Source organism: Megalops cyprinoides, chromosome 18 (assembly GCF_013368585.1).
Source record: "Megalops cyprinoides isolate fMegCyp1 chromosome 18, fMegCyp1.pri, whole genome shotgun sequence".
NCBI lineage: Eukaryota > Metazoa > Chordata > Actinopteri > Elopiformes > Megalopidae > Megalops > Megalops cyprinoides.
The window spans coordinates 3,594,072-3,736,526 of record NC_050600.1 but is presented as its reverse complement, the minus strand read 5'-3'; the positions used below and the strand labels follow the sequence as shown (position 1 = coordinate 3,736,526).

Below are 142,455 nucleotides of genomic sequence, written 5' to 3'. Positions count from 1 at the left end.
ACACTGCTGTTGTACCCTTGGCTAAGGTACTTAACCCACAATTACCTCAGTAAATATCTGAGGAAACAGGCAATTTCCTTTTTGGATCAATAAAGTATTATCCATCTATCTATCTATCTATCTATCTATCTTATCTATCTATCTAGCTGTATAAATGGATACAGTTGCAACCTGTGTAAATTGCTCTGGATAAGAGTGTCAGCTAAATGACAATAATGTAATGTAACATAAAGGGGCAGAGATTCCACTACCAAACAAAGCATTCTCATTGCTGTAGTTACAGTGCAACTCCCTCAGCTGAGAGTGGCCCTTCTTAATTTGTCTGCTCAGCGTGGCTTTGAAGAAAAAAATCCTACTCTTCCCAGGGCAACAACCGCTCCCCTTCAAGCACTTAAAGAACTGCATTTAGAGACACTGACCAAACTGTGCAAAATGAACACAGACAACAGAGGTTCAAAATATTAGCATGTTGTTTATATTAAAAATGTTTCCAAAATTTAGGCAGCATTAGATACAGTTTCTGAGCATTAAATACTATCTGAGGACAGACACAAATGGCTGTGTTAATGTCAGTGAATGACCCTGAAACTGAAGTAGACCCCAGACTGTAACAAAAAATCCACCATCACCGATGGCTATTAAGCGGCAGATTTTTATAGTAAATTTGCAACCGCCATCCCATCCCATTCACTGCCTGCCACGCCCTGTTCAGCAGCGGGAAGCTCGTTCATTACTCCAGCGATGGTATTATCTCCTGATGGCTGCCCGTGAGGCTCCAGGGCGCTCGTCTCTCTCCAAGCGGAGGTGACCCAGATTCACCAGGCTGAAGCGGGGCTCCGCTACGGGATCCTGACAGGCGGAAAGGGAGAGGTCCGAGGAAGAGAGCCCGGCTCAGGGGGAATCTAATGAGACGCCGTCAGCGAGACCGGGAGCGAGAAGCGGTCCACCGAGTGACCCGCTTTAATCCCGAGAGGATGTCTCCTGCATCCGCTGTCTCCTGCTTTGCGGATCCGTCTCCGACGGCCCAGGATTGAAAGGACTGATAAATAAAAATGGACTGAAGGGAGTTCTCATTCATTCACATCAGCCAGAGTGACTTTTGGCCCTTCTTTCCATGACTTTGTCCATTCAATGGGCACCACATGGTCTCTTAATCTACTAGCTATTGCCGTTTTGCTCTTTAAACATCAACAAATAGATTGGTGCAGATACTGTTGTTGTTGTAAAGAAGGAAAAATGTAGCACAATGTTCAGTCTCTTAATCCATGGCATTTGAAAAACCTATAAAGTATCATAATCTAAAATCTAAAATCATAATCTGAATGCACAAATTATTAAAAAAAAAACTGATCTATATCAATGTGAAAAACCTTCACCTGTTCCTTAAAAGTGATTGTTTTATTTAATTGTTTTTCATTGGTTAAATGTGTCTAAGGATCCGTGTCTTCCAATTTGCCACTTTTTAAATATCTCATATCCTTTCTATTAATTGGATTCAAACCAGTTAATTGTTTAATTGACTGTTTACACTAGTAAGCAATCGTCTGATTGGTTAATTGTAGCTGACCAGTCTTTGGTAATGAGCTTCATCTAATCTCATCTCATCTAGACTAATTAAGGTTAAATACATGTGTTTGACTGGAGAGCAAGGCTCACTGTTAGCGTGACAGTGTTTGTTGCCTTTTAAAATGAATTATGTGGTTTTTAACTTTGCTTGCTCCCTGAGTTCATTTATGTGAGAAGTGTCAATGCAAATTGCAAATTAAGTTCAAATTAGTACAAATTAAGTTATATATGCATTTCAGACATTCAGGATGTCTTTCGGTAGTGCTGATTGAAAGGTACTAATGACAGGAAACAGCATAACGTGATAAGTCCACAACCGTTCCTTTCAAGCCGTTTGAACACTTCTTTCCATTTATCGTACAACCAGCAACACCCCCAAACCCCCCATGCCCTGATGGCTGATGCCTGATGTCTCATGTGTGTGAAATTGTACTCCACTGAGCCTTTAAGGGGTGTCACCAGCTCTCTCTGCACAGGACCTGTCACTGGCTTGGACAAATGTCAATGGAGTTTGTATTTTGTATATTTCAATGTGTCCCTGCGGACCTCAGCTTTGGCTCCGTAATTCAGAGTGCTGACTCATAAATTCTCAGCGGATCATTCCACACGTGCGCGTGGTTATAGCTGGGCGGGGCTCTGGCTGGTGCAGCGCAGCACGATCTCCGTAAAGGATGACAGCAACATCGCACATCGGCACGACAGCCGTCCGTGCGCAGGGTGAATCTCCCGCTACGCGCTTTGGACCTCGGCAAACTTTGACAGCCAACAGGTGGGCCTTCAGCGAGGCCGCATTTCACAGAGAGACAAGTAGTAAAAGCCGGGGTGCGAATTTAAAGAGCCACAGCGCCAGGCCGGCTGGCGAAACGCAGTCGGCGTCTCTGGACCGCACACCAGCTGCGCTCCTCCGTCTGCCTGTCTGAGGCCCGGGAGGAAGTCACTCCTCCACAGGGAAGGTGCTCGTAAATCTCTGCGACGGACCGTGTGTTAGGTTCCGTTAAAACTCTATTCTGGGACAAGGTCATGCACTCGCTCAAGGTCGTAGACCATCTCGCAGTGGGGTGAAGGCAGGGTGAAGCCCTGTATGATTCACAGAGGTGTCTCAAATCCATAGTCCCTTTGTTATGGAGAAACATGAAAGAAGCCATCTCAGACACCACGCCTGCTAAACTACTATAAGATGATAATATTCTAGCTGAGGCAACATCAAAACTCAAAGAAGGCATTTATTCCAAGTGAGCTGCTTCCAGCTTTCTCTCTTATAAAGCACTTTTCACATCATTACATTACATTACAGGCATTTAGCAGATGCTCTTATCCAGACCAACTTACGTAAGTTACAATTTTTACATGCGATCCATTTATACAGCTGGATATTTACTGAGACAAGGGTACAGCACAAGTGCACCAGCAGGGAATTGAACCAGCAACCTTCTGGTTACAAGCCCTGCACCTTATTACTATGCTCTCCTGCTGTCCACATGGCAGAATAAAGGATCAGACGGAAACAAACAAAAGGGCCCGAACGCCGCTGAGGAGAGGAAGAGGCTGGCATAGCGTTGTAAATCTGCCTTGGTGACAAGAGCTCTGGCGTGTTTGTTTATAGGCCTGATAAAAAGATATAAAAAGCCTGCGGCTGGTTTTTAATTACAGATAACCACAGGATCAGACGGAGGCTCGCGATTAACGCAGCTAATTCTGTTGGGATGTGAAATTCACTTTGTGCTCTCAGGGGAGAGATTTGGCCCTCTTCGCTGTCAATATTGGCTTGCTTTTTGGTCCATTCCGGTCCAGCCTGTCTGGTCCCTTGATCTCAAACCATATGAGGACCTTGATCCTGCCCAAAGTCATGTGACAGCTTTCCTTTTAGAAACATGTCAGTGACGCACCTTCAGTAGAACGCATCCAGTGATCAACACATAAAAATTGGTACCTGGTAATACTGTAACTGGTAACATAATAATAATTCTGCTACACAGAACTCACAGCACGGGTGTCCCAGGACCCGATTTGGAATACTCAAAGATAGATTAGGCTGCGTCACAACCTCGTAAATCTCAACTTTAAGCAGCTATATAAAGACGGACATAACCATCAGCTGACAGGGCAGGAGGAGACAGAGCCACCAGGCTGTGTGGAAAGAGCAGTCAGCGGGGGGTAGATAGGAAAGCCAGGAGGAAGGGAAGGGCCCCGACTCGACAATCCCCCTATCACCACGGCCAAAGCACCAGGAGCTTAGAATAAAGCTGTCCCTCAGTCCCCAGGCATTTCACACCACATCCCACAATCCCCTCTGCTCCGCACACATCCCCAGGGTATTTGCTGTTCTCCCCATTTCATTTTGCCGGCTTCAAACCGACCCCCATCGTCGCCCCTCTTTGGGTGGATGGGGGAAGGGGGGGTACGAGGGTAGTCCTGTCTGTCTGTTTGTTCTGAATAGGTGGAATTCTTACAGTGTGGAAATATTACACAGAGAGGCCTTACAGTTGCACAGATCATATCAATACATTTTTGCTGGAGTTTTCCCTTTCCAGACTTCCTGTTTCAGATACCTGAGAAACATACACCTATGGGGGCTGCATTTAACTCACATATTCAAAAGCCTATAAAATGCGAACAGTTACATATGCATACAGCTCCACATAATTCCCATTTTCAGCTCTATTACAGCCACATCCTACCAGAAGAATCCATTTTTGTGGCAATTACTGTATTCTACACTTGCCCGAAAGAGACAATGTGTTGTTAATCAAACTTGTCTGGCTCACTCAGGACTTAGCTTTCCTGAGCAGAGTACTGTGATTGGTTGAAATGTGAGAGCCCCTCCCATTTTTCAGGGTCAGGAAGTCTGCCACTCAGGCCACTGTCGTCAGGTTGCCTGAAGGTCATATGTCATCTTCTTTGAGGGCACAGCTGGCAGATGCTGACAGACTGAGGGCAGACACACTAAAAAAATCAAAAATCAGATTACAATAATATTTATATATTTTTTCATAACTTCTTGGTAGATTTTTGTTACTTTTTGGAATATTTTTGGACTCCCTCTAATTGTCTTTACCTGATGATTTAGCACCAATGATTGTACGTGATGTCTCTGGTGTCTGTGCTTGGCTTGTTATTGGGAGCCGATTCTTCTATTTAGAGTATGTTCTGAAACACACGGTCACATCACAACAACCATACCAGCGCGCTCTGCCACCCCTTGCAAGTTCTCTTCATTCCTCCAGCTGTCCCAGAAGGCATTGCAGCAGGTGAACTGCGTGACTGATGGTATCCACGGGGCAGGGGTCGTAAAGTGAGCATCGCTCGGCCGGCCCCCCTCGTTCCGTGTCAGCCTTTAACCCGAACCCCCTGCAGTGGATTTACGAGCAGCACTGCGGTCTGCACATTACACTTTTATTGTGTTCTCTGCTGCCTCCTCAAATGGCCGGCCTTCTTTCGAGCGTTTATTTTAAGTCGGCAGCGTTTCACGGCTCAATATGTCAACAGGTGACCGCAGTGGCAGATGTCCTTCCCAGCTCCTCCGTGGTGGGGGAGGTTTAGACCGAGAGTGTAGACACTTAAACCTTTAAAGTTGGGAGCTAACGCTACAGCAGACAGTGTGTGAGGGGTTATGTAGACCACAGGTGGATCCACAGGCACAGTGCATGGTTGGTTTCCTAGTAAAAGTTGTAAACTCATGCAATGATGATGACAATGATGATAGTGGGAATATTACTGGTTATGATAACACCAATAATGATATTGATAATAACTGTAGTGAAGGGCCAGAGCAGTCACCCCACCCGGCCTTGAACCCGGGTCTTAATGATGATGATGATGATGACGACGGCAATGAAGAAATTCATTAAGGTGATCAAAAAATGCTGATTCATGGCGGGAGCAGGCCTGTTATCTTTTGGACTCAAAGGTATATACTTGGATCCCATCCTGTCAGTTTACTGGTTAGCACCAACCAAAACACCCTGTTACAACACTTTGTGCAATTAAAGAGACAAAATCACTCTGCCACATAATTAATCAAAGACACCACCTGGTCTTGTCAAGTGTTAAAACGTGTTAGGTGAACAACAATTTATTTTCTACCTCAGATGAATATTTGACTGTAGATTTTCAATATAATTCCTTATTTGAAATAGTAAGGGGCTTATTAGTAATGTAAGATATCAACATGTATTCTCAGGATAATGGCCGGCACTGACACTGCAAGAAAGCACAGACAGCCTCTTTCTCACTGGGCTATAAGCTTCAGCACTAAATGGCCATTGTTATTGGTGTTACATCAACTATTGTTGACTGTGTTAGTCACAATTTCGGCTTCATTGGACAGATCACATCAGTCTCTGAGCCGTCTACAGCAAGACAAAGAGTATGTTTTTACTGGTGGCTCACTCATAAGGTCATGGCAACTTATGACTCAGAAGGGGAGATTCCGAGCAGTTAGATCCATACATCCTTTGTCAGGACTGAGGAGAGTCTGTGATGGAGGAGCTGTTCCATCAAAGACACAAAGCAGCTGTGTGTCAGGGGTGATGGGATCATGTGGCACAGACAAGGAGCGTGACAGAGATGAGGCAAGTGTGCGTCACAGATATAACGTCTGCGTGTCAGAGAGTTAACTGTGACAGAGAGAGGGATGCTCTGACAGAGAGGAGGAGACTCTGACAAAGATAAGAAGACTGAGAAAGAGGAGGAGACTCTGCCAGAGACAGAGATTCTGTGACAGAGAGGAGGAGACTGACAGCAAGGAGGATGCTCTGTGTGAGAGAGGAGGAGACTAACAGAGGAGAAGATTCGGACAGGAAGGAGGAGACGGTGACAGAGAAGGAGGATGCTCTGTGAGAGAGAGGAGGGGAGTGTGTGGGGTGCAGGCATGTTAGCTGCTGTGAGAGACAGTGTCTGTGGGCGGAGTGTAGCGGTGGGTGGAAGGAATGTTATGAATTCTGATGTCTGCATATGCTGAAGTTTACAGCGCCTCTGTCCCCGAGTGACATCTGTCACAGAGTACACAGCACATCTCTCAACAGCTACACTGATAACAGACAGTAACAATCCCACTTCTCAAATGTGACATATTAATTGATCATCTATTTCAAGTTGATGTGAATGTCAGTTAGCCTGAAACAGACAATCACCTGGTACCTGTACATATCTAAGCCATGGCCAGCTCTACACTGAAGTGAATTTTGCGCTGGAATATGGCTAATTCCTGTGAAAGACTTTGTTAAAAGAAAAGATGATCTTGCCATGAAGTGTCTCAGCCATAAACCAACAGCCACGCAGAGATACAATAACGACCTGTGCTGGCCTTATTCATTAGGCATCCTGACAGGGAGACAAAGTTAGTGTTGAAAAGAGGAATAGCATGGCAGGGCATGTTCATTTAACAGGTGTGTTTTTGCTCCAGGGCAATGCAACGCCACCCTCTACCTGGCAATGAAAATACTTTGATTTGGCAGCTTCCTACAATCCTCCTGCACACAGATGCATGCTGGGAAACTGAGCCCGCCAGCTCTGTCGTCACCGGCTCCAGGACAGACTGGCTCCGGTCCTCAGAGTGGCCTTTGTACCCACACGCGAAGGCCGAGGGACATCCCAGGGGGACGAGGGTGTAACAACAGAGGCCTTTCACGGCGGGAGACCAGAGCGCCACACCAGCATGCTGCGCCAGCCGCCACGGAGGACGACAGGCTTCTGAGAGTCCGCTCACGCTCGACGAGGCGAGGCGGAGCGAGAGAGAGCCGCGTCTCTGACACACCACAACGCGGAGCAGGGAGGTGTCAGCCAGCCTGCAGATGCTACTACAGCGAAGCGTGCCATATCGTATATACTTTTTGCAACAGTAGCCTAGAAAACTGCCACAGGACTGCTGTTATCCTCAGACTCTGAGACACCTTTAAGAGAGCTTCTTCCTCAGCTCTTGAGAGGGGCTAACCGCTATCTAAGCCCAACGGTAACTCCCACCTGTCACTCTGTGTGTGAGTTTTGTTGCGTTTTTACCTCCCCTAGGCGGTTCAATAACGATGTCACTGACAATGAAACACGGACCCCAGTCATCCCTGAACACACAAATGGGGCTGACCTGACATAATGACCCTATACTTCTATATTTAAAAACATTTCTTAACAGTGAAGTTGTAGAAATAGACAATCTCTAGCAGTAAATAGTAGTTCTATAGCTTATAGAATACACTAGTTATACAGCCAACGGTTATAAATAATGTTATATAGTATATAGTTACTGTGACGTGAGGGTCAGTGCTAATTGCACTGGCATAATAAGCAGAATGCTGGTGGAACCACCTGTCCTTCGGGTCTCTTTAACCAGGGAATGAGCCAGAAGTGACACCACGCTGGGTTAGATCATCATAAAACTGAAGCACTCAGCAGTCAGGCCAGCGAGGGCCACTCAACACAGCGATACTCAGCTCATAAACACATCTGCATTTGTTAATTGTCCAGTGTATGAGAGCCCAGGAGCAGCTCACACAATCAGCAGAAGCAGAAGGGTGAATAAAAATCTAATGTTCTTACAGTTAGAAACTGGCACTGTGCCAAGAGCCAGAGCTGTTGGGATTTAAAGGAAAAGTGTGTGTTCATACACCTTGAAAGTTTTCTGGGTGATTTTATTCTCTGTTGGATGTTTCCCTGTGGACACACTGCCATGGGTTTAAAGGCAGGTATGGGAGGGTGGCTGAAGTTTAGTGCAGTTTAGGCCTGGATGTTAAGCTCTGCCGAGGTTTCTCCTGAGCTGTAAACAATAAACTTAAGCAAATTGATCTTTTTCTCCGTTTGATTTATGTGTGGTACAAGCACGCACGTATATCCAGCGTGCAGAGATAGGCTTGCGCTGAGGCCTCTTTGCCTGTCTCGGCACAGCCCCGGTGCATGTCCCTGCTTCTCGCTGCATTACTGACGACATTCAACACTGTGGGTGTTTTGCTGCGTGTGCACCAGAAAACCCGTCGCTCCAACCGTCTGCATTCTTTCAGTGTCACACAGCGTCTGGGACGTCTCACTCGTTCCCGTTCTCTCCCACAGGCAGCGAGCGAGAAAAAGCACGCTTCCCAAACCCACGTCCTCGTAAATCACGCCCCTGCCGAGGAGACTCCGGCAACGCGGCACAGCCAAAGAGCAATATAAGCGGATTAGGGAGGCGAGGAAGAACTCGTTTAAGCCAGGGGCTCTCATTTCACTGACAGCGGGCATTATCTCTTCTCGGGAGTGTCGGCGCGATGCTAATCTCGTGAAGCGAGAGCCGAGATGTTTAATTACGGGGGAACAAACGGGCCGAAGGGCTTGCAGCAAGGGGTTGGGGGCAGACAGAGTAAGACGCTAAAAGTTGAGGGCGCGGTTTGCACGTGGTAATTATACGTGACCTCCACATACAATGCACACCCTGTCTAAATGTGGCACGCACTTAAAACTCCACTGGAAGGTACTCAAGCGTACCGTCCATTCAGAGGGTATTCAAACATGACCTCCTTGGTCACATTCTAGTTTTGTCTGTTCCTCCACCTGTCACCCTAACAGACTTTACGGACATTGTAAAATGTTTAATGTTTTAAAATTCGGGGCTCACGGCATTAATCTTATAAAGGCTGTGACACTCCTGAGTAGTTTCTGTTGATCCGTGTTCCAGACAGGAGTTCAGTCTAAAATTCTCCAACGCTTAAATCACCGCTGCACAGGGATAGCTACAGGCATTCGGTTCGCATACCAGAAAGCCCTGGCGAGCCGCGGCCCCAGACAAACCTTCAGAGAACGGCTGCGTGTGCTTAATTAACGGCTGTCAAAAATGGCACACATTCGTTTGTTTTTGGAAAAAGTGGAATGAAAATAAAATATTTATAGGAGGAAGTACAGAGAACGTCCTTTTTCGGAAATTATGGTCGCTGCTTTGTGATCAGATTTTTTCAGATTTTTGATCCAGACTAATCTGTGCTTTCATGACCGATCTTAACTCTGACAGGGATATGACAGGTGAGAGGAACAAACATCATAGCACATGCTATTGCCTGGAGCACAGTGATGAGGACAATTTAGAAAGGGTCCTCACAAAAAGGTCACAATCAGGCCACAGATGACAAAAATGACACAGTGTGGAGTAAATAAAAATACCTACAAAAAAAGTAAATCCACCCATAGACTTCAGTAATAATGAAGTGAAGAAAAAAACAGTTACAGAGTAATATGAAAAATGTTTTGGACATATAGAAAATATTATATAGATATAGAGCTATTTTAACGTAATTACTAACAGCGACTAAAAATCACTTAATAATGATAAGCAATAATAATGATTTGACGTCGTCTTGGATCATTAATTGATGACAACAGCTGAAGCAGAGTGAACAGGCCACGCGTCAAGATACACAACATGGAGCTGTTTCTTTTTTCCACAGAGATTTACCGGAGGATGAAACAAACATTTGTCAAAAGGGGAGGTGCTGAAACACAAACACACACAGGTACAAACAAACTGCAAAACACCCATGTTAGTATATCACGCAAACAACAAACTCAAAGGTGGATGGGGGGTTGCCGACAGTCAGAGACCCCAGCTTTTTGGCGTTCTTACGCCCTGCTAGCCTCGTGTTCTGACGGCCATGCTCCCTGCCCCACACCCCGCACCCTCTGCGCTTGTGGCCAGAGCCCCCTGCGGCTCGGCGCCCCCGCTCACCGGTTGGTCGTGTCGGACGCGGCGGCGCTGGTGCTGGTTCTGGTGCTGGTGCCGGTGCCGGAGGTGGAGACCGCTGTGCCCTGGCCGCTGGCGCTCTCCTTGCCCTTCAGCATCGCTCCTGCCTGGGGCTGCGTGCAGTGGTCCGCCCGGCAGCCTGTCCCCAGAGCAACAGCGGCGCGGAGGAACCCTTCAACCGCGGGATCCCCAGCGAGGGCCAAGGGTGGGGTGCAGACGCCCTCCCTTCGGGTCAAACACGGTTAATTTAGATGCCTCCTGTTGCGGGGCGTGGAGGAGACACGTGCACTGGTACACCGCAGGACTCTGACGCTCAGCGGGAGGTGAGCCCCGAAGCCTCGGTCAGCGTCTGGCGAAACGGAGGGTTTTGAAAGGCTATGTCACCAGCGAGGTTCACGCAAGGTCAAGGAGAACCCCCGTCACCGTGCGGAGTTCCACGGCTGAGATCGAGGCTAGGTTTCCTTTTTTTTAGCTCACTTGCTCTGTAAAGAAAACCTTCTGTAAGAGTTTGAAACATCAGTGTTTTTTGAGCAGGGTTAGGTGACCCGAGTCCCGTGGGGTTCAGATGGTAACGCCACACTGTGTGCTGTTCGGACTCTGAGCAGGCACTAGTGCATCGGAGAGTTTCCTGAGGTTAATCCGGTAATCACGCTCCCTCCAGCTGTGGGTCCGGTTTTCCAGCTGCAGGAGAAACTAAGGAAGGAAACCTGTGGAAAAAAGCTCACGGGGATATGAGACTCGGGTCCCAGAGCACCTCTAAGGATGGACCCCGCACACACGGATCAAAGCTTCCTCGGGTCTCGGATTGCGTGTGTGGCGGAATTCCGGAACACGGCGTCTGTCACACGGCGCCGGCAGCTGCCAGAGGGGATGTGACGGCCGTGTGACCATGTCCAGGAAATCCACTCAAGCCCATCTTAGGGAAAATGGAGAGGGACGCAGCAGAACTCCAACAGGGCTGGCACAACAGGATCCATCACAGGACAGCACTGGTAGCCCTGTGAGAATAAAGACAACGCGGACTCTCTCTGTCTTCTTCACATGTGAAGTGGTCTAAACTGTTTTTTTTTCCAGTCACCACTATCTCTAGACTCCTCTTCCACACCATGCCGTGCACATCATTTCCTGCTCAGAAAGTCCACTTCTCTGCTACAACAGTAATTGTAAGGGACACATTCACCCTCTCTGCTCTCTCCTTGCTTTCTCTCTCTCTCTCTCATGCTTGATCTCCCAGAGTCCTTACTGGGAGGTCTGTGTGCCGTCCCCCCGCCCTGTCTCCACAGCTTGGTGAAAGCAGGGCATTATTTAGCAGGATGGTGCAGTTGCCTGGCTCAATGCTGACCCCCTGTGTTTGCTCCTCCAAGGCAGTGTGGCAGGACCTGGCTGCGCACTGTCTTGCCACATTGTGTAATGACTGTGGAAGTTCCTCTAATCAGGGACGGAATGCACCGCCATTGGCTGGGGCTGCCCAGCTGTCATAGTGGGGATCAGGCTCGTGTCACAACTGAATTCCCCTCTGTCAGTGTCCCCCCTCCCCCCTCCCCTCAGGGCTGCAATCACTCTGCAACACAAGCAGCCTCTAATAAAGACCCATCAGGCCCCATGAGGGGGCGAGTGCCGGTCCTGCTAGGCTGCTCAGTGCCACTCTCCCCTGGCCTGGCACCAGGCTGTCACTCCCCTGCCTACCATCATCGTCCTCACTCAACAGCACATTCACAACATCATCGGACTGAGACTGCAATGACCTTAGCACCTTTATAACTCTGACAGCACCGTCTTTAGCAAATCCTGCACAGAACAAATGTGGCTAAATGGCAGGTATGTTGGACCAAACCAATCCCATGGACTCTGAACACTCCTTTTCCACATATTTTAGTGTTTAGCTTTATACAGGTTTCAGTTCTAATTCCTCATCCTAATTTTAGTACTAATAGGTTCGAATTCAAATTCCTCTATGAGATCTCTTCATATATATTGGGCATATATACATATCTCTTCATACAAATATTATTTTCCAGACTTTCTGGTCACCAGACATTAATCAGTCCTCCTCCCGCCCTTGACAAATGTCCCCTATCCTTTTTTAAGCACCTGTTTAAGGGTGTAAGATGCTGGCATATTTCACAGTGACATCTCCACTGTCTCTCAGGGACATTACTGATCACAGCTGGGGATGGAAACAGAGGCTTACAGGAGAGAGGTGCATTTTATTTCATCAGACTCATTGCCAGCAACAACAGGACAGACTGACTTAGCACCTTATTGCTCACTGAGATGACTTTGACTTTAGAGCAGGGGTGTCCAAACCTCTCCTGGAGGGCCACTTGTCCTGCATGTTTTAGATCTCTCCCTGCTCCAACACAGCTGATTCAAATGATCAGTTTGTTATTCAGCAGCTTCAGGAGTTCATAACGAGTTGATCATTTGAACCAGCTGTGTTGGAGCAGGGAGAGATCTAAAATCTGATCTAAGATCTGTTTCACAATATGCCAAACACCACTCAGAATGGTCTAATGACCACCATTTTTACTTACTGGAAATTATCGCAGCTCTTTTGCATGGAAGATAGAAGAAGCTATTGACATTACCCGCACGGCCAGTTCTCCACTATCCTGTGTTATATAGATGATTGAAGACCATTTATCTGGCGTTTTGACATTTCTGATTGTGATGCTTAGGCAGTGTTTGCCTTTGTAGATGCATTATTTGCCTGATTTGTCTCCATGCCCTTATATGCAATATTTGTTTTCATTGTCAGCAGGTGGTTTGCATTGGGAACAACATTAAATTGAAGAGAGGCCAATGCACTGGGGCATGACACAGGCAATCGATATACTGTATGTCTTCACGTTGTACACACATGTATATTTTGTGTTGAGATGAAGATTTGAATCCTACGGTCTTCCTTCATTCATTTTTTTGCTTGTCACTGTCACCCTGATTTCACTTGCATGGATATTACTTCCACAATATATGGAAAAAAAATACAAATACAAATTAATTGACTTGAACTTGAATTGTAAGCAATGAGCTTGTATTATGCTGCATTCGTTGCCTAATCACGTTTACAGATAAGTAATGTCCTCCGCCAGAAGTCACCAAAACTAGCCAGCCAGTGCAACACACTTGATGTAATATTTATTTATATTCCAGCAGATTAACCATCTCTCTGAAGCACGGCCCCTCACTGCACAAAGAGAGGCATGCAAATCACCCAGAATGCTGTAATTCCATCTCTCTCCATGGGCATCATCATTAAATTGAAATATGGCATCGCCTTACCAGCATCGTAGCAGCACAAATGGGCTTCACAGTGCCCTCCTTGCTGGCTTATGCTTTGCAAACCACCCCCCAACCCCCCCACCCCCCCGAAAAATTTGGACTTTGTGCAGCACTTTTGTACATTGGGCCTTGACAACAGCAACTGCAGCCCAAATTCTGTAATTCAGTAATGCGGCACAGCACCAATATACACGTATACACTAATATACACTTGTACATATACATATATACATAATGCCACACTGTATGGGCGTGCAGTAGATATTTTCACAGAAATAAAAAAAATCTAAATGGACAGAAGTAATAATAATAACAATTGTTATAATAATAATTATAACAATAAAGGCAATCATAACCATCTCTGACCTCAGGATTAATGTTGGCTTCCAGTGCTGTAATTTGCATGTTGGGCGCCTTGGTTCAGGGTAATAACTCCACATTATTCTGACTGACACACGTAAAATGACCATTTCCCATCACCGAGGTGGTGGTTTGGTTTCTAAAACAGCAACTGCCTGCACCAGCGTTTCACCCGCCAAGGTCTGAGCCATGCCTTTCATTTTTCACAGAAATAATTCCTTTGTAATTTATGTATAATTATATTCCTTATATGTTATAATTATAATGATAAAGGAATACAATTATATTATATAATAGAATTTTATCATTTTATAATTTATTATATGGATAATTTCTTAACTTTGTACATTTCATCTGAAGCGATGACTGTTCTTGTATGTAATACCTGGCATATTTACTGTTTCAATAGAAGTGTCGAGTCTTTCAGTTCAATGCTTTGTCTCTCAGCTCAATGTCTCTCTCAATGTGCAAGGACTGGATATGAAAAATGGCAGCAGTTTAGCACCGAATTCAAAGACTTGTGCAGTCACCCTGTGGTATATTGTTTCGTATGGACACAATCTGATGCCACTGTATTTTGCAAAGTACGTTCTTGCAAAATCTACGTTCTTTGCAAGTTACATGGTTCTCTGGCTTCCGACAACACCATCCTAAAAGGCATGTTAGAGATTCAAGCAAAATTTAACTGTACATTTTCTTTTAAATTAAGGAGCCATCACGGATCTGTCTCCCTATTGTAGGTGTCTTTTCCACCAGAGTGGAATATTTATGTGCACAAACCCCTTAAACTGGTGTCCTTACGATAGATTCCAGCTTTTGGAATGCTATATAGTGCTCCATGGATCACATGTATGGATCAGTATGGATCACGTCAGCTTTTGGGGGGATATTTTTCTGAGTGATTCTTCATTGGATTTCAGGTATCAGAGACTGAATCTGCTTTCCTGTGGCCTCTCTTTCTCTCTCTCTCTCTCTCCCCCTCTCTCTCTTCATTCCAGGGGATATGATGACCTCCTCCACTGCTGAAAACTCCACGGTCTCTTCTCTCATTGCTGCCAACATGACAGACATCCCGTGGAACCTGTGCCCTGGGTCGCCACCTGGGGTTTTGCTATACCTCGCTGGAGTCTTTATTAACTTTGTGGTGGGCCTGTCAGCCAACAGCTGGGTGCTGTGGCTTATCATGGCTGGTCCAGGCGGTGTTCCGGCTACAGAGGTCTTTACTTTCAACCTGGCAATCTTGGAATCCATCTACTGTCTGCTGTCCTCTTTTGTTCCGCTAAATTATTACATCATAGACAGCTCTTCTGTGACTCACGTGAATGTGTTTTTCTATGGTCTGCTGGTTGCCGGTCGGCCCTTGTTCCAGTGCTGCATTTGCATGGAGCGTTACCTGGCAGTGGTGCACCCCATATTTTTCCTGAAGCACAGGACTCTGAGGTACAGAGTGGCTTGCTTGCCAGCCCTCTGGTCCGCCGCAATCTTGCTGTGTGTTGTCAATTTATTATTCATGAAAGTCTACGTTATCCTTATGGTTTTTTTAAGCGCGCTGATGGTGGAGGTTTTCTGCAGCCTCTCCATGCTCAGGGTACTGAGGAGGGGTGGTCCGAGGGACACGGGGAGGGGCGAAACCCACCTGACAAAGAGGCGTGCTTTCACAACCGTCTTAGTCATCCAGGCCATAATGGTGGTCAATTACCTCCCAACAGTTGTCACAGCACCCCTAAAAGTGTACTTTTCCGACAGAGTCTACAACTGCCAGCTGGTCCCCATAGTCCTCTCTTTCTCTCTTTTTGGTAGCTTTTTCCATCCCATCCTTTATCTGTCCAAAGCTGGGAAACTGAAGTGCTTACAGTGCTGCCTGTGAGATTCTGATCCAGGAAGCACTGCTGTTGCCTTCAGCACTGCCCACCAGCCCCATGTCTTGGCGGACGGCATACCTGCCATCCCAGTGCACCACTTCCCTTAGTTCTTTCAAAGAGGGGAAGGCCAGGCCCTTTACCAACCCGGTCACACCAACCCAATAGTCTCCAAAGGTTATGCTATTAATTGCTGATGACCACAAAGCATCATAATATTAAAATGTGGCTCAATCAGGTCATCGTTGAGGCTGAGAGAGGTGTGTCTGAGTATCATCAAACCAAGAAAACCGACTGATAATGACCGAATGCGCTCACAGAATTTTTTAACTCTGGATTTCCTTTCACAACTGTGAAACATTTATGTATCTTTCATTTATGTTTTATTTCATTTTACATGCTGTTGCTGAAAACGCCTTCTCTATCATTTCCTATTGCAGTTTCCATTTCCATTGTACTCTCCATGCACTCGTAAACATGGCACTACATTAACTGTCTGAAGTCAGTTTTCTGCCACCTCTGATAACAGAGAGAAAATTATTTTGTATTTGTGTTCCTGGTGATTATTTTTGATTCACTGACATAATGGACAGTTAGTTCCTTTAATGTCTTATACTTCTTCCAATTCATACTTTCCTTCTCTTTCTTACTGAAGGATATATCACCAGTAGTAATCATGGTCAGTCAGGGTAGATTTAATGTAGTAGCACAGATATCACAATCTCATCCACTCTGAAATCATGAGCTTAGTGTGTCTCTTTCAGAATTATTGAGGTAATTTATGAAATATACGCCTAATATCCTATAAATATGTTTCAATCTGTTCGCTTCAGTTTCTTTTATTGCTGTATATTCCTGTATTTCTGTAATGTCATCAAGAACACGCTTAAAGAGATATGTTCTGTTGAGCCCTAGGCTCATGTAAACCCAATGTGAGAAGTATCTGGAGAAAAAAACCTGTAATGCAGTGAAAGTTGTTTAATTTTTTTTAAAAATGGTTTGTTTTTATCTGTTTCTGCCCTGGGCATTCCGATGGTTGAATAAAATAAACAAGTGTCTGCAATTCCACATCTCTATACTTTCTTAAATGTTGTGATTTCAGCCTGCGGTAAATTTGCTTGGTGGTCATTAGCCTTGGCTGTGATGCTAACAAATATTTAGATTAGTTGGATCATGTCATTCCATAACTTGTTCACAGGTCCTCTTTATGAGGAATGATTAGGGAACATAAAGGCCTACGACTATGAAGTCGTACCCAAGAATAAACCCCTACCCCTAGGGGGCAGCAGTGTGGTGTAGTGGTAAAGTAAGGAGTGGGATTCATAACCCAAAATCCGATGATGAAATTTCTGGGTGGGGCAGTGCTCTTCTGCCCATTCGCAAAGTGGTCATCTCAAATTTCTTCAGCAAAATATCAAGCTACATAAGTGTAAAACACATTTTTAAAAAGTTAGAAGCTATGTGAGTTGATCTAGAAAAGAACATAAGGACAGCAAAACATAACATGATGGATACAGTTATAACTCATCAGCCCCTGAACTGTGTGGTCTTCATATTGCCCTGTTGCCCTGCGTACTGATGTGTTGTAATAATGAAATTATTGTACCAAATATTTACTTAGGGGAGCACTAATTATCACAGCACCATCTGAGAGACGGATGAGTTTTCAGATGCGTTAGATGTGGTCAGTGTATTCCATTGTTCCTGCATCTCTACCTCTGTATGTGCCATAAAGTAAATTGTAATATAACACCTGCACAGTGTGGTTATCACAATTCAGCACGTACTATAGTATGCAAACATTAAAGCAATGACATTACATCAAACAGCAGGTGGGGAAGGTGAGGCTGTGGACAGTGAACAGCTGCCACTCTATGTTTCCTCAGGTGTAAATGACCTCTACACATTCAAGAAGAGCAAGGCAGTCCATCAGCCAAGGTCTGAATCTTTTATCCTACTGGGTCATCTTGTAAACATGTAGTGTTAGATCTTACTAGATTACTTAGACGTTTGAGTGGATTGATGCTGTTCTGTGCTGATGGGCAGATCCTAGAATGGCATTATTGAAACAATATTTTCGTTTTGGAAACAAAAAATGTTTTAAATATGATATAATCTATAGTGTGTACACAAGAAATTAAAAAAAATTATCTGATACATTTTCTACATATTCTTTCCCATATTTTACTGATGTAACTTTGGTAACTTGTTCTATTAAAGCATAATTAATTTATATTATGTCAGATATTAACATTAATTTGATATTAAATACAATGATTTCTGCAGACTGATTTAAGACAGATTACTCAGTGCTTGATGAATGGTGTCTCAAAGCTCATCAAACATTTAGTAACAATAATAAAACATGAAGTGCCTCTTCTTAAGATTAACAATATTATAAAATTTGTCTTTGAGGGGCACTGTTTGCCAATAAATTGACAGTCAGAAAGCTTGTGAAGGCATGTGTTTTTTTTATATCATTTGGTATGCATGTTATTTGAAATGGCAGGTTCCTTAGCTTTAAAGATGATGATTTGGGTGTATTTTTGCATATCAACAATTTTAATTTTTGTAGTTTCTGCTGTGTGTGTGAGTTGAGGTACTTTCATGCTTGCGGGCAGATCGTCACTCAAGCCGCTCTCCAACGTGAGAATGCTAGTGTAATCATTCATTATCTACCTTGTCTTCTCTTGTATCTGCCCAAAGTGTTGGAAGGGAGAGGTGATCATGACTGTTAGCTCAAACAGGAATTCTCTTGTCCATTTGCTTTTCTGCAGCTGCTCGTCAAGATTGATATTTCCAGCTTTTCTCCATTTGATGTTTCACAGGTGACTCAACCGACCTGTTCCTGCTGAAATAATGAACACATCTGTGGAGAATTCATCCTCCTCCAGCCCTTGCATTCCAGACAACTCCACTCACTGCTCCTTGTATGACTGCTATGACTCAAATATTAATATGCTGATATACATAGTTGAGTCATGTATTACCATACTGGTGAACCTGCCACTCAACGCATGGGTGCTCTGGATTACTGCCTTGCGTGCTGGAGGACTTACGGCTTTTGATATCTTTGCTGTTAACCTGCAAGTTATGGAGGTCACCTTTTGTCTTTCCTCCATTGCAGCAATACTCTGTTATGACTTTTTTTATACTTATCATTTTAACAGCAAAGCCCCTCAGTATGCTGCGATACTTTCCAATGGGCTCATATTGGTAGGAATACCCTTGTGTCACTGCTGCATTTGTTTTGAGCGTTACCTGGCAGTGGTCCACCCTGTAGTCTTCCTGAAGACGAGGGCACTGAAGTGTATGAAGTATAAAGCAATGTGTGTGGGCGTGGTCTGGGTGCTAGCTCTCGGGTTCTGCTGGATCATTCTGCAACACCTCCCCAAATTTCCTGCAAATGTGTTCTCTGGTATCTTCATATTTGTACTTGCAGTGGAAATCTTCTGCAGCTTTTCTATTCTGAGAGCTCTGAGACAGCCTGGGCCAGGGGACAGAGAGGGGGAAAGTGTGCATAGTGTCAAGCGCCGATCTTTCAACACGGTCCTCATCATCCTGGTAATGATGATTATCACGTACTTCCCTTTCACCTGCCTGTCTTTGCTGGCAGAAAAATTGTCCTTTACTCAGCAGTGCACAAGCCTTTCCGTCACTTACTTCCTCGTTGTGGGTTGCAGCATTGTACATCCTCTGATCTATCTCTTCAGAACCGGGAGGCTGCCACGCCCCAGGTGGCTCTGCAAGTGCCTGCAGAAAACAGGGTAACTCCTCCGTCGGATGTCAGGGCCACACAGAGGGCGCTAAAAGAGCAGATCAGGCAGATCAGTGCTGCTGGGGGAATGGAATCATTGGCTACCTCTGGAAGGCTATATGTGCAAGCATAGCTGTTTCTTACAATCTTTCTTAACCTGAGACACTCTGCTGTAGGTAGAGGTAGAATAGAACTTGGGTCTATTTCTAAGTATGCAGACAACAATAATCTTACCTAACCAACAATGGATAGTATTTAGTGTCAGCTGTACTACACAACTCTCAACTCTTTGAGAGAAACATTTAATATAAACAGTACTATACACACTTGTGGTGATTTCTGAACTCCATATGTAAGGACCGCTGTGTACCTGCCACCTACCCATCACATTTAGTGGACAGGATGTAAACTCTCCCTCCACTGAAATCAAAACTGTGCACAAGGTCCAATGTTAAGAAATTGAAGACTCAGAACAACATGACCTCGTGTGTCACTCTACAAGCCTTTGGAAATAGTTCTTCAGACTCTTCTTATGGGAAGGTGGGAGCAAACTTTACCACTGAAAACTATATATTCAATGTTCCTTGTTTCATTTTGTTCTGGTGACTCTATTGCTATGAATTGAATATTTTTCTATTGAAATTCTCACTTCTGAATGGTGTGTCATATTTGGAAATGCATGTTTATAAATATACTGTATCAACCTCTTCTCTCTTCGCACTCATAATCAACTTTAAGATCTGACTGTTCATTTTCTGTATGTATTAGTGTGAATGATAACGCATATCTATTTACCATTACCTTGCAAAAGATTTAATGTATACAGTCGCATAGGATGAATGTCATGATCTTATCTACCCTGAAAACATAATCTAAAGCTATTTTCTGTCAGAAATGTTAAAGGAAATGATTAAGAATGATTGAACGATTTTCTTGAATTAAGAAAATGTAAATTCTTTCAAATTTGTTTCCTTCATTTGCATTAGTACATTGCGGTACCGTCTTAAGCACCATGCTGGAGGAGATACTGTATGTTCTTATGGCATTTGGAGCTGTGTGTATGTCTGGTTTATTTAACCCTAGACTCATCCAAAAATAAACCAAATAAACCAAATATGTGAGATATTCTGTGAAAAACTCCTGATGGTATGAATTTAATTTCTTGTAAAGTGATTTTATGCGTTTCTTCCCTGAGCGTTCTGATGATTAAATGAATTCAACAACCACCTCAAATTGCACATCTACATATTCTCTCCGGTCTTATAATTTTAGAATTCTGCATATTTGTTTGGTAGGAATCCTCATGAGAAGGGTTATTAGCTTTGGCTGTGATAGCAAAAATATTTTGGAGGTTGTAATATTCCTCATGTCATTCCATAACATGTTTTAAGGTCCTCATTGTGAGTAGTGATGAGGGACTACAAAGACTTCAGACTGTTAAATCCTCCATCCAATCATAATCCCCTGCTGCTAGAGGGGAGGAGTGTGGTGTAATGGTAACAAAAAGGGCTCATAATCCAAAAGTTGATGCTCCAGATTCCAGGGGTACTGCTCTTATACCCATTAGAAATGTGCTCAACATAAATGTCCTCAGTAAATATCAAGCTATATAAATGGAAAATATGTAAGAAAAATCCACTGAATAAGGAAAGCCTGCTGTGATGGATCCAGTTTAAACTCGTCTTCCTCTTAACTGTGTTGTGTTCACAAATACGTGCTGTATTGTAGAAATTCAGCCGCTCGTGTTTTCAAATAATGACTGCATTGTGGCAGTTACACAGGGTAGCTAACTAGTTATCACAGCGCTGCGTGAGCGATTGTTGCATGCTCATATGTGGTCAGTTGCAGTCAGTATATTCCATTATTCCTGCAGCTCTATTAGATGCCATCTGTATATGCCTTAAATTTAATCATAAAACCTGAATACTGCAGTCTTCACATGTCAGTACATACTGTAGCATGCCAACAGGAAAGGAAACACATTACATCATAGAGCAGGTGGAGCAGGTGAGGCTGTGGACAGTGAGCAGATGCCACTCTGTTTCCTCAGGTGCAAACGGCCTCTACACATTCAAGAAGAGCAAGGCAGTCCATCGGTCAAGGTCTGAATCTTTATCTTATTGGATCCTCTTGCAACTACGTAGTGTTAGCATTAGAGCTTACTGATATACATCATCTGGTTTTTTGATGCTGTTCAGAACTGGAAATTAATATTAGTTTAGATGTGAGAAACAATCTGAAAGTCATCTTGAGAAAAAGCATTTTGAGAAAAAGCATTTTAAAAAGCATCTTGAGAAAAAGCATTTTAAAATCTGATATATTCCTTGGTGTGTGAACATTAGGAAAATTAATTCTCTACATATTTCATATTTGAACACATAGATCTATGTTTTGTAACTATTGCTGTCACTAAGTACCATTACAAATGACACTTCATAAGACAATATACACATTAATATATGCCATTAAGAATAATTCATTATTTTTCAGAATCATTTAATTGCAGAATTAACATTAATGATATCTTGCAGTGCCTCTCATAAGGGAAAGTCTATTAATTAAATTGTACTGTAAATTCTTTTCAGATTATTTGTTCATGAATGTTTTCATTTTGTTTTAATTTTATTTTATGTACATCGGGTCTCTCGTGAAAATGAGATCACTATCTCAATGTGATTCACCTGAATAAATAAAAGTTATTAATTAATGTTGTGGCAACATTTAAATGATCAAACCTTTAAAGTCTTATTATTTTGAATGTGTCTGTGTGTGTGTGTGCGCGCGCTTGTACATTCGTATATGCATGCAGACACACACAAAAACAATTCTCCAATGTGAAAATTCCAGTGTATTTATACATTGTCTGCATTGTCCTTTTTATATCTACCTAAAGTATTTCAACACTGAGGTAGGTGATCATGACTGACAATTCAAACAGGAATGTGTTTGTCGAATTGTTCTTTTATATTACTGCTAATCAAGATGGATATTTCCAGCTTCTTTTCCCATTTTGTTGCTCCACAGGTGACTGAACTAACCTGTTCCTGGTGAAATAATGAACACACTTGTGGAAAATTCATCTTCCTCCATCTCGGGCAACTCCACTGACTGGCCCTTGGATGACTGTCATGACACCGAGGTTGCCGTAGCGATAGGCTCAGTTGCGGCGTGCGCCTCCTTCCTATTGGGCTTGCCACTCAACGTGTGGGTGCTCTGGCTTGCTACCTGGGGTGCAAGAGGCTTGATGGCTTTTGATATCTTTGCTGTTAACCTGACAGTTTTTGAGGTCATCTGTTGTCTTTTTTCTCCACTGGGGGTTTTCAAAGTTTATTTCCCAAGCAAAACCATGACATGTACTACAAGATTTGTCCAGGGGCTTGTAATGGTAGGACGATCCTTTTCTCAGCTAAATATTTGTTTGGAGCGTTACCTGGCAGTGGTCTACCCCATAGTCTTCCTGAAGACAAGATCACTGAGGTGTATGAAGTACAAAGTAATGTGTGTGGGCGTGGTCTGGCTGGTAGCTCTCGGGTTCTCTGTGATCATTCTGAAAAATTCCTCTACTTTCGAAGCTGTGCTCATCTCTGGCATCTTCATGGTCGTGCTTGCAGTGGAAATCTTCTGCAGCTTTTCTATTCTGAGAGCTCTGAGACAGCCTGGGCCAGGGGACAGAGAGAGGGAAAGCGTGCACAGCGTCAAGCGCCGATCTTTCAACACAGTCCTCATCCTCCTGGTAATAACAATTGTAACATTCTCCCCTTTCACCTGCCTATCTTTGCTGGCAGAACACCTGTCCTATGCTCAGATGTGCATATGCTTCAGCATCGCTTACTCACTCATTGTGGGATGCAACATGATGCAAGCTCTCCTCTATCTCTTCAGAACCGGGATGCTGCCACGCCCCAGGTGGCTCTGCAAGTACCTGCAGAAAACAGGGTAACTCCTCCATCAGGTGTCAGGGCCACACAGAGGGTGGTGAAAGAGCAGATCAGTGAGTTCAGTGCTGCTGGGGGAATGGAATCGTTGGCTAAATGGCAGCGTTTCCCAAGTCAGGTTTCAGTTGGGGCTCCTGTGTATGCAAGATTAAAGAAAAATTCAAAGATTTCTTGCCATGTTTAATAACTCCATCTTACTTTAGGAATGGAGATTTTTCTAAGATGAATTTGATGTTAAATTTCTTCTTTGTTATAGGGCTGAGAACAAGAGCTAAAACTAAAGGAGTAAAATGGACATGCATGTCTTTCACAAAGAAATTACAGCTGTCAAAATCAACATGTAATACTGATTTTTTTTTGCAATAAACTGTATATCGACCACTACCTATTGGACCCTAATCATTAAAGACAGCTCTGACTCACAGTTAGATTGCTGTATGAATTAATGTCAATAATACTAATTCAGATCTACTTTACATTACATTACAGTAGATTTTTTGTATTCAGTAATATAGGGTGAATATCAGTTTTATCCACTCTGGAAAAACTCTAAAGAATTTCCTCAGAAATTCTGAAGTAAATTATAAACTGTGAATTAATCACTGTCACTTAACATCACATGAATGTGTTAAAATTTCTTTCTTTCAGTGTCTTTAACAGATTATTTTATTGTCATCAAAAATTCTTATTACCCTGGGAGCACCCACTGCTTTTTATCTGGTTTGTTGAGCCCTAGTCTCATGTACATCCAACATGTTAGGTATTCTGTGTGAAACCTGTGATACAATAAAAAGTGTAAAATGTTTTTAAATCTGATTTGTTTGTATATTTTCATCCCTTCTGTCAAGTCCCTCACTATTTTTTAGAAAAATCTGAAGGAACAACTCTTCCGTAATCAACTGATCACCTGAATTACTACCAACTAAAGCAATTTCTTATGTAATAACTTCTGTTTTCCTTAAAAAAAAAAAAAAAAAAACGTAATGGTTTAATGCACTTGTGTCTCTGCTAGCAAGCTTGTATTTCGGCCAGCTATTGAAACTCGGTCATGCAGCACTTCTAATATTATGACTCCATGTATGGTTTTCGCTTGTGTTGTACTCTGCCTCACTTGTAAGCTGCTCGATAAAAGCATCTGCCAAATAAATAAATGTAATGATTCTGATTGTTTTGTTTTGTATGTTTCTGACCCGACTATTCTGATGATTACATGAAATCAACAACCATCTCCAATTCCACATCTCTATACTGAAGTTTTGCCTACTGTATATTTGTTTAGTAAGAATAATCATGACAAGGGTTATTAGCATTCTTTGTGATAGCTATCAAATATATTGCAGGTTGGAATATTGTCCATTTCATTCCATAACATCTCTCAAGGTCCTCATTGTGAATAGTGATAGTGCACCATAAATACCTCAGAGTATGAAGTCCCCTATCCAATCATAATCCTCTACTTCAACAGGGTAGCTGTGTGCTGAAAAGGAAAGGGGCAGGGCTCATAACCAAAAAGCTGATGCTCCACTTTCTGGGTGGGGCACTGCTGCCACATCCTTTCACAACGTGATTCACCTCAATTTCCTCAGGAAAATATCCAGGTATATAAATAGAAAACATGTAAAAGAAATATGTGCTATGTGAGCTGCTCTGGATTGGAACATCTGCCAAGCAACATTTAACTTGATGGAACCAAATAACACTCTTCTTCTGCTTAATTCTGTGTTTTTCGTATACATGTGCTGCATGGTGGAAATTCTTGCATTGAGGATTTGCAATAAAGAAATTGTTGGAGCAAACTATCAGAGCACCCTTTTAGGGGGAGATATGCATGCTCAGATGTGATTAGTTGTATTTTAGCATGTTCTATTATTTCTACATTACATTAGATCACATTAGATTTCTGCATTAGATTCAATCTGTATATGCCTTAAATTCAATTCTATTACCCGCACACTGTAGCCATCACAATTCAGGGAGTACTACAGCATGCAAACATGAAAGCAAACACATTACATCATAGAGCAGGTGGAGCCGGTGAGGCTGTGGACAGTGAACAGATGCCACGCTGTTTCCTCAGGTGTAAATGACCTCTACACATTCAAGAAGAGCAAGGCAGTCCATCACCTAAGGTCTGAGTCTTTTATCTTAATGAATCATTTTGCGGCTGTGTGGTGTTAGATCTTACTGCATAACCTAGAAGTTCAAGGAATTTGATGCTGTTCTGAAATGATGGAAACATCCGAGAATGGTGTTACTGACAGTATTCTAAATCAGAATTAATTTTGGAGTTCTCTCTAGAGGCAAAAAAATAATTTAAAATGTGGTATACTCTACATTGTGTGAATATAAGTGAATTTTAAGCAAAAATCTGATATATTTTCTACATAATCTGTCCCACATTTTAACAGATAGCTGAAACTTTGGTGACTATTTCAAACGAAGGATAAATAATTAACATTTTGTAAGATAGTATTAACATTAATTTGATATTAAATTCAATAATTTTGTAGGGATTGTTTCAAGACAAGATATTACTCAGCATTTGGTGAATGGTTTCTCGATGCTCAACAAACATTTAGTAAGAACAATAAAGCGTTACAAGAGCTGTTCTGAAGTGCCTGTTCTTACCATTAACAATATTATCACCATGGATAAACAGCCAGACTGCTTGTGAAGTCATGGCTTTCATGAACTATGCTATGTCTGCCATTTGAAATGGCAGGTGCTCAGCTTTTAGATTTTCTCCAGCTTTAAAGTTGTCATAATCAAAGATTTTACTTCTTGTCATTTGTACTGTGTGTGTGCATGCACATAGTCATTCCAGTAGATCTCCAATGTCAGTGCATTCATATTGTCCTCTTTTGTATCTATCCAAAGTGTTGGAAGAGAAAAATCATCATGACTTTGAGCTCAAACAGAAATGTTTTTTTTTTCCCTTTGTTTGTATGTTTTATCTCCAGCTTCTTTTCCCCGTTTGCTGTTTCACAGGTGACTCAACTAACCTGTTCCTGCTGAAATAATGAACACACCTGTGGAGAATTCATCTTCCTCTAGCCCTTGCATTCCAGACAACTCCACTCACTGCTCCTTGTATGACTGTTCTGACTCAAACAGTGCCATGCTAATAAACTTTATTATGGCATGCACCAACTTGCTGGTGAGCCTGCCACTCAACGCATGGGTGCTCTGGCTGACTGCCTTGCGCACTGGAGGCTTAATCGCTTTTGATATATTTGCTGTTAATCTGCAAGTTATGGAGGTCACCTTTGGTCTTGTGTCCATTGTAATAATATATATATATCTTTTTGCCAGCAAAGCCTTTAAGTATGTTACGATATTTTCCGATGGGCTCATATTGGTAGGAATACCCTTGTGTCACTGCTGCATTTGTTTTGAGCGTTACCTGGCAGTGGTCCACCCTGTAGTCTTCCTGAAGACGAGGGCACTGAGGTATATGAAGTATAAAGTAATATGTGTGGGCGTGGTCTGGCTGGTAGCTCTTTGCTGGATCTTTCTCGAACAACTCCTTATTTTCCCTGGATATGTGTTCTCTGGCATCTTTATCTTCGTACTTGCAGTGGAAATCTTCTGCAGCCTTTCTATTCTGAGAGCTCTGAGACAGCCTGGGCCAGGGGACAGAGAGAGGGAAAGCGTGCACAGCATCAAGCGCCGATCTTTCAACACGGTCCTCATCATTCTGGTAATGATGATTATCACGTACTCCCCTTTCACCTGCCTGTCTTTGCTGGCAGAAAAATTGTCCTTTACTCAGCAGTGCATAAGCCTTTCCGTCACTTACTTCCTCGTTATGGGTTGCAGCATTATATATCCTCTCCTCTATCTCTTCAGAACCGGGAGGCTGCCACACCCCAGGTGGCTCTGTAAGTACCTGCAGAAAACAGGGTAACTCCTCCGTCAGGTGTCAGGGCCACACAGAGGGCGCTGAAAGAGCAGATCAGGGAGATCAGTGCTGCTGGGGGAATGGAATCATTGGCTAAATGGCAGCGTTTCCCAAGTCAGGTTTCAGTTGGGGCTCCTGTGTATGCAAGATTAAAGATAAATTCAAAACTTTGTTGCCATACTTCTTAATAACGGCATCTTACTTTAGGAATGGGGATTATTTTCAAGTTTCCAACATCAATTTATTGTTAACTTATTTGTTTTTATAGGTCTGAGAACAAGGACTAAGACTAAAGGACTAAAATGGCCTTTCTACATTTGTAAAAGGGGAATTTTGCATTAGGAATGTCCTTTATTATCTATATTGTTATCAGAACATGTGAACCTACTGCAAAATGTCTTCACAAAGAAATTACAGCTGTTAAACTCCACCTGTAATATTAATATTGTTCACAGTATACTGTATATCAACCATTTTGTGTTGGGCCCTAATCATTTAAGAAGGCTCTCTGTTAGATTGCTGTATAAATTAATGTCAGAAACAATAATTCTGATTTTTTACATTAAGTTACAGAAGATTTCATGTATTTGGTACTATAGGGTGAATCTTACCCCTTGTGAAAAAAACACTCAAGAGACTTTTTTTTATCAGAAATACTCGGGTAAATAATAAATTGTTCATTAAGCAATCTCACTTAACATCACATGAATGTGTTAAAATTTCTTTCTTTCAGTGTCTTTAACACATTGCTGTGCTGTCATTAAAAATATGTTCTTATTACTCTGGGAACACCCCTGCTTTTTATCTGGTTTGTTGAGCCCTAGTCTCATGTACATCCAACATGTTAGGTCTGTGTGAAACCTGTGATATAATAAAATGTGTTTAATTGTTTTACGTATTGTTTTGTTTTGTATGTTTCTGACCCGACCATTCTGATGATTACATGAAGTCAACAAGTGTCTCCAATTCCACATCTCTATACTGAAGTTTTGCCTGTTGTATATTTGTTTAGTAAGAATAATCATGACAAAGGTTATCAGCATTCTTTGTGATAGCTATCAAATATATTGCAGGTTGGAATATTGTCCATTTTATTCCATAACATCTCTCAAGTTCCTCATTGTGAATAGTGATAGTGCACCATAAATACCTCAGAGTATGAAGTCCCCTATCCAATCATAATCCTCTACTTCAACAGGGTAGCTGTGTGCTGAAAAGGAAAGGGGCAGGGCTCATAACCAAAAAGCTGATGCTCCACTTTCTGGGTGGGGCACTGCTGCCAAATCCTTTCACAATGTGATTCACCTCAATTTCCTCAGGAAAATATCCAGGTATATAAATAGAAAACATGTAAAAGAAATATGTGCTATGTGAGCTGCTCTGGATTGGAACATCTGCTAAGCAACATTTAACTTAATGGAACCAATTATAACTCTTCTTCTGCTTAATTCTGTGTTTTTCGTATACATGTGCTGCATGGTGGAAATTCTTGCATTGAGGATTTGCAATAAAGAAATTGTTGGAGCAAACTATCAGAGCACCCTATTAGGGGGAGATATGCATGCTCAGATGTGGTTAGTTGTATTTTAGCATGTTCTATTATTTCTACATTACATTAGATCACATTAGATTTCTGCATTAGATTCAATCTGTATATGCCTTAAATTCAGTTCTATTACCTGCACACTGTAGCCATCACAATTCAGGGAGTACTACAGCATGCAAACATGAAAGCAAACACATTACATCATAGAGCAGGTGGAGCCGGTGAGGCTGTGGACAGTGAACAGATGCCACGCTGTTTCCTCAGGTGTAAATGACCTCTACACATTCAAGAAGAGCAAGGCAGTCCATCACCTAAGGTCTGAGTCTTTTATCTTAATGAATCATTTTGCGGCTGTGTGGTGTTAGATCTTACTGCATAACCTAGAAGTTCAAGGAATTTGATGCTGTTCTGAAATGATGGAAACATCCGAGAATGGTGTTACTGACAGTATTCTAAATCAGAATTAATTTTGGAGTTCTCTCTAGAGGCAAAAAAATAATTTAAAATGTGGTATACTCTACATTGTGTGAATATAAGTGAATTTTAAGCAAAAATCTGATATATTTTCTACATAATCTGTCCCACATTTTAACAGATAGCTGAAACTTTGGTGACTATTTCAAACGAAGGATAAATAATTAACATTTTGTAAGATAGTATTAACATTAATTTGATATTAAATTCAATAATTTTGTAGGGATTGTTTCAAGACAAGATATTACTCAGCATTTGGTGAATGGTTTCTCGATGCTCAACAAACATTTAGTAAGAACAATAAAGCGTTACAAGAGCTGTTCTGAAGTGCCTGTTCTTACCATTAACAATATTATCACCATGGATAAACAGCCAGACTGCTTGTGAAGTCATGGCTTTCATGAACTATGCTATGTCTGCCATTTGAAATGGCAGGTGCTCAGCTTTTAGATTTTCTCCAGCTTTAAAGTTGTCATAATCAAAGATTTTACTTCTTGTCATTTGTACTGTGTGTGTGCATGCACATAGTCATTCCAGTAGATCTCCAATGTCAGTGCATTCATATTGTCCTCTTTTGTATCTATCCAAAGTGTTGGAAGAGAAAAATCATCATGACTTTGAGCTCAAACAGAAATGTTTTTTTTTCCCCTTTGTTTGTATGTTTTATCTCCAGCTTCTTTTCCCCGTTTGCTGTTTCACAGGTGACTCAACTAACCTGTTCCTGCTGAAATAATGAACACACCTGTGGAGAATTCATCTTCCTCTAGCCCTTGCATTCCAGACAACTCCACTCACTGCTCCTTGTATGACTGTTCTGACTCAAATAGTACCATGCTAATAAACTTTATTATGGCATGCACCAACTTGCTGGTGAACCTGCCACTCAACGCATGGGTGCTCTGGCTGACTGCCTTGCATGCTGGAGGCTTAATCGCTTTTGATATATTTGCTGTTAATCTGCAAGTTATGGAGGTCACCTTTGGTCTTGCGTCCATTGTAATAATATATATATATTTTTTTGCCAGCAAAGCCTTTAAGTATGCTACGATATTTTCCGATGGGCTCATATTGGTAGGAATACCCTTGTGTCACTGCTGCATTTGTTTTGAGCGTTACCTGGCAGTGGTCCACCCTGTAGTCTTCCTGAAGACGAGGGCACTGAAGTGTATGAAGTATAAAGCAATGTGTGTGGGCGTGGTCTGGGTGCTAGCTCTCGGGTTCTGCTTGATCATTCTGCAACACCTCCCCAAATTTCCTGCAAATGTGTTCTCTGGTATCTTCATATTTGTACTTGCAGTGGAAATCTTCTGCAGCTTTTCTATTCTGAGAGCTCTGAGACAGCCTGGGCCAGGGGACAGAGAGAGGAAAAGTGTGCACAGCATCAAGCGCCAATCTTTCAACACGGTCCTCATCATCCTGGCAATGATGATTATCACGTACTCCCCTTTCACCTGCCTGTCTTTGCTGGCAGAAAAATTGTCCTTTACTCAGCAGTGCACAAGCCTTTCCGTCACTTACTTCCTCGTTGTGGGTTGCAGCATTGTACATCCTCTGATCTATCTCTTCAGAACCGGGAGGCTGCCACGCCCCAGGTGGCTCTGCAAGTACCTGCAGAAAACAGGGTAACTCCTCCGTCAGGTGTCAGGGCCACACAGAGGGTGCTGAAAGAGCAGATAAGGGGGATCAGTGCTGCTGGGGGAATGGGATGATCGTGGGCTTCTGGAACACATTTTTTTAATCACTCCATATGAAAGCACCTCTGTGTAACTCTCACCTACCTGCTACATTTAGGGCCAGTGGACAGCCAAAGGCATAAATTCTGTGCATAAGGTTCGAAGCTTTCAACAATGTATTCTTGACTTGAAATGTTCTGATTGGTGAGCTGAACAGCAAGAAAACCCCACAGTGACTTTATTCATCTCCTTAAAAGCTGCTTTGAGCACCTGCATACAGCCATTATAATTTGTTGTGCTGGAGGACATCACCAGAGGACTCTTAAACACTCAGAAGATGTGGAACTCTGTACATGTCTTTGGGGATAGGCCTGCAGGCTGCCCTCTCAGAGGGCATGTGCTGCTTCATTTCCTCCTGAACTGTGTCATAATCAGAGTTGCATGTTTTTCAGCATACTGTATATCCACTGCTACCCTTTGAGCCCTAATCATAAAAATTGTGGTTCACTGTTAGTTTGCTATATTAATAACTGTTAATAATGATATCCATTTTTAGATACATTACAGAAGATTTAACAAGTTTAGACAAGACAGAATGAATATCATAGTTTTATCCACTCATAAAAACCTGATCTCAAGCTACTTTCTCTCAGGAATATTGAAGTAAATGGTTAACTGTACATCAATTGCTCTTGCATCTTTTTTCACATTTTTTACTTTCTTCAACACATTATTGTATTCCTATCAAAAACATGCTGAAGGAGATATGCTGTATTACCCTGGCAGCAGTGTGCTTTTATTCTGGTCTATCGATTCCTAGGCTCATGTACATCCATTTTGTGAGGCATTCTGTGTGAGACTTCTCATATAATAAAACTTGTTTATTTTAAATATGATTTGTTTTTGTGTCCATTTCCGATTAATTCAACAAGCCTCTCCAGTTCCACGTCTATACTTCACGAGTAATCTACTAACCCCTGCAAATCGTTCTCCACATTTTCTCCCCTGCTTCTCCCCACACTTGCCTGGTGGTTGGTTGGTGTCTCATTATGGATGTCTAACCATCACTTAATTTGGCCAAGACCAAGCTTCTGTATATTCCACCTAGGTCTTCTCTGTTTGAAGACCTAACCATCACCCTTGAAAACAACAAAGCCTCCCTACCTGTCAAGACCCTCAGACTGACACTTGACAGTGATCTGACATAGACAGACCACACAGCTACAGTCAGAAAGACCTGCAAAATTCTTCCTATTCAATATCAGAGGAATTCACTGTGTCCTCCACAACCTACTTGACTACTCCTGGAATAAGCTCTGGTTATCTCCCACCCAGACCACTGCAACTTCTGCTTTTTTCCCCTCTCTGCAGGTGCTGTCAAACCTGTAACGTATTCAGAACGCTGCACTGAACGCTGAACTGTCCAGCTCTGAACACGAGCCAGACAACTTCGCTCAGCTTTGTCAGGATGCCTGGCTTCACCCCACCCCACCCCTCACCTCTCCTAACCTCGCATCCCGTTCATGTCCACTGGCTGTCTTAGCCTCTGTGTGGTCTAACAAGTTTCAGTCAGAACAGCTGAGACACTGGCCATCTGTCATCACAGACTAAAGACCCACCTCACCTTAGCCCCACCCTAGCCAAGCATGATCTTTCATCCCTCTTATGTGTAATTGTATATATGGTAGTTTACTTCTTCTGTTTTATGTAATTAGGATATGTGGAGGTTTACCTCAGGGCATGTGTTAGCATTGTCTTTACAATGGTACACTCCATAATGGTATAGGTGGTGCATATTGCATTGCATATTACAAGTAAATATCCAGCTACATAAATGTGAAAAAATGAGAAGCTATGTGAAAAAGCACTGGATAAGAAAAAATCCATTGTAATGGACCTAATCATAAAGATAATGATAAAAAAGATAAAGATAAAACATAAAGACATGTTGTACTTATTCAGGCACTTGTGTTTTGCAACAATGAATTTATTGTGGTAGGTAGGTATATACTTAAGGTAGCACTAGTTATCACAGCGCTGCGTGAGCGATTGTTGCATGCTCATATGTGGTCAGTTGCAGTCAGTATATTCCATTATTCCTGCAGCTCTATTAGATGCCATCTGTATATGCCTTAAATTTAATCATAAAACCTGAATACTGCAGTCTTTACATGTCAGTGCATACTGTAGCATGCCAACAGGAAAGGAAACACATTACATCATAGAGCAGGTGGAGCAGGTGAGGCTGTGGACAGTGAGCAGATGCCACTCTGTTTCCTCAGGTGTAAACAGCTTCAACTCATTTGAGAAGAGCAAGGCAGCCCATCAGCCAAGGTCTGAATCTTTTATCTAAATGGATCATTTTGCAACTATGTAGTGTTAGAGCTTACTGGACCATGTAGAAGTTCTGGTGTTCCGAACTGGTAGAAAATTCCTTGATGGTGTAATTGGTAACATTATTTTAAATAAGAAGAAACAATTTTGGATTTTAAGAAACCAAAAAAAATGTTAAATATTTTTATGCTATGTTGTAAACATGAGAAATATTTAATCAACAATCTGATGGGATTATCAACATTTATTCTATTCCATATTTTAACAGCTAGCTGTAACTATGTTAACTGTTTCTATTAAAGCACCAGTAATTAACTTTTGATAATACATTATGAACATCAATTTCTTACTGACATTAATTCATTATTTTTTACCATCTGTTAACATTAATGACTTTTTGCAGTGCCACTCATACGGCAAACTACTCAGCCCTTTATAAATCAACATCAAACATCATTTAACATGCATGAGATCTCTCTGGACACTATAGTAAATGTTAATATTACAAACCTGTAACACCACAGACAGGCAGATATGCAAACAGAGAGGTCATGTCTTTTATGTCATATGACATTTGTCACTTGAAATGACAGGTCTTCAGTGCTTAGGTGCACATTATTTTCGTTATTTTTCATGAACTTTGTTAACAAATATTTCAATTCTTGTCATTTTGACTGCGTGAGCATGCATGTACATTCATGCAGGCATGCAGACAGCCACTCAAGCAGCTCTCCAATGCAGAAATGCCAGTGTAATCATTGTCTTATTTTATATCCACCTAGTGTTAGAACAGAGGTGATCATGACTGTCAGCTCAAACAAGAATTCTCTTATCCATTTGCCATGTTTGCTGTTACTGCTCATCAAGATGGATATTTCCAGCATCTTTTATCCTTTCACTGCTCCACAGGTGACTGAACTAACCTGCTCCTGGTGAAATAATGAACACGTCTTCCTCCAGCCCTTGCATCCCAGACAACTCCACTGACTACTCCTCATGTAACTGTTTGGACTCACATACTGCCGTGCTGATATACTCAGTTGTGGGGTTGGCCAACTTCTTGTCGGGCTTGCCACTCAACGCATGGGTGCTCTGGATTACTGCCTTGCATGCAGGAGGCTTGATGGCTTTTGATGTCTTTGCTGTTAACCTGGCAGTTATGGAGGTCACTTTTTGTCTTTCCTCCCTCTTATTAGTATTAAGTATTCATTTCCTGAGTTTTGTTGTCATAAAGTATGTGATGTTTTTTCAGGTGTTAGTCCTGGTCGGACGACCTTTCTGTCACTGCTATATTTGTTTTGAGCGTTACCTGGCGGTGGTCTACCCCATAGTCTTCCTGAAGACTAGAACACCAAGGTTTATGAAATATAAAATCATGTGTCTGGCTGTTGTCTGGCTGGTAGCTCTCGGGTTCGGCGGGATCGTTCTGAAACAGTTCCCCAACATCCCTGTAAATGTGTACTCTGTCCTCTATATGGCCGTGCTTGCAGTGGAAATCTTCTGCAGCTTTTCTATTCTGAGAGCTCTGAGACAGCCTGGGCCGGGGGACAGAGAGAGGGAAAGTGTGCACAGCATCAAGCGCCAATCTTTCAATACAGTCCTCTTCATCCTGGTAATGATGTTTGTTGCGTACCTCCCTTTCATCTGTGTGTCATTCCTACAGTATCACCTACACCATCCTGAGGCATGCATAGGCATCAGCGTTGCTTACTCTTTTGCTGTGGGCTGCAGTGTGATTGATCCACTGTTCTACCTCATCAGAACCGGGAGGCTGCCACACCCCAGGTGGCTCTGCAAATGCCTGCAGAAAACAGGGTAACTCCTCCATCAGGTGTCGGGGCCACACAGAGGGCGCTGAATGAGCAGATAAGGGGGATCAGCTCGGCTGGGGGAATGGAATCGTTGTGAACATCTTGAATGTGATTCTTTTAATTAATTTAAGTAAATTTGGGTCTGTTACCGTTTTCCCATGTCAGGTGTCAGATGGGGTTCCTGTGTATACAAGCTTACAGTTAAAAGCAAAGCTATTTCTTGCCACATTTCTTAATGCATCTTATTTCTGTAAATTTAGTACTGCACTCTTCTGGTGTTTTCTGAGCCTGCCTTCCATATGAAAGGACCACTGATAGTCAGGCGGTAGCAAACCTTCTGCTCAGTAGATGCTTGATTACGTTTCATCTGTCATATCAACCTAAAATAAACATTGAAACATTTCATTTCCCACTCCTGCATGTCGTACCACCTGATGTTTTATACCATGTAATATTTTTTACCAATAAATTTAATTGAGCGCATTTTTGTGTTGATTAAGTTGATAATAAGCTTCTCTCTTGCTGTGATAGCTCATACCGCTAAGGCAATGCTTCACAGTGCAACAAAACGCTTAAACTTATAATTATCCGGTGTAAAATCGTAATATACTTAAATAAATACTTGGTGTCTATTTGAATGTATCCACTTTCTCTGCATTATTCATTTTACTCAATGTTTGGTCACTAGCGGCACAGTAGTAGACAGTAAAGGCTGCTTGCCCAATGTAATATATGTGCTTTAAGTTGGTACAGTGTTACCTGGAGTGTAATACTTATTTATTAACTTATTGTAACAATGTAACAAAGACTAGCTAACCAGTACATTTATTATATGTACTATATACTCTTTTGTGGAACTTCTCCAATGTAATAATACATCACAGTATGCAACTGCTCCTGTTCCTTTCTTGTAAATATGACCTGAACATGGCTTCTGTTTAGGTTGTAGTACATTATACAAATGGTGCTTCAGTACTATGGGCTTGCTAACAGGACACTGTACACTACAGCTCACCCCTGTTGGAAAGCCTCCTGGAATTTCCCTTTAATCAGGACTGAGTATTAGAAGATGACAAACCAAACAGGAAACAGTACTGAAACCAAGGCCTGAGGGGGTAGGGGGTGGGGGGGTGTTGATGATGAATGTTGATGACAGCACATTTGAATTCAATGAAGTGCCAGCATATGCCTCTGTCATCTGATCTGCTCTGGCTCCATGCAGTATGTTTACACAGAGCTGTATTGATACAGGCATTTTAAAAAACAACTCAATACTGTTTTGCTTACCTTTAGAATTACACCCGTAAATCACCGTGACTGCTATTATCATTGTCCAGATGGGAGAAGGGAAAAATAAATAACATAATCCTCAGTGATATGTTTTATATGTCCAACAGGAGATTTTTTTGGGACCCTTCCAAGTCCCTGTCCAGGGATGTGACATCAGTCACGTCCTGGTATTGAATGCGAACATGCTTCAGAGGCTGTACAATGACGTACTGTATGTTTCAGTCCCTCGCTGAGCTACAATGGAGGCTTTGAAGGTGTAAAACAAAAATGTTGAGTTCTCTCTGCTTGCCTTTCTGATCTGCATTCTAGCCAATCCAGCTGCACATCTCACTGCGTCACCTGTTCAGTATGCACCCCTAGCATCATGTATTAAATAGCCTATTTGACGAAGAGAGCGGACATGTCAGAATCAGCATCACTATGACTGAGAGAAAACCAAGAGTCCAACTGGTTTTTTGTGAGGAAAAGAGACAGCGCCATGGTGTCTGAACAGAGCTTCCTCCAGGTGTAGAGTCACCTCAGGACACCAGTGAAAAGTTCAGCTGCGTCCTTTTACACCTGTAGCTGATTTGTATAAGCCCAACTCAGCCCCACAAACTAACCCCACAAAACCTGACTCCATTGGGACAGCCACATTAACCTCATTCTGAGATGCTCTAATAGACTTGCAGGTAAATATCACACACCTGTCTCAATGGCATGCACAGCACTTTAAAAACGTGTATTACTGTCAGTCCATTTGACAACATTGCCAGCTAAGCACAATCTTAATAACACAATAGAGAAGGTTCAGTAGATTGCTGATGACACACACTGTTGTCAGAGCTGGTGGTATGGCAGAAAGTAGCATCCCAACCCAATCCAACCATGAAAATCACAGCGCCAATATAAAGCAGACAGCAGACCAATGTTAATGCTGCTTTAAAAATCTATGATCTATGATGAGTTTCCAGGCATCACACCAAAAAAAGCTGTTCCAGGTAAACACCTACAAAGTAGGTAAGAGAATAGGCTAGGGCAAAGCAATGGGAAGTTGAACATCTGGTGTATTTATCTAACATCTAAACCGCTTTGTATGGGGGAATCCATATGATTTGAAACATGCGTGACACCCAATGTCTCTTTTTTGTACACCTATAGGTTGTATATGTATTAGAAAATTAATTTGGGCCCCTAACTAAGCCTCTAAACCCCAGTTTGAACACTTAACTGGACAGTATACAATATAACTTTTCTATGGCTAACAAACTAGTATGGAGATGAATTCTTCATATTCATTTCAACACATATTGTAGTTTGTTCTGGCTGAAAATTTGCTGGTCTGCTGTGTCTGTCTATTAAGGAAAATACCTGATAGACACAACAATGCATCAAGTTTACACTCATCAGTTTACACTTTGTATAACCCTGAAATACCCATCTGTCTGCATGTGATATCTTGTGCTCCGAATATATACAGTGTTTCATGACAAAATGTGTGAAGCCAGAGCAACTGTTACATGAATACCACAGGGCTTAAAGCAACAAAATTTTCTGAGCCTGAAATAGGACGCACATAAATTTAGCGTTACCACAACAGCTTTAATTCATAATTGTAAAACAAAAAAATAAATAAATACAATAATTAATATAATTTTGTATTACAGTGCTCAAGTTAAAGGCGCTTCCCTTTTTCTTAAATGCTTTTAAAAATGAAAAGAGCAACTTCAATAAACGTTTGTCGAGTAGCAAGATGCTGTGTTACAACTTTGTCCAAGTCATTATCATAGTCGGACCAAGACATTGAGGAGTCTTGGATGGATGAAGCGGCAGCAGCTGCAGTGGCCACAGCTCCCGGCAACGCTGACGCATGACGAAGAGCGGGAACAGCTGCTTTGTGTGAGGGATCTGTATCATGCCGAGACAATGCATTTTGCCGCTTGTCCCATACTGTATTTTTTCGAACGCACGGTGCAACAGCAGGTCCCGGGCTCCTTTAATTGGTGACAACATAAGCCGAACGTTTGTCCGCCATTACCGTTTTCATCTAACCAAGCCTATCGCCATTTATTTTTCACCTCCCGTTCGCTTGTGTCTGCACCAACCTTCACAAGTATCGTTTCCATGCTCCACCTATTTCAATGCATGTTAGCCTATCGTGCGGTAATCAACTTATACAGTCCCTGCGAATACTTCCTGGCACCACCTCACAGAAAGCTGAATCTAGTTGCCGATTGGATAAGAGCGCTGCTCTCGTGCCAGTACGTCGCCTAAACGGGCTGCTATTGGTTCAAACTCATCCGAAAAAATGGATGTTTTTAATAAAATTGCGTTCCGGTCTGGTAATATCAGGGCCAGTATACGCTAGTAATAATTCACTGATCTGAAATCTCCGCATACCTGATTTCGGGCGTGGGGCTGGAGATCTTTAACCCGTGAAATCACTGCCTACTCTCAGACAAACTTACTAACCTCGTGTAGTTCTGGTCATCTGATAATCAGACTCCTGGTCATACACCACTGCTGGGAGCGGCTGTGCTCTGTCCTCTGTCCTTTTCCTAGTAGATAAAATACATCCATTTAGCATTACTGAAACACACCTACAACTACTGGGTTGTTTCATGTACTAAAAAATGGATTTCAACTTTGTCCAAAATCTTACATCTAAAATATCTTAAAATTTGTCAGTTTAGGCTTAAAAATTGCCCTAATTGGCAGCTTTGCTGACAGAAATGACTAGTTTTTTTTTTTTTTTCATTTAAATTTTTTAACAATATTTCAACAAAAACCCTTCAATATGATATCTGAAAAGAGTCATGGCATTCATAAAACCTTATGTATCCCATGTGAGAAATTCTTGTAACTCCCTTGAGTTTGTAATTCCATTTGAATTGGACTGCACTTCACCCCATCGATATACAAACACTGAGATTGAAGTACATCTCTAGGCCATGTCATCAAGCCAGAAAAAAGTCTTTGCCAGCTACACATTTATTTAAAAAAAAAATTCTGTACACCTTACCACATCATTAATCGATTAGAAGAAGAGTACCGTGTTACTTGCTTTGCATTGCAATTAAACTGGTAGCAATTTAGCTCGCTAATACGGTTTTATTTATTGGCTGTCTAGCTATACCTTAGCTGCGTTCAACTTGGTTCAGGCGTTCAAGCGTCAAGCTAATCATCTCAGTAGGACTTTACAGAATAAACAGTAGGTAATATTCGCTAGTTGGCTAGCTAGCACAGGTAGCTAGTTAGCTAGCTAGCGCAACTGGCGAGCTACTAGTGAGGGAGGAATTGACATTAGTTACCTAAGAAAGTAACATTCTACTATTTTCATATATATATATATATGGAAATATTACACTTGACTTGTATACAGCCATGCAGCCAAATAACTAAAATACTCTCGTCGGACAGCGAGCGACCTTACCATACACCTTGGAGCCGGGAGCCGTTAGACATTTGTCTCCCTCACATTTGCCGCCAAAATGTCATCAATATATACTGATTACGTCACCTCAGACAAATCTGCATATGCATACACGCGCACGCATGATAGCACCTGTCAACTTGGCCGTACTTTCCCAGTGTAATGCAACTAAATTTAATGTATAAAACTGATCATTTATTACTTATTTTGAATTAATTAATTGTCCCAAGGATACTTTTTCAATAATATCTTTTTAGACAACACGATTAACGCAGGTTTTTTCGCATTCTTGTACTTATTTGGAAAGATAATTAGGACGGAAATACCAAGCTGAATTTATCAGTTTTGTCGAAAATGGTATCAGATGCGCTGTTATGGTGCACGGGAAATTGCCATGGTGCGGCGCATCGTCGCAACCTGTGCAGTAGCAGTCATCTTCCGGTTCCGTTCCGGTTCAGGAGAGATTGTGACGCTTCGCGCATTGTAGTGGAGGGGCGGTGACCAACAGCCATCAGACGGACATGGAGGTATGGTTCACATCGTTCAATACAAAACTTGTGAATACATAACTCTCATGGCGTGACATTATCATTTGCGATGTGGTTTCGGTTCCCTTTAAAGAGTTCGTGCTTTCCCTTTCCTTTCGGGTCTTTAGATTTTGAATTCCAGTGCTATGTAGCAAGCTAAAGGACGAGCTCACTTAACGGTTTTACCGATTAGCAAGCGATTCTAGCGAGCTAATTATTGCCAACCTGTCATGTTCATAGTTCAAGAGGTAGCTGGCAAGATATCTTGGTGTTAACTACAGTGTATTGCCGAAAAACAAATAAACTGAGCGGTTATGCATTTACTTGAATACGTGATTGTTGTTCATGTGTATACGTAGCTTTGGATTAAAACGTTATGGTACTAACGAGGGCTGAAGCTACGAGCTCACTATGCAGTATAACTTGCTAAGTAAACGGACAGCGGGCTGTTGTTCTGTACTTCGAACCCATGTTATGCTACGTACAGAAGAGCACGTGCATGCGTGCGTGTGCAGCGCTGCCAGCTTTGTAATGCCCGGCTCCAAATCTATATCACTGTGCCAAAAAGTGACATTTACCTTAAGTAACTCAGTGTCTTCGCTGTCTGGGTAATGTTACCATTTCACAGTGCCCATGAATATGTACGTGCAACGTGACTACTCCCAATAAAATGTGTCTTGTGGTGGGAAAAGTTGCAACCATTTGCTCGAAGATTTGTCAGCATTATTTTAGATTGTTGAACTATTTGTGTAACCCTAAATGTATGCAGTGGGTGTGGATGTGTGCATACACTGGTGCGCCTGTGTGGCATAGTTGTTAAGGAGCAGGACTTGTAACAAAAAGGTTGTTGGTTTGATTCTCCGCTGGGGCACTGCTGTTGCCCTCAGTAAATATCCATCCAGCTCTATAAATGGATAACATTGTAAAAAAAAAAAACATGGCCAATGTGTCACTCTGGAAAGAGCGTCTGCTAAATGCTAGTCATGTAATGTAATATAATGCATGCAGATAGAGCATCCTTAGATCATGTGCACAGTACTGTTTCTGTTGCCCTGCAGGTGCAGAGGAAGCTGTTGAACTCCCCGGAGTGTTGTGTGGACGAGGCGCTGTCGGGGATCGTCAGCTGCAACGGAGGGCTGGTTCTGCTCCGGGGCCACAGGGTCGTGCTGCGCTCGGACCTCGGGGCCCTAAAGGGCCATGTAGCCCTGCTGTCGGGAGGAGGGTCTGGACACGAGCCCGCCCATGCAGGTGAAACAGCAACGCACAAGCACACGTGCACATAAATCAAATGCACACACACACACACTCTCTCACACACACACACACTCTGATTAAAGATACACACAGTCACACGCACAAATAAAACGGAGATAGACAAATGCACAAACATGCACATAAAGGATAAACACACATATACAGTAACATGTGGAACATGGAGGGGAGAGCCGAGGCGCTCAGCCTTAATGTGAAGATGATGCAAACGACAGTGTTCAACAGCTTAATGCGCAGGCTGGCATTCACATGCCACCAGAGAATGACCTGAATGCCAATGTGTGTGTGCGTGCGTGCATGCATGAATGAATGCATATGTACAGTCCACATACAAACACACACACACACACACTTGATATTATACAGTGTTTTACTGGAGAGGGTGTCAGAGGCTCTTTAGTGGCTCCCATCCAGGACTCACACTTCAGGCAGGGGTATGTCCTGTTCTCTCTCAGTTCATGTTGATTAGGGGGGTGTGTCCTGTTCTGTTACGTGAGCAAGGGGTGTGTCCTGTTCTCAGATCCTGTGGGAAGTGTCTTGGTCTCAGGTTACGTGGGCGGGGCTGTGTGTGTCCTGCTCTCAGGTTACATGGGCGGGGTTGTGTGTGTCCTGCTCTCAGGTTACGTGGGCGAGGCTGTGTGTGTCCTGCTCTCAGGTTACGTGGGCGGGGCTGTGTGTTTCCTACTGTCAGGTTGCGTGGGCGGTGCTGTGTGTGTCCTACTCTCAGGTTACGTGGGCGGGGCTGTGTGTTTCCTGCTCTCAGGTTACATGGGCGGGGCTCTGTGTTTCCTGCTCTCAGGTTACGTGGGCGCGGGGATGCTGTCGGGCGCTGTGGCGGGGGGTGTGTTCGCGTCCCCTCCCCCGGGCAGCGTGCTGGCAGGCATCCTCACTCTGTGGCAGGCGGGAGTCTCCGGGGTGCTGCTCATCGTGAAGAACTACACCGGGGACCGCCTGAACTTCGGGCTGGCGCTGGAGCAGGCACGCGCCCGGGGCGTGCGCATCGCCATGGTGATCGTCGCGGATGACTGCGCCTTCACCCACCTCAGCAAGGCTGGGAGGCGGGGCCTTTGTGGCACCGTGCTGGTTCACAAGGTACGGCAGCAGAGAGTGGGTTTCACAGGTCAGGGCCTCAGGTCAGTCTGAGATCACGCTCCTAGCCTGCTGTGATTTTAGCTTAAAAGCCCAGGTAGTCATGGCTGCCTTTGAAGATATCATTCAGGGTGCGAAGTGGCATTTCACATCTTGGAAGCTTGTAGCTCATTGGAAAGCCAAATAAAAGCTTTTGCCAATCTACAAATCACAGATCAAGACTTCCATGATCAAACTGTTGGATCTTTACTTTTTTTTGGGTTAGTTGCAATGTGCATGTGTTTGTGATTCTAGTGAGAGAGCCTTTTTTAATCAGTGACTCTTTTCTTTCCATAGCTGGCTGGGGCCATGGCTGAAAGGGGTTGTTCTTTGGATGAGATTGTCGCCAAGGTGACAGAAGCAACTAAAGGCATTGGTGAGACTGATGGAGATGTATGTAGTGATAGTATGGTAAAGCCGTTTTAGTAATTTGAATCTGAATTGTTACTGTTGGTTTCCAGGGACTCTGGGTGTCAGTCTGTCTCCCTGCAGTGTCCCTGGCTGCCTGCCTACCTTCCAGCTACCCCCTGGAGAGATGGAGATGGGCCTGGGTGAGCAAGCCTGTCAATAAGGGCGGGAGGGAGTTGGTCAGTGAAGGAGTGAATTAGTGAGTGAGTCAGTCAGCGATTGAGGGAATGAATCTGTGAGTGTGTTAATGAAAAGAGAGGGGGGAAGCGAGTCAGTGAATGAGGAAGTGAGTCGTTGAAGGAGTGAATCAGTGAGTGAGTCAGTCAGTGACTGAGGGTGTGAATCAGTGAGTATGTGAATGAAAAAGAGAGTGAGTGAGTGGGTCAGAGGAAGAGTGAGGGAGTGAGGCAATCCGTCAGCAAGGGAGTAGGTAAGTGAGTCAGTAAGTTAATAAAGGGAAGGAGTGACTGAGCTTTGAAAGAGTAATGGAGTTGGTATGTGATGGAGTGAGTGAGTTAGTGAGGGGGTGAGTTAATGGGTGAGTGCAAGGATCTACAGGTGAGCAAGATGGTGATTAGATGGCTGAGTGAGCGGATGGGTGAATGGGTTAGGTACACAAACGTATAAATCACCAAGGTGTTGGTAATGCAGTCAGTCATGTCTGGAATTCACTGCTGTCTTCTATGATAGATTGTGACACAGTGGGCTGAATGCTTCTGACATTTGTTGAGAGCAGCTACTCCACAGTCTCTAAGATTCTCGATCTGTCAATCTCTTCCACACAGGAATCCATGGAGAGCCGGGCATTAAGAGGTCAAAGGTCAGCGTACAAGGTTATTGTGTCATGTTTTACTCTTGTACTGACAGGTTGAGGTTTATAGCAGTGTGAAACTGATATTTGTATTAATTGATTTCTACTGTAGGTGGCCTCTGCAGATGAGGTGGTGAAGTCCATGATTGATCACATGACTGACCCCTCCAGCCAATCACATCTTTCGCTGAAATCGGGTAGGTCATGTGTGATAAAGTGCTGAGTATGTGGAACAGATAGTTAATTCTGCACTTAAGAGGTCAAGCCTGCTCTACGTTACAGCTCGATAGGGTTTTGTGTGATGTCTTATCACAGTACAGTATGTTACACAGTGATTTTGTGTTATGATATAAAGTTTTGTGGCAGTGTGATGATGGTGTGTCAGCATAATGCTGTGTTGCAGTATGTTGTTGCGTTTCAGTAGATATTGCATTACGTTTTGATGCTGTGTTATAGTGTAATGTAAAGTGTGATGTTGTATTGCAGTGTGATTTGTTACACTGTGATGCATTTCAATATGATGTTGTGTTTAAGTGCGTTGTTGTGTTACAGGGGACAGTGTGGTGCTCTGTGTGAATAACCTGGGTGCCCTGTCCTGCCTGGAGATGGCTGTGGTCAGCAGGGCTGCCATCAGCTGCCTAGGTGAGAGTGCCCCCCAAGCGTACTGCAGTGGTTCACTCGTTATTATTATTATCATAGTATTACACTCCTGCGTTTCACACATTTCTGGTATGTCTGACTGCACCTGTGTTCCTCCTTAATGGAGTGTACTCATGTATAAATCCCCAGAGAGCCAGCATGGTTCAGGTTTGGTCAGCTGTATCAGAGGCCCTGGTAGGTGGGTGAGGAGACAGACTGGCTGTCAGCAGCAGTGTGGCTGTGTATTTAAAGATGAAGCCCAGCGCTGTTTACGAGCTCACGCCCGAGAGAGGGAGTGACAGCGGTGTCTGTGGTGTGTGCGGTTGCCGTGGTTGCAGAGGCCCGAGGCGTGCAGGTGGCGAGGGTGATGTCCGGCTCCTTCATGACCTCGCTGGAGATGGCTGGCATGTCTCTGACGCTCATGCGCACGGACAAGGAGACGCTGGTGCTTTTCGGTGGGTCCTGTCACTTCCTCACACGCGGCACACCCCCCCCAGCCCCCCAGATTCAAATTCACAGGGTCATTTTTCAAACTGTTAATTTGTGTTTTCAAAGATCACATGACACCAGCAGATCTGCTCATCGGCCATGTGGGTAGACCCTCTCTTTCACTCTCTTTCCCACTCTGTCTTCCTCTCTCTCTCTCTGTAGATGCTAAAACCACAGCCCCTGCCTGGCCTAACCTCAGCACGGCTGTGCTGAGTGGGCGAAACTGCAGCGTAGCACCGCCCGAGAGCGCCTCGGCGTCGGAGGAAGCCGCAGACCAGGAAGGTAGAGCTGCATCGGCTGCGCCCAGCTCACACACTTTGTCAGCGCAGCTCCGGAGTATGACACTATTGAGGATCTTTGATCTCTGCTCTCCCTACCAGCACTGAAAGGCCAAAAGTTTAATTCCAAAAAGCAGTGAGCGGAAGAGTGTGATTGGCTGAATCAACGCTGCAAATAACACACGGAGCAGGCGGCTAGCTTTGGTGTTTTTTTTTTGATAGGCAGTCTGAGAGCTGCAAATAAAAGAGCAATCAAGTGATACAGTCTGATAATTTAATAGTCCAACCATAATCATGGTTCAGCCTCTGTGGGTTGACATGTGGGTGGGTGTTAATACAGCAGATGTTATCACACTGTGATAATCACAGTGAGCTTTTAGCTGGAGGAGGCAGCTGAATAAGATCGCTGTGGGTTGATACTGCAAGTGGGTGGTGGTTGTTGTCGAAGGAGGTCGGCAGAGAGGATCACTGTGGGTTGTTGTCTTGGTGACGACTCTTCTTGCTGGCAGGTCCCCTCAGTGATGTGATGCGGAAGGTTCTGGAGGAGATATGTGCCAGCCTGCTGAAGCAGCAGGAGGAACTAAACGCTCTGGACCGAGCAGCCGGGGATGGGGATTGTGGGAACACACATGCACTGGCTGCTCATGGTGAGTGACAGGTACATGCACCTGCATGCAGACACACGCATACACACACACACACACACACACGCGCACAGATACACACACGCGCACACACACAGACACACACGCACAGATACACACACACACACGCACACACACACACGTGCACACACACACGCACAGATACACACACACGCGCACACACACACACGCACAGATACACACACACGTGCACACACACACGCACAGATACACAGATACTCTGACTGGTACACACACACAGATACACACACACACACACGCGCGCGCGCGCACACACATAAACACACACACGCACACACACTCTGACTGATACACCCATACATGCACAGATACACACAGACGCACTCACACAGACAGGAGTGCAGAAGCACATATACACGTACAAACATATGCAAAATATGCAACACATGCAAAATATACACTGGCACAGACACAAAAACTAACACAGCGTTTCTCAAACCTCTCCTGGAGGGCCACTTGTCCTGCATGTTTTAGATCTCTCCCTGCTCCAACACAGCTGAATCAAATGATCAACTCGTTACAAACTCCTGAAGCTGCTTAATAACAAACTGATCATTTGAATCAGCTGTGCTGGAGCAGGGAGAGATCTAAAACATGCAGGACACGTGGTCCTCCAGGAGAGGTCTGAGAAACGCTGATCTAACTAAAGTGAACAACACCATGTGTACATATATATATGTATATATGTATGCACAAAATTACATTCCATGACATGACCTTTTATCGACTGACCACTGATAAGTGTACCTTTCTCTTCACAGCCATTCAGGAGTGGCTGAATAGTCATGTGGTCCCTGGTTGTCCAGGGCAATTGCTGTCTTCTCTCGCAGTATTGGTGCAGGAGCGCATGGGCGGGTCTTCAGGGGCGGTCAGTTCCATACTTGTGAAGGAGAGCCTCTTTTTTAGCCTCTTTTGGGTTGTTCTGATTGGCTTATGTGTCTGACAGTGTGTTGACTCTGGGTTTAGCTTGAGCTGTGAGCTGTAGTGAATAGAAAGCCTTTGCAAGTTTGACTTCATTGCCTCTGCTTTAGCATAACAGATATCCGCAGTGTTGCAGCAAGCACTGAAGACTCATTTAGCTGCATGGCAGTTTCTGTCATTTACCAAAATCTTCATTTCATTATTAAATTAATTGTTAATTTATTAATAATTAATTAATAAGTGATAATGATGTTAAAAATGAAATGGATACCATCAGTCTGCTCTGGAATGACAAAATATCAGTCGGCAGCGTTTCTTCGTGAAATCTTTCACATCTGCCTCATGGTAACCTTTCGCCCCCCCGCCCCCCCCACAGCTCTACAGTCTCTTCCTGACTGCCGCTGCACTTCCTCTGAGGGGATACAGTCACCCTGCAGCCTGGGCTGAAGCAGTGCATGCTGGGACAGAGGCCATGCGCAGGTGAGGGCGTGTGGAATGCACAGCTGCATGTTCGGCAGCAGTGCCCCCCTCCCCGCTGTGACTCTGACACACCGACTGCGCTGTGTTCGAAGAGGCAGCCGAGGGCAGGAGACGTCACTGCGCTGAAGGAGAGGTTTTATCGTGCGCTGTGTCGATAGGTGCAAATCTTGGAGCTGCTGCGCCTGTGTTTACCTGGCCTTTGTTTCTCTGCAGGTATGGAGGTGCGGAGCCTGGTGACAGGACCATGGTAGGACTGTCCGCAGTTCCCGCTCTCTGTCCTCCCTCTGCTCTGTGTCTCTGTCCCCATATGATGGTCTGTGATCTGTGTCCCTGCTTTCTCCAATCTAAACTTCACAGCTCGATGCCCTGTGTCCAGCAGTGGAGGAACTGAAGAGGCTCTCGTCAGCGCCCTCTGGTGGAACGATGGCAGTGCTTCAGAAAGCCGTGGAGGTACAGCGTGTTTATTTCAACTGCGGTCAATCAATGGATCGCCAGGCATTATCCAACATTTATCAAGAGGCATGTGCTGTCAGTGTAGGCCTTTACTTTGGCCACTTTGCAGCTGGTCCACCCTCTGTCTCTTTTCCCATCTGTCCTTCACAGAAAGCGGAGCAAGGGGCGGAGTCCACGCGTGACCTCACAGCAAAGGCGGGAAGGGCCAGCTACATTGCAGCTGAACGCGTGACTCTGCCTGACCCTGGCGCCGTGGCGGTAGCCACAATGCTGAGGTCGGTGTATGTGGCCCTTGGAGGCAGCAAGTAATGACACAGGTGATGTCAGCATTGGAGCTCACCCCAGCCAATGGGAGCCCTCGCACTACAGTAATAGGGGTGTGCCTTTGGACAGGATACTGTTGTATCCTTGGACAAGCTCCTTAAATGAAATGCCGCAGTTAAAAAAATCATGCGTATGAACTGATTAAGTTTAGGATACGTAGTGAGTTACACCCGAGGTGAGACATGAACAAAGAAATTAATAATGTGATGTCATGCAATGATGTCATGATGTGAAGCGTGTTAACATGCTGAAAGGGAACCATGCTAGCTGTGAAAGCAGTCCCCATATATTCTAACACTAGCAGTAGCTAACTACTGGACTAACATGTACTTCATGCACCTGAAACTGTGAAAATTAACATGTAATTTTTTTTTAAACTAATAAATGAATTTCACTGCCAGTTATAGCTGGTCTATGTCTTTATTTGTACCTCTGACTTTTAAATCAAGCCCCGGAAACAGGCTTCACAGGAAGTGGAAAGGTCCACTGTGACACACATGTTCCGAAGACACAACTGTGTGTAAAGTTAGGACTTTGTCTGTGAAGTCACTCACGCAAAGCCCTTTATTAGCTGAAATGCACTCTGTTCGGTGGCAAGAAGTGTTTTTGGTCTGATATCAAAGCCTAGTTTTGGACACAGGCGTTTACTCATTACATTACATTATTGTCACTTAGCAGATGTTCTTATCTACAGTGACTTACACAGGTTATAGTTTTGCATGTTATTCTTTTATACAGCTGGATGTTGAAGGCAATTTTGGATTAACCCTGCCTAAGGGTACAACAGCACTGCTGGGGATCCAACCGGCAACCTTTCGGTTACGAGCCCTGCTCATTATCACACCACACTGCTGCCCACAGCGCTTCACCAACAAAGCTGTGCTGATGGTGATCGGCTGCTGTCCTCAAATGCCCAAAGAGACTTGTATGACACATCTCCAAGGTGACCTGTGTTTACACATTTTGTTTTTCTTTATTTATAGTTTTCCGTAGGTGTGGCTTTGTGCCGCTTGTAACAGACATATGCGTTTGGAGAGGAGGCCGCCCTCCTGTCTGCTGCTCATGTCTGGATCCTGCAGCTGCTCTGAGTGGGGATTTCTCTGCAAATGACATTTTCCTCCCTCGCTCATTCTTCACAGACTGATCAAAAGATACTCTTCTTAAGTCAGCAGAATAAGCCCCGATGCTTATGCCCCCCAGGGAACTTTGGAGGAGTCCCTGCCCTCGCTCTGTCCTGTCCTGATCTGGCTGCTGTTCGCTCAGCCGGCTGGTTCTTTTATTTGTTAATTAATTAATTTTTTGTGTTGTGTCTGTTGGTCGTGTGCTGAAGCTGTGCTGTGTTCTCCTCCCGGCGCCTCTGCTTCCCTCTGCTGAGCCTCTCTCTGACGCGGCCACTCCTGACGACTTTTATCTCACATCTCTGAGTCAAAGTCCGCTTCCTCCCGCCGCAGCGGGACAGCCACCGCTCTGGTGACTAAAAGAAAGAGGAAAGAAAGAGAAAAAAAACAGACCTCCCACCTGCTTTCGTTCAGGAGCTTTCATTTTTTCATTTTTTTCTTTCGCTCGTGCCTCCCTCACTTCCTGCTTTGGACCTCACTCGTCGACAGGCAGCGAAGCGAAGCTCTCTGCGCGACGACGTGACGGCGCGAAGGACGAACGGACACCTGGCCTCGCGGACTCAGCCAGCCGAGCAGGTACGAGCGCTTACCGCTGCCGTCGCTGCGGGGTCCTCCGTTATCACCAGAACCACAACGGAGGCCAAGCGTGACTCGCGAGGAGACACGGCCTCTACACTGCAGTGCTGTCTGCCGTTGCTCTTTAAACTGGAACCACGCTGAAGTACGAGTGTGAGGGCAGAATCAGGGTGTGAGAGAATAGTGTAGACAGAGACAGAACAGAACTTTGGATTGAAGCCAACAGAACCAGTGAGTGAAAGGCGCAGTCCTGTACTTTAGGCAGTACATTTGCTCAATACTAGGAAAAGTGCGAAGGAATTTCAGCTTTTTGAAAAATTTCCTTATCATTGTGCACGCAGTTGGAGCTGGAGAAGAGACACACTGATTAAATCATCTGACAGAGTGGCAGATGGCTGAACACTTTCATTTAGGATGTATTCGCAGCTTAGTCCCTGCTTTAACAGTATTGTTGATCAAGATGTCAAGATGCTTGACGCAGGACAGTATTCATTCCTTGTGTGTGTGAGTTTTTTTTTATTCTGGGGAGGCAGAAACACTAGTCTGCAAAACAGGATGTTCATATCACCGCTAAATCCAAACAAGCAAAAGCTACAAAATGGTAGCGGCTACACCAGGCACGATCGGATCAGTAGCGCGCTCATGACGACACACCGGAGGTTCACACACTGTGAAGCTCTGGAAAGAAAGAGGGGTTTAGATTGAGATCCGCGATGGTCCGTGACCATCGTCCCAAAATCTTGTTTTCTGGTAGTTGGTGTTTCCACTGTGACATGTACCTGTATGTCACAGTAACATCCAAGTGGGATGTAATGAACCCTCAGAATACCAACCTTTTCACAGGCTGTCGCTCCCAGAGGTCTCATCTCTATTGTTCTCCCCTTATTGGCTTGTCTTTGAAACAGAGGAGTGTGGTATAAGGAACTGAGATTGTATCTGGAAGGTCACTGGGTCACAATACCAATATTCCACACCCTGTTTAATAAATACACAATCAACAATACCTTCACTGGTCCAGGGCACACATACACATACACACACACAAGCAAAACACACATATCTGTGCATATACATATGCACACACAAATACAAACACAGACAAGCACACACACTGTCATTGTGAAGGTCTCCAGTCTCTGCCTCTTTCTTCAATCTCACCCTCTCCTCCTCTCCCTCTTTCCTTCTCTCCCTCTTTCCTTCTCTCTCCCCCCTGCTCTCTCTCCCTTTCTCCATGTGTCTGTCTCTGCTCCCCACTCTGACTGTGTCTCTCCCTCGGACAGATGGAGTTTGCCTGCAGCCACGTGGTGTGCAACTGGATGCCTGACAGAACTCCAGGTGAGGGCAGACCCGTTGATGGAGTGGCCGTAGTGCCCGGCCCAGACAGAGGGGGTCCGGGCGCTACACATGAGGGAGATGCAGACACCACCCACAAAACCATGGGGGTGCCAGGCAGTGCCCCAGAACTGCCCTTTCCTCGACTATGCTATGCTTGTAGAGTATGCAGAGTAAGACACACGTGTAACAGTAGTGAGAATATCAGACACTCAAGCAATCAGCCTTTGACTGAAGCAGATTTATATGACAAGGCCTTGATTGTCACTGAGATGGATTAAGAATTACATTATTGCTGTTGTGAGTTTCACCCCTGCCTCTTTCTCCTGAGAGGTTGAGTCCCTTGCTTCATTTTAACTCTGTATCACTCTGTTTACAGGTTCCAGTTCCATAATTGTTCTGTCACATTATTGAGGATCACATGACACCTTGGAATCTGTTCATTGGCCATGTTGTTGAGTCTCTCTCTCTCTCTCTCTCTTTCTCCCTCTCCCTCTCTCTCCCCCTCCCCCTCCCTCCCGCAGGGCTGTACCCATCACTCCCCAGCTCTCTCAGTGAGGGGGCATCCTACAGGGTCTCCGGCAGACCGCAGTCCATCTGTGACCATGACTACGACAACCGCATATCCGTCATTCCTCAGCCAGGTAAAGCACCTGACCATCACTCAGTCAGGTAAAGCACCTGACCCTCACTCAGCCAGGTAAAGCACCTCTTACCTTCACTCAGCCAGGTAAAGTGTGTTACCTTCACTGAGCTAGATAAAGCACTTCACTCAGCCAGGTGAAACACTTGACCCTCCCTCAGCCAGGTAAAGTACCTGACCCTCACTCAGCCAGGTAAAGCACGGAGCAAATTTAAGAGGCTTGTTTGTTTGATTAGCCTGCTTTCCAGCTTCTCCATACTGCAAAAACTATTCCAAGTTCTCTTAAATTATTTTTGGGGGGGTTTACTTCTCACATTTAAAATTCAAATATCATAATTTAGTGCATGCTTATACATAATCCACTGAGAGTGAAGAGGCAAAATGTACAGTATGTGCTGATTGTATCATCATATCTATTAAGCACATCTGTTTTTTAGAGTACATTTTGCTGAAAGAGACAGGAAGCGACAAGTGTTTATGCGCTCACACGCTTGTGTGTGTGTGTGTGTGTGCAATTGTGTGTGTGCGTGTGTGTGTGTGTGTGTGTGTGTGTGTGTGTGTGTGTGTGTGTGTGTGTGTGTGCGTGTGTGTGTGTGGGCATGTGCATGTGTGTGCGCATGTGCATGTGTGTGAGTATGTGCGTGTGCATGCGTGTGCGTGTGCATGTGTGTGAGTATGTGCGTGTGCGTGCGTGCGTGCGCGCGCACGTGTGTGTGTGTGTGCGCGTGTGTGTGTATGTGTGTGTGAGTGTGTGTGTGTTTGTGTGCCTCCACAAAGCTCTTCACACCTACAAAAGCAGCAGTGGTTTAGTATCCCGCAGCCTGAACACAGATGCAGACTGCGTCTCGCTCTGTCAGGGCTCTCTCGCGCACCCAGCTCCTGTTCCCGCCACAGTCGCTGGTTTTCCCCCCCAGTTCAGCTCCTCATCACTGCCAGTACTACTGCTTAGCCCTCCTCTCCGTCTGCCACCTCTGCATTTAGCCTCCTGCAACTTCTTTGTTAGAAGCACGTGCTAATGGAGGTGTGTTCCTGTGAATGGAGAGTAAAGTTGTTTCTTCAGCTTGTTTTTCTTGATGTTGCCCTTTGAACATGTTTGCAGCAGATTTCGCACTTAACCCTAGTGAGTTGCTCAGTTGCTTGTTAGGCCCAGCTGAAGAGCTGTTTACTACAACGGTGAACATCAGTCAGTGTTACTGCAGTTTGATGGGTGTCATTTGCTCGAGGGGCGAAAATGGCTCAAAATAGCTTACAGAGGTCAATATCAACTTTTATCTTTCCGCTGGAACAAGCACATTTCCAACAGCCCATATATGTACCAAAGAATAAAGAGGTGATTCTTGTTACAGTGAGTCAAAGTGAGATTAGTGTTCAGAAAATCAAAGGGCGGCAGTGTAGCACAGTGGTAAGGAGGAGGGCTTGTAACCGAAAGGTTTCTGGTTTGATTTTTGGGGCAGCTGGGGAGAGCTGCTGCTGTATCCCTGGGTAAGGTGCTTTACCCAGAACTGCCTCAGTAAATATCCAGCTGTATAAATGGGTAGCGTATAAAAATTAAAGGTCACTCTGGAAAAGGGCATCTGATAAACGACAATAATGTAATCAACGCAGTGAAACACTGATGAACATGGAGCTGGAGTGAAAACCAGCACGTGAGGTTCAGAGGGAGGTAACACCGCTCTGGTGCCGAAAATGCACAGTGCTGCCGGCCTTGAAGAGTTTGGCACGTTCTGGCGCTGACCTCGAATTAAACCACACTTTTCAGGTGCGCTCATCGGCCCATAGGATCACTTCCTCCTTCAACACAGCCAATCGGTGTTATAAATACCCGCAGGAAGTGCCTTACTCTCTGATCTCCTGATGTTAATTCAGCAAGTTTGCCTCAGGGACTGCCTAGCAGCCTGTTTACTGAAAGTAGGCCTCAGACAGAGAAACGACGGTTTGCTGGAGTTGATGAATCATAAGCAAGGCAAAGCCCACATGTAAACGACAAACATTGTCATCTGCATTGCCACCAGACAGCACCAGATACCAGCAAAAATCCCCAGAAATGTGTAGGGTTACACTGAGGACACAAGTTAACAATCTGTCCAAACCAGGCACAGTTTGGATTTTTTTTTTTCTCTAGACATTAAATTCTGCAGAGCATCTTCAGACTGCAGTATCCGGTGATCAGTAGCGTTGGCTGAAAGTTCTCGGTTCCCAGGCGGTTCTCTCCTTGCAGAGGGACTGGTAGATGCTCTGTGGGTGTTTGCTGGTGAGGGGTATGTTGGTATCATGGGGGTGTGAAACAGTGGTTTGATTCAATTGGAGGGACTTGCCAGTCCTATGTACACTAAGAGGAGGTGTGGATGGCAGATAACCCAGCGTTTGACTGGCTGGTGAGCTGAATGTTGCAATTGCTTGGCAGAGACATATTACAGGAAACTTCACACATCAGTGGATACTCGGCAGACCCCAGTTTAAGTCACAAGTTAAGCAAAACTTCCTTCTCCTTTGGTCCCACATCTGTGTTACTTCAAAATGTCTCAAGGGTAGCAATATTATTTAAAAAAATATGATGGTAAACTTGTATTCCTTCCACAGATCCTCTGAAACTGAAACAGAAATAAGATGTGTAACAGGCTTTATGCAAAGTAGAGTGTGGTGTGATAGGGTTACCAGTGTCAGCGTTATTTTATGCAAGATGAAACCTGAAAACGTGACTGAAAGTTTGTGACTGAACACTCAGTGAGGCTCAGTAGCCGGGCTCTTGAACAGGGACTGAGCGGCAGCGAGGACTGAACTAAACCCACGTGGTCGATATGTTATGCCTGTTATACCAGCTCACACCAGCAGGGGGTACAATAATATACCAATGCTGCTCAGTATGGTCCTCTCTTGTGTCAAAAAGTGTTTCTCGAAATCTCATCATAAAACCGGAATCCTGTTCGTCCACAGTCATATTTTTATTAGCAGCGGTTGTGTTCCAATATTTGCATATTTGTGAAGTAATGTTCACCATTGTGATACATGTAATGGTTCGGGAAAGAGCATGAACAGCATTCATATCATGGCCTTCATTTATTGTAATGGCTTGATGGCCTCCTCAGGTTTGCTGAATGAAGTCAACACAACAGAAAAATAAATGCTCCATCTGCTGTCTGTTGACTTTATTTTTGCTTCCTACTTTTTCACACTTCTGCCCTCACTCACCAGCCTTTCTTTTGTCATAAATCACAATTCCTCAAAATGACCAACAGCAGAATTTGCATAAATGTTGTAAATGTAGCTTGTTTGCTCACACAGCCTGTTAGTGACTTAATGAACGAAGTCTGATTGATGTACTGCACCAGCTTGCACCAGCAGGGGGCAGTAGTTTACAGACATTCCTCAGTACAGCACAACTGATGGGGTTCTCTTTTCGCTTATTGTGTTGTATAATCTTGTGTCCTCTCTTCCTTAGATCCACCGCTGGTACCTCCACCCCTGCCCCCCCGCCAAAACTCATCAAAGAAACAGCCCCGCCCTCGATCGATGCCCCCTCCGGTTCCTCCTCGAGGTGAGCATGTCTGAACCAGCTTAATCCTGAACCGACTACATCGCCGCGCTCTGCTCCAGGATTGGGGTGAGCCTGTTCACTCCGGTCTGAGGCAGAATGAAACACAGCCAACAGGGATCTGTGTCTTTCCCCCCTCTGTGCCAATGGGGTTCACCGCAGATATAAAACATGCTGACCATCGGTGCTTTAGTGTAGCATAGTGGTCAGGAGCAGGGCTTGTGACAAGGTTGCTGGTTTGATTCCCTGCTGGGGCACTGCCGCTGTACCCTTGGGCAAGGTACTTAACCCACAGTTGCCCTCAGTAAATATCCAGCTGTATAAATGGATAAAACTGTAACGTATATAAGTCGATGCGGTAAGAACGTCTGCTAAATGACAATAATGTAGTGTAATGTAGCGACCAGTCCACCCAGCAGTGGAAGTGGGGGAATGTCTCAGGGCCAGGTGTACGTATCAGACAGGGTGAAAACAAAGTCTTTGCTCAAACTGGTGTCATCGTTCTGCAGCAGTGCTGGTTCCGCTGCTGTGTGCGGCTCTGAAAGGTCAGGTGGCCGCTCCCTGTGTTGGTTCCGCTGAGGGAGTCATTTCTGGGAATGTAGTGGTGTCGTATCTTTGGTTCTGATGCTCTCCTGCGTCTCTCTGTCCTGTGTTCCAATGGGTTCTGTGTTCTCTGGTGCTAACTCCCCTCCTGTGTTCACTCCCAGGGCAGGAGACCAGGGGAGAGACGCCGCTCAGAGCCAATGTCAACGTGGTGTCACTCAGTGTGGGCCGGCTCGTGGACGTCAGCAAGGGTGAGAGCCAAATTCTAAATCAAATTCAGCCGGTCTGTAAGGGCCCCCAAGTGACTCAGTCAGCAAGACACTACAGCTGGGTCTGTCATTTCTATGAGCAGCAGGAGGAAAATGTCATTTTGTTAAAGAATGTCTCCTACTTTCTGAAGAAATTACAACAGTGTAGAAGAAACTGTGCCTCTGTCCCAGAGTCTGTTCTTTTTGGTGAGCCACATCAGCTATGAATTGGTCACTGAGATAATATCTCTGCCTGTCATTCTGTCCTTTTTTGGACAGTCTTTCTCTCACTGTCACTCTCTCTCTCTCTCTCGATCCCCTTCTCTCTCTCTTTCTCGGTTGTATGACTGCTGTTTAACCGGTCTTCCCTCTCTGTTTCAGCGACTGCTGTTCAGTCCACTCAGAGGCCAGTGTACTGTGAAAAGTGCCACGGCGCCATGTCAACGCTGAGCACCCTGAAAAGGATGGTGAGTATTGCCATCACCAAATTACTTTATTTATTTAACTTTATTAAACTCTTTATTTGGTTAGTGGAATGTGGTTTGCTACCAGTGCCCAACTACTGATGGAATTTTTAGTGTTGTGCAGCTAATGTACATTGTAGGACTATGGAGCAACTCACAGCTCATACAAAATACACAAATAAATGAATGAATTAATTAATGAATGAATGGATGAATGAATGCTTTAATGACATGTCTTGTGTACAGGAAACACATTTTGTCTGATAGGAAACAATGACAAATACTATGTAACAGAGTGAGGTCACCTAGTATGAAGCAAAAATAGAACAATATTCAGCACAGGAGGTTGTAAATGTTCAAGGACAAAATGTCTGAAAATGTGAACTCATGACCACTAGTAATCAACTATACACAATACCATATCAGAAACAAAGTGCATTCAGCGAAAAAAATAATTAAAGCATAAAAAAGTTTCTCCACGATCCACAAGCATTATGAGTACAGACAACCATTTTCGAAACCCCTTTCATAAATAACTGCTCTTCTGAGAAGTGGAGTAGTTTTGGGAAAGTGAAGGCATGGCTGTGAAGCAATGCTCACCTCCCTTCCTGTCCTCTCCCCAAGCCTGACTGGCATGACAAACATTTACACACATGTTGGCAAAGCCAAACAAACATTAATACACAGAATATTTGAACTCTAAACAGGAATCACAAAATGCTTGACTCTATTACCCATTAAAACACAAAGCTGTTCTTTCCCCCTTTCTCTTTGGCCTGCATTCTCTCATTCTCTCCCAGGCTCTCTCACATTCTCTCTCTCTCACATTCTCTCTCTCTCTCTCTCAGTATCTTTGGTTTCTTTAGCTTTTATTCCTTACATTGATGGTTAGACGTTTGTTGGGCTCCTCGTTGCATTCCCTAAATAAAGGAGGCTTAAACAGTTAGTGAAGTCTCTCTCTCCCTCCCTCCCATGTGTAGGTTTGGTGCTGTGACTTTTGTGGGAAGGAGAACACCATATCATCCACAGACTCTGGGGTGAAGAGCTCTGCTCGGCGGCCCCTACCCGGGCGGGACGTCCTGTACCTGAGCCAGGAGTTGGACGGAGACTACGTCAACCTGGAGGACATGCTGGTGGTCTTCTGTGTGGACATTTCTGGGAGCATGAGTGTCACCTCTGAGGTTATTGTCAGTCTGACTCTCTGTCTCTCTCTCTGTGTCTCTCACTATCTCTGTGTGTCTCACTGTGTCTCTCTCTATCTCTCACTATCTCTGTGTCTCACTGTGTCTCTCACTATTTCTGTGTCTCACTGTGTCTCTCTCTATCTCTGTGTCTCACTGTGTCTCTCTCTATCTCTCTCTATCTCTGTCTCACTGTGTCTCACTGTGTCTCTCTCTATCTCTCTCTGTCTCTCTGTGTCTCTCTCTATCTCTCTCTATCTCACTGTGTCTCACTGTGTCTCTCTCTATCTCTCTCTGTCTCTCTGTGTCTCTCTCTATCTCTCTGTGTCTCACTGTGTCTCTCTCTATCTGTGTCTCTTACTGTTTCAACATTCCCGCAGTGTTTGTCTCTCTGTCTCTCTCTCTCTCTATCTCTCTCTCTCTCTCTCTCTCTCTCTCTCTGTCTCTCCCCCCCTCTCTGTCTCTCTCCCTCTCTCTCTGTCTCTCCCCCCATCTCTCTCTCCCTCTCGCTCTCCCTCCCTCTCTCTCTCTCTCTTTCTGTCTCTCTCTCTCTTTCTAAATATAAGTATATTATCACTCCTTTCTGTCTCATTGTCTGTGGTTGAGTGAGTGTGTTTCCCTTTCCCTTTCTACATGTACATCATATTGAGCATGTACATTATGTTGTGGGTGAGACAGTTAATCTCTGATGGTGTGAGGTTTCCTATGGATGTGGCAGTCACTCTGTCAGCTCTGTCCTAGGTCTCTGCAGGCAGCAGTGTCCGGTCTCCAACATACGTTTCCAGGCTACAGGTAGGTGTGTCAGTGTGTGTGTGTGTGTGTGTGTGTGTGTGTGTGTGTGTGTGTGTGTGTGTGTGCGCGTGTGTGTGTGTGTGTGTGTGTGTGTGTGTGTGTGTGTGTGTGTGTGTGTGTGTGTGCGTGTGTGTGCATGTGTATGTGCATGTGTGTGTGTGCGTGCATGTGTGTGAGTCCTTCAGAAGTGGCCGTAGGAGACGCAAGACACAGGCAAGGCTTGTGTTACCCTGCAGATCCACAGATCCCAGTGCACCAATGGGGCTGCTCTTCCCTCTCCTCTCTTCCTGTCCCCTGCAGAGTGTCCAGGACGCCCTTCAGAGGTCCCTGTCCTCGCTGCTGCAGACATCACCACACCGCAGAGTAGCGCTGGTCACCTTCAATGATGAGGTTAAGACAGCACACACACACACGCTTACACACATATGCACGCACTCTCATACACACGCACACACACACAGCCATACACACCGACACATGCACTTAGGAGCACACTCACATTTAGACACATACACACTTACACGCATACACATGCACACACACACACATTTTCTCACTCTCATGCACACATACATGCATACACTCTCTGTCTCTCTCACACACACACACATACACACACACACACACAACCACAGACATTCTCTTCCTTGATGTGAGTCTCATTCTTCTAACTGAGATTACAAAGAACTGCAGTAAATATGAGCATACCACTCGGATCAGATGTAGCGTGTTATGGCTCAAGGTGAAATGTGTGTCAGCGCTGAGATCAGCTAACACCTGGACTGGACTTACCCACATCTGAGTGACATTTGCCCCAGTTTGGATACTTCTCCTGTTACAGTCAAAATACTGGTGATCACGTGACCCAAAAAAAAAAAATGAAAACATGACCCGGTTATCCCTGTTGCTGTCCTTCCCCTTTGACCCACATCCTGTCTTTCTTCTGCTCCTGTCCTGTAAAGGAGGCCTGCATTGCTGTTATGAATTGTTTGCATGCCTGACGGAGTATTGTGATACTTCCAAGACCTACATTTCCTGCACATTTTCTCCTGGCGCATTGTCACTAGTCAGCTAAGGGGCCGTCCACTCTTTTCTCTGTGACAAAATAATATAGATATAGATATAGATAAAATACAGTCAAAGGAATAACCCTTAAAAAGTGCAAAGTTGTGTCATTATGTCAAATAATTAAAAGCCACTCTGGCTTCTAAATCTCCAGCCACCCTACAGTGGCTGAATCTCACAGGGGAAATGATGGGATACCTCTGATTTTGTACTGGATAATATCTGGCCCGCAGCTGCCCACCCTGGATAACGACACCTGAAAACACCTGTTTTGTGAGCATGATCCCTTGAATTTAGTGGTGTCCTGAAAAATATTTTTTTTCAAAAACTGAAAGCTTTTTGTGTGAGATCTGTCTTGTGACAGTAAGTGAGATGTGGGCTCTAACTGTCTTACTATAAACGACCGCTCATCTGAGAACAGGGCGGACAGTGAAACGGCAGTCTGTGCCTTTGTGGTGGTGCAGGGTGACCCTTGACGTGGCTTCTCCTGCACACAGGTGACAGTGTACGGGGACGGCACAGGTGTCCCCCTCACCTTGAGAGACTGGTCGCTGATGGACTATGATTACCTGAAGAAGCAGGGAGAGAGTTACTCCACCCCCCACTGCATCGCCGAGTCCATTCACCCCCTCACCCAGAGAGTCAAGGAGTGAGTCACGTCTGCCCACCCGCCTATCTGTCTGTCCGTCTGTCTGTCCGTCCGTCTGTCTGTCCGTCTGTCTGTAACGAGCCTGTAAGGAGGGAGGGTAACAGTGGTTGTGGCTCTCACTGTAGAGTATGGAGAGGTTTCAGCTGTCAGTGTACTGCCAGAGTAGCCTCTCCTCTTGGAAGCAGGGCACCCCAACAGCGCCTCATACTATGAGGGAGGGTTAAAGTGCAAGTTCCCTTTGAGAACATGCATATTTGAGGAGAGAAAAAAAAGAATAAGGTAGCACTGTGCAATTTAAATGAAGAGGTTGTTGTGATTTTCTTACTCATACCTAGGAAAACTTAAGTTTGACCTTTTTAGGGGAGTGGGGGCTTGAAATCTTTTTTGTGTTTATATTTTCCTTTCCGCCCTTTTGGCCTTATTCCTTTTTTATTTATGCTCTTTATGACAGCTTGTGAATAAGTCTCTCTCTCTCTCTCTCTCTCTTACTCACTCACTCACTCACTCACTCTCTCCCCAGACTGTGTGAACATGGAGCCACAGCACTGGGTCCAGCAGCGCTCATCTCCGTAGCGATGGCCTCTCGATACATGGGTTCAAAGGTCAGGTCTTTTTCTTTACTTTTCTTCATTGTAAGTTTATGGACAAGAGTTTCTGATGAATGAAAAAATGGACAGGCAAGCATCAGCATTGGTGGCTGGTTGCCAAGCTAATGACAGCTTGCTTGAGTCACAGTACAAACAATACTGACTGACCAATGAGAGGTTGTTTGAGTCACAGTACACTAGATACCGATTAGCCAATAAGAGTTTGATTGAGTCACAGTACACAGAACACTGACTGGCCAATGAGAGTTTGCTGGTGTCACGGTACGCGGTGTGCACTCACAGCACCCTACACTACCTGATTCCAGGTGATCATCTGCACGGACGGTCGGGCCAACATCGGTCTGGGCGAGCTGGAACAGAGCGTGGGCCAAACCTCCACCCACTCGCCCTACTTCTACAGCCAGCTGGCCAAGGAGGCGGCGGACAGTGGGTAAGACCCCAACACCGCCTGGGAGAGGAGCCCTGCTGAGGGACAGGGGTCCCCAGAGACGGGCCTGCTGACTCTGCTCTGTCCTCCTCAGGGTCATAGTGTCCGTGCTGACCTTCGAGGGCACCGACTGCAGGCTGGCGGAGGTGGGGCGGCTGGCCGACCACACGGGAGGGAGAGTGAGTAACGGACAGCCAATCTGGAGTCACGCTGCCCAGACGACTGTGCTTCATACAGTCCACTCTACAGCTGGGTTTCTGATGCCTCTCTCAGGGGGGACCACACCGGCAGTGGCTCACCTGTGAATGGAAGCTGTAGCCTGCTGTGTTCCACACTAATCCACAATATTACTACACGCTGCACCACAATAATATCACCCACTGTACCACACTACTACATAATATTACTGCATACTACCGCACAATGTTTTTAACCGCCAAACCGCACTACTCTGCAACACTGTCTGAATCAGAGTCAGGACATACTATAACAACACTGCACTCATCTTGCTGTATGTATGGCCCGTATGTGTACACCTCCCCCCTAATTTTGGAAGTGTGAAGAACTGAGGAGAGTTCACACACACACACATATACATACACACACATACACACACACACACATACACATTCTCACATGTACACACGCACACACACACACACCAGCACATACAGACATATGCTCAGGCACACATACACACACGGTTCCCACAGTCCTGAGACCTCTGCCTTGTTCAGTCGGGCATGGCAGTGCAGATTCCAGTCCTGATAAAAACACAGCCACCGCGATACCATCAGGACCGACACCGTCCCAGTAACCTCACCTCTGGCACCTGCAGCCTCCCAGGTGAAGCTGAACGCTGAGAAGTAAAATAATAATGAATGAATCAAAGCTGTTCGTTCTGGCTTGGACACACCTGATTCGTGGTATACACTTACTCAATCAGCTGCATAACCCGGCTCACCTCTGGGCTTCAGGCAGATGAAGACAAATGGTTTCACTTCCACGAACCGGCAGCTAGCTGAAATGCATGCAATGCAAAGCTAGTTTTTTTTAGTTTTTCTGGTGTGAACACACCTGATTCGTGACTGGCCCACACGTACTCAGCCTCCCAGGTGGTACACCGAAAGTGGCAGGAGCGAAAACGTTTACTGATTTGTGTGAGAAAGAGAGAAAGCAGGCTGTTGTGTGTTCGTGTTTAGAGCTTTGCTTTAACTGACACAGAGTACAAAATTCAGTGTTAGCACCTGGCCTTTCGTTCTTATTATACATGTTCATCAGAAAGATCCACACTCACCTTTTTTACTAAAGAAGAGGCAGAGATACAAGCATGCCAACATATTGGTTTCATCAGTCAGTGTTGCTCTGTTACATGTACATTTATATACTCAACTTCATATACCCATATACTCCCATCGTCACAGATGTATTACATAATCATAAAAGAGCTGCCAATCAGAGCGCCTCTATTCTCAGCAACAACTTGTGACGACACTTTCAAAAATGAAAAAGGAAGTCCACTTCAGGAGAAATGGGTTGCAGTCTTTTCTCTAAGCCCTTAAGATAAAACCACAGCCCAAACTTCTGTTTCTACCTTAAATGGTTAAAACATGCACATTCCATTCATATTATACTGATCTCATTGCACAGAAAATATGGCAGTCAGATCATCTGCTTTCTGAAGCTTCAGACCCATCAGCAACATGTAAATTATTGTTGTTTCTTGAAACATCAATACAGGAGAGCACGTACACACACACACACACACACACACACACACACATCATTACAGACATTCAGTTGGGAGCTCCTTGGCACATTGCAGATGCAGGTTTCTCTAGCTATACACATGCAGAATCCTGGCATTGTTGACCCATTGAACCTAGACACAATTTTCTTTGAGTTAATATAACCAAACCATTTTCTGCCTATGGTAATATGTGTCCTTTCATATGTAATTGACATGCCCTCTCTCCACCATTTTTTTACTCCACTAAGGTGAATATAGTGAACATCAGCACAGTTTCCACGGAAATCCAGTCAGTTCTGGCCGACAACATCCTGGCCACCAGTGTCACAGCCACCCTGATGTCAGCGGAAGGCATGTAAGTCCAGCGATGCCTCATGCTCAAAAGCAAATGGCAACAGGCCATCTACAACTGTGGCTCTGTCTGAGAAGTACATTTCCCAGAGTCCTCTTCACTTCATTTCATTTTCTCAGGTGACACTCTTATCCAGAGCAGCTTATATAGGGCACAGTTCTCACGTTATCCATTTATACTGCAAGATATTTATTGAGGCAAGCTACACCAACAGCAGGGGATTGAACCATTTGGTTACAAGCCCTGCTCCTTACCACTACACTACACTGCTGCCAATAATATGTGCCCCTCTAGGGCAACAGGGAAACACACAGCATACCGGTTGCTTAAAAGCATGTAGCGTCTCTCCCTCTGTCCTCTCATCATACCATACTCCTTCATTCTCTCTCTCTCTCTCTCTCTCTCTCTCTCTCTCTCTCTCCCACAGCTATTTCCCCTACGAGGACGAGTCTTCGCACAAGCTGGTCAGGGAGATCGGCAACGTGACGGAAGGAGTGGAGATCACCTTCCAGTTTGCTGTGAAACCGGACAGCATAGAGAGTGAGTACTGGGGATCACACGCCCCATGACCGCTTCCATCATCCTGTTTGCCCAATACAACATCTCCATTCAAGTGCCGAGAGACCTTCACAAATGCGTAGCATGCACGCTTCATATCGCTTCCATATCGAGCGAGAAATCGCAGGCGAAGCTGGTGATATGGAGGAAGAACAGGAGCAGGAATAAGCAGGTGAAGGAAATACCTAAATGTATTGCAAGGTTCGTCTGTGACGCTTTGCGCTCCCCTTTGCACGCAAGTCTTTACTATCGTTACAGTGTTTGTGGATATATTCATTCACAGAGATCTCTCGAACATATCCATGTGAATGGCAAGTGTGCCTTGTTATGCACATATTCTCAGTCCAAGGAGCAGCTGCTGTTATGATCTACCATGCTCTCCCCCTGGAAATAAATCTGTTTCCCTCTGACAAATAAGCTAACTGGATCATGGAAGGCCAGAGAACTCAGTGATATGAGATTGCTTTGTGCAAATTTGGCATGTATACTTTGCTGAATTTCACTTATTTTTCCCATTGGAGTATTTTAAGGTAAGAACAACTTTTGGAAAACCCGGATTGTTTTCACTTATATTATCAATCATATTTTGTTTCCTCGTTGTTACACTCAAGAAGGATCCTGTTTGATTACCCAGTGACCCATTAGACTGGATATTTCCTCATGCAAAACAAGGAAACTGACTGTGAGAATTCTGTCACTTTCAAAGAATTCTCCCTGAACATGGCTCCAAGCCCTCTGGTTAATGTGTGTACTGAAAATACTTCCCCTTGGGAGTCATTATATTAGGTATTGTTTTACACCTCTATGGTATCTTAATGAGAAATATAGCCAAAAGAAAAAACTTTCTAGCATCTGGCCTCATTCAATGGAATCATATTCAGTTAAATAACAATTAACAATCATAGCCTGGCTTACAGTATGCACATGAAGTCATAATTATCGCCTTCACCGGGTTGGCTTGCATATTTTAGATATTATGTATGCAGACAGCCGGATATTTGTTAAAGCAGTCCTGCATGGAGGTATGGTGGTTGGGCTTCTGAGGAGAATGTTGCAGGGTTTACCTTGGTATTTTACCTGAATGTGTAAAATGCAAACCATTTCATTTGGCCTCACAGAAAGGGACCTGTGATGAAGTGGAAGGCAATGAGGGCCTTCATTTCTGTGGGTTTTCTACAGAGGTGCACTGTCTCTGCATCTCGTAACACGTTTATATTCATTCATTCATCTCCTGACTGTCCACCTGTCCGTGTGTCTGTCCGTCTGTCCTGTCAGGTTTCCAGAGGAGAGACAGGATTCCGTTCCAGCTGCAGCTGGACTTTAAGACACGAGAGCTGCAGAAAGTGACTCGCATCCTCACCGATCAGAGACGCGTCACAAGCAGCAGGTAACATAGCCAATCAGAGTACTGGTCCATCATGAGCAGCAGGTGACTTAGCTAATCAGAGACCATCATCAGAGACTGTCATCAGAGGATCAGAGACCTCATCCAATCTCATGGGGTGTGACCGTAAGAGAGAGAGCCTACTGCACTGATATTCTTTCACAAGTTTCTCTCTCTCCAACTGCACCTCTAAGTCCCTCTCCTTTGTCCGTCCTCACACCCTCTCCTCTCACCACCTCTCATCCCTTTGACATCCCAGACCACACCCTTCCAATATGGAGTACCCTCTGTAACATCATTTTCAAATTGCCCTCTAGTCATAGGTACCACTGCTTCAGCTGCAGAAGAATGTACTTTAGTAATAGTTTAATTTGTGCTCTTATTAGCATAAACACTCTGAGTGACAACCAAAAGGGCTTTACGTTTGAATGTACAGGTGAATGTGTGCTAACATGGTCAATGCTGACTGTAGTTGTTGGATTGCACATGTGTTCTGTTTGCTGCCATACCTGATTGCGCCTGTCTCTTTCTGATTACAAGCTGTGGAAAACTACCATATTCTCATTCCAGGTCAAAAAAAAATTCATTCCAGAACAAAAATCTTACCTTCCTAAACCCCTCCCCTTTCTCCGCCCCCTTTTTTCCTGTCCCTTCCTGTGCAGCTGGGTGTGGGCGGGCAGTCTGAACATGGCGGTTCTGGGGGTACACTGCGCGCAGCTGTGCGCCAGGCTGACCATGGAGGGCAGGATCGTGGAGGCGCAGAAGCAGCTGAAAGCACAGCAGGACCTGCTCAAGGACATCAGGTACCAGGCAGCGGCTCTGACACCATCCAGAGGCATCCAGGGGAACCAGCAACATGACACAGCTTAAGCGGATCCATACGTGATATCATGCACAGTATACTGTAACACAACTTACTCATAACAGCAGTATACTGCCAGCACTGCTAAAAACACCATTAGTAAGAGGTACAGCCAGGCTTTGCAGGAGTGTGTTTCTGCATCACGCCATTAACAAAATGGCAGCCAAATATTTCAACCTCATATTTCCTAACTGTGTGCATGTATCTGTGTGTGTGTTTGTGTGTGTGTGTGCGTATGCGTGTGTGTGTGTGTGTGTGTGTGTGTGTGTGTGTACGTATGCGTGTGGGTGTGTGTGTGTTTATGTGTGTGTGCGTATGCGTGTGTGTGTGTGTGTGCGTGTGTGTGTGTGTGTGTGTGTGTGTGTATGCGTGTGTGTGTGTGCGTATGCGCGTGTGTGTGTGTGTGTGTGTGTGTGTGTGTGTGTTTTCCCCACAGTGAACAGAGGCCCAGCCCAAAGGAAGAGAGCATCTATGGGAACTGGATCAGCACCATGAGTGTGATCTGTGATGACCTCACAGGACACAGCCAGGTCTGTACAGGAATCTACCAATGACACCAACAGTCTCAGCTAAGTCTTTAACGATTCTACTAATCAAACAATAAGCAGCTCATCCAGCTATTCGTCCAAGAAAAGCTAAGTCTCCAACTGTCTCAGTGAACCAGTAGTGTGGACTTGGTCAGGTGGGCTGTGGAGGTAGGGTGCCGAGGAAACTACAAAACCCACAGACCTGGACGAGGCCATGCAGGAGAGAAAAATATATTGCCTCACCCATTACATGCAGAACTATTACCCAGTTCTCACAGCAGGAAATTTCAGTGCTATAACCAGTCTGAGGTGGAAAATTCTGATCAATAACAGTGTGGGAAAACTCAACTCAGAATACATCTGAAGCATTTTTTTCTGGTCACTGCCCGAGTATGTGGTTTGGAGTGGGATGGAGACAAGTGTATGTGTATGTGTATGTACATACATATACATATATGATTGTGTAAATTTTGACTATGTGATCAGTGGAGATTTTATAGCTGATAACCTCTTATTTGCTAAAATGGGCTACTTATATGTGGTTAATTTTCATCTTGTGTCAGCATTTTGTATCTCTTGCGTTTTTTTTCTTGTAGTCAGAATGGGAGGGACTGACTCTCTTGCTCTTTATTATGTTAATTTAAATTCAGCTTCTTTAATTCAGGCTCAACTTGTTTTTTGATCCACACTTGCTTCACTTGGGGTGCAGTGATCTCATGTCACCCAAGGACCTGACTGTGAGGTCACCGCCTCTTTGAGCTTTAAAGCAGTTGTGAATGCCGTGTTTAGCGAGTTGCACTGATATCAGTATGAACCTCTACAGGCAAGCTGTAGCTCAGGTTAATTTGAATCCCAGTGGTGCTCCTTTCCAGCTGTGTGGCTCCCCCCCATATCACACACTGGAGAAGGTCACTTCCAGGTGACTTTCAGCGTACCTGGACTTCACAGCAACCCTCACCTTCTGTTTAGTGCCTCTATTATGTCTTAGAAAAACCTCTGCTTCCCTTTCAGAGAAAACAGGACACCAGAGAACTGACGGCCAGTCAATCTTCCCCAGTAAAGGTCAGCTAAGAACTGTAAACACACAGAGACACATGAATACAAATACACATATACACACACAGAGACATAAATATATATGCACATGTGGAAATACACCCATACACACACAGACACACAGATATGCATGTAGAGAAACATAACTATAAATACACTCACAGACATGCTGTACACCCACAGATACATAAGTATTTATACATATGTAGACACAGATACAGTGTGACGGAGTGCTGTCACCACGGTTGAGTATGCGCTCTGACTGCCATACCAATGAGCCTGGCTCTTTGGCGTCGCGGTCAAAGTCGCATGGTTGGTACCCTGTAGACCCGGGTTCAAGGCTGGGTGGGGTGACTGCTCTCGCCCTTTGCTGCACACAGACAGACAGACACACACAGCAATGTCTAATTTCTCCCTATTTCATCAACTATGGAGAGCCCAGTTATGTCAACACAAAATTTCCATTGTCCAAATCCTTTTGTTCCACCCAGGGTCTGTCGGACGAGGCAGCCAAAGTGGTGTACCAGATGAAGAGGGCCAAGAGTGTGGGCAGAAAGAAGCAGGCGTCCCAGCCACTGGGCCTGTGAGGTCAGGGCCGCAAAGCGTGGAGCAACTCGCTCACTACGGCCCGACCGCTACACTGCACAAACCCACACACACAGGCGCTTAGTGCCCACACGCCAATTGAGAGAAGCGCACTGCACGTGTATGTGTCTCGAACCTCGAGCATGTGTCTCGAAATAAAGAGGCCAAAGGGTGAAGAGGTCGGGTGCTTGTGGCATTGTGGCACACTCGGGTTGTAAGAGCTACAGCGTCTTGATTCTGTGGGTTATACTCAAGCCAAAGGGTTCCTTCTAGAAAACTCATTAGAAGTCATCATTTTTAACCCAATAATGAGCAAAGAAGTGATGGAATCTCTGAAGTCAAACTTATAAAAGTGTGTTAATGTGAAAATGAAGAATAAAAAATATACTGAATGTATTTTATACTGTATGTCAGCATTTGTCATTTCAAAATGTACATATCAATAAAGATCAGTTTAAGAATCTGTATCATATTGTTCAGTTGTCTGTGTAAAAGAATAAAAAAAATAATCTTGTTGATTACTGCCTGTTCTTTTGGTACTGTTCCAGTACTATCTTCCAGATTTCATAAGCCAGGGATGACTTTGCAACTAAACCTGTGGCCAAACAAATGCAGCACATAAGGTAGCACACAGGTGCAAAAAAAACATTCCTCGCTGTTGACCAATGCAACACAGGCAGCATGTGCTGGCCTGGGTATGTGTACATACCTGTACCGTAAGCGTGAGAGACCTGTGCACTTCCGCCTGAGCTGCGGAGCGCAGGTACGTTGGCCAGGTGAGAGCACCTGCGCTGTTGGATCTGCCTGAAACCCGTCGGACTCGATGGCTGGGATTCCCCCCTTATCTCAGAACCTGAACCGACCTGAATAGCTTGAGTCGGGCATCACTCATTAATACCTCTCTCTTGACACCACTCTTCCTGTGTCCTACTCCACATGCGTTTCTGAAGGATACAGACGGTTCCGCACTCAGAAAATACAGAGCTCAGCCCCTTCTGACATTCCATTTGGCCCAGGGTCAGGATAATCTAGCAGAGGTCTCTGGTATCTGTGATCCTGTACAGTGGATTTTCTGGTGTCCTGAAGTTTGTCAGGTCCTAAATCTTGGGCAAACACACATCATCTACCCACACTGACCACTGCTCGACCATGGAGTGTTGCCTCTGTGGGTTTGGTCCTTGTTGGTATGGGGTCTAATTCTGCATTTATTCCACAGTCAAAGCATTTATTCTATATAGGTGTCCATGGTTTGGAATTTATTACACCTTAATATGTATATGTATATGTATATGTATATGTATATTTACTCACCCAAAATTATACTATAAAATATATTGAAAAGTCAAACAATTATAAAAAATGACTGTTGTTTACAATTTCTCTTGACTAATTAGTATTGTTGGTTTGTTTATTGCTACATCATGTACAAAGCATCTGCCTCAACTCACCTGAAAAATTCATCTGAAAAAGACTGGCCACAAATATGTCACTGAATACCAGAGAGTTATTCTTAGAAGATTTGCCTCTCACACAGGAAAGAGCTGACTCATCGTCAGAGGTACAAGGTCACAATCCCTGGCCTCAGCAAGATCAGACATTTTGCAGGCCATCAAAAACATTTTGACAAAAACTAATCCAAACCTGTCCTATATGCTTTGATGGTATCACTGTGTTATGGAACAGTGGGTTGGCATGCCCATTCTCAAACATACCATCATTGGTTTTTTTTTCCTCATAGTGTAACAGTACCATTTAATGTATATTGTGTACTATAAACTAGAATGACCACAAATAAATTTAAATATTTCAAGGATTATAAACCAAAAGGCTGCAGCTGTACTCCTTAAGACAAATGAGCCTGCTTTTTTCCAGTTTTTATACTGCCCATTTGAAATGAAGAGTGTACATTTAACTTTCTCCTGTTGTCATTTTAAGTGAATTTGCAGGATTTCACAGTCACCTCTTAAAAGCACAAGATCTCTGATCAAATCACAGGCAGCAATGTGGTGTGGTAAGGAGCAGGGCTCCTAACTGAAAGGTTGCTTGTTCAATTCAAGGTAAGGTACTTAACCTACAATTTCCTCAGTAAATATCCAGCCGTAAAAATTGATAAAATTGTAACCTGGATGTATGTAAGTGACTCTGGGTTACAGCATCTGATAAATGGGAATAATGTCATTTGAATCACAGCCATTAGCAAGACCCCCTGCCTGGATCAAGCAGCCGTGAAGCAACAGGAAACGTGGTGTCATCGGGTTCTTTGTGCCCTCCGGCTATTTTGCTACCTTGAAAATCAACAGGATAACATCTCCCCCGCAAACCTATATAATGAAAACAATGCACAGACTCCAGACCAAACCAGCCCTCTCCCGTCTCATTAAATCAGCGTTTAAGTGGCAGACGCACCCGCTGCACCCTGTCATCCCGTACGTGAGAATGTTACGACTTGTTTATCTTGCATTTCGTTTTTCAAAGAGCACAACGCACAGATGCCACGCTGCTAATGAGCCGGGCACATCAGGCAGATCGGAACACTCCCCGTCGGTGTGCGCTCATGGGAACGACGCTACCACACAGCGCTCCTAACCAGCAAGTGTTTGTTCTTGACTGGTGTTGTTTCTGTTCACCTTCCGGCATAAGCAGACTCTACATCGCTGTCAATCAATCACTGGCCCATCCATTGTTCATGACAGCATTTTTGTAAAAGTATGCATTGAAGGTGACAACACGTTTCAGTTTTTCTTACATCCTGTAAGATCTTTATTTTTTCTGCATGCTGAAATACGACTTTGTGAGTTTCTCTGTGTTTGTGTGCCGAGTGGCATGCAAAATGTTCAGTACAAAGCTCATTTGTAAGCACTGTGTGTTACAAAAGTAACCAACAATCAGCAAGGACTGCGGATGCAGAAAAAGGCTCTGATGGGCTACTGTGGTCCTTCATTATTGAAGCTTCACAAAATGGTTTTAACTACGGTTTGTGTTTTAACGGCATGTTTATTGACTGGTTAAGAACAATACATGAACAACCAGACAAAAGAGTATGAGCAAATAAAAATTTAATCTACACCCAGGAACAAGACAAAGGGATTCCTTTCCCTATATTTGTCCCAATATTTGCAGAACAAAAAATAGTCTTATATACTGGTGCTACTGCTCTATACACACTTAACCTAGCAAAGTCAGTTCCAGCTCTGATGTAGACTGTGTTGGAATATGTCATTTGGGATATAAATCAAATTTAGGAAAATAAGATGTTTTAAGATTTGGATGAGGAATTATTCAGGACATTAATGCCTGAATATCATATACTAATACAATCACAACACATACATTTCTAGAAAATGTATGTATGTGGAATTTTGATATGTTAAATTAGGTAAAGCAAAATTATAGAGATGGAGTCTAATGCCATTCTCACTCCTGGAAAAGGAACTAGTTTGTACCTTGTCTGGCCAACTATTGAAACTTGGTCATGCAGCACTCCTAATATTGTGACTCCGTGTATGGCTTTCACTTGTGTTGTATTCTGCCTCACTTATAAGTCGCTTTGGATAAAAGTGTCTGCCAAATGAATAAATGCAAAATGTAAATGTAATAGCAATATTAAAGAACATCCTACTAAGATTTACATTTCTCTACCCGTCCCAAACTCTCCCAAATCTCCATATCTATTATCATGGAGAAAAACTCAAGGCCATATGGACAGCAGGTCATCAACAATATAGACTGAAAAAGTAGTAGCAGGAAGTGAGCACACACCACTGTACAGTTCAACATCAGTACCCAAAGTAACACTGTACAGCCTTCTGTGTTCAAATACAGTAGTATTTGAATAATGTGGAAATTGATCTGTAAATGTTAAAGAAGTTTACATTTTCAATAGTTTGTATGAAAATGAAAATATAATATTATTATTTCTTGCTGAAAAATATATTCTACCCCATTCTGCCTTCCTTGGGCACTTACAAGTTAGAAGCTATCTCACACATGAGATGACTGGGAATTTAACAATCGCAGATACATCATACGATGGCTTGATTAAAAAAAAAATAATAAAGATAACAACCAGAGCAACGTGCTGGAGACACTATGGAGAAGTGACCGTATTTTTGGGTCACGAATGGCAGTAAGAGGGTGCTGGGGCAGCGTTTTTAAAGGAATCGCACATTTTTGCTGATTAAAGACAACGCTTGACCTTATCCATCCAACGCTTATCCATCATAATTCCGAAGCCAATAGATGCATTTTAAATGTAATGCGAGTAGCAGTCGTGAAACAAAAAGTTGTTAAAATAAGATTCACCAAGGCTTTGATTAACAAGATGTATACTGTGGAAAAATTACATAATTATAATCATGACTGGGCGGCAGTGTAGACAGAATTGTGCTGTATATAAAGACACATATAGAATATAAAGAATTGTAACCTGTGTAAGTGGCTCTGGATAAGGGCGTCTGCTAAATGACAATAATGCAATGTAATCATGATGATTATCTTTCCCGAACTATTATAGTTTTTAATTGGTTTGTTAAGAGCGTGACTCAGTCCATGCCATTATGCATGACCGCAGGGGTGCCAATGCAGATTGCCAGCTCACAGCATCTAAACGGTAAAGAAGAGTCCACATTAACTTAAAAAAAAACGTGAATCTGAGCTAAAGTGGGGCGGGCTCCTGTCAAACAGGTCTGGCCACATTGCATCTACTGAAGTGCGAAAGGAGGAGCACCGCGGTGCACGCAGCGAACAGACGACAAAAGGCGGAACGCGTGCAGCTCCACCGTCACTTTGCAGCTCGGAGTGGCACGAGACATTCGGGCTGCTCGCTGGTCACCTTAGAAACAGACCGCACGAGGGTGCAGAGGGAGACGGGACACCGCGCGCAGCCCGGGCTGTGAGGTACCAGCGATCCGTATCCACTGAAGGGCATCCGACCGGTTTGGGTTACCTGCACCGATGCGTGTTGGGTTATGCAACCAAAACCGGTGTTCATTTTTTAGAGCGAAAACTGCATTCAGAGGCCGATGTGATCTTTATCTTTGTGTTTCCGATATCAGCGGTTTCTTTCATGGTTTCTGTGCGCATGTGTGTGTCAGTGTAGCGTGACGGCTGTTTTGACAGCTTTTCCGCACCACATTTCTCATTTTAATGTCAACATGTGTCTGACTGGGCTTTATATTCTCTGGAGTTCATTTTAATGGCACATATTGAGCCATTATATTACTTATATTCTGCAATGATTTTATAATAGGGTAGTTATTAAGGCCCTGCTCCTGTCAGATGATATAGAATATTATTACAGGAATTTTCATTCCTGCGTGATTAGTGTGCGTCAGCTGCATCCTGAGTTTGTCAGCATTGATAAACATGAGATACATCAGAATTGTTCGTTTTAATGGCTGAATCCTGTCAGCCTTAACTCTGACTGAACAAGCATCAAAACATGTTCATCATATCCTCATCCTCACCTCCTACTCACCTCAAATGTCAAATTAACGTGTATTATTATCAGAATGATAATGACTTCTTTTGGGGTTTTTTTGTTTTTTTTAGATTGGTTGTTTTGCCAGGGGGACCACCGAAATGGCGCTGTCTCGGAGCTTCCTGTCAGAGGAGCAGTTCCAGTGTTCCATCTGCCTGGACATCTTCACCAACCCAGTGTCCACGCCGTGCGGCCACAGCTTCTGCATGGCCTGCATCGGACACTACTGGAGTGGAAGTGCGGCCTGCCAGTGCCCGCTGTGTAAGGAGAGCTTTCGGAGGCGGCCGGAGCTGCACATCAACCGCACCCTGCGGGAGATCACCGAGCAGTTCAAGCGCATGTCTGGCCGCAGCGTGTCCGACCAGCCCCCTGCCAGGCCCGCCGAACTGTCCTGCACCCTCCTCGACGAGATGAAGCGGAAGTTCCAGAAGGTTCCGGCCACCCGCAGCCCCCATCTCCCCGCCTCGGTGTCCGCCGCCTCGGGGCCGGTGCCCGGCACCTCCTTGCGGAGGTACACCCTCAGCGGCGCAGCCAACAGCCTGCACACGCCCCTCTGTCCCAAGCATCAGAGACCCCTGAAGTTCTTCTGCCGCACCGACCGGGACTACATCTGCGGGGAGTGCGTGGAGACGGGGCACCAGGTCCACGACACAGTCTCCATCGAGAAAGAGTGGCTGGTCAATAAGGTGAGGTCTGCACTGACTGCCCGCATCTTAACATGGTCGCTTCACCATAGCATGATACACTGTGCAATGCTGTGGGTAGGGCCTCACAAAAATGCCATCCTCCTTCCAACAGAGTCATCTGCAAGATGTCTATTCTGTTCATATGGTAGAGGAAAAAGTGTGGCTTTAATTCTAGTAAAAGATATCTAGAGAACACAAATTTTTAATTTTAAAATTTCATGTATTTATCCTCATATTATTATTTTGTTGTAGTGGAATTATCTGCAAACATTATTTTAATGTATTAAATACCGATTGTATGTATGAGGCTCAACAACTAACTGTCTTGTCCACTAGTTCTGTCTTAAAAGTTTGTGCGCTTGTGCTTTCCTGCTCTCTCTCTCTATGGTTAAACACGTTCACTTTCTGTCTGCAGTCTCAGCTGGGCACAAGCGAGGCAGAAGTCCAGCAGATGATTGAATGCAGAATAAGGAAAGTGGAGGAGATCCGAACATCACTGGTGGACCTCAAAGTGAGTGCTCCCGACTGGCTGATGCCCCCTAAACTCAGCCACAACACTGACTTTGAAAGCTTTTCAAGGCTTCAGCATGCAGCTGCAAGACACAGAATCAGAGGGTTGTTTGTAAAGAAAACTTTAACAGGCACAAGATATCCTTCTAATATCTATGAGTGATTTTAACAAAGATGTAATTCCACGTGGGACCTGGCATTTAACTGAAAACATTGCCTGGGAACTCCTACCTGTCAGAACACCTCATGCCATGAGTGTTTTCTCTGTTTCCCTAACATACTTTTGAGCTCTTCACACTGCAAAGATGACATCACAGTTACGCATTTGCAGTACAGCACGTTAGTGATGTGATCTGAAGTTCACACACACCCATCCCTTACCTCAGTTTATGTACTAATGTTATACGTTTAAACCTGGCTAGAAATGTTTAATATATTATAAGTTGTTAAAATGAACACAGAATATTAGTACAAACAACTTAAAATCATATGTAAAACAAAATATCACCCTGCTAAAGGAATATTTTTAATATTTTCACAGTGCATCTGTCTTAACAATACAATTATTGAGTCTGAAAAATGACTGAAGTAGTTGAGGTGAATATTTAAGAGGAGGACGTGGGGTTGATTCTGAGAAGAACTGTTTCTGAATTATCACATATTCTTTTGAGGTTCAAACCACAAGCAGTTTGGAAAAGATCTGAGAGGAGGCTGAAGTTAAACTGATACTGAAAGGGAATCTACAGGCAAAGAACAGACGAGTGTTCTAATATTCTGCAGTTAGATCCCTAATGAACACTTAGGTTATATGAATGCTTGTTAGGAAAAGTTAGAAAAATGATGAAAGTGAATATAATCTTTTCATTTAACTTGGCTCATCAAAGTACTAGAGCAAGATCTGACACTGAGGAGTGTTGGGCGGTAGTCTAGCATAGTGGTTAATCCAGCTGTATAAATGGATAGCATTGTAAAAAAACTAACTGATGTAAGTCGCTTTGGAAATGTACATCAGCTAAATGCCAATAATGTAATGTAATAATAATAATGAGTATTTGCACACATGGAACTGCAGGTTCATATAGCACTACAGGGCAGTCCTAACAGTAAACGGACAGGTGAATGGACCCCGTGCTGTTTCCCAGCAGTCTGAGCAGAACAGCCCCTCTCCCTGTCCCTCCCAGGCGTTATCCGAGCGGGAGACGCAGGGCAGTGTGCGCATGTTTGCGGCGCTGGTGAGCTCGGTGGAGCGGAGCCAGGCCGAGCTGCTGGAGGTGATCCAGATGAACCGGGTGGCGGTGGAGCAGCACGCGGAGGGCCTGATCCGTGAGCTGGAGGAGGAGATCGAGGAGCTGAGGAGCAGGAGCGACGTCCTCGAGCAGATCTCCCGCTCCAACGACTACGCCCTCTTCCTCAAGGTCAGGGAGGCCGTGGGGCAGACACGGTGTTTAGGGCTTCATCTGAAGTCAGTGTTATAGATTATGAACATATGACTTCAGGATCTCAAATCTGAATCCATAAATTCTACCCATAAGGAATTTTAATATTTTAAGTACACAATACTCTACTCTGAACTGAATTTCAACATTTGTGTGGCAAGCAAAATGCTCCACTTCAGTATCAGCATACGACATCCATATGATTACTTAAATATCCACAACTCAGGTAGCAGAAGCATGTCTGCCTCACAAAAGTGTCATTACTAAGAGGCAGCCGTTAAGATTTTTTTGTGGTGTCGGACGTTGTCACAGAATTTCGACGCCATCTGCATCCCTCCCCAGACGAAGGACTGGTCTGGTGTGTCAGTGAACTCTGACCTCTGTGTGGGCGCCATCTACAGGACGGTGTCAGAACTGGTGGAGCGTTTCCAGGAGGAGCTGCAGAGATTGCCAGGGATGAGTGAGTATCACAAGTTCACTGATATTTTTACTGCTTTCACAGTATGGCCAAAAAACAGCAGAACCCCGCAGGGGGTGTGCCTGAGGTCTATCAACTCCTTGGTTCCATGTGAAGATCTTAAAGCAGCACATGGATGTAATGTATCAGTATCAGTCTCTGTGGCGCAATCGGTTAGCGCGTTCGGCTGTTAACCGAAAGGTTGGTGGTTCGAGCCCACCCAGGGACGGAGAACTTTTAAATTAATTCCTCTGGGGGGAAAAAGAAGCTGAGTCATCATAGCTGACTTGTATCTGAGTGCTGTAGATCTTTGTGCAGGATGTTTTATACTATAGATAGACTTTATTTTCTGTTGTCCTGGTGTAAGGTTTAAAGAGTATCTTGTATGTCAATGATCTCACACTGTTTGTTGATCAAAGAAGAGTCTGTTTTTCCAGTACTGGGATATTGAAAGGCGCCATTTCTTGTCCTGGGCTCTTTGATATCGGTGTATATATAAATATATTTACATTTTAGAATATTAATCCAAATGATTTTTGAGCAAACTGTACTCCTGCACATTTGCGTTTTGATGAAGATTATTTATTCAAACTGCTGACATGAATTTCAAGGGTATTGTTTGTAATTAAACAATTTGTAAAATGAATGTACCAAAAATCACTTTTGGGACACAGCCCTCCGTTCTGCTGGTCTGCATTAGGCAGGCCTCATGACTGCTGCAGTCCCCATGCTGTGAATAGCAGGCTTTTACATCCATAGCACGTAAGTGCATGAAACAGCAACACACCACCCTTCCTCTTCAGATGCATTGGAATTTTGTATTAGAGTGGAGTCCTTTCAGACCAAACCTGATACCCGAATAGATTCAGTCTGAAATTAATAATGAATGCTAAGCAAATACGTCAGTCCATCACAGTATGTCTGAATATGAAAAGTCTAGTCAGTGATGTGAGCTCATTTCCTCAGGGCTACAGAAATGTTCTTCTTTGTTTTCAAACAGGCATTCGGGTTCCAGTGGACCCCTCTCCTACAAAATTACAGCCAAGTAAGTGGCGATTTCTTTTGCCATAGCATCATACAGTTTTCAGTCTTATGAGATCTTGGGCCTAACAAGGTTTTAAATATAACATGCTGCCAGCTACATTGTTAGAGGTGTTTTAAAACATTTACTGACCTGTCACATGTTTTGGCTTCATTTCAGAGGTGAAGACCATACAAGAGTATGCAGGTTCGTATCTCTCCAGGAATAAATGAATTCGTTAATCATTTTCTTCTTGGTATTATAATTGTTGTAGCTGTTATCACTGTTGTGATAGGCATTTATCTACATTCATAATGTTTCACTGTTACTACTGTAGGATTATCTATTCTTAAATTGATCAGATGGTAGATTTTTTTGTAATGTTTTAAATTGTCTCCCTGCAGCGGATGTGACGCTGGACTCCAGCACTGCCCACCCCAGGCTTATCCTGTCTGAGGACAGGAAACAGGTGAGGTGTGGAGACAGGTACCAGCACGTCCCAGACAACTCAGAGAGGTTCGACCGTGTGGTGTGCGTCCTGGGCCGGGAGGGGTTCACTGGCGGGAGGCACTACTGGGAGGTGGAGGTGGGGGGCAAGACTGACTGGGATCTGGGCGTGGCCAGCCACTCCGTCAGCAGAAAGGGAAAGATCACCATCAACCCCAGCCACGGCTTCTGGTTCCTCAGCTTCAGAGACAGCAATAGCTATGCCTTTCAGACAGAGCCCTCCACCTCCCTAAAACCCCAAAAAATAGGGGTGTTTCTGGACTATGAGAAAGGGCAGGTCTCTTTCTACAATGTCAACACCAAGCTACACATCTACACTTTCATGGACACTTTCTGTGAAACTATCTACCCTTTCTTCAGCCCCTGCACCAACAAGTCAGGTAGAAACGAGGCCCCCCTAGTCATTTCACCCGTCATGCTACCCGACTGAGATGCCATGTCCTTGGTTTTTGCTTATTCAGAGGGATATGTTAGACTGTATAGCATATGAGCAGCAGTGTGGTGTAATGGTAAGGAGCAGGTCTTGTAACTGAAACGTTGCTGATTCGATTCCCCACTCGGGGCACTGCTGCTGTACCTTTGGACAAGGACTCACAATTGCCTCAGTACAAATATCCACCTGTATAAACGGGTAATATGTAGGATGTAAAAACTAACCTATGTAAGATGATCTCTGGATAGGAATGTCTGCTAAATGACAATATGTAATGTAATGAGGGTGGATATAGGGTATAAGCTGACATAACCTTTTAGCAATGTAAAATAGCTGAAAATATATTATCATAATGTTTGGGGAAACTTTTTTATTATATTATATATAATATGCAATTACATATATATATATTATATATAATATGCAATTACACATTTTAGGTCAGTTGGCAATAATATAATGTGAATCTATATTTTATGTGTATATACTGTATGCATGTTTCTTGTTGTGAATATATGTATATTTAATAAGAAGATATTCAACTCAGGGATCCATCTAGACCTCAGAAAGCATGGGTATTTAAATCTCTGCTTTACCTTCACAATATTTAGTATTTTGTGACTGAAAATTCTGCAGAATATGATACAATGTACTCTGCACAATGAAATTTCAGTAGGCATCGCATATTATAACAATTTTGTAAAGCTTCAGTATTTCAATAAAATATATGTCACTTTCAGTTGCATTTCTTTTGTACACAGTTTTCCAGTCTAACCAGAAGCAAAAGCTTGTCACTATATTTAATTGAGTGTCCTGATAGAATTACAACAAAGTACACTCCTTTGAGGACAATAATTCCACAGAGAGGCAAAAAATACTCCAGATGAGACTTGGCATCATCCCACTTTGACAAGCCTAAGAAGCGCTTAGCACCAGACAAATGGCTTCCTTTGCAGTTGGTGCCCCAGATGAGATTCTTGTTATATGTCGGAGCTACGTACAGACAATGGAAATTTTCACAATATAAACTGAAATCAGCATAACCAACAGACTATCGCACACTGGGAACAATGAGACACCGTGGGGAAGGTTAACACTGTGCTCTTTCCTTCTGTAAACCCTGACCAGCCTATAACTGAATTCAACCAACTATAGGAGAAAGACTGTGAGAGAGATTAATGATGAATGAATTATCAATTGGCTAACATCTTGGTACATGGTTAGCAGTATGATTAATGTTAATCCATACTAGGTCAAATTCCATCCCCGTTGGTTTGGACAAAATGCCAAAAGTGCATTCGGTACACTACAGCCAGAATCCTTCCAAAAAGGTGTTTTTCACTGCCAATGGTGCTACACCAGTCTTTGAAACGAGTCGTCATTGTTCTCAGGATATTGTTATTAAATGAAATCATTAAATGAAGTGGCATTAAAGCCAGCTCCAGGATCCTGGAATTGTACAACACTTGAATTCCGGTCCAACGATCCATGGCAAAAACATAAAAGTTACAGAAAAATCATAATGTGCACAGGTAACTATTGCGTACATCTAGCCCACACTGGAATATCAAATGGTAGAACACCACTTTACCACCAGCAGATGTCCCTATATGCACATAATACAAATAATAATAAGAGGGATAACGTAACAATTCCAATCCTTAACATATTAGACTATATTTAAAAAATATAGTAGGTAAGGCATACAATCTGTAGGTATATGTAAACTACAGGTCGTATCAGAGTTCTGTTCACTAATAAGAGGCTGAACATGCTGCACAAAATTTGAATATGTGAGGCGCATGATAAATACGTCATATATAACCGACTGAACGGTGTGCTTTCTGTCAAACTAAAATGCTTCTCGCAGTTACCGGCTTCATTTATGTTATTTTTATAAACCTCATGATCGTTATCATTTACAAGGGACAGAATTAGCTACCCAGCTAGCTAGATCACTGGGAAAAATCTGAAAGTGGGGAGTTGTTTCTGCAGCATATTCGCTCTCGAGGTGAGGATTTTGTCATGTCAATACTTCATTTTCTGCGTCCCAGTAATGGCTAAACCAGCTGAATGTTACTTTTGCTGCGTTCGGTGTATCCAATTGGCGCTAATATTGCTGTCGTTTCGAAATACACTAAAGCATTGTCTTGAGACTCTGGCACCTTGTGTGCTGTCAGAATGCATGCTCTGATTTTTATGCTGATACTGTCATTGACCTTCATTTAAGGTCCCCAGTAGAGTGCTCAATATAGCCAATTATGCTCACTCGTAAAACTGATGCATTAAATCATAGCTCGTGAAATAACTTTTTCTAAAGTGTAATTAACTATTTTTCACAACAGACAGTCCCTAATAGCGAAAATTGGGGATTGTGTGCCGCCACGCTCCTAAACGTCTTCCTTACGGCGTGTGTACGCACGCACGCGCGCACCTCATTCATAAAGCGCGAGAATCAAACCAGTTTAACAGCTTGGTCGTGTATCAGTGGGAACAATTAACAAATAACGTAGTGACATGCCGCAGTACTGGCTACTAGTGAAACTTTAAGGTGAAATTCAGGCATTCTTTTTCAGTGATCAGCTACAAAGACACGTGCCTTTCTCTCTCCAACAGGGTTCTTCCACAATGTTGATGCACAGCCTGGCTGGGCGAGTGATGACGGTGTCGCAGCTTGCGTGCCAAAGCGGCCGATTTGCACTGAAACCGCAGGTTGTGAGCGTCGGGCACGCCCACTTCTCCTGCGAGCGGAGGGGGGCGCTGCAGCGTCGCCGCTGTTCAGATTCAGCGCTGCCGTGGCGAAGAGCGCTGAGCACCAGCGCGGCCCGGCCTGGCTGGTACGAGAGCGTGGCGGACTCTACGCCGGTGCACCTGACCGAGCAGCTGCTGGTGGCGGTGCAGCAGACCACGGGGATGCCGTGGTGGGCCAGCGTGGTCTGCACCACCCTGGCTCTGAGGACCGCCATTACTCTACCGCTGGGCGCCTACCAGATGGTCATTATTGCAAAGGTCTGTGTTGACATGAGAGTCATATGAATCACGTGTGTAGCCTTGCAGTATAATAGGCATCAGTCTGGTTTGTGACTTAAGTAGGCCTCTTCAGTGTTTTAAGTTTCTTTAGTGTTTTTTCAGACAACCTCAAAAGGCATAGAATGGTGCAGTTTCCCCTCTGAGCTTGTCACTTTTTCAGAGTTTTTTTTAGAGTTTCTTCACAAATTAGATGTTTAGCAGAGGTCCAGCTTCATCTTCCCCAAAGTATGACCCAATACAGTAATACCACTATAATTAAGATATCTTGCAGATGTGGCTAACATTAGTGAAAGTTCTAATCTCGGTGCAAATCAAAGAAACATGGGCGGAAATGACTGTGGGTGCACCCACTGAGTAATGTGTGTTTTTTAATCTTATGTTGTTTATGATGAACCTGACTTTGAGACTCACAGGGTGTTTTGCTGTTCATTTCGGAAAATGGATCTAAGCTGAATCTGAATGCTGTTTGTTTTTCCTGCATTGATAAATTAGATTAAAATTAATTGATTCAGCATGTACTCCAGTGAGTCGCCATGTGTGGAGTTAACAAAGATGGCTGCAGCCAACAGCACTGTGAGGTAAAATGGATAATGCTGCTGTCATGGCAACCACCCGGAGTGTCAGACTGGGCAGAAGACCAGCAAGTCCCCTTGCTGTGCCTTCAGAGCAGCATATCTAATAGCCCTGTGTTTACATGTTTGCAGGCTCAAGTATGAACAGCATGTAAAGAGTTTGTGAGGTGCGTTTTTTCCTCCCAGCTATGGGGCATGTTTTTGTTGCAGAGGAGGCCTCCCCCTCACTCACAGCACGGAAACAGCAGTCTCAGCAGATTGCTGGGTCTCTCCTGCAGGCCTGTCCTCTCTGTAAACACTCGCGCAGCCACAGACCGGGTGCACTGACACACCCTCCACACCAAGCGCTGATCGCTGGGTTTAGAAAAAAAAGCAGTCAGATTCCATTAGCGTCACCCTGTGCCACACATACGAGGTTGTTCTCGTCTGTCTCCAATTTTGCTGTGAAAATGTGCCTAAACTTTCAGTTCATTCTGAGTTTCAAAATGACAGTCATTGACCGTTAAACCTAACTGTTTCCACAACGTCCCAGTGTAACTCCTCTTGCTAAAATGTCATCCGGCTTGGTGTGACAAAACACAACTTTTATCAGGAAAAAAACAATAGAATATGCCCTTTTATGCCTTTTCCTACCATTGGTAAGACTCACGTGTGACTGACAAGACAATAATCAGTCAGACACCTTGCATAAAATGCATGCATGGAGTGCAAATGTTAACACCGCAGCCGCTTCCGGACGAAGGTGTGCTGTCTTTTGACATTGGCAGGGCTGGTGTGAGACTAGTACAGGCAGCTCAGTCATAATGACTTGCACCTGTTTGGAATTCCGATGCTGATGTTTCGAGCCCTTGGGCTGTGATTGGACTGTGTTTGTGCTCCAGTGATACTGATTGACCTTCATACTGGCTGTGGGAAAAAGCCTTTTCTCTTGTAGCGCTGCCCTGATTACTGCTCTGTCCCAGATGGGAACTCCCCCATTGTGGGACTTTGAAAGTGTTTTTAAAGTGCAGTTATCTATGTTTTTGGTGTTTTTTTCTTCTTAAAGTAGGACATATTCTCTTTCACAAAGTAAAAGAAAAAGTATTTGATTGAATTTTGTCCCAATTTATTTCAAGAAATGTGAAATATGTGTATGTATGTGAACATATGTATGTGAATTGTAACACATGTTGGCAATGTATTTTGGTGTTTTGGGACTTGAAGGAGGGGTTTGCCGGGGTGAATAACCGCCTGCTCCCTTTCCTTCAGCTAGGTCGAGGCCCTGCAAGTGGAGATTGCAGAGCTGGCCAAGCGGTTGAGCTACGAGGTCTCGGTACGTGGCAAACAGCAGGGCTGGTCTGAAAAAGTCTGCCGGTAAGAGCTGACCTTTGCTTTCCAAAAAAACAGACCAGGGTCAGTTATTCTAACTCATCTGAAAACTAAGTGTAGCGTAGAAGTCAATAAATATAAATATAAATTTTGTAAATTGTCCATTTGTCCATTGTTAGTGTAAGTGGTCATTAGCCTTGCTATGATGTGGAATTTTAATCATGACCACCATTGCAGCACAGTGTAACAGTGTGCACAGTAGTAGCGTTTATTTTTACCCCTGTGTTTTCAATTTCCAAACCTTGAATAGCTTCTCCTACATGTGAATGCAGCTCCATGAAGCCGTCATGGCTGAGGGTGGCCTGTGCCTTCGCCTGTGTTGAACCTCTCTGCCGTGTGTGCTGGCAGGTACCACTTCAGAAAGAACATGCGGAGGATCGTGTCAGAGCTGTACGTGCGGGACAACTGCCACCCCTTCAAGGCCAGCCTGCTGGTGTGGGTGCAGCTGCCCATGTGGGTGTGCCTCTCCCTGGCCCTGCGCAACCTCAGCCTGGGGCTGGCAGACTCCACCATGGGTAATCACTGTAGAGCCGTGGGCAATCACTACGGGACCATGGGTAATCACTGTAGAGCTGTGGGCAATCACTACAGGACCATGGGTATTCACTATAGGACAGAGCAATAGGTAGTCAGCAATCTACCATAGATAATCACCATGGGCCATGGGTAATCACTGTAATGCTGTGAGTAAATGCATAGACATTGGTAATCACCACTTGCCTCATGTATAATCCGATCATTCATCTAAAATGGCATGACAGCTGATATTGAGTTTGGGAGCCTTTACAGGAAACACTGTTCTTTAAACGCACCAAAGCTGTGTTCCTTATGCTGCTCCTGCTGTCTGTGCTCTCAGCTCTGCAGCGGGAGCTGGCAGTAGGGGGCGCTCTCTGGTTCCCAGACCTCACGCTGCCCGACTCCACCTGGATCATGCCCATCAGCCTGGGGCTGGTTAACCTGCTGATCGTGGAGGTGAGTCACCTGGCACAGCTCCTCCAGGGTGCGCTGTCTGCACTCGCAGTGAAAGCTTGGTACTCAGGGTGCCTTTTGTATATTGTAACAATTAATTCGTCCAGCCTCACCCGCATTAGCACTTTGATCCTCCCTAATCAACCATTATTTCTCACGGCAGGGGGATTAGGTCTCCAAGGCGTAGTCTGTTAACACCCACTTGTGAAAAGTACTTGAGGGCATGTAATTTGTGCGTATGTGTGTGTGTGTGTTGTGTGTGTGCGCGTGCATGTGTGTGTGTTTGTGCTCTGCCTCTCCTATATTGTAGATATTTGCTCTGCGGAGGATAGAGGCCTCAAAATTCCAGAAGTACGTGACCAACTTCATCCGCGGCATCTCCCTGCTCATGATACCGCTGGCTGCTACGGTTCCCTCAGTAAGTGCCACATACCTGTCTCACTGAAGGCATGAGGGCATGTGTGTGTGTGTGTGTGTGTGTGTGTGTGTGTACATACATGTGCATGCATCTTCATGTATGTACTTTAGTATGTTTGTGTTTTGATTTAAAAAATATAAGGAATCCAGTGTATTTTCATTTCCATTTTTATTCATTTGCTACACTCTATGGCCAGAGAAAACTAACTTTATTTTGAGTAGTAATTATTTATAGATTGTTATAAGTCATGCCTCCTTGTTCATCTATAACAGGTATTCCTTGGAGATAGCATTTACTTTCAGATCATATGTTCTAAAAATGAATGAAAGGACTAGCAGTTACAGCATGAAGATGTTGGGCACTTTCACCAAATATTTCCACCCTGCAAAGAAACAACTGATAATTCCATCTGAAGGAAAAGACTCGCAGCAGATTCAGCACTGTGACAGCTGCTGCGTTATCTCTAGACAGTCTCATTCTCTGTCTCACACACACACACACACACACACACACACACACACACGCCACACCTGTGTCCAGAGGAGCAGTCATTGTAACATACTCAGTGAGGATGTTTTCCTCTGCTAGAGCGATAGTCTCAGCAGACCCAGATACAGACAGAGGCGTCACGCATTTATCTGAGCGTGGAGGTTGAACGCTTGACTTGCAGCCAGCAGGCAGCAGGTTCTTCCCTTACTGCCTGCTCATGAAAACCTCATTAGCGTGAAAGCGCAGGCCCTCCTATCTCTGGTGCCCAGGTACAGTGACACCCCTCACCCCCACACAGACACCACAAATACTCACACATACACACACACACACACACACACACACATACACACACACACACACACACACACACATACCTGGTTAATCTGCTCAGTGATCAGCAGAGGGCCAATGTTGTGTCTCTGTTTTAGAAACCGTCTCTGTTTCTTTTCACTGACGGTAGCTGCAGGATTCTGCACGTTTCCACATGGCTATGTATGCCAGTGGACACTGAATGAATCATCTGAGAACGTGTTTCCACCCGGTCTTTTTGAACAGACTGCCATTACCTGTTTGCTGTGGTTACCTGTACTCTGCCTCGCTCGCTCAGCCTCTGTAGGTGTGCACTAGCAATGGAACAGGATGAGAAAAACCTGTCAAAGTATAAGGCTGAGAGCCACCTGTAGTCTCATAACTCTTTTGGGTTTCTATCTGCTCGAGTGCCAGCCTATTTGTTCTACCTGATCAGTCTGCCATTGGTGAAGCTGTCAGCATTCTGATTTGCTGTTGCCTTATGAACATTCTTAAAGAGATGTGGCCTATAACAGGACATCCACAGTCAGCATAGGAATGCAGATAGCACCAGAGACTCCTGTAACCAACCTAGGAACTCCAAGATGGAGGCTGGGAGGAGGACAGGGGCAGGATATCTTGCTATGACCTCTGCAGTCTGTGCAGGTGAAAGCAGACACAGCTGACCTCTGACCTCTGCCCTTTGCCCCTCCCCTCCTCTCTCCCAGTCCATGGCGCTGTACTGGCTGAGCTCCAGCTGCGTGGGACTGGGTCACAACCTGCTCCTGCGCTCGCCCCGGTTCCGCAGAATCTGCCGGATCCCTCCGACACACTCCGATTCTGACACACCCTACCGGGACATCGCTGCTGCCTTCGTGGCCAAATACCTCAAGTAGGACCCCCCCCCCCTCAATGGCAGAGTGGAGCACCAGTCGGGGGGCCTGGGACATGTTTGTGAGAGGGGATTGCATCTCCAGTTGGAACAATGCTGCTGTGCCCTTGAGCCAAGCACCTGCTCCAGGTAGCGGCCCATGGTATAAATGGGCTCTTTGCTGTGTGAAAGCAAGGTTACCGCCATCACATGACTGCAGCATAACCCGCTGGCCACTGGTCATGCAGTTCCACCATTGTCCAGCAGATTGTCCATGTAAGACTTTCCTGCCTGACTTGGGCGGTCAGCCAGTCATGTTGGTCCGTCATCTCCTCTGTGCAAAAGTCTGACTCTGCAGGTTCGTCAGGTTGGTTCCACGGACTCCTCGTCTAACGGGAGGCGAGATGTGGAGCAGACTTACCTTCTTGTACTCGCACACAGCAGTCTTCTTTCCAGTAGGGAAGAGCTGCTTGGTAATGATGAAGATGAGGTTGCTGCACAATGTGGCATATAACGTGGCTTTTGAATAAAAACTCGTGGAAGACTTTGAAATGTTTACCTATCCATGGATTTGTTGTCCATTCACAAGTCAGCCAACCCCACAACAGGAAAATGCCTTCACACTGTTATTTTACAGAGATTTTTGTTGGTTGTCACCAAATAATTTGTTAGTAAAAGTCCTCTCATATTAAAGAGAAGAGGGTGCTGTCTGTATGACCTTCTCCAGATGCTATCGCATATACTGTGCAACCAATGCACAATTTCTACATCAAAGCTGTTTGTTCCAAAAAAATTGGATTTTCCCCCACCCTCTTCAAAAGACATGAATTATATTAAGAATTATTAGAAATATTCTTGTCTTTTTACTGTTAGTGTTAACTGAGACATAAAGAATGTGTTTCTCAACAAATTAGTTTGAATATGGTATGCAATACTATTTTGAGACTCTGAGATACTAATAATAGAAATCAAGTATGAAAATCATAATAATTGAAAACGTTGTTAACAAAAAAACTTAGTTTCCAAAAATCATCGCAGGTTACATCTAAGTAACCACAGAGAAGGCGATAGGAGAGGCAGCGAAATTCTGTGGGCGGAGTCGAACCTCAATAAAAATACCACAAGGAGATACGATACTGTAGTTACCGTGAATAACTAAAGCTGTCAAGCTTAGAGGCTACCTGAAACCACAAGATGTTGCGGCTTTTTGCTTTAGTGGCGACTCTTTCATACCTGACAGCTGCATCGGACCGCGTCCCTCGCAGCTGTGGCACTTGCGACCCCAGCCTCTGCGATCCTCTCCCCGCCGACGGCTGCCAGTTCGGCACGCTGCAGGACTCCTGCGGATGCTGCTCGCAGTGCGCGGCTGGCCCGGGCGAACCTTGCGGCGGACGCGGGTCCGTGGCGAAGCGCTGCGCCTCCGGACTCGAGTGCGTGAAGAACGACAAAGTGAAAAAGAGTAAACTCGGTGTTTGCATCTGCAAGAGTGACTACGAAGTGTGCGGCACTGACGGCGTCACGTACAAAACCGGCTGTGATTTGAAAGCTGCCAGTTTAAAAGCCGTGAGCGAGGACCAGCCTGAAATTAAAGTCCAAAATAAAGGGAAATGCGCTCAAGGTGAGATTATTTTTCAACACATATCTTTCTATCCTTAGTGATGTTGCTGCGAGAGGATGTCACTGAGGCACAAAGCTGACCAAAGATGCTAAGTAAACAAAATTTAAGAACATGAATATAATTTATATGTATGCTTTTCAATAGGATAACTTGTATAACTAAATATATACCGAGGCGCAGATTTGTTACAGTTTGTTACAAGCTCGCCTGCACTGAATTCTGGACTGCATTTCGAAAATAGTAAACCGTGCTCCAGGAGACAGGAATAGGCTACACCAATTATAATTCAACTTTTCCTTCAAAAGGTCACATGTGTATTTGCGTGACAGTAACTCTAATAATAAGTAATATAATAATAAACTCTCTCAGATGCGCCCGCCGCCTGGCGCGGCAGCTGATAAGCATCCTCCGGTGAATCTCCTGCGTTACTGGAAGTGCGCGATGAAAGTTTGAAAGCAAAGTTTATAACGCTGTGGACCAGAGGAAATCCACCACCAGCCCGTGTTACTGAAAGATGTTTTTAGATGTTTTAGATGTTTAAAGACCGGATTTCAAGCATTATTTTTCTTTTTCATATGGCGGTATAGTGATCCCAAGGATTGGGCTGTTATTATTTTATTTTATTTTTATGAACATAGGAGTAAAATAATAGCATTAGGAATTAAAATAAGAGTTGGAGTAGAATAACAGGCTAAGAATAAGATGGTCAAAAATAAGAGGGCCCAGATATGGATTTGGATATGTTTTAACAGTGACTGGAAGGGCTTCAGGGCTCTGGTGGTAAGTTACCATCAGAACCCTGTCTCCTCTCTGTCCCACTATACACTCTGTCCCCAGATTGGGGCGACATGCGGGTCCAAACAGGCTCCTTTGTCCCTCATACCTCTGTTATCAGGCTATGCTGTCTTTACGTTACATTACATTACATTACATTACATTACATTACATTCAGCAGATGCTCTTATCCAGAATGACTTCAAGCACAAGATGATAGAAGTGCATCCATCCAAGTTATATGAGCAACAGTGTCAGACCTGGTTAACAACACTTCCAGACCAACAAGTGCATGCATGCCAGCATGTGTCAGTTTGATTAACAATTACAAGTGAACATTGGACATTTGGGGGGGGGGGGGGGGGGCAACAGCCGACTGATGCCTTCAGAAGCTCATGACAACACCCAAAAAAACCGCGCCCCTTCTGCCTTTGTTTTCTGCCAGGCTTGGACACAGAAGCGTACCATCTCCTCTCTGCCAATCAGGAGAACACACTGATGACCAAAACAAATACTCACATAGGCTATGAATGATGTGATGTCATAAAACGTCTACACAGAGTGAATATAAAGTTCGTGGTTTTCAGATAGTGTGGTGCCCATGTAACTCGCCAGCCCTGGGGAGGAATTCCAGCCACAGGGGTGGGGTAGGGGGATTTTGAGGCCTGAATGGAGGTGATCTCTGATCAAACAGCCTGGTGGCTGTTATGGACACACAGACCGGGCTGTTTTCTCAAAGCAAAGCCGGCCTGTGTGGCGCAGTGAAGCCTCACATGATTAAATCAAACTGTGTGCCAGCGTGGGATTAACCAGTGAATGGGGTCCATTAATCAAAAAAATATCTCCCGTTAGCAGAATGGCATTCCTCGGAATTGCTCAGGTGCCACCTAATTCGGTCGTATCCAGTGAGGCAGGAGTCGGTCCTCTGCTGGGGTCAGCGAGACTTAGACACAGAACAAATAAGGCAGAATCTTCATAGCTTTGTGACAAGCTAAAGAGTCCACATTTTCCTCTGGGTATTGCTGTAGATTTTTATGAGGGCTGGTTTAGATGGCATTTTCTTTGGTGGTGACTTCTAAAGGTTTGGAAAGACCTTAAGCAAAAAAAAAAAAAAAAAAAAAATCTGTCACAGGTATAGAAAGAAGATTTAGAGAAAAGAAGATTTAAAAAGAGTCAGCAATGAAACAGCTCCAAGCCAAACGTCTTACAACATCCCTTTAGGTATTGGGGAAAATTGAATATGAAATATGTCCAGCTGCCGTGGCAATTTCACAGTTTTGTTTATGAGTACTGTCTAACGGGGGCCCAAGTCAAATGAACTGTGGGGGTTAAGAGTTCAAATCTGTTTATGAATCTCTACATATTAGGCTGTGCTGTTTGTGTAGCATGGAGCCGGAAGCGGAAAATAAACTTTCAAGGCAATGGAATCATTGTGAAGTGAGTTGTTTGGTCTATGTCTACTTTCTTATATACATATTTAAATGGTTATGTACAAACATATCGCAGGTGAATCTTTTACGGGAATGGACTGTCCTCTACAGATCAACTTAAGTACATTCCATGTATAATTATGATACATTCCCTCATTTTTCTTCAACTGAAACAGTATTTATTTTAATAACTTTGAACAGTTAACATGGCTTAATTCACATGTCTATAGCGGAGCTATGTTTTGCGTTTTGGTCCTACAAAAATGCCTTCATTACAGTGCACTCATTGTTTCCTTTACATTCACCCCCAAGGGGAGTATCTGACAAATCAGAGGTGATTTATACCATAGTCACTCAGAACAACCGAGAGTACATGCATTTACCTCTGACAGCTGCTAGATTGGGACAACATCGGATCATATCTCCACTGCAAATCTGTGACAGTGAGGCAGATGGGAATAATCGTGTCCCTAAGGCATTGAGCAGCATCTCTTTCTTTGGCTGTTGTAACATGACTGAAAAGGTCTGGTTGTCCAACAGCGTTAGTGTTACACCTTTTCTCACCTGTAGCTACCTGTTGCAGAAGGAGGGCATGACATCATGTAGATATTCAGTGATGGTCGTTGAATTATTGAGACTTGACCTTGGTAAAGCCCTCTCACCCCAAGCATTTTTGGATTTATAAAGTGGGATTTCTGAGCAGTGGTCATCCTTGTGCTAATTTCTGCCAGTTATTTGGAGTACTGATTCCAAGAGCTTGGCTTTGTCGCTCTCTGGTATATTTTAGAGAGTGGGAGTACACACCTCTTGCCCTGTGCCAAACTAAAGAACATATATTAACCAAAAAAAACAAAATTACAAAACCACAGTGTTAGAATTCATGCCTGGAAGGAGGCCCGGTTTGAGCCGGCTCCTGTGCACTCCCCTCTGCAGATAGATTGATGTGCTCCTTCTCCCTGCAGCTCCGGTCATCGTCACAGCACCTGCGGAAGTGTGGAACGTCACTGGCTCCCAGGTCTACCTGAGCTGTGAGGTCAGCGGCATCCCCACCCCTGTGCTTACCTGGAAGAAGGTACGTGAGTGGATGTGGGGGTGGGGGGGCGATACAGAATGAGCGTGGCCCCTTTGACAAACACCTCACTACCTGTGTACACCTGTGTAGACACCTGTCTGCCTTTGCCTGTTACATTCGATCAAGCGCTCCGCTTCCTGACATGACAGTTACTTATCTTTAAAGGCTTAATATTTTAATGAAGATCAATGTGTGTTATTAAAGACACTATCAATGAATAAAATCACACACACACATTAAATATGGGGATGTGTGACTGCTTCCACGAATTCCCCCAGCAATAAGCGTTAAACTTCCTTTCATAATTAAGTCTATATATCAAAACTAGTGGTGGCTGCTCAGAGGTTTTTTTTTTTTATATTCCACCTTTTTTCTTTCTGCATAATGAAAACTGCACACGTATAAATCATCATTACATGAGCTTAAGGCTGTCATTTAAATTTGCGTGCATTCGCAAAATAGCGCCAACTATCAACGTCTTGTTTTTCATTTTTCCATTTTCATTGAAAGCTGTGTGAAAAATTGATTTCAATTAAAGGCAACGGAATGTTTTGCCTGGGTCTGATTGGACTATGACATTATTGTGATGAGAATTTAGCCTTGGCCAAAACCTCAGCTTCACGTGTACTTGTACAGAGGTCATCTTGCAGGGGTGTTAACACGGGTCCAAATGATGGCAAACTGATGGTAGCCTAAGCTCAGATGCCCTATAGACAACTGATCATACCGTTTGATGAATACTACCTCCATCACTTGATCCCTGTGGTTTTACGTGGTTTAGTTATTTAAGATATTTTGTGTTCACATGATGTGTTGAATCCTGTGTTACTTTCCTCCTTCGTCCTTGGTGGAAGCATGTTCTCCTGTGCTGCTGTCACCTTGCTCTTGCTTGCATGGAAAATTTTATAACATATTAGTTAAATTTGATTGGAATTGTAAGCAACAAGCTTTCCCATTACAGATTTAATACTTGTAGCCCCAGCCTTCTTAGGTTTACAGCCCACCAGCTGCCACTGGTCAAAACATGATCAGAGCGTATGAACAACATCGTAAATATTACAGGCGCTGTACCGCTCGGAGCAGTGAGGATTGGGAGGACAGGAAATAAACATTCCACCACACGCTGTTGCTGTGATACCACACACTGTGATACTATTGTAGTTTTTACTTATATTGATGTTTGAATTTTTTTTATATTTGCAGTAAAAATTTGCCCTCTTTTGGAAGGCATGAATAAAATGTTTGTGGATCACACGGGCTCTTTAGAAAAGGCACAGGAAGAGGTGGGTGTGAGAGATGTCTGTCCTTGGGAGCTGGATCTGAGGGGCTGAGTTCTCATGGCCGGAAAACCGCAGGGTCAGATAGAGATTCAGGAACAAAGCAGGGCCATGCAGAAGCAGGATGACTGACCCCATTGAATCAGACCAAAGTGCAGAAGCGATCACAGCTGGACTGTATCTGACTAGCAGCACAGGGTCAGGGAAAAACCGGAGACATACGCTGTATGTTGGCCTAACCACAGCAGCACTGCAAGGCTCGGTTGTACCAAGAAAGCATCATGATCTTACACTGGGGGTACAGTAAAGGTTGGAATGTGTGTAACTGGTAGAATATAAACAAAGGTTCGTGCTGAAATTCTGCTGGAAGTGTTTTCTTAGTAAAGACAGGCATGTGCAGAAATCAAGGAAAACTGGTTAATGATTAATGGGGTGGCAGTCTCCCTAGTCTTAGTCCCGTTTGGTATTTCACCTTGATGAGAGCTCCTCTTACTCATAAGCAAACTGATTTTAGCCATTCCTGTCCCTGAGGCTATGGCTGACCTCCTGGGAGACTGCAGCCAGCTCCCAGGATGTCCTTAACACCACTGGGAATCACAGAGAGAGAGAGGCACTGAAGAAGAGACCTCACAGTTGTACCCAAACCATGACCCATGGCGTGACCCATCCAGCAACTGTACTGAGTCATACTTCTAACAGGGATTATATACAGGCTCCCTGTCAACACTGCCTCCAGCTGAACATCTTTCACTGATGAGAAGAGAAGGAAAGAAAGACTCGCTATAGGAAGGTCAGGTCGTGACAGTGGCAGTGTGAGGTTATGCCATATTTTACAGCCAAGAGGAAAGGGAAAGTAGAAATTGCCAAGACATGGAGTGACAGCAATAAAATACCACGTTTCCAGGCTGAACTGCTATATTACCTTCCATGTAATGATAAAGTTGAAGTGCGTCACTAGCTACATACAGTAATTACAGGCAGACAGAAGCTACTTTGATAGTGTTTGGTCAAAAGGAGGACTCCTGGCCATGGTGTCCACGGTATTGAGTCCCTGGGTTGTTCATGAACATTTATCTTAAATCTACTGCACATGGCCCCATGACCTTTAAAACAACGGGTACACTGTGTGCACGGTCTCGCTCATTGCTAGTGTGGTGTGTGCTCAAATGGCTTTAAATACGTGGCAAACATCATACAACTCTCAGTTGTCATGAGTGAGTCTGGAAATAATAATGGCTGAAGAAATAACATTCCTGAAGAAAAAGACCGTTGGTGAATATGAAAGCTATAAGTGGGTAAGCACACCTGCGTTTCTCCCATTGTCTTGAAGTTATTCTCTTGTGTGTGTTATGTCATGGCCAGCATTGTTATGGATATATGGGCAATAAATTGACATTTTTCATTTTTGCTCTTGAGGGTAGATCATTCTTGTAAAGGCAAAATAGCTGCTGACTTGAATTTATTTTGTCCTCTTTGTTAAAAATAAGAGTATAAATAATATTCTGTTGTTCAGTTAATCCCTATGCTGACTGCTCCAGGTCTCCAGCATCAAAGGAAGGGCGGACATGCTCCCGGGAGACAAGGACAACCTGGCCATCCAGACCCGCGGGGGCCCAGAGAAACACGAGGTCACCGGCTGGGTGCTGGTGAGTGCTGCCCGTTACACACACACACACACACACACACACACACACGCCCGTGCACACACACATACACACACACACACACCTCACACACAGTTCACACACTCAAGCACACACTCCGAACACTTTTTCGAGCAGTTTTTCCATGTGTTTGTCCTTAAAAAAACTGTCTTCTGCACAAGCCTTATATGGGAATGTGTGGTCTTGATAGGAATGCTTCCAAACCACCAGTATAAACTATCAAAACACATTCCCAAGCAATCTGAAGTGTCTTTGAAACCACAGCCATTTGGTGTGAGGAGGTATAGGGGACATTATCTCTCCCTCGTGCAGAATCCACCCTCTGTGCTTTCATCTTTATGGAGACCCCCTTTCTAACACAATGGTATCTTTATGCAAAACGAAGAAAGAGTGATAAAATCAACATTATTTGCTTTTTTTCCCTCCAGATTTCACCCCTCACTGAGTCGGATGAGGGGACATACGAATGCCATGCCGCCAACTCCAAGGGAGAGGCGTCGGCCGTGGGCACCATCCACGTGGTAGCCTCCGTCGAGGACATCCCCACCAAGAAAGGTGAGTTCTGTGGGCCTAACCCCCTCTCCCCTCCCCACCACCCTCACACCCTTCGCTGGCCCCCATCACGCTCATCCCAATCTGCTCTGCTCCATCTGTACATCTGCCTGCGTGTGCGCATGTGTGTGTGGGTGAGTCTGCCCTCCAGCTGACGCAACCATCCTGCTAAAACACGCAGTGGCAGACTCCCCGGGTGTGTTGCTCCGCGATCAGCTGTCTGTCAGCAGGAGATGGCTGCCATGACGGGGCCTGTGTGGCTGGGTGTTATTCCTGCAGGCGTTGGCATATACACGGCCCCTGCAGCTGGGAGCAGGGGGAACACGGAGTACCAGGCCATAAATCTAACGAAAAACACTGAACACGCCCAGGGCTGTTTCTATCACTGTCCTTCAGACGTCACAGTAAGACTATGTTAGAGCATCAATGGAACACATGTGCTCTCAGTCCAAACACACTCACAGCATTCACGCACACACACACACACACACACACACACACACACACACACACACACACACACACACACCACTCTCAGTCTACTTCTTACTTTTTCCTTTGGGCATTGACTCGTTCATGTGCTTGCCTTCCATTACTGTATGTAACGGCTGTTATGATGTGGAAATGCTTTCAAGCAGCCGGTGACCATGGGAGTGATTCCTGTCTGTCTGTCTGTCTGTCTGTGTCCCCAGTCCCAGCAGCCAAGGATGAGGAGCTGTGAGGCGTTTGCTGATCGCCCCCTGGTGGTGGCTCTGGAGTGGAACACTCCCCCATCACACCTGCACTGTAACGAGTCCCAGCTTCTGTTTCCCTTATGCTTCCCTGCTCTGGTCTTTTTTTTTTATTTAGACAAAAAGCTGAATTATTTCTTTAAGAATGTGCCTGTGTAACTGCTTACTGTGGGAGAGGTCAGAACACCTGATCAGAACACCCAAGCTGCCCAACTGACAAAAGCGTGTCAATTTGCACTTCATGGAATGGTTTGTCTTTACAAGGCCAGGTTCATCACTTTTCATGTACACCAGCTGTGAGAGAATGAGATTAAATATGAATTCGTTACACAGCAACATCTCAGGAGAGGTAAGTACACAGAGGTTTAACTCCTTAGTTGCCAGTGAAAGCACATAACCACAGAGGGGTTGTGCTCTACCAAAGCAACCTCACAGAAGAGACTTCAGCTGGTCGTTATGTGTTAAGGGGAAGAGGGGCACAAGTATATGACCTCATAACCCCACAGTACACACAAGACATCATTAGCTACAGAAATAAGACAGGTTGAGGATATTCAATAACATGAAACAAGTGAATGGTTTTAAGATGGTTAAAGATGGGATTTGTGTCCGAGGGCACAAAAATTCAAAAATTGGAAGGGAAATCCGTGTGTGAAGCTTGTATTCTACAAGGGATTCTGGGTAAACTTTGTTCTTTTCCCGGTGTATTTCCATAATCATTTAGAAATAAATCTCCATTTTAAGTCAGTCACTGAATGCCAATAATCCTGTACAATAAATCAAAAGCAATTTTAATTGACGGACCCTACACACATACTGAACTATTGGTGCTAATACTGTTTACCTGTGACGTAACAGTTCACAGACAGGTCATACTCAGTGCTTGTGTAGGTTGTTACTCATTCTAACTGAAGATGAGGGATTCAGCCATGGCTTTTAAAATACCAAATATAAAGACCCATGAGAACTGTACCCATGTGTAATCACGCTTGATGTATGGACTACTAATAAAGTTCTTTTTTAATGATGTAATGCACATACTTTTTTCCACTAATAAATTTAAAAACTACCCTAGTTGCGACCTGAGTATTAACTGGGGAACTGAATTTAAGTGAATTCTTCAGCTTGTAGTATCAATTCCAAATGAACCCAAATGAATGTTTTTCAGGCTCCAACAACACATTCAATGCAGGGATAATTTGTGTAAGGCATGTCACTAAGCACGTCAGTTTCATAAGCAATGTAAAGGGACGAAGGAAAACACATTAAAAATTAACACTCACTTTATTCATTTTTCTCATATTACAAAACAGAAAGAGGCGTCCTCTTTTTTGTTCTCCAAAACAGTGATCACAACAAAAACAAAGGCTACTGACAGCAGCTATGGTATCAGATACACAGCACTGGCTTCCATTTTAAACCTGTCGCCTGCTGTTCGTTCTGCGTCCCTCTTCAGAAGTAACATCGTCAACGTCGTCCTCTGAGCCTCCCGGCAGGGAAACGACGGGCTCTCTAACTGGTCATCATGCGCGGAGCGATGCTCATGGACATCAGCTCCTGGAACAGAAGCTTGCAGGCGTACGGCATCCGCACCAGGGAGATCTGAAAGGCATTGCATTACATTCATTCAGCAGGCGCTCTTATCCAGACTGACTTCCAGCACAAGAGAACAGAGGTGTATCCGTTCAAGTTAAATGAGCAACAGTGTCAGACCAGGCTAACATTCCCAGACCACTGAGCGTGAGCATAACACCATTCAAGCCCTACCACAAGTTAACTTGTGCAACCTGACTAGGCAACGGAAGTCAAGTATACTACCATATATCAGTCCCTAGAACACAGAATCCAAAATACATGCTACGCATAAAATAAACAGCAAGTAGGTAGGAACCGACATGCAGTCTGAAGAGGTGGGTTTTCAGTCTGCGTCGGAAGATGGAAACACAGGAGAAATACCGGCCTGGTGATGCTCTGTCCTCAGCAGTGCGGCCTTTGTGGGTGTGGCCCGGGGGGGGTTCACTCGCCGATGGGTACCCACGCAGGGTGGAGCCACCCCACCCTGTTTCAAAGAGCGGAAGCAGCCGGGAGACTCACCTGGGTTTTGTTGCGGCAGCCCCGGCACTCGTAGGTGTGGGTGCGGGTGTTGGCGATGGCCATCAGGCCGCACAGGTTGCAGACGTGCACCTGGTAGGGGTCGGATGCCTCGAACAGACGCTCCCGCAGAAACTGCGCCGCTCCGTGGGCGATCTGACAGTCCCGCTCCATCTCCCCGAAACGCAGACCTCCGTCACTGCACAACACACAGACAGACACGTGAGCACTCGCTCGCTCTCTCACACACCCCAACATGTCAGCTCTCTCTCTCTCTCTCTCTCTCTCTCTCTCTCTCTCTCTCTCTCTCTCTCTCTCTCTCTCTCTCTCTCTCTCTCTCTCTCTCTCTCTCTCTCACACACACACAGACCAACAAGTGAGGTCTCTCCCTCTCGCATGCACCCACACATGCCCTCATGCCTTCAGTGAGACAGGTATGTGACACTTATGGACCAATATCTGAGCCCGCTTTTACTCTCCAATACAGGCACAGATCAGATCGTTAGCGCTCCCTCTTGCTCGCACACACACACACACACACACACACACACACACACACACACACACACACACACACACACACACACACAGCCCCCTCCCTCTCTCACTCGCTCGCTCAGACAGTAGCAGCTAGCACACATCAGGGAACGGAAAGTTTCCAGCAGACCCCCGCCCCGCGTCTCACCGAGATCGCCCCTCCATGGGCTGCCTGTTGAGGATCTGAACCGGCCCGCGGGCCCTGGAGTGGATCTTGTCGTCCACCATGTGCTTCAGGCGCTGGTAGTAGGTGGGGCCGATGAAGATCTGCGAGGTCAGCTTGCGGCCGGTGAAACCGTTGTACAGCACCTGCGGAGCGAGAGGGACCAGAGTGAGGCCCACATTACCAGCCTGAATGAGGCTCCCGCAGCCAATTACTGCCAGCATTAAAACAGCTGGAGGCGCTGCAGGAACTGGGGGTGTGGAAAGCGAGGGGTTAACGTCTTTACCTCGTTGCCTCTCAGGTGATACCCGTACTCGGACAGCAGGTTGGACACTTTCTGCACGTTCACGGCGTCGTTGAAGGGCGTGGCGTCACCAATTTCACCTTTGTTTGCAGACACCTGGACAGGTAAAGAAAGGACTGTAACACACCACTGCTGTCCCAGGTACGGTGTGACACGGTGATGAGGAGTTTGGGTAGCTATACGGGCTGAGAATCTCACTCTCACACTTGTACACATTCCAGTACACATTAGGAGCACATTTCCCCAGTCAAGATACAGTCACTTCCTCCATTCCATCTCCTCTTCTTTGAGTTTCAGCTAGCAATGTTTAAGCTTTTACTTCCGCATATTTGAGCAGCAGTTAACTTCCTAGTTCCCTGATATTTACAGACATTCCTGCAGTTACTGTTTGACTGGCTTGGCAGTTTGCCTGGCCTCACTGATTTGCCTAACTCCGGTACTTCCTTTTTCCTTGTATGACGTTAATGCAAATATGTAGAAACGGGACAGCAGCACTTGTAGCATGCAGAGAGGACAGCGGTACCTTGCCCTGCAGACACTCGATCAAGTGACCAACTGTCATTCGAGAGGGGATGGCGTGAGGATTGATGATGATGTCGGGCGTTATTCCCTCACACGTGAAGGGCATGTCCTGAGAGAGAGAGAGAGAGAGAGAGAGAGAGAGAGAGAGAGAGAGAGAGAGAGAGAGAGAGAGAGAGAGAGACTCCACACTTATTTTCACCAAAAAAACAAGTGGAAGCACATTTACAGTAAGGACTTTATGGTCCCCTTTTTGGGACGTTTGCATAGGTTCACTCCTGAGCCAGCTGCTGTAGGTGGCGTGACCCCTTCCTCAAACTCAACAGGAAGTCAGAGAGACACGGGAATGTACTTATTCACAAAAAAAGAACTTCCAGGTAACAGTAGCTCGGATGTACTTACACTCACTAATCTCAACACCATCTGGACTGATGTCCCCAAAAGCACTGCTATCAGCAACTAATGATAGTGTTTTAAAATGTTTCCACTTCATGTCAAAGGTTCCAGTTTATAACAGGTAAGGGGGATCAGATTCATTTAGTCGGAGTTAAAAAGTCAGGGTGTAAACCAAACACAGAATGCGCACACTGTGGAAAGGTTAACGAGTCCCCCTTTATTTTCTTACCTCTTGTCTGTACTGGATACCACAGGTACCCTTCTGTCCGTGCCGACTGGCGAACTTATCTCCGATCTGGGGGATACGGACCGATCTCACCTGCAGGAGACGGAGGAGAGATGAGGAGAGATGTTCCCTGAAGGAATGCCTTTTACATGAAAGCAGATGAAAGCAGAGCAGCTCTCGTATCTCGGAAGCCATCTCAAACAAAACATCCAGGTGAAAATAAACCGATAAGCCTTACTGTTGCAGTGCTCAGCCTGAGGAGAGCGAATGTGTCAAAACCGCTAAAACGTTGTGCCTTACATTACAGCACTGATATATGAGGTTAACTGCCTTCTTTGCATCATTATTGTTAGATTTTTTTTTACCATTTATTTCACTTGGAAGGTCATCTCTTTATTGCAGGCATGACCTGGGGAATCACCGTGGGCCAAGTAAGGGCCAATTAAGTGCAGGGGGAATGATTAGGTAACCAGATCTAGAGAGCTGTTTTGGGAATTTTACCAGGACACAAATTCCCAAAACAACTCTATAATTGCCCAAAACAACTGCTCTAACGGCACTCCAGGTGTTATGAGACCTTCATTGCCCACATTGCGTCAGGTCCTTCTTTCAGAGCTCACTTTTCTACAGCAAAGCACCCCCACTGCACCAGGTTAGAGGACTCTGTTAGCTCATAGGGAGCAGTGCCCCCTACTGGCCCTCCCTAGCACTTCTAGCAGCAATCCAGTTCTCCCCCAAGAGGTCTCCCATCCAAGTATTTACCGAGCCCAACCTCTCATAACTACAGCCATTTGGCAGATGCATAGACAACAGTGTGACTGTTGGCATCACATGCATTATATATACAAACAATCCTCGGTAACCTGAAACAGTGAAAAAACCCAGCCCACTAGTTGAGGTGACCTCTGCATTGATAACTGTGTACTGGTGTGCCTGACAGTCAGGGCGTTATGAATCCGACGCGGTCCCCTTCGGCCTGCCCAGCGACACCCACCCTGATCTTGCAGAACTTGTAGCCCTCCTGGTTGAGCGTGACCATGACCTGGTCCACGATGCCGGTCTCACTGGTGCGCAGGAAGGTGCTGCAGTCCCGCTTGGTGTAGCGGCGGTTGGTGCTGTCCAGCTCGTCGTCATTCTCCGGCAGCGTCACTGTCTTGCCGATGATGACGTCCTCGCCGGACACGCGCACGCCCGGCGCGATCAGACCGTCGTCGTCCAGCTTGTCATAGATCGCGTGACGCATGCCTGGGGGGCAAGGTTTAGATTTCAGCAAAACCCAATTCTTCAGCCAGATTTTAGCAAAAATGAGGGGTGGACTTTTATCGCTGTGCAAGTAAAGGGCAATTTTCCAGGACATTTCAGGGACCATTTCTGACCACTTTACTTTCAGGGAGGAAAATATTTTTAAGGATCTGCAAGGACAGTGGGAATGCATCTCCCATGCACTACAATGTTCAGATGTTACTAGATAACATATTGATCTTATACAGGTTCTCTCTAGCAGAGGACTACCGTACTATACAAAACTGAACAGTCTCGTAACAGGATTCTATTGACTCACCTTGACAAGTATCACGAGTAGGTTTTTCAAAGATCTCCTCCTGGTCAAAGCCTTTCTTTGACTCCTGCTCTTTATAAGAGCGATAGAACACAGACCTGGAATCACAGGACAGCTAGCTTTAATACCACCCAGAATACACTGGTGCGGTTTCCACAATCCTGCACCTGTTCACTGGAAACAAACAAAGACCAGTACTCCCTCTTTACAAACCCCTCAACATTCCAGGACTCTTGCACTTACAATCTCAGCAGGGCTCAACTACACCAATATAAGGGACAGGCACAGAAAATCCTTATCTGTTATAAATGTAAGCTTGTCCTACATAAGGTAATGGTCTACCAAGAAAATGAGTTGTTTTCAATAATGTCAACTATATCATTCATATATATTATCACATACTCTTATACCAATATATCAAAACACAGGTATGCTCAGCCAAGCACATAAATGATGAGCAGTGTGGCCTCACCTGAAGAACCCGCGGTCCACAGCTGAGCGGTTCATGATGACAGAGTCCTCTTGATTATACCCTGTGTAGGACGCAATGGCCACGATGGAGTTTATACCTAAAGAGGGAGCAGAAACAATGTTAGAAACCATCCAACATCATGCTTTTATCATTAACTACAGTCTGCAGTGAGAAGGGAGACTGGGCAGCAGTTCTGAACAGCTACAGCCCCACCTGCTGGAAGCTCCCTGAAGCGCAGGTACTCCATGGAACGGGTGGTGACTAGGGGCTTCTGTGGGTAGTACAGCACATGGGCTAGGGTGTCCATGCGCACATGGAAGTTTGTGATGTACACGCCCATGGCCTGTTTGCCCATAGCAGATTGGTATGTGTTCCTTGGAGACTATGCAAGGGGACAGGAGAAAGGAGAGCAGTCGTTTAAAGAACGGGATTTTGGTGGGTTAATGAAAACAGCAGGGATGCAATAGAAATACTATACAGACAATCATATTATTGTGTTTACTACAAAAGAACTACAAGAGTAGTTTGTTACATTATTCACCGCTACATTACTCATTGTTACATTATTCACATGAATCAATGCTTCTAATTCACTCTATATATCTCATATAGCCAGCAGTACACCAGTAATAAAAATAATAGATACTCTGATTGACAGATAAGTGGGGGTGGGGCTGCACCTGGTTGTGGTCAGGGAAGGGGATAATGGAGGCGCAGACGCCCAGGATCATGGACGGGTGGATCTCGCAGTGGGTGTAGGTGGAGCAATAGGCCACACCCTTCTCCTGCAGGTCATCAGGGGTCATGGCCAGCATCACAGTCTCCTCCTCCAGAGTGTCGATGTACTCCACCACACCGCTGGCCACAAGGTCCTGCCAGCTACAGCCGGGGACACAGGCGGGTCAGACATCAAAACCAGCAGCACACAGAGAACACAGTCAGCCACCAAAACCAGTACACTCAGACACCAACAACAGGGACAAACCACGAACACAAAGTGAGTACAGTCAGTCACCATTACCACAGCTACAGGGTCAAACAACAAGAACAGCAAATACTCTCAGATGCAATTAGCAACAACAGGGTCAAACCATGAGGACAGCAAATATACTCAGACACCATAACAAATGCCTAACATAACCTCTCACCAAATGATCTGGAAGCACTAAAACACTTGAGGTGGATACCCTCAGACATTACTGAAGATAAGCTGGCCAGTGCATACCCTACAGCTTCCAGGTGAGGGCAGTAAAGCTCACCTGTAGTTGTTGTACTCCCTCTCCTTCAGCTGGTCGATGTGCCGCCGTTTGAGCAGCAGCTTCTGCTTCTCCACGATCAGCAGGGGGCGGCAGATCCTCCCGGCATCGGTGTAGATGCGGATCTCCCTCTCCCGGATGTCTCTGATCATGGACACCTGGAACGTGAGAGAACAAGAGGGTGAGCTCTCAAACGCAGGCCCCCAGCGCAAACTGCAAACAAGCCAGCCACGCCAATCGCTGCCTGGCCTTGAGGTAAACGCTCATATCTTTATAACTAAAGTACTATTACGGAGTGATCACCCATATAAAACATGCACACTCCCAAGCACACAGTAAACATGCAAATTTGGCTGAGGTGACATTCAAATGCAGGAGATTGTTGGCTAAAAGCCCACAGATAGGGTGGCCTGGCTCCTTACCTCAGACACAATGATGTCCATCTGTCTCCTCAGCTTCCTCAGAGTATTCATCAGCTGCTCGGGGTCTTTGTGGATCCCCACCCAGCAACCATTCACAAAGATCTTGGTGGCACTGATAGCAAAGGGGGGAAAAAGTATTTAAAGTCTGTCTTCAAACACTAGCTTGACACTAAAGCTCTGTCTAATTCATAATTATAAATTGCTGTATGTCTTACTCTTACAATTATTTGTTCTTGCCAATTGAAATCACACTACTACTGTACTTGGATATTAAAAGAATATATACAGATGCTGCCCCCTGCTGGCCAGGCCTGAACTCACTCAGCAATGGCTGCCGGGGAGATTTCCTCCAGGTTCTCCATGCTCCACTCCTCCAAGAACTCCAGGATCGGGGACGGCTGTGAGCCCACAGAGATATAGGCCATAAGGGCCAGGTTCTTCACCAGCCCCACAGCGTGACCCTGTGGGAAACAGCAGCAGAGCTCCTTAGTATCGAGCGCACTGCTCTGAACGTCACAACGACCCGTTACCCCAAATACTGCCATTACACTGGAGTCACGAAGCCACGTCATGAAGTCAAGTATTCCTGGGAATACTCTATCATTACGCTTGTCACAAAATTACATATTACCAAGCCATTCAAACGGTAGGATTGGCCACGACTGGGTGGCAAAACTGAACATTATCTGAGGCTGAGGCCATGACGTTTTCCCAGCGTACCTCTGGGGTCTCGGCAGGACACACCATCCCCCACAGCGTGTTGTGCAGCTGTCTGGGCTTGGCCAGCTTGCCGTCTCGCCCAATGGGAGAGTTCACTCGTCTGAGGTGGGACAGGGTGGAGGCGAAGGTCAAGCGGTTCAACACCTGCAGGAGGAGAGACAGTGTGAACATGTTTTAACAGCAACTGACCAACCACAGCAGTTCAACTCAGATAAACAGGGACTGGCCTATGATAGCATGAAGAGTCAAAGGACTAGAGTGTACTTATATTACTTACATATACTATCACAATAAGAATAAAAACCTTTATTTGTATTGCACCTTATATACAATGAAACTGTACATGTCAGCCAAGAATAACACTCAATATTAGTTTAAATATAAATTAATGACAGAACACACAAATGATATCTAAAGTGATAAAATAATGGCCAATACAACAAATTACATGATTTTAAGGATCATGTTTGCAGAAAAGAAAAACTAAACAAAAAAAAAATAAAAACAGAAAACAGCTGTCCACAATCAGATTGGTACCACTATTCTCATAGTGGACTACTTTCTAAAATTAAAAATAAAAAATAGGAAACAGAAAAGATCTTGAGTGTGACCTAAGAAGGAAGAGCTGCCCCAATGTCAGCAGGTCCAGGTGATACAGCCTCAGTGCTGAGACCCTCCATGCTACCCTGCCCCCACTCCTGTTACAGGTCTTACCTGAGACACCCCGGCTCTGGCCTGGTGGGCCTTCTTCACGTCACCCCAGTTCCCGGTGGCCAGAGAGTACTTCAGCCCGTCGGAGATGATGCGGGTCTTAATGGCCAGCTCCAGGTTGAAGTCCTTCCCTCGGTCGATGAACTTCTGGGCGTATATCCTGATCTCTTTCAGCAGATTTTTAAACATTCTGAAAGGAAAGAGAGTGGAGTTTCAAGCAAATCAACATGTCCATGCGAGAACAAAAACAAAACAAAAACCCCGGTGACAGAAATGTTTTTGTCAAGGTAACCTGTCATGCAGATTTACAGAAATTTACAGAGATTAAAACGAGACAGCCTCTCAGGCTGAACCTCCATGTTTAAGTTTAAAGGAAAACTGGGTGAAACCCGAGCTGGCACTCACCCGCGGAACAGGAAGGCCAGCAGTGGCCCGGCCAGGTCCAGCCTCTTGTTGCCATAGTGATCTCGGTCGTCCAGCTCTCGCCTGCCCAGGGCAGCCAGAAGCAGTCTGTGCACCATGTACCTGCAGGAAGATCGGGAGGAGGAAGGAATCTTCAACTGTGTTTGACGGATAAATGCATGACTTTACAGCATTATTCTTATTATCAGTGACAGTCACGTTCCTGTCAAAGTAAGACACATTACCATTTGGGACACATTATTTTAAAACAACTATTTTGCATTTGTGTGGCTACATGCGTACTGATACTCTTAGCAGGAAATATCTGTCACCAATGAATTTTGGGAGTGGGCACAGTGTAGAAGCAATTAAAACAGTCAAAAGTTAGCAATACCAGTACACTAACATCGCTAGACTGCATGCAATCAAGCCAGTAAGGTAGCAAAAGGATGGACGTATTTTGCCAATTATAAAGGAAAAAATTAAATCTCACAAATAAATCTGCTTTGAAACAGAAGCGTGTGCAATCTCATTTTCTTCCTTTGATCAAACTCCTCTGCTGGCTTGTACCCGAGTTAGACTAGCTTTACCCAAAGTTATTTGAGCTAGAAGTTACTTGAGTTCTCTCTGCCTTACCCTAAGAAGTAGGCCTTCTTGGTCTCACAGAAGTCACTGACTCCCACATGGGGCAGCACCTCCTTCTGCAGCACCTCCTTGGCGTATTTGATCCTCTTCTCCTTGGTTACACCGGGCTTGGCACCTCGAGAACCAATGAAGTTTAGGGCTACGTTCTGCTCCTGGATCACGAAGGCCTCGTCCAGGGACGGCTTCACCTGGACAGGTAGGGGGACAGGGGGCAAGGTCAGGTGCAACCACCTCAAACACAGACCCAAACCTGCTTTCTGTAAGTACTGATAACCTCAATAAAACTGTTCCAGATGCCTTTAAGATTCCTGTCTGACTCATTTATCACACAGCAGGTAAAGTGACTGAGCTGAAACACGACAGTGTCGATCAGTACGGCGAGCCAGTTACCATCTCCATCATCTCGGGATCGTCGAAGTCGTAGATGATGTGCTCCAGAATGTCTCTGTCGGACACAAAGCCCAGAGCGCGGAACACGATGATGATGGGCACTTCCTGTCTGATGTACGGCAGCGTGGAGACAATCCTCTGACCAATGGCACTCTTCTTTACACCCTGCGAGTCCACAGCAGAGGAAAGAACTGTAGGTTTTCTCAGTGCAACTTATGTAACTTACACAGAAACCTAAGCAAAATGTATGTTTACTACAGTAAACTCAAACAGTAAATGAATAAAAAGCTGTTTTAGTGGTAGTAAGAACAGATTATAGCACATATTTAGTGTCTACCCAACACTGACTACTTATAGTCTCAGACCAAATCCATCTAAAGTACTATTTACTGTACTTTAATTGTATCCAGGCCTAAAGAGATGAACAGTGCTGTGTTGGTCTCTGCTAGACCACTGAATGACTCACCTGACCCCCCCTGGCCATCATGCTGACCCAGATGGAGCTGGTGGGGCGGGAGGAGTTCTCCAGGCAGGAGCGGCACTCCCCCGTGTAGGCGTACTTGGAGTCCTTCTTGGCAAACACATACACTGTGTTGGTGGCCATCTTCTCCTGAGCAATGAGCACCTGCAGCCAAAATTCCACAAAGCCCGGTTACTACGGAAACACAGCTGCAGCCAGCCTTACTGGGAGACAAACAGCTGCCTGCGGCGTGGCGTTATCAGCCATCGCCTTTGCAGGACGGTGGAAGCTGACTGTTGTTGACATGCATCTGTCTAAGATGCGGGGAACTGATAGGTAAATTTTTGTGCTTCGGTACACACTGTGATTACAACACCACATGAAAGGCAAGCCCACAGTGGAAAAAGCACAGGATGCTACCCTTCTCAAAAGCAGCTGAAACAAAATAAGAAAAACAGATGTACTACTGTCTACAACAAACAGGCAAAGTAACCATAGCCACCATAACCATTTTTACTCTCAGTCCAAACCCATATTGAATCCCACCTGCTTTTTCTTTACATTTTACCAGTGAGTGCTTGTGACATCTATGGTAGACCGGTGCAGTACACTGTGGGAAGGCATTGGGCTCACCTTCTCTGAGCCGTTGATGATGAAGTAGCCGCCTGGGTCCAGCGGGCACTCGTTGAGCTCGCACAGGTCACGGTCCGTCAGGCCGCTCAGCAGGCAGTATGTAGATCGGAGCATGATGGGAATCTTGCCGATGAAGGTCTTCTGGTGCTGCGTCTGCAGCTGCTCCTCCCCCTCCTTTATGATGGTTTTGGTGATGTCAACATACAAGGGGGCGGAGTACCTGTGCGCCGATGGGACGATAGAGCGCGCATTACATTACTGTAATTTTTGCATGTTATTCATCTATAATTCTGAGTATACACTGAGGTAATTCTGGGTTAAGTACCTTGCCCAAGGGTACAGCAGCAGTGCCCCAGCGGGGAAATTGAACCAACAACCTTTCAGTTATGAGCCCTGCTCCTTACCACCATGCTACACCGCCACCCCCTCTACAACACAGTCTGTCGCCTTCACTGCACCGAGGCATAGGTATTAGGGCGGCAGTGTAGCATAGTGGTTAAAGAGCAGGACTCGTAACCGAAAGGTTGCTGGTTCAATCCCCGCTGGGACACTGCTGCTGTACCCTTGGGCAAGGTACTTAACCCACAGTTGCCTCAGTAAATATCCAGCTGTATAAATGGATAACATTGTAAAACAACTGTTACCTATGTAAGTCGCTTTGGATAAAAGCGTCTGCCAAATGAATAAATGTAAATGTATTTTACAGGGTGCAGAGGGAGGGTCCTTACTAGCTAACCAAGACCTTTTCCGGCAGCAACGACCGCTGCCGCATGACAAACAGCATGAAGCACAAGGCTGAGAAGGCTTAGAGTTCAGGAAGCCAAACTCTGAGATATCCTCCTCGATTAACATCCAAACAGAGAGAGAAAGGGTCCAGAAGCAGCCGGTCTTACGTGAGATTCCGCAGTCTGGCTTCATTGGGCATCATTGGAGAGGGAGCTCCATCTCTCTCCCAGTGGGTGGGCTTGGACAGGTAAATCTGCTCAAACTTCAGCAGGTACCGTGGCTGGGGGGAGGGGGGGGTGGGATGACAAAAACAAAAAGGTAGTACCATGAGAACGCTTCCTAAAAACAGAAATGAGGAGAGCCTGGCTGGCAGGCTGCAGGAATACACTCTGTCCCAGAGCGCTCTCTCTGTTCACCCCCCCCTCTCTCTGGGCAAGACTCACCGGCTCCTCGACCTCGCCGGACGTGTGCTGAGCCTCGGCCTGCAGGTCGATGGGCGGGGCGTCCTCCACGATCCTCTGCACTGACATCTGGATGAACTCATCAAAGGAGTCCAGCTGCTGGCGCACCAGGCCCTTCTCATCAAAATAAGAGCTGGGAGAAACACGCGGTCCACAGGGGCTTCAGTACGTGACATACAGGGTCATTAAACCTATCCCCACACAAAAGACCATAATCAACAGGACCAGTAACGAAGTTTATCTGACATATTTTTACTCCATACAGTTTTGCATTGCAGTGGGGGGTTATACTTGTGCTGACTGTGTGGGTGATTATTGAGTAACAGTTATTGAATAAAATATACTGTGGCTTTATGAAGCAAACAGGCTTTAGCTCGACAGGACTAGCAGAGAAGTTTCTGCACAGGACGACAGCCATATCACCTGATGACAATCCAGCAGGCTTCCTGCCACAAATCCGGGGTGATCTCGTCATCATCTTCATCGTACTGGATATCTGCAATAAGACATCTCGTGTGATTACAATCATAGCAAATAATGCGCCAAATGTAGTTAACCTGGCTCTTACTAACTTTGTAGTTCACTGCGTGTCTGCAGAAGAAAATGAATGTTAGCCACATTCCAAACGTTCGTCAAAAGCACGAGGTTGTTTTGTGCGTGCAAGGCCCTTTTTCTACAATTTTGAAAATACCAAAGGATCAATCTTTGCGTCGCCTTTCATAATGTCTGAGGTATAGTTAGACTAGCCACATTAACTAAGACAAGCGAATGTGACTAGTAGGTGCATTTTTTTGCAAGCCAGTCAGGACAGAATTAATCTCAACAACGCCACAGAGGTGAAAACAAGCAACGACTGAACTACCTTACTAACTTGGATACATGGATAGCTTGTTGGCCACCAATTAGCTAGGTAAAGCTCATTACAGTATTATCTATAACTCAAGCCATTGGGTTAATTAGCCCACATGCTAAATCTGCTGATACGATACATCGCTTTGTGTTATACTGAAGCTAGTTGGCTAGGTGTTTTGCATGACGACACATTACAACTCGCCAGATTGCATGCGCAAGGCTAACGTTACACAAACATAAATAGCCTGGCAATGGTGAAGCCATCAATGCGATCGCTGGCTAAAGAACGCTGTGGCGCCATGCTAGCTATAGCTGAACTGTAGCCAGTCTATTCTACAATGACATGAAGCTAGCTAGCACAAAAACTCACAAAACCAGCCATACTTACCCTCGTCTTGATCATACATGATTGCCCCTTATGACGATTGGGCTACAAAATTAAATCCAGGGACACCTCTGTGCGTGCCTAGCCAAGGTAAATACTAATGCGTTCGCCTTATTTTCAGCGCTCCGTACCGCCAGGCCATCCGGCACAGAATGATGGGTTTACGCTTCTATGGTTCAGTACGTCACTTCCTGTACGTTTTTAGTAAATATCTTGGTTAGCGTGCAACAACAACACTATATTTCAATACATGAATTATTAAAAGTGTTGCTAAAATATGTGTACTTTATAAAACGAAAAATAAACTATATATCTTATGTACTGAAACCGCAACCAACTCAAATAAAACGTTGTGACCCTACGCAACTTCCGGTGACGTACATAGAGGGAAGGTCATGGGTGCATGCTGCCAGGACTCACATGTGTGTAACTTATCATACGTGTTTAGAGTTGTATATCATTGAACCGCTAAATATGTAACGGAGGTTTTCATAGCTGGATGAGTTACGATAGGCAGCAACAATGCAGAGACTGTTACAAGTTACCTTGAGAAATTTTGCTCCTTGCAGTCGCTCACGGCACCTGCCCGTGTGTGGTGTCCGGCCGCAGAACGCAAACAGATTTGATGGGTCGATCACATTCCGTCCGGGGGACACACTGCTCATTCGAGCTTTGGACAGCGCCTGGACATCAACGCTTAGATCCTACAGCGGCGAAACGGGAGCGCTGGGAGCGCCGCGGGAACGCAGAAATAATGCGAGGACGTCTGGCAGGTTTACTTCGGTAGAGCCAGAGAGAGAGGAGGAATTTGTTTTTCTAGACTGTGTAAATCCAGAGGAACCCGCGGAACCCACGGACAGTTTGGTCGCGAAGCAGATCCACGACATCGTGGATGTAACGCGGACCAAAGAGAAAATGCCGGGGTGGGCAAGCGCCGAGGTGCAGCACAGGACGTTGGAACTGCAGCTGCAGTCTTTACAAAACGCTTTGAAAGAAGAGACCGACCCAGACGCGTGCATTGAGTTTCTTGATGAGGGCTTCCCCGAAATACAACGACGTAATAAGAAACGGCGAAAGGGGCAGAAGGTCTACGGCACTCCGGATGCGGAGGTTCCTGTCAGTGACCACTGCTGCACGGGATGTGGAGCAGTGATGCACTGCACTGTCCCGGATTTGCCTGGCTATCTCCCGAGCGAGAAATACAAAGGCTTGATCGAGGAGAACACTCTGCATAAAGCGATTTGCCAGCGCTGTCATTTGCTCATTCATCACCAAAAGGCGTTGAATGTCCAGATGTCTAAAGAGGAGTATCGGCAGATTGTCCGTGGGGTGCGAAAGGAGAAGGCTTTGGTGTTGTTTATCGTGGACCTCCTGGACATCCCCGACTCCATCATCCCAGACCTCTTGGACCTGATAGGGAAAAATAAAGACATTGTGGTGTTGGGAAATAAAGTTGACTTGTTGCCTGGAGACTCTGGGAATTATCTAAAACGGATAAAAGGCCAGCTTTTACAGCATTGTGCGGACATGGGCATTTCCGCCGATAAAAACATCAAAGATGTCCACCTCATAAGTGCCAAAACCGGGTATGGGATCGAAAAGCTCATTACCAGTCTTCAAAGCTCCTGGAAGTACAAAGGAGACGTGTACCTTGTGGGAACTACAAACGCAGGGAAATCCACGCTGTTTAACACTTTACTGGAGTCAGACTACTGCAAATCTAAAGCTTCAGACGTAATCCGCAAAGCTACAATATCCCCCTGGCCAGGTATGAATCGCCCGTGCAGGGGCTTTCGTACACAAGGGCTGGGAAAAGAATTGTGGGGATGCCAAGCACAAGATTTTACTGCCCGATAGGATTTTACGAGGCATTATGTTGCACGCAGACACGCTGTTGAAATTGTTACGACGAGACTTATTGAATGCAGGACTTAATTCTCCTTATTGATAACATAAATCTGTGGAGCAGACCATTGCAGAAGCCCAGATAACATCCATTACTATAGATCTGGTTCTGAAATCTAAATTTTAAATATAGCACATACAATTCAGCTATCACAAAGTTTAGCAGTTAAGAACTGAGAATTAACAAACGTAGATGATGCTGTCTGGAAGCTTCCACTGCAGTGGGACTGTTGTTTTTTGAATCCTGGCATTGTTCCCTGCAGGAACCACCCTGAATCTGCTGAAGTTCCCCATCATCAATCCCACTCCGTACCGCATGCTGAGAAGGTTGGAGAGGCTGAAGAGCGATGCTACACAGAAGGAGAAGGACCTGGACCCACAGGAGCTGAGGAGGCTGCAGCACCTCAGCAAGCAGGGCTATCTAGTAGGTAAGAGCAATAAAGATGATGAGCACAATGATCGGCTGGAGCTGCAACAGAGATGATGATGATGATGATGATGACCGCAGCTACTCCGTGGTATCTTTGGGAAAAGCAGCTTTAGACATAGAGCAATGGGAATAGCCTGCCCAGTGTAGAGCAGTTGCAACCATTCCAGGGTTTTCTAGAAGCAAGTTAGTGTACCACCAATAGGATGCTTTACTCAGTACACTAATCTGCTTGATGTAAAACCTAGAATGGGTCAAACTGCTTTGCATTGGTAGTGAATCGCACACCGACGTGGTCATATTGTCACGTTGTCTGAAAGTTGGAGTTGGATTTAAGAAAGTTAATTGTCATCAACTGAGCAATGACAGTAAAGGTGACTAAAACTGGAAGTGACCCATGACCCTGCTTTTAAGCACCATTGCAGTGGATTTCAACACACAACCTCCCAATTATCTGTGTCCCGCATTTTGCAGTGTCTGCCATGTCTTCTTCTGTAAGTCTCACTGGCTCGACTGCTGAGTGATGAGATGTAAACATCCTGTTTTAAGGTCGCATTGGGAGAACGTTTCGTGTGGACGCACAAGCAGCCAGAGGTCGACATACTGTGGACTTCGATCCTGAAAGCCTCAGCTTTGGGGAGCTGGAGGATGAGTCAGGGGGCTGCCACCCCCAGCCCTCTGACCCGGTGGAGTTCAGTCACAACGAGCTGAAGGACGCCCACTGGCTGTACGACACACCGGGCATCACCAAGGAGCAGGACGTGAGTCCCTCCCCCCCGACAGATATGGCATACGACAGTGCATGGCATAGCTTGCAGTATGACGCTACAGCTCTGTGTCTCTGTCCACAGTGTGTGCAGCCACCTTTCGCTGCCAGCGTTATCCTTTTCCATTCTGATGCAAGGCTGTTTTCAGTGGTACACCGATGCCAAGAATCGTTACCACGGTGTCCCCCCTCAAGGGATGGCCATGCTAAAACGGATTACTTTGAACCGCCCGTGGAGGCTGTGTGTACCACAGTGAGATGTAATTAACACTGGGGCCCTGGTTTTGGCTGATACAGTACACCTGCCAGAGCAGTTTCAAACCTGAGACTGAGCAGCAAAGGTGTGGGCCTTGTAGTTGCTGAACTGTTGTGGAGGTTGACATTTAAGGGCTTTTTTAATGGCAGATGGAAGATAACAAAAAAAAAGCTAAGGAGGTGTTCTTTTAGGCTTTCCCGAGGAATGTCGTGTGCATACAAGTCACAGTGTCCCCTTTGCCCTTTGCCCTTTGCCCTTGGGTTGCAGATGCTCAGTCTGTTGACAGAACAGGAGCTGAAGATTGTGGTGCCCGCTCAAGCCATCGTGCCAAGGACGTTCGTGCTGAAGCCAGGAACAGCGCTCTTCCTGGGTGCCTTGGGGCGAATTGACTATCTGGAGGTAAACACACTGTTGTGCATATGCATTTAGTGTTGCAGAGTCTTAAGAAATGAAAAGCTGAGGGGCCATCTTTGTTGCACCAGCCATCTTGGGTCTTTATTGTTATTTTTCTAAAGATGCACAGTATTATATCATTGTTTACCTTTCCTTTACCCAAGAATGTCAGCTGAGAACTCCCTTTTCATTTTCAGGGACAGCAAGTAGGGAGAGGAAAGCATGAGATTGCCAGACAACAGAAGGGGATGATTGGGCGCGATTTGGGCAGTGTAATCAGGACACCCGGGCTTAATACCTGCTACCCTTATTCTCCTGATAAGTGCCGCAGGATCTTTAATGAGTCAAAACCTCGGATTCAGTTGATGTGAAAGGCAACATTACATTCTGTTTACATTACATTATTGACGGGTAGCAGCTGCTCTTTTCCAGAGCGACTTGCACAGGTTACCATTTTTACCTGTTATCCATATGGATATTTACTGAGGCAATTCTGGGTTATAAGTACCTTGCCCAATGGCACAGCAGCAGTGGCCCGGCAGGGAATTAAACCAGCAACCTTACGGTTACAAGCTCCGCTCCCTACCACTGTGCTACACTGCCAACACATCGACAACACACAGTTCGTCCCCTTTTACTGCACTGGGGTATAGGTATTTAACTTGGTCCAGAGGGAGGAAGGGTCCTTACTGGCTAACCAAGACCTTTTTCAGCAGCAGCCTAGTCTTCCCAAGAGATCTACCATCCAAGCGCTAAACAAGCCCCCAGCTGGCTTCTGCCATCAGGAAGGAGAAGGCTATGGGGTGATATTGCTGCAGGCATGCGGTACTAATTGTTTGCCGTTTTTTTTTTTTTCTTTACACAGGGAGAGAAGTCGTGCTGGTTCACAGTCATTGCATGCAGTCTGCTTCCAGTTCACATTACCAGCCTGGACAAGGCCGACGCCATCTACCAGAAGCATGCTGGGAACACTTTGCTTGGGGTGAGAGAGGGCATGCCGTTGAATCTTATCTTTTTCACATACCTAAAGCGTGAGACTGTGGACAGAGGGGTATGTGGCATGTGAAAGGAATGGAGTGACCTCTCCCTGTGAGCAGAGCTTACATACTGATGTATATTAACCTGCTTTTGGATTGTAGTACCAAAATTTTATATATATATATATATACACATCATTTGTTAACTTTAACAACCACATGGGCAATTTGTATTATTAATGTAAGATGTTATTAATGTAGATGTTATAATATTAATGTAAGAGAAAAGCTGTGATGAGGGAATTTACAGATGTGTCAGATTTGTGGAGTGAAAGATTGAAAAATAAGCAGCAGGATATTGCGTAATGTGGTTAAAGCGGCATTCGCAGGGCAGCACATGGCTTGCATGCACAGGAGAACTGAACAAAGAATTCCCTCTGCAAGGACACCTCCATCTCCAGCTTTCAGGGAGAAGAAAAAAAACATACGGTTCCTGCCCAGTTTCAAAGGGAGTATTATTCTGTGTGGCTGACGCCCTGGAGAATGTGTGTGTGTGTGTGTGTGTGTGTGTGTGTTCGTGCGTCCCAGCACAAGCACACACACGCTAATAAGGAGCCAGTGTTACTCACCAGCCCAGGTGGCATGTGCTTATGTAAGCCCCTTGGGACCCCTGGGAGCTGAGCCGGCGCTGACAGCGCTCTGTAACGGTGTGCTGTAACGGCGATCTGTAACGGCGCTCTGTGTGTGTCTAGGTACCCATCGGCGGGGAGGAGCGCATGAGGGCATTTCCCCCCCTGCTTCCGCAGGACATCCAGCTCAGAGGCCAGGGCTACCAGCAGGCGTCGGCCGACATCAAGTTCTCCTCCGCAGGTAAGCGGGTCTCCCCTCTCTCCTCTCACCCCTGGACGGTGAGGGGGGTGGTGTAGTAGCAGCAAGGATTGGGGCCGGTTAGGTTTTTAAATAAACAGGAAACCCTTGGCAGGTCTGAGCGTAATTCAGCTCAAATGAAGCGTCAAGGGGTTCGATGTTCAGACTTTCAGGGTAAAATAAACACGCGAGCAGGTGTGGAATGTAGTGTCCCACCACACATCATCAGTTCAAGAGGGCACTGCTGTAGATTAATTACATTACCTTACATTGTTGTCATTGTCATTATTCATCATTGCAGATGCTCCATGATAGATATATTATCCATTTATACAGCTGGATATGTACTGAAGCAATTCTAGTTTAAGTATGTTGCCCAAGGGTACAACAGCAGTGCCCTAGCAGGGAATCAAACCAGCAACCAAGTCCTGCTCCTTGCCACTATGCTATACTGCCCCCCTTAATTAATTAAATACTTCCATGCCACTTTTTTTTTTTTTTCTTTTTTTGGAAGATAAAACTGTGGCAAGTCAGTATTTCGGCAGAGGGGTGACACTGTTCTTGTTGTTTCCTAGGCTGGGTGGCGGTCACCGGTAACGACGGGAACCACATTGTGCTCAGAGCATACGCACCAAGGGGGGTGGGGCTCCAGCTGAGAACCCCGCCCCTGCTGCCGCACGTGGTCACCCTGAAGGGGGAGCGCGTCAAAAAAAGCCCCGCCTACAAGACCAAAAAGCCCCAGGGCCTGCTGCTGGGGGGGCTGTCCACCGAGGGGGCTGAGAAGCTGAGGGTCCAGGGGAAGAAGTGAGCGTCCGTGTGAATCGGCTCGTGTCCTGGAGGATATTGCATTTTTCATGCCTCAGGTCATCCCATCCCCAGTCAGCTGGCACGGGTCCAACACTGCAACATACTGAGGTTTACGAGCTGGAGTTTTAATTTTTGACCCTGGGAACCAGTATTGTCGGTTATTAATAAGTGAGAGAAGGGAAACGGTCCTTGGAAATGCTCCACACCTCCTTGTGAATTGTCACAGGAAGTGCCGTCTGTCCCCGCTTCCCCCGGAATCCACTGCATGTGGGTCCTTCACGGAGTGTCATGCAGTCATGGTCGCAGGAAAAAGAGGCTTGGGTTGTACTTCTTTTACTTTGTGATCATTATTTGTGATGTGTTGTGTAACTGACATCTCTCTGGCATCTCTTAATACAGGAAATGATATGATCTTTGAGCTCACATATGCAATTACAGTGGGAATTCACTGAAATACATACATTGGTTCTGATACTTATGCTATTGATTTTTTTTTATCGCTGTTCATAACCCAAAGCTTTGTGCACTTACAACACGTCCTAAGATGTAATAAATATTACATTTAAAAAAGTGCATTCAAATTCTGCTTCATTGGCTTCACTCGCTTCATTGGCTTCATTAGCACTAATATTATTTTGGTGTGACTGCAAGACAGAAGCACATCAACAACATAATAAGCCTCAATTTTTATTGAGTTTTTCTGATTTATCTACAGAACAGTACATGTACACAAAGTGGATCAAACTACTTAATATCCCTTTCTTACTTGGAATTGCACAAAATTGTGTGAAGCCAATTATTGTCATACTGATGTCCACTCTTACAGGAAAGGTCACCCTTTTCACAATTCAGTTTCTCAAACGGCCCATCCATTACATTTTTTTTCCAACACAAGAAAAAATGGATATGGTTTCATTACATATGGAAGACAGTAAATAGCAACATGACAAGGAGTACAACAATGCAAAAATTCAAAATTCAAAGTTAGAAAGAAAAGACAGCATGGAGTGCACATCCGTCACTAAGCGAACGTAGAACGTGCTCTCTCACACACGCAAAACAAAGGGTGCGTATTTATTTCCCAGAATCTGCCTGTCTAAGAAGAGTGCAGTCTCGTATGTGACCCAGAGCACTCGTAACGGTCGCGCTCCCTGCTGAGCTGTTGCCATCGCTGGGAGAGCTGAAACGGCAGCCCTCACATTGATACGGCTTCTCGCTTTGGCATCACACCCACGCACTGGTCATTATTGCACATAATCTGCTGAAGTGTTCATTTTGTGTGTGTGTGTGTGTGTGTGTGTGTGTGTGTTTGGGTTGTGAAATGTGAACAACCAGTACAGGTACAGGCGCGTTAGAGGCACACTATTGTCGGCGAAACGTGTGAGTAGAGGCCAGGTAAAAACCAAACCAAGAGTGTGTTTGTTTTTAATGCAAAAAGTAGAAACTTGCAGACAATATTTTCAGTCGGCGTTTACGCACTACACTAGTTAAAAGCGTTCTTTTACACACACATCTGACATTGCAGTGCACTGCTTACATTGGAGCAATGCAGTGGTAGCTTATCCAACCCACTCAAACTCGTTGTCATACAACTAATCAAACTGCCTTGGAGGAGAGCACACTTAAGTCTGAGCTTTGGAAGAGGGCCACATCTGTACGTACTTTAAACAAGTGCTTGCTAAGCTGGACTTTGCATAAAACAGGCTGCAGGCTTTGAGCGGGTCTGTTTAGAAGAGTCCCATATAGTCCATTCAAACACTGAGCACTTCAAGCTGACACAAAAGGATGGTCCAACAACGTTCACTCGTTTGAACGTGACATGACGAGAGGTTCGCTCGGTGACAGACTGCATCCCGCACGGTGCCGTATTCTAGCGACTGCACCACCTGTCCAGGTATATTACACAAGCCTCCCCTGTTCAAAAGCAAGCCCAAAACCACAGAGAATTCACAGCATGATTGTCAAAGGCATCTAAGAGCAAATGCGAAGAAAGTGTCTTTCCTCTGCTCTATCACTATGTATAAAAAATAATAATTAAAAAAAAAATCTTTGGACTTTTTCCATAACATAGTAAAATCCAAACCCACTACGCCTAAAGATAACAGGATAATAGGATATTCATCTGTTTGTAACTATCCCATAGTTTCAGGGTGTTCTTTTTGTCTACTTAATGGACATACAAGAGGGAGACAGCGGAGTCATTTACCCAGTAGCAGTTCATCTGCCCATCTATCACCTCTTATTTTACACAGAAAGTGCCATCATCTTTGTTGGCCTAGTAGACCATCTTGATTCATTTCACTTTTTTGACAGGTTAACATCAATCAACCTCAGTCAGAAACTCCCAGCTACCACCAGTCACAAATGACACATTCGCTACAGTGTCTTGGAGTTGCTTATTATGTAGGCTTTTTCAATTTTGTCAAAATGTTGAAGAGTTCATGAGTGGCAGCTCAGCCTAAAGCTAAAAGCACCTGGACTTAGGTGTAATTCATTCTGAACTGACACGCTGAGGAAGTTTTCATCTGCATGTATGGGAGGTATCGGCTTAAAGAACCACTGACCTCTCTGATATCTGTGCACATACCACCCACATTTCACATTTCAAACTGCGCTCTGATGTGCGCAACAAGAGCTCGCGAGGGAAGCAGAACAAAAACACCCTCATTTTCGTTCCTCTTTGCAGGATTTGTGTGCTCCACAACTGCTTCTGTAACAATCTGATGTAAACAAAATAAACCTAAGGGGCTAAAAGTGCACTTTCAGAGGGGTGCAGGACGAGCCCTCTCTGCACAGAAGCCACTTTCCGGGGCTGTGAAAGGACCTTGAGCCGGCTTTGAGCAGGCATCGCTGTCCCCCTTTTGGAGACCGATTCAGTCGCCGGCGCTCCAGAGGAGTGGACTGACACAAAAGAAGTGAGAAGCACATTGTTCTCACAGCTACGGGCCCTGGACCACCTGGGTCCGTCTAATTTAACGTCCCTGCGGGAGTGTAGGGCAGTCTTTGGTTCCTCATTTAGAAGTGTTACGCTTGCTTTCATGGCGGAATCGCTATTGTTCATCTCGGACAGGATGGGGAATGAGAAAAAAAAAAAACCTTGGGGCTGTGGAGGAAGGAATAATTTCTGGTTGAGCAAGCTGCCATGATTCTGCATCATTACAGTGACTTTTTATCACCTCCAGATTTAATCTTTAGCTGAGCTCCTGATAGATTCCTCCACTGCATGTCCTAGTGCTTTTAGGTTTTATGTATGCAACACAAACCATGTTTTCTAACTTTGCACCATAGAGGAGAACAATGGTGTCTTAAATACTATTCTCATCATAAAGACCATGCCTTTGTAATGCAGTGGATCTGAACTGCCCAACTTTGTCATGACTTAAAGGATTCTGAATGAACAAAAATGAGTGTAAAGACAGGAAACATTAAAAACCTGGCACTGAGCCAATAATGAGAGGAGCAGACTGTAAGAATACATGACTCCTAGTCAAATCTAAGCTGTTCCCATTCTAGATGGCATTTTCAATGCCCACACAAGCCTGGTGTAATGGTGGTTTTCTGGTAATCAAATAAAGCTTTACACTACAAAAATGAATCTCCATGTCCCACTGGGCAGTGGCCATTTTAACAGTACATGTACAGTATGACTTAACCATTCACTCTTCCGCTGCAACAAGGTGAGGAAAAAGTCCAAACACATAATATGCAAAACAGTGAATTAGTGTAAGATATATATATATATATAGATATGTGTATATATAAAGACAAAATTTATATCGTAAAGCAATAGGTGCACCGTTGGTGTCTGGTATTCGAGATACAAAGTTACAGTAAATTAGAAAATAAAGTGAATGCGTAGTCCAGGCCTCCCGACGCTGGGGTTCACTGGTCCCCCTGGGCGGCGCTCTCAAGGTAATACACATTCACCAGGTGGCGGTTCAGGTGCCGGCGGTACTCCGCCTCTACTGAGAATGTGCGGTCGCAGAAGATGCAGGTGTGGCTCTGAGGTTTCGGGGGGGCTGGAGGTTCCTCGGAGGGGGTTCCCGGCTCAGCCGGTTTTGCCGCGGCGCCCCCGCTGAGGCCAGAGTCGTCGCTGCCCTCGGAGACGCTGTCGCTGATGTCGCTGCCATCATGGCTGTGGATGCCCTCGTCCTCCTCCATGTCCGCGGGCTTACCGGGCGCTGCGGGGAGCTCCAGCAGGGAGGGGGGGTGCTTACCACCCACCCCGCCCTCCGAGCCCGCTTCACCACTCTCGGCGGTTTCCTTTGGTTCGCTCGGGGCCTTCCCCTGATCCACTTCAGTCCTTTCCGCTTCTGCAAGGGGTTTGTCCTGTTTTTGAGGAGCTTCCACCGTCTCAGGTTCCCCTGCACTGGTGCTCCCTGCGACCCTGGGGGGGCCCTGGCAAGAGCTGGCCGCCCCAACAGCCGTCTGGAGCTCTGCGACTGGGTGACAAGGGGAGTCTCCCTCGCTGCCTCTGTCTTGGTTCTTGCTGGCCCCTGTCAGGCTCAGTTTCGGCTCGCTCTCTGTCTTTTTGGTTCTCTTCTTCATGCCGACCCCCGTGGGCTGGTCAATCTCCTTGCTCACTTTGCCTTTGGGTCCCTGACAACGCGTGAGTGCGTTGCGTCTGCCTCGAAGGACATTCGCCCTCTGTGGCTGTTGGTCACTGTCCTCGGCTTTCTGGCTGTTGCAGGAAGAGGGCTTCTCCTTCTCAAGGGAGGAAGGCTGTAAGATGTCTGCTTTTCTCTTCCTACAGCTGGTTACAGCTGCCTTGCTCTGGGTTTCTTCTGGGGGTTTATGACGTCTTCCTCTACCCATTCTCTCAAGGTTGTTCTCTTCTTTTGCTGGTTTCTTGAATCCACTCTTAACAGATTTCTCCATGATTTTGGTCTCTTTTTCCTCTGCCATCCTCTCACTCTCCTTCTTCTCCAGCTCAAGCTTCTCCTGCTCTGCTCTCTCTCGCTCTAGCTGCTCCTGTTCCACCCTCTCCCTCTCTATCCGCTCCTGTTCCGCCCTCTCCCTCTCTGCTTTCTCCCATTCTAGTTGCTCCTGTTCCAGTCTCTCCTTCTCCACCTTTTCCTGTTCCACTCTCTCCCTCTCTAGCCGCTCCTGTTCCACTCTCTCCCTCTCTAGCCGCTCCTGTTCCACTCTCTCCCTCTCTAGCCGCTCCTGTTCCGCTCTTTCCCGCTCTAGCTGCTCCTGTTCTGCTCTCTCCCTCTCCACTCTCTCCCTCTCTAGCCGCTCCTGTTCCACCCTCTCTCGTTCTAGTCGTTCCTGTTCCACTCTCTCCTTCTCCACTCTCTCACGCTCCAGTTGTTCTTTCTCTGCTCTCTCTTTTTCTACTCTCTCCCTCTCTACTCTTTCCTTCTCTAGCCGCTCCTGCTCCACTGCCTCTCTCTCCGCTCTCTCCTTCTCCACCCTCTCCTCCTCGGCTCTCTTTTGCTCCTCTGAACTGGTCGTTTTTCGAGACTTCCGTTCTCGTTTTGGCTGTGTCCTGGCAACAGTCTCCACAGCCTTGGTGGCTTTGCCTGTCCTCTTGGCCTCTTTGTCCTTCTTCTTGTCTGGCTGCTGCTGGCCACTGTCTGCCTGTTTCCTGCTGTTTTCTGCTTTCTCTGCGCTTTTTGCTGACCGGCTGCTGCTCCTCTCTGTCCTCTCACTCCTCTCTGCTTTCTGAGCACTCTGTTTCTCCGCTCTCTTCTCCTCTGCCGAGCCCTTCTGCGTCTTCTTCCCGTTATCCTTCTCGGACGTCTCCTCTGCTCTCTTCGGGGTTTTGTCTCTTTGCTCCTTCTTCGCAGCCATCGACAGGACTGGCTTGCTGGCTTTTTTGGTGGACAGATTGATCGGGTCTGACTTAGTCTGCTTGTCCGCTTCCCCGTTCTCTCGCCTGTCCGTCTTCTTCTCCTGTGCCTCTTTCCCTTCTTTGATTCCCGTCAGCACGTACTGGGAGTTCCTGTCCATGTTATAGTAGGTGGCGCTGGATTCAGGTTTCTTGACTCGGAGCTTCACCTTGGACACGTCCATAGTGATCTCAGAGCAGTCAGGGTGACGGGATTTGATGTGGTACTGCAGGTTGCACTTCTTGGAGGCGGCGTAGCTGCAGACCGGGCAGAGGAATTGCCTGGGGTTGACGTGCAGCTCCACGTGCTTCTTGTAGTTGCTGCGGTCTGCGGTCTTGTACTGGCAGTGAGGGCAACTCAGCGGCTTTGGCCCGTTGTGCACCTGTCTGGCGTGTCGTGTCACCTCATGCTGATTGGCTGCCAGGTAGCTGCAGCTCTCACATTTAAAGGGCCTCTCACCTGCATAGAAAAACCAGCAAGGAACTGCTTCATCCTTATGGTCAAAATATATAAACTCTTTCTATTCCAGATCATTTAGGACAGGGAAAATAAGGACTGACAAGACAACTGGTGAAGCCACAGTAATAACCGGTCAAAGGAACTTTGAAGTCACACACAATACATACCAGTCTACTGTTATCCAAAACCAACTGCTCCATGGAATGCAGTGAATGCAATAAAAAAGTGGGGGTTAACACTGTGAAGAGAGTTTAGACTATATGCAGTTTATGCTCAAAATGCACACCCAAAACAAACTTTCTGCCATTTCCATCCATTTGTTTTCATCCACTTTCCACTCTGTAAAAATATTGTACTGATAACCATGCAGTCAGGCTTTCTACGTATTTTGCATACAAACTCACATAAGGTGCCTTTGATGTCTTTTCAACCTTTGACTGACTATTCTCCAAAGCAGAGGTTCCAAGGCAGAAACTTACCTGAGTGTGTCCTCATGTGCCTGGTCAGGTGTGTTTTCTGAGAGCTTGAGTATTTGCAGTAGGGACACCGGAAAGGGCGTTCACCTGGCAAGAGAAAAAAACAAGCTACATCTCTGGAATCATTACAGTGCCATTTGAACATACAAATGGACCTTTTGTGTGCTGAACCACCGAGAAGGATGGGGCCGTACCTGTGTGGGTACGGATATGCTGCACATAGTTGTTCTTGCGGTCAGAGAAGTAGCAACACTGGGCGCAGGTGTACAGCTTGCTGGGGAAGTGGTTCCTCAGGTGCTTCTTCCAGTGGTACTGGCTGACGGTGGTGTAGGTGCAGATGGTGCACTTGTAGACCCTCTGGCTCTCTCCCTCCTTGGTGTGGTGCTTGAGGTGGGCCATGTAGTGGTCGTAGCGGTTGGTGTTGTAGCCACAGCGCTCGCACCGGATCACCCCTTTGGTGTAGGCCACGCCCTCTCCGCTCTCCGGGGCTGCCTCTGTCTCCGCTCCCTTGGCCTGCTCCTCCCCCTCCGCCCGGCCCACCACGATCAGCTTCTTGGCGCTGTGGACCCGGATGTGGTGCACAAACTCCTCCTCGCACTCCGCCTGGTACTGACAGGGCTTGCAGTGGAAGGGCTTCTTCTTCCTGGGGGCCTCCGCCAGGCGTAGGTTCCGCTTACGCTTGGCCACTGCCGCGGGGGCATTCTGGACCTCCTGGGAGGTGGGCAGGCTCTCTTCTCTTTCTCCCTCCCCCTCCGCCTCCCTGTCCTCCTGTCCCTGGAAGCTGGTGACCTGCGGGGTTTCTGGGTAGGTGTCGTCAGGCACGTCGGTGTGGCCGTCGTAGTCGCAGGGCGCCGGGCCTTCGTCCTCGCTGTCCGAGTAGCTGCTGCTGCCCACCGTCTTCAGCTCCACCATCTGCTTCTCCTCGATCATGTAGTCACAGCCGGCACCCTCCGAGGTCAGCGCCACGTTGGCCAGCATCACCAGCTGTGGGGCGGCCAGGTCGGTCCGGGACAGCTCCGGCACCCCGTGCCCCTCGCTGCCGAGGGGCATGCCCACCAGCGGGGTGAACATGACCACGCCCATGGGGTACACTGTCTGAGCGGCCATGATGGACACGCTGGGGACCAACCAACACACAGCTTCATCAGTCTAATGCATTTCCCATGCAAACCAACATGATGATACATCCTCTGCTTATGGACCAGACCACATAGCTGGCTCTGTCTGGCTAGTCTGCATAGGAATCTATTCCAGACTACTTCATAGTCTCATCTGAAGACTATTCATCATTTCATATGAAACTCATGCAGCTAGGTAGCTACAATGGGGGGAAATCCTGCTTTCCCTATGACTTACTACCAACAGCTGAATAAATGGATAACATTGTAAAAAAGTGTATCCTATGTAAGTCGCTCTGGAAGAAGTTAAGGTACATACACACAGTCAGTAGCTATTTGTCTTGATCTTGCTAGTTTGGCATGTAAACGGCACCATTTTTTAAGGGTAATGTCCTTATTTCCTCCTTAGCTTGGTAGTTAATGTGCAAGCTGCATTTTATGGACGGTGTGTATTCACCCAGTACACTAACCAGCATTCCTCCCTAACAGTATTCCCTGCTTGCTCTCAGGCAGATAATGTTATTACAGCACAGTTAGAGAAGGCACATAAAGACCCTCTTTAGTGGGTACGCTAGGGACAGTGAGAGGCTGCAGACCCACAGTGCTCCAGGATCCTCAAATCCTGTTTAATTAGCCACAAACATTCAATATAAAAATGTTTCCATTTTAAATTAAGTTAATGTCCCTTACAAAAAACAGGAGTCTGTTGACACAACGATGGTGTTTGGTTAATAGCAAGCACTACTCTGTCAAGCTTGACGAGCAGCTACCATGGAGGGGTGGAGCTAGCTGACCCCTGACACTGCTGGAAGGGACACCAAGCTCATGTATACCTTCAGAAAGGTAGAGAATGACCCCAAGCTGGCAAAATATGCTCCTTCTACCCCCCACTGTGGCCATCAAGAAGGCCGGCATGAACAGGTTTTTAATGTTTGCTAACAGATAAAAACTTTGGGCTCAAACCATTATAAAAGGTATAATATACAGAAGGTTCCCATTAGCAGCTTTCCTGGGTGGGGCTTCCAGATGCCGATAAGATTGTAATGCAGCCATGGGACCCATTAAGTCAATAATGCAGCCTGCAAGTCCAGTTCTTTCACCTTCCCTAAATTAGCCTGGATCCAAGCAGTAAAGTACAGCTTTACGACCAGGGCATACTGCTCCTTTCAAAACAGGGAGTCAATGGAGTCATTTCCCTCCTTTTGCCAGTGTATAAAACCTCACCAGATGCCCTCCAAACCATTTATTTTTTGGTGAGGTGAAAAAAAAAAGAGCTGTTAAAAAAAATCCAGTTTTAATGATAATCTAATTTAAATATCTCCATACAAAGTTATTTCTGGGTGTTCTAAAAGCGTTTGTAACAGTTTTGTGGAGGCGGGGGGGGGGGCGTTATAGAAGACCACATCAAAGGTACCTTTGCCTTCTCTCTAACGAGCACAGGCATGAAGGAACAGGAAGCACTTTCAGTGGTCGTTACTCAAGAACAACTAGGCGCGGCTGCGAACAAGTCTACAAATTCCCCAAAGTGACAACAAACATGTGCACACACAACCATGCATACAAGTTATAATTAATAAACACAAACACATAATTGTAAATACAAACAGGAATACCTGGAGAGGCCTGTGTCTTGAGGTAAGCCATTAGACAGCCCTCCAAGACCTCCCACAACCTGCTCTATCCATTACCTCTGTTGGTTGCAGAGTATGAGGCACGGACACAGCTTGGCCTAGGAGGGTTTATTTACCCTGGATCTGGAAGACCACAGTAAATAAGCTGCCTCACAGCCCCCTGGAGTGCTCTCCCCATGCAGACACTGAACAGATTCAGGGAAGGATACACTGGTCCTGTCTGGCTAAGTTTATTTTGTACTGTCAAGAAAGAATCACTGGTCACCCAGAATCACCAGTGCTGGCTCGTTAGTAAGTAAGTGTGTGTAGAGATCTTAAGGAATGAAATAACTTTATAAAGTTTTTATAAAGGCAACCGTGTCATTTACACTTTCTGTTCCAGGAGAAGAAGTGGCGTGGGGAGCAGCCACAAGCTTGTAAATGCTAATGGTCGAAGCACTCTTTCAAGCTGCCAGAACAAAGAACTAACGTTAGCCCACTTATGTCCTAATTATGCGACCTCCAAGTGGTCAACAGCAAACATAATCCTGGCCACTGAGGCAGAAAAGAGTCCTTTGAACTGGGACTTAGGTTGTGGAGCCACTGAAAATGAAACCAACTTTGGCATGGGCTGCATCTTTTCCATTTAAATTCTCCAAGACAAGACAGCCTTAGATGATCTATGGCATACAGTAAACCACATAATAAGCTCGAAAGCTTCACAAATTGATCCTGGATTAAAAGTGATGTGAAAAACATGGGCTCATGTTGGTAGTGTTTCCAAATTTTTTTCTTTTGGTGTTGAACTAACCATACTTAACAAGAGGTCATACTGCCAAACAAATTATCTCTCATTACATCACTATCACTTAGCAGACGCTGTTACCCAGAGCAACTTACACAGGTTACAGTTTTATCCATTTCCCCAGCTGGATATTTACTGAGGATATTGTGAGTTAAGTACCCTACCCACAGCTACAAAAGCAGTGCCTCAGCGGGGAATCAAACCAGCAACCTTTCAGTTACAAGCCCTGCTGCTTACCACCACACTCGCACTGCTGACACCTCTCTCCCCTACTACTGAAGGGTTTATGCTGAGGTTTGGAGGACAGAATGACATATCATACAGTAGTCATACAGTGATGCGAATGTATTAGGTGTCTGACTCAACTAGGTCTTCTCACATACACTCTCAGTCACAGACACGGTATACCAGCAATAGCCATCCACAACAACCATGAGTCAACAGCTGACTATTCTTCCTGCATCTGTTTTATGCTTTTAGTACATTCAGACACATACAACAGACAGTAAATGGCAATATGGTACAAAGCAAAGCTAGTAGAACTAAAGCCCTTCCTTGTATATTTAAAACTATCAATGGTATCAGATATACAATTGCCCTAATTATACACAATTTCAGGAATGAAAAAAATCCCTTCAAAAACATAATAGAGAAAATATGTATAAAAAACTCTTTGTTACCAAAAGGTATGTACATTTTATCAACATAAAGCAAATTCAGTTTACTCAGCGGTAACACGTAGCAATAACTATTAGTCTATGCTGGCATTAACTATAAAGGACCACTGCTTCAAGAATTTATACATCAATTTCTCTGTCAAGTACAGGTTAGAATTGGTGCTAATGTGTCTATATTTATTTATACGTTTTGCCAATATTTATACACCAATTATACACTCTCCCATCATGTAAACCAAAAAGTCCCTTCCAAGCAAGTTTTAATCATTTTAATATTCCGTCTACGCTTCAACACGTTGCCAAATATTAACGATAGCTCAGAAAAGAAAAAAACAGCAATAGCCACATGCCTACAATAACCTCTGACGACAGACTCCATGCAAAAACAAATACACACCCCAAAAAGGGAAAATTAAAGAAAATTTTCAGATAAAAGGCTGCGCTGCTAGTCTACTATCTAACTAACATTTATATCTAACTAATCTAACTATACTGTCCGGATAAACTCCGGCCTTGGCGTCTGCGTGCTTGCAAATTTGTGTGCGGCCATTTTAAAACAGCTCGACCAGCTTGTCCGCTGTACCAGCACCACTTAGCTAAGTTAGCGAAGTTAACCTTATGAAGTTTTTCAGTTTTGCAGAACGGTAACGTTAGCTTGCACGCCTAACTCAGCTGCTGACGGTTAAATAAGTAAGCGAAGTTTTCAACAACTGTTTCGAGTTCAGCTTCAGTTTCGGCAGCTTGTTTTAACGACTTCAAACAACAGGAAGAGCACAATTATGCAAGTATATTGTTGTTAGCAAGTAAAATGTAGCTGGCTAACTACTTATAGCCACATTTAAAACGTAAGTGAGGACAAATGTGCCTAGCTCTTCGGGGGCTAACTTAGTAAAGCTTGCTAGTTAAAGGTAGCCAGTTAAAAGTGTCCTAAGTGTAGCTAAATTAAGTTAGCTACCTATCTTGTTCATCGCCAACCAATATACGACAAAAATACAGTGTTAATAGTACTAAGTTAGTGGAAACAAAAACTTAACTTTGCGAGAACGACGGACTCCCATGTGTAGTGAATGTTTACCAGACAAACTCGCAAACTGGTTTGCACTGATAACTTTTAGCAAGCTATACATTCTGCATGTTTACCCACAAGTGGAAAAAATCGCTGTCCAGCTACTCGAAAACTATCACGACACTTTCTGTAGTCTGATAAAAACTGGCAAGACCAGCTGCAAAACTTGAGGCTGCGGCCCCTTTGCGTAAAAGAGCAGACAAGACACGCTTTCTCCGCGGTTTTACTTCTTGGAGGCATACGTGCGTGAGAATGACACACAACTAATGCTTAATTTGTACAGATCAACTGATTTCCCCGGTTATCTAGGTATGTTTTTGGTTTCAACTTTCTGGGAAGCGTTTATGTTAGTTAACGTTAGCTAAATGTGTGTTAGCCGTGGTCCTGATCTCCGTGCTGAAATCGCGATCTTTGCGCACTGTCGGATCAGCCCTGGACAGCGCCTCTCTCCCCTTCTCTCCAGAAAAGAATCCCCCTCCATTTTTTGATAGCTGCAGTTCTTCAAAAAAGTTTTTCCAATTCGTGATTTACCACCGGCACACCGAGCGGCTGCTTGATTTTCCAGTTTCTGTCAACTTACCGTCGAGCAGTGTCCTGTTTTCAGTTACTTTTGAACACGAATTTCAGGACTGGTTGGATAGGCAGTTTTGTTCCAGGAGGTGCAAGTCCCCACACATTCCAACACATAGCTCCGTTCACGGCGATCGCTGACGTCAGCGCGCTCCCGTGTCACTGCCATGGGCTGAGTTAAAACTCGGCCCAGCGTGCAAGTTTTACTTAGAAATGCCGGTGTTTAAGTGTTTTTTAATGCTCGGTCTCGTCGCCTTTAACATTTGGATAGATATCTTTACGGAACGAGAGGATATTTCAGCGAATATACCAATTATACCAATAGACACAATATCCGTACATTGTCATTAGGACATGAGGAAATAATGACGTTATGCAGTTACATCATGTTGGCAAGGCTTTTGTGTAACAGGGCTCTTGATTACTTCATGGGAGCCATCAATTGATAAGAACACAGCTGTCTTGTGAAAGCATAACATTTTTAAATCCCGAATGTCTCTAAGCGATATGCCGTCTATAACACTATAACTGCAGATGATTATTATTACTCTGTTTTAATCAATTTATTTACTCTTTTTAATCTGTCCATTTGATATTGAAGACCGTTGAATAACCATCCCAGTGAGAAACATGTCTGTAGCTTTGCCTATATGCCATTCATTAAGGTTCATTGAGATCGTGTATTCAGAAGAATTACATGTTAAAGTGGGCCTGTTAATTAAATAATAGAATTAAGCAACAAAACAACAAATGACTGCAGTTGCAATCTATGGATTAAATTAAAAATGAGCTAATATTGTATAGGTCTGTATCCTAATATACTCCCCATCGAAGTCTTGAACTAGCCTTTAAGAAGCGACAGTTAGCTCACTGTAGTCGAGGAACTAATTTTTGCATCACTGTACCGTAGGCTTCATATGACCAGGATATTAATTTGCTGTAGGCCATATTTCTCACAGTCATTGAGAAGCCCACTTGGTCTGTGTGTATAAATAGGCACAGTATTTACTAGTCTGTTATTATTTACTAAAATTATTTAATGAATGCATTCGTTTATATGATGTAGGCTATCTCACTGCCCCTTATCTAACTTCTGAAAACTGAAATGATTGTGCACTAGATGCTTTAGAATGCAGTCTGTGGTTGTTCTCTGGTTGCAAAGACCTCTTCATCAGTTTCTATTAAACATAAACCTAACTGGCACTTAATATTGATTAAATGTTCTCTGGTGACATGAAGTACGTGATGATTAAACGACATTCTCTATTTACTCAAAAAAATCAAAATTCTGCTAATAAATAATCGGGCTACATCCCAAATCGTCCGACCACCGCCCGCATCAGGCCCTTCTGCTATCTGATCTGTATGATAAGTGATGCTAAGCATGTCGAGTGAAGCGCTTACTGGCTGCTGACTAATTTGAGATAAGAGGGAATCAAAGCAGAAGGGAGCTTTTTCGAGAGCAGCATTGGTGCTCCTCATTCGATTCATTGGTAATTTACCAACTGCCTCATTAAAGCGCATTCGGATAAAGACTAAATGCTAAAACTGAAAAATAAAAGGAATCGAATCAATTAAGGCACAGGAATGAATAGCTGTCCTTGACTTAAACGTAAGATGATAAAAAAAATACACAATCTTATCATGTTATCCACTCATAGCAGCGCTTTTGTCAAACGGTTGGGTTTTAATTTTGAGAATTATATAATATCACCAGCAACAGTCTCCAGCCTGAATCTTGCATGGTTCTGTGTGGATTTAATTATTTGATTGCATGCCAGTTTTCCCGTGGGTGGCATGCTTTCTTGTGCGCAGTTGCTGTCCCTCGTAGTTTTTTCGATCTCTGTTGTAAAATGATAAGTAACATCTTACAATGCTTGAATATTTCGTTCGATGCAACGAATTAAAATAGCCTTTAATGATAAAGAAGAATCAAAATTAGTCTCGCGAACTTTTATTCAAGCCAAGAGTTAGTAAAAACTGCTGCTGCTGAATTCACAGGAAACCGTGACGCAATGAATTTAGCCACTCTGGATGGAAATACTTATCTGTGCCAAGATCACACTGAAAGAGAGAAGCGCGTCTTTATGAGAAATTTAAATGGAAGTATTCGGAAAGAGTTCTTCTTAGCGTATTCGTTCTGTCTGGTTGGCGTGTCCATGTCTGTGTTCCACCGCATGCGGTCAGGGAGTTCGCTGCTGGGAGCGGCGCATTGTGCCCGCTTGACAGCGTGTCAAAGGCAGGCGCTGATGAGTGTTGGACAGCTCCGCTATTGTTAATTGTTCTTCTCCAGACACGTCAGGTTGACGTCTGCACCAGTGTTTGTTTTATAGCGCCCGCGCATGAACCTAACCCCTGTGGCTGGTATTACAGCTTCATATTAATCAGCATCTCTAGAATTTACCATTTAGTCAGCAATACAGTGTGAAAACATAGGCCTAAATTACGGCTGTGAAATAATGAAAATACGCCACTGGATCGCCCCTTCTAGTGCACTTGTATTTTGAATTGCGTTAGTATGGAGCATTTGTGCTGCATACTAACGCATTTCATGTGAGCATTTTCGTTATAATGTGTCACGCAGTTTTATTTCATTGTGTGCCTACGTTATTTTTGCATTCACAATGCGGTTCATCTAGGTTTATTATATAGAATTATCTGTAAGTCGTACTCAATAGAAGCGCCTGATACACACACATATATATCCTTCATCAAAGCGGAACATGTATCCGCCTGTAACGTAATATATGAGAGGTTCTGCATCACTGACTTTTGTTTACCTTGAGAGCGGGTTACCAACGGTCAATGGCCACTTTTGCTCAGACGTGAAGTCGGGCTGAGATTGTGTAATATCTTACAACAATCAAACCATGTTACGATAGATCGAGAAGGAAGTAGGTCTGGCTTGGGAAATGTGTATCCGGCTAAATTGAATAAATCATTCAGCAACAAGGTTTTCATGTCCATCTCATTCTATATGAAATGCAAGGGAAGAGACGCAGGGAAAACCCCTCTTGTACCGCAGGTCATATGTGGTGGAAATTTTTTTTTAGTAATTTTAGTAATTTCAGTATTTTTTTTTAGTAAATTTCAGTAAAATCGATTGGCCATTGGTCTACAAAATGATTAGGATTGTACAACTGCAATTTAATTGAATAAATGTTTACTAACATAATTTATCTACTAGCCTGACAAATTTGCCTCAAAGCCTCAAATTTTTGGCTTTCTGGTAGGCTATTTTATGATAGGTGCATAGGTCCATAAAAGATGCATTATCGCCGCTGTCAATCAGTCACAATTACAGGCGTTAAGAGGCGCGAAATAGAGAAGCCATGAGAAATTTTAGTCGTTGGAACTGGGGTAAGAAAATTTCTTTCCGCGGCTACATGGTTAGAGATATTAGACGCAGCTGAACTTAAATCAATTAAATGTTACCACCATTTTTATCGCCATTTATGCGTACTAGAATATGTTTAACTCATAAGTTTAAGCGTATTTATTCCACACCTGTATTGCAGGTTGTCAGTGGGTTACAGATTAGCCTACATGTGTTCAGTATTGTTTTTTTTCGTTTCCCACACAATTGCTGTTTCCGAATAATTAGCTTATTGTCGACGGCATAGGTATACCATTGGCAGTGCATAGCCTATGTCGTGGAAATCCCATGTTTGTTCATGTATTGGACATTTTCAGAGGAATTTCAATATTTGTATTTGTTTATTTATTACTTTTTATTTTTATTTTTATCAATTAGCCATGTCATCATTTCGTTTCTCTTCCTCCTTTAGTGTTGTAAATACTCACGTCCCATATGTACATGCCCCCCATTGTGGAGGATTTCGGCACGAAGGTTATTTTTGCTCTTAAAAATGTTACCATCGGAACATAAAACAGGTTGTGTAGCAATATGGGCACGGATTTCCGCCCTTTTCATCTTTTGACTGAAAAGTCAACAAACCACGTGATTCACAGTGCGTTCGCACCGGCGTCATGCCCGCTTCAAAGGATTTCCCTGCGTCAGATGAAGTACGCCCTAAACTTCGGGTATTGTAATTACCAGCAGGCTATGAAGCGCGCTTCAATCCACCACTTGGGTGTGCTGTCGCCTGGCAGTGATAACGTGTATCCAAAAATGTATGCAGTTTAACGCGTAACATGCTTTTTTTTACACAGCTGACATCAGCATATGAGATGGTATTTCATATCAACATACGATTTTGTTTTTAAAATGACCCTTTAAATGAAATAATTTTGACTACGACCAGTAATACCTAATCCGGATTGAAATAGCTTTCTTTAAGCAATGTTATCAAGCGCATCGTTAGGTAACGAATAAAATACATTACCCTAATTCTTGTCAGCTAGTATTCAAATGGTAGATTGCATCTTGCTTACTAGTTGCTTGCTAGTTACTTTGCCCATTGAGTTTTGTAGATAGGCCTAGAAATAATAAATAGATTGGTATAAACTTATGTCCTGTATGTGTGTAGCCAGACTCAAATGACATGTAGTTAGACACGCAGTAAACTGCTCACCATTGCAGTATAGGCTAATCTTCAAGGCAAAGGCAGTGGGCAGCTGGTCTCTAATAATGACGGTGTGGGTTCCAATGTATCAAAGATCTTGTTGCGCACTATGAACAGAGCATGAAAAGTGAAATTGTGCAGCAGAATTTACCTGACTGGATCTCATGTGTAACAAAGTGCAACGTCTGGATCTCATATGTGCAACGTGCTTCCACACAGCAAAACTCTACCGCCAGCCAAGGGTCTCCGTCATGATCAGTGGCCATAATGATCAGTCTCCTTTATGATGAATGGTATACGCTGCTCCAGTCTTATCTTAAGTTAACATGAAGTCTGCATGTTAATAGTTTGCTCCCCCACCCCTTTTCCCAGCCCTTCACCGAAACCCGGAAGACGCGGATTCCACCCTGCTAGAAACATGGGACCGTGCGGGTAGTTAGCGGTAGTGTCGCCGCAAGAGGACAGAAGGAAACGTTGAAGTAGTTGCTGTAATAAGTTGTCTAGATAACTAGCTAGTCTAAATTTTGTAATCCGTTTAAGAATACAACATCATCCGGAGTCGTCTTGTTTTTTTGTTAGTTTTTCCTACGTTTGCTGTGCTACTTCGAAGACGTGCGGGGAACGTTCAATTCAGACGAATGAACAGGCTAGTTAGCCATCAAGCTAATTCAGATAAACTCGGACAGAGATACTGTTGGCACACTAAAATGTCTATTTAGCTTTCTAACAAACTGGATAGCGACTAGTTTTAAGTAATTGGCTGTATGTATTTTTTTTCGGAAGAGTTTACAACTTTCTTAGGTAGCTTGCGGTAAGCTAGCTAACAACATATTTTACGTGCTGGGAAGTTTGGTGTCTGGACTAGCCCTGTGAGCTAGCTGGCTATCTAGCGGAGGACGTGTCTAAAATCTATTTCGTCATTTAGATATTGATTAAATATGTGTCTCACTTCATGCTGTTATTGTACAATGGAATGGCGAACTAGCTAGTTTAGATGTATAGGCTATTTGTGTAGTTTGCTTTTATGTTTTTTAATTAGGTAGCCAATTGTCTTTTCAGTTTTAAAAGGAAGTATCATGCGCGACTCAAGTGTAAATTTTAGCTTTCTTCATAAAACATGCACACTGGTTGTGCTTCTCTGCTTTCTTCATATTTCAGTTACTGTATTTTATTACGTAAAATCTCTCGATTTGCGTGTAACGTTTGTGCAAAATCAGCAATCACGTTTACAGAAACAAAGCCAAATTAAGGTAACGTTGAACAACTCAATAAAGCAGAAGACCTTGGACACGGTTGAAAAAAAGGCTGATCCACCAAACGCTCCGGGAGATATCAAAGAACTTCAGAAATGTCCCGATACATCGCCGCTCCTCGGTAAGCACAGAAACTTCACACGGATTGGGAAATTTTGGTGATTAGTTTTAAGTTGTTTTTTTCCCGGTGGATTGCCGGGTCGAAGCAGCGTAAAATAATTAAGAACTGAGAAATGCTGTTCATTGACAATTTTGGGAAAGTACTACGTGTACATAAGTGTTAAAGCAATAGGGCCTTTTTAAAATTAGCTGTGTTGCTATTATATTATTAGAAGGATCATTCAGTTTTGTGAATTATTTCAGTAACTCATTTATCACATGTATGGCGATCAATGGCTTATCTTGCTCAGGTTCACGTTAGCATTTTAATTTACTTCTTGAGTAATTTTTATGTAATCTTGCGGAAGGTCTTGTTGGAATGACATCATCAATGCTTTGAGATATGTTCTACAGATTTAAAGGTTCATCAGGTTTAAGGTTGCCTATCTCTGTTCACATATACAGCAGAATGTATAAAGCAGAATTTTTATGTAAATATGAAATAAAAATATGTGCAATATTAATGTCAGTCGCTCCTGTTTTGGATCCCGTATCTGTTCATGTTAGAGATATATGTACTCTGGGAGTGGGGAGCTCCTGTCTTGATCCTTCTGAATGCCTCCTTATCCTTCAAACCCTCCACAGGAATCCAAATTCGCTCTTTTGCTCATCTGGCGGTTTTGTTTTTCATTTGTCTACAACAAAAGAAGGAGGACTGTTTGAGAAGGGGGGGGTCAGAGTAAAACTCCCCAGGAGTGAAAGCACGGGGGCAGAGCACAGTAACGCAGCCTTCTGCCATTCAGAGGCTTGTGATTCATGGTCTGGAATATTTGGAAGAAGCAGTGCTTCGTTTTCTTGGCTCTACAGTCCCACAACAGCCTCTTACATCCATACCTTCATCCTCCATAGCAGTTGTCTTTATTTTACACAGATGGATATGTGCACATCACATGGTCTTTGCATTAGACATTGTTTGTTTTGTACTGAAGTCTTTGGTTAGTACAGGATGCTATTTGCAAGGATTCCGCCATGTATTTTTCCAACGCCTGTATAACACTGGCATGGTATACAAGGAAAATGTGGTTACGTGCCTAATATGCTAGCTTTTATCTGTGAGATGTGAATGCTGGCACACATCCGCTGCTTGAGGCTGAATCTGACTCTGAACTGACTGACTCTGCACTCATTAAGATGGAGGGCAGGGTTTAAATTGAGGGCCAGTTCCTATTTGCCATTCAAAGTTAGCTGAGATTTTAATTTCCACTTTGAACGGTGAAGGTGAGAGAATGTGGCAGGTCGACCTTCTCATGACTGACCCTCCCCCCACCCCCGTCTTGTCTCTACTCCTCCAGTGGGCCCGCTGAGGATCGAGTTCGGGAGCCCCGTCACCTTGGACCTGGTGAAGGAGGAGAACCCTGGTCTCGAGGAAGGGGGCCGCTATAAGCCCAAGGACTGCGTCGCCCTGCAGAAGGTCGCCATCATCATTCCTTTCCGGAAGCGTGATGAGCACCTCAAGTACTGGCTGTACTACCTCCACCCCATCCTGCAGAGGCAGCAGCTGGACTACGGCGTCTACATCATCGCCCAGGTGAGAGCGCCAACCCCACCGAGGGGGAGACTCCGGTAGCCTGTGGCCAGGAGGCCCTCCGATTAGTGCTGTGGCCCCCAGATACAGCCTCACACACCCGTAGGGAGGTGTACCTTTTGCTTGCGTGGCTGAGGTGTGTGTGTGTGTGTGTGTGTGTGTGTGTGGGTGTGTATTTGAAGTTGAGATCCGTCTCTGCCGATTGTAGCCCGATATCCAGCCTGCTTTTTTTTGTTCTCCCCTTGTGTCTTTTTTCGGTGCGCTTGTTGTGAAATGATGGATCTGATAGCTTTGTGTTTGGAGAATGAAACCCTGCCGGACACTGTTTGCAGTCGCTGGTAAAAAATTAACGAGGGCGTAAGCATCCCTCAACTGTCTTCATTTTGCACATTTTTTGATTCATTTTTCTATTTACTTTCAGTTTGCTTCTGTTGGTTTTTCTACTTATTCTGGGTACAAAAGGTACTGTGTACTGTTCTGTGTTTAGCAGATAGCAGATCGTTTGTCTTCCTGACTGTCTTTTGTTATGAACTGACACAGAACCCTAGTAGTGGCACAGGAATATTCATACACAAATAGTACGAATGTGCCCTTCAGAAAAAAACACCTGGACCACAGAGAGTCTCACACATGAGCTGTCGCTGGGGCCCAAGGTCATTCATGTTGTTCCATTCATGGAATTCTCGGTAATGAAGTAAGGCCTAACAGGTTGTGCTTATCGCTTGTTTAAATAGATGAAAGTTGAAGGCTTCAGCCTGCCCAGTAAGAGAGGTCCTCCCCTGGTTACGTCCCTGTCTCTTATTTTAGCATGGTGGTGTGTTTTTGGAGATTATAGCATTTGTTGATATATGCTAATTTATTTCCAGTCAAAAAGCCTGAACAATTTTGTTTGGCACCTTTTGTTTCAATGGATTTGCCCTTGTATAATTTACAGCCAGTAGCAGACATCTGATGTCTGGTGAGACACATCTTGGTTCAGAAGCCCGACACAACTCAGAGTTGTGTCTTCCATGTAGCGGGCCTTTCTCTCTGCCTGAAAAAATGCTTCCCGTTCATTTGCATTAAATTTCATATTAATTATGAATGCACAGAGACTGTAGTGAGAATTTGTGGGCACTAATCACAGTGCCCGTAGATTCTGGCCACTGTCTTTGCATGCTGATAACAAGCGCTACTTCCCTGCCCGTCAGTGTTCTCTGTCAGTGTTGTTATGACGGTTTCTGAAACGAACATTCCGGAGAACCTGTAGATACAGCCAGAGACAGGCTGGTACATGTAGCTGTGTGGGAAAGGAGGAGAGTTGTGGTGTGTGTTTGTGTGTGTGCAAGGGTCTGAGCTAAGCTTCAGCAGCAGAGCAGATTTCTCACGCATCAGCCTTCATCTTGTGTTAATCCTGCGAGTTCATTAACTGTGCCGGGCATGTTTGGATACAAATCACGTGCACCAGCCAATAGCCTGGACTTGCTTATTGTGCAATACCATAAACGCTGCTTGGCAACATGGCACGTATATATCTTCATAGTTACGTAAGCCAATGATCACAGGGCTTTGTGCCATTTAAGGGTGCTAATATCTATAATCAACTGTCGAAGTAAAAAACACCTTGCCTTTGTGCCCGCTTTGGGTACAGTTTGAATCTTTGTCTACATTATGCAGTCAGAGAGTGGCCAAGAAACATGTTCAGAATGTCTTGGTGAGAATGTAAAGCATATCATGCAGAATGTTGTAACCAATCACATTTTTATCCTCAGTGCATGAGCTGGCGGTTTCCCCTTTCTTTTTAGCTCTCGGGTGGAAAAATTAAAATGACACTACATACCACCTCAGAAATGCAGGATGTAGCTTTACTAAAATGTTAGAAGCAGGTCAGTTAACAGCACTGAAATGTTCAGAGAATGCAGTGCAACTGGAATATGAAGGACTAAGCAACAGGTGTGTGCAGATGAAGTCACCGGAAACATGTCAATATAAGATGCATGTGTTGATATGCCATTTCTGTTCCATAATAATAAGAAGAATACAGTGAGATCCTTAATCAGGTCGTTTTGACTGTATAGGAAAGTAAAATTTAAAGTAATATTAAAGTAATATTTGAAAGCATTGGTTCGTCCTTTTAAAGAAGAATCCAATCAGTCATGGTCCATGTAATCAAGGCCTTCAGGTTATTCCTCAGTGTGGCTCTCCCAGCTGGTACATACTGTACCTTTGGCATGATCGTTTCATATTTTTTCTCTTGTACCACAGCCTCTTTGTTATTGTAACATTACCCATCTGGAGGATTGTGAAGAGTTGACATTTTAGTAGTGTTTCCTCTTTTTTTACTCTTCACTGCGACTGTCACGCAGCTCAGTGATTTTCAACTTGCAAATTCTGAAACTACAGCCCCTGCTCTGCTCCAGTGCTGATATTCAGTTAACAGGTAATCACAGTGTCAGACAGAGAGAATGTTCATCCTTCTAGTCTTGGCTTCTAGTCCTCCTCATCCTAAAGAGAGTGCTTCCCTCACATTTCCTTTCATGGGTCACTCTAGAACTTTTTCAGTCTCTGTAACCGTCACTTAACTCCAGAACAGAATATTTACTGAGAAATTGTATGGGTCCTGCGAAGAAGAGTGGTGTAGCAGGTTACCCCTGCTCCTAACAGCCCCAGGGGGGCACCGAAAGTATCAATTGCTGAGTGCTCTCAAATTGAAGACACACCTGCTTTTTTGAAGAGCGCAGAGGAGAGTGCGGCATGTGCGTGTGGGTGTCTGTTGGCCGTTGATTCCGGTTTGGGTGCCTGCATGCCCTCAGCAAGCTGCACTGCGGAAGACTAGAAGTGGGACACGACACCCCCACTGGTGCACACCCAGTATCTTGGCAACTGAACAGTGATGTCCGGGTTCTTGGTGTTTTCTTGGCGTTTCATTGTTGTCCTACTCAATCTTTCTCTTTTTCTCTCCTTCTCCCTGATCCTTCTCCCTCGTTCCCTTGATTTTTTTTTTCCTCCCTTCTCCTTCCTTCCTTCCTCCTTTCTTCACCTGCTGGCAACCATGCTTCCTGTGCGTATCAGGCCTCTCTTCAGCCAATGGCTGTGGCTGTATGAAGAGGTGAGCCCCGCCCCCTGTCTCCTCTGGCCAATGGCGTGATCCCATGGGCTGCTGGGCTTTTCTGGTAATGTGGGTTTCTTCTTTCTCTCTGGGGAGGACATGCTGAGGGCAAATACTTCATATAAAAAGCGGGTGAAACCTGACACCGGTGTGATCAGCTGCAGGGTATACACTGAGGCAGAGAGAGAACAGGAAGTGGAAGTTTTCAGTGATGAAGATCTCTTCCAGAACATGGTGAGAAATGGCAGCCAGAGTTTACAGTCCAGCTGATTAAAATAGTCATATTACTATTATTAATAAATACTAATAATGTCTGCAAATGCCTCCTGCCCCGGGTGGTTACGGTGTTGTAGTACAGTGCCGTTCTGACACAGTCTGGTCTTTCAGTGGATTGCTTGCATGTAAAAACCTCCAAATGAAGGCAGTGTGTGAATGCTGAGACTATGTTCAGCCATAAAACCTTACCCGTCTGTGGGAGAGGGGTAGCAGTGGCAACTGGAGTCTGAAGGCTTTGAATTTATTACCCAGGGGGGAAAAAAAAGCAAATACAAAACTCAACTGGCTGCTGTCATCTCACAGAATAGCTCTGCAAATATTCCACCAGTGCAGATTTTAACTGCACTCCAGATGACAGATGGCTGTTGTCTGAGGGAGTCTCAGACAGGGGGCAGGGATGATAAGAGCCCCTGCTCTTTTCCAAGTCTGCAGAACAAAGAGTCCCACCGTCAGCTCGGATCTGCACGTCTCCAGCCTGTCGGCCCCACACCCTTCTGCCTCTCTCGGAATTCTGGGTAAATCTTTGAAATATGTTGTAGAAGGGCCGGCACAAGAACGCCTTCCTCCAACATTACTGAGCAGGCCCAAACCGTTAAGGGTGTAACAGCGCACCGGTACAATTGATTCATGACTTTTAGATCCCCGCGATTTAAATTTCCGTGATCTCCCTGGATAAGGGCAGAAGCACCAACAAAGATGCAAGCAGAATCGGTGCGATATTCACATCGAAGTAGGTTTGGTGTGATATTAATTCGGGTGCAGTATTGGCTTACCTTATATTTGTTTGTTTTGATTTTCCTTGGTAGATGCTAACTTCAAATACACTACAAGGATGTTTAATATGGCATTAAGGATTGGAATGTGTTAAGGATCTCAATTACTCTTATCAAATCATGCCAATCATAGTTATTATCAAACCAGTCACACCGCAGTGCGTGTGCTCATGTTGTTTGGAACCCACAGGTATTGTCTGTCTCATTGATGTTGCCCAGATGTTGAAACTGGCACGTCCAAATACAGTTAAGCCAAAAATTAAGACCTGTACAACCTGTCAACCTGGAAAGACCAACGAAAGTTACGTAAGAGTTCAGGCGTAATGGGAAGTGGTGAGAGCTGCCATGTGCCCGGGTGTGAGGGCAGAGGAAAGTGGGCGTGGCTGGGGCACCACCGTAGGTGCCAGCTGGGTTTTGAGTGGCAGGGGGCCCGACAGTCAGCCACGCTCTGTTTGTTAGGCGCAGGTACGCCCGTTGCGACATCATGTCCGCAAACATTGCGACAGCATGACCAAAGGAGCGTCGTCCGCGGCCAACGCGCATGGCGATGTATCAGTGTGGCACGAAGGCCGGCTCTTTCCGAGCAGCACACACATACACACCCCCGCCCCCGTCCCCCAGAGCTCGGCCTCACGGACACGCTTTCCAGATGGAAAATCCCAAAGCCAAATGAACAATTTCAGTCCAGTCCAAAAACGTGATTGGCTGGTTTAATTTTCCTTGTTTCCTCTAAAAACCCATTCAACCACATACGTCAACGCGTCATAAGCTAGTGTAACGCGAGCTGGGTGTTTGCGGACACATAAATTACGTTCCGCAAGCCTACCCAGAGGGCTGCTGTTTAAGGATTTCAAGCTGCAGTTTAAACTTCCCATCTTCAGACCTGTCCCATAAGATGTGTGCTCTGCTGGGTTTGAACCTAAACCTATTTGTGAGGTTTGAGATGTTGAGTGTGCAGGAGAGTGGGCCGGAGAGTGGGCCGAAGTATAACGGAGTAAGCTGAAGCATCCTCTTTCTCCCCTCCCATGCACTGTAGGATGGAGAGGAGGTGTTCAACCGGGCCAAGCTGCTTAACATCGGCTACATGGAGGCCCTGAAGGAGTACGACTACGACTGCTTCGTCTTCAGCGACGTCGACCTGATCCCCATGGATGACCGCAACACCTACAAGTGCTTCAGCCAGCCCAGACACCTGTCCGTGTCCATGGATAAATTTGGCTTCAGGTACGTGCTGTGCAATTCTCCCTGCTCGTTAGTCCATGACGCAGTGCTTAACCCACTAATGGGCACCTGCG

General features: G+C 44.9%; 9 protein-coding genes and 1 non-coding gene across 12 annotated transcripts in view; 8 read left to right on the top strand and 2 right to left on the bottom strand.

Moving 5' to 3' along the window:
• Nucleotides 1–40,354: 40,354 nt before the first annotated feature.
• Nucleotides 40,355–48,705, top strand: tkfc (triokinase/FMN cyclase). 2 transcript variants are annotated; one of them, XM_036551371.1, is made up of 16 exons: nt 40,355–40,422; nt 41,481–41,670; nt 42,494–42,786; nt 43,120–43,198; nt 43,284–43,373; nt 44,016–44,050; nt 44,154–44,238; nt 44,594–44,683; nt 45,019–45,135; nt 45,332–45,451; nt 45,957–46,094; nt 46,895–47,001; nt 47,431–47,534; nt 47,748–47,781; nt 47,892–47,984; nt 48,138–48,705. In XM_036551371.1, exons 1-16 carry the CDS (start codon nt 40,417–40,419, stop codon nt 48,294–48,296), a joined length of 1,740 nt encoding a protein of 579 aa, XP_036407264.1. In that variant the 5' UTR covers nt 40,355–40,416; the 3' UTR covers nt 48,297–48,705. The 2 variants fall into 2 exon arrangements, with proteins under 2 accessions (XP_036407264.1, XP_036407263.1); XM_036551370.1 differs by having other exon boundaries at nt 42,458–42,786.
• A 935-nt stretch (nt 48,706–49,640) lies between these two features.
• Nucleotides 49,641–68,912, top strand: si:dkey-9k7.3 (circularly permutated Ras protein 1). Its single transcript, XM_036551427.1, has 20 exons — nt 49,641–50,005; nt 51,286–51,340; nt 51,862–51,981; nt 55,420–55,515; nt 56,220–56,306; nt 56,685–56,770; nt 57,748–57,948; nt 58,690–58,740; nt 59,041–59,130; nt 60,303–60,454; nt 60,975–61,056; nt 61,368–61,492; nt 61,584–61,668; nt 63,488–63,594; nt 64,019–64,131; nt 65,425–65,536; nt 66,196–66,336; nt 66,832–66,925; nt 67,934–67,984; nt 68,470–68,912. The coding sequence occupies exons 2-20, from the start codon at nt 51,286–51,288 to the stop codon at nt 68,563–68,565; spliced, it is 1,944 nt and encodes a 647-aa protein (XP_036407320.1). The 5' UTR covers nt 49,641–50,005; the 3' UTR covers nt 68,566–68,912.
• Nucleotides 68,913–73,315: 4,403 nt separating this feature from the next.
• Nucleotides 73,316–79,212, top strand: LOC118793345 (E3 ubiquitin-protein ligase TRIM39). 2 transcript variants are annotated; one of them, XM_036551485.1, is made up of 8 exons: nt 73,316–73,459; nt 74,114–74,728; nt 75,144–75,239; nt 76,420–76,653; nt 77,017–77,134; nt 78,132–78,176; nt 78,333–78,359; nt 78,557–79,212. In XM_036551485.1, exons 2-8 carry the CDS (start codon nt 74,144–74,146, stop codon nt 79,087–79,089), a joined length of 1,638 nt encoding a protein of 545 aa, XP_036407378.1. In that variant the 5' UTR covers nt 73,316–73,459; nt 74,114–74,143; the 3' UTR covers nt 79,090–79,212. The 2 variants fall into 2 exon arrangements, with proteins under 2 accessions (XP_036407378.1, XP_036407377.1); XM_036551484.1 differs by having other exon boundaries at nt 76,987–77,134.
• trnan-guu lies at nt 77,287–77,360 on the top strand. Its single transcript has one exon. It is a non-coding gene; the product is annotated as a tRNA-Asn (tRNA).
• A 2,592-nt stretch (nt 79,213–81,804) lies between the features above and the next one.
• Nucleotides 81,805–87,192, top strand: LOC118793545 (cytochrome c oxidase assembly protein COX18, mitochondrial; the record flags this gene model as incomplete). Its single annotated transcript, XM_036551769.1, has 6 exons — nt 81,805–82,101; nt 83,947–84,047; nt 84,411–84,577; nt 84,919–85,034; nt 85,342–85,449; nt 86,958–87,192. Coding segments are annotated over 6 exons (957 nt in total), but the record flags the coding sequence as incomplete, so codon positions are not given.
• A 1,038-nt stretch (nt 87,193–88,230) lies between these two features.
• LOC118793280 (insulin-like growth factor-binding protein 7) lies at nt 88,231–97,280 on the top strand. The gene is made up of 5 exons (XM_036551390.1): nt 88,231–88,718; nt 91,885–91,994; nt 94,810–94,917; nt 95,364–95,490; nt 96,180–97,280. The coding sequence occupies exons 1-5, from the start codon at nt 88,295–88,297 to the stop codon at nt 96,206–96,208; spliced, it is 798 nt and encodes a 265-aa protein (XP_036407283.1). The 5' UTR covers nt 88,231–88,294; the 3' UTR covers nt 96,209–97,280.
• A 262-nt stretch (nt 97,281–97,542) lies between these two features.
• On the bottom strand, nt 97,543–110,705 carry polr2b (RNA polymerase II subunit B). Its single transcript, XM_036551080.1, has 25 exons — nt 110,551–110,705; nt 109,734–109,806; nt 109,293–109,443; nt 109,017–109,129; nt 108,124–108,343; nt 107,497–107,655; nt 107,031–107,195; nt 106,632–106,828; nt 105,999–106,118; nt 105,597–105,783; nt 104,883–105,026; nt 104,484–104,623; nt 104,163–104,274; nt 103,744–103,898; nt 103,165–103,363; nt 102,698–102,866; nt 102,485–102,581; nt 102,016–102,110; nt 101,449–101,699; nt 100,458–100,547; nt 99,837–99,944; nt 99,296–99,409; nt 98,995–99,155; nt 98,313–98,508; nt 97,543–97,820 (listed from the first exon to the last, which is right to left on the bottom strand). Exons 1-25 carry the CDS (start codon nt 110,567–110,569, stop codon nt 97,731–97,733), a joined length of 3,525 nt encoding a protein of 1,174 aa, XP_036406973.1. The 5' UTR covers nt 110,570–110,705; the 3' UTR covers nt 97,543–97,730.
• A 242-nt stretch (nt 110,706–110,947) lies between these two features.
• noa1 (nitric oxide associated 1) lies at nt 110,948–117,478 on the top strand. The gene is made up of 7 exons (XM_036551081.1): nt 110,948–112,315; nt 112,716–112,880; nt 113,429–113,640; nt 114,169–114,300; nt 115,160–115,276; nt 116,024–116,141; nt 116,714–117,478. Exons 1-7 carry the CDS (start codon nt 111,070–111,072, stop codon nt 116,944–116,946), a joined length of 2,223 nt encoding a protein of 740 aa, XP_036406974.1. The 5' UTR covers nt 110,948–111,069; the 3' UTR covers nt 116,947–117,478.
• Nucleotides 117,479–117,688: 210 nt separating this feature from the next.
• On the bottom strand, nt 117,689–129,667 carry rest (RE1-silencing transcription factor). Its single transcript, XM_036551768.1, has 5 exons — nt 129,571–129,667; nt 123,909–124,831; nt 123,718–123,801; nt 122,572–123,238; nt 117,689–122,241 (listed from the first exon to the last, which is right to left on the bottom strand). Exons 2-5 carry the CDS (start codon nt 124,819–124,821, stop codon nt 120,828–120,830), a joined length of 3,078 nt encoding a protein of 1,025 aa, XP_036407661.1. The 5' UTR covers nt 124,822–124,831; nt 129,571–129,667; the 3' UTR covers nt 117,689–120,827.
• Nucleotides 129,668–134,513: 4,846 nt separating this feature from the next.
• The window catches only part of b4galt1l (DP-Gal:betaGlcNAc beta 1,4- galactosyltransferase, polypeptide 1, like), an 18,912-nt gene continuing 10,970 nt past the window's right edge, over nt 134,514–142,455 (top strand). Inside the window, exons 1-3 of the mRNA XM_036551067.1 lie at nt 134,514–135,460; nt 136,791–137,026; nt 142,197–142,384. Coding sequence (XP_036406960.1) covers nt 135,163–135,460; nt 136,791–137,026; nt 142,197–142,384 — 722 coding nt within the window. The 5' untranslated portion in view covers nt 134,514–135,162. The remainder of the gene's footprint in view (nt 135,461–136,790; nt 137,027–142,196; nt 142,385–142,455) is intronic.

Coding starts and splice junctions, on each gene's coding strand:
- tkfc (XM_036551370.1), top strand. Junction 45,136..45,331: donor GGAGACGCTGGTGCTTTTCG/GTGGGTCCTGTC, acceptor CTCTCTCTGTAG/ATGCTAAAACCACAGCCCCT. Junction 47,782..47,891: donor AGCCTGGTGACAGGACCATG/GTAGGACTGTCC, acceptor TAAACTTCACAG/CTCGATGCCCTGTGTCCAGC.
- si:dkey-9k7.3 (XM_036551427.1), top strand. CDS start 51,286: ATGGAGTTTGCCTGCAGCCACGTGGTGTGCAACTGGATGCCTGACAGA. Junction 55,516..56,219: donor CCCTCCGGTTCCTCCTCGAG/GTGAGCATGTCT, acceptor GTTCACTCCCAG/GGCAGGAGACCAGGGGAGAG. Junction 60,455..60,974: donor CTCACCCAGAGAGTCAAGGA/GTGAGTCACGTC, acceptor CTCTCTCCCCAG/ACTGTGTGAACATGGAGCCA.
- LOC118793345 (XM_036551484.1), top strand. CDS start 74,144: ATGGCGCTGTCTCGGAGCTTCCTGTCAGAGGAGCAGTTCCAGTGTTCC. Junction 74,729..75,143: donor AAGAGTGGCTGGTCAATAAG/GTGAGGTCTGCA, acceptor TTCTGTCTGCAG/TCTCAGCTGGGCACAAGCGA. Junction 77,135..78,131: donor GCAGAGATTGCCAGGGATGA/GTGAGTATCACA, acceptor GTTTTCAAACAG/GCATTCGGGTTCCAGTGGAC.
- LOC118793280 (XM_036551390.1), top strand. CDS start 88,295: ATGTTGCGGCTTTTTGCTTTAGTGGCGACTCTTTCATACCTGACAGCT. Junction 88,719..91,884: donor TAAAGGGAAATGCGCTCAAG/GTGAGATTATTT, acceptor TTCTCCCTGCAG/CTCCGGTCATCGTCACAGCA. Junction 94,918..95,363: donor AGGTCACCGGCTGGGTGCTG/GTGAGTGCTGCC, acceptor TTTTCCCTCCAG/ATTTCACCCCTCACTGAGTC.
- polr2b (XM_036551080.1), bottom strand. Junction 107,656..108,123: donor TCATCAACGGCTCAGAGAAG/GTGAGCCCAATG, acceptor TTTTGGCTGCAG/GTGCTCATTGCTCAGGAGAA. Junction 103,364..103,743: donor AGGGAGTACAACAACTACAG/GTGAGCTTTACT, acceptor CCCCGGCTGTAG/CTGGCAGGACCTTGTGGCCA.
- noa1 (XM_036551081.1), top strand. CDS start 111,070: ATGCAGAGACTGTTACAAGTTACCTTGAGAAATTTTGCTCCTTGCAGT. Junction 114,301..115,159: donor GGCGAATTGACTATCTGGAG/GTAAACACACTG, acceptor TTCTTTACACAG/GGAGAGAAGTCGTGCTGGTT. Junction 115,277..116,023: donor CTGGGAACACTTTGCTTGGG/GTGAGAGAGGGC, acceptor GTGTGTGTCTAG/GTACCCATCGGCGGGGAGGA.
- rest (XM_036551768.1), bottom strand. CDS start 124,821: ATGGCCGCTCAGACAGTGTACCCCATGGGCGTGGTCATGTTCACCCCG. Junction 123,239..123,717: donor GCACATGAGGACACACTCAG/GTAAGTTTCTGC, acceptor TTTTCTATGCAG/GTGAGAGGCCCTTTAAATGT. Junction 122,242..122,571: donor ACAGAGAGGAGCAGCAGCCG/GTCAGCAAAAAG, acceptor GGAGCGTGAGAG/AGTGGAGAAGGAGAGAGTGG.